Source organism: Meriones unguiculatus, chromosome 6 (assembly GCF_030254825.1).
Source record: "Meriones unguiculatus strain TT.TT164.6M chromosome 6, Bangor_MerUng_6.1, whole genome shotgun sequence".
NCBI classification, from domain to species: domain Eukaryota; kingdom Metazoa; phylum Chordata; class Mammalia; order Rodentia; family Muridae; genus Meriones; species Meriones unguiculatus.
The window spans coordinates 113,441,683-113,581,262 of record NC_083354.1 but is presented as its reverse complement, the minus strand read 5'-3'; the positions used below and the strand labels follow the sequence as shown (position 1 = coordinate 113,581,262).

The following is a 139,580-nucleotide window of genomic DNA, read 5'->3' as shown; positions in this document are numbered from 1 at the left end:
GTCGGTAGTTGTATTTCTAACTGGATCTCTTTTGTAGTTTGCCCCCCCTTACATGGCCCAGGCGAAAGAGTCAGAGAAACCATATGTCCTAGCTTGGTTTGCGTGGTGTCCCGCCTCACTTTGCCTTTGGGCAGAAAGGAGTGTGCTTGATGAAAACAAGAATGAAAGGGAATGGTGGGGTAGAGGGTCTGAAGTCCACGACAGCTGCAAAGGTTGGGGAGTGGAAAGGCTATGAAAGACAAGAAAAGGGAAAAAAAAAAAAAATCCCAGGGATATGTCGGGGCTAGGAAGTGGAATCAAAAGATTTAGTCCAGGTTAGAGGTTCTAAGAAAATGGGAGAGGGAGTTTTCAGTGGAGCTACTAATTTTTTAGTGTACCAAATTTTCAAATACTCTTCACAAAATCACTAGTATAAGTCTTAACTCCTAAAGGTTAACATTATCATCTTTTTTTTTTTATTACCACCTAGCTAGCAAGTGCCATAACTGAGCTTCACCTTATTTGTAGGTAAGCATGTACTAACTGCTTAACTCTCTACTCTACTGCTCTAATTTAAGAGAAAATTAACAAGAAGTGAGCATCAGGAATGGCTTCTGTTTTGGAGAAGAAGAAACTGAGCAACTGAGGAAGCTGAGTACTTTACTCAGTGTCTGACTGCTCATTAGTAGCATAATTAGGGTGAAAAGCAAAACTATCTTTAAAGGAGCCTGGGTCTCATACACATTTAATATAGGAATAGATCTGAGCTGTAGAGATTGTGCTGTGGGGAAAGGCACTCACTGACAAGGTTGAGTTTGATCCCTGAGATCTACATGGTGGCCAGTGGGAGAGTCCCACCATGACTTAATTTTCTGAGCTCTTCATGTATGCTGCACACATGAATGCTTAAATAAACATAATAGAAGGTGTTCCAAAGCTGTCTTTTTTAAATTTGTAATGCTGAAAATTGAACCCAGGGGCCTCGTGGATGCTAGAAATGAACTGTACAGCTGGGTTGTGACCCCAGCCTTCTTTTTACTTTTTGTTTTGAGACAAGGTTCAAGTTGCATAGGCTGGTCCGGAATCAGTGGATAGCCCAGATAGACCCTTGAGTTTTCCATCCTCCTGTCTCTGCCTCTTCACTAGCTTCAATTATCGGCCTGAGTCACAAGAACAGAGCAGTTTTTTTGTTTTGCTTTATTTTGATTTTATTTGGTTTGTTTTGTTTTGTTTTGCCAGACAGGGTCTCACTATGTAGCACAAGCTGTCATTCTTAACCCTCTAGCCCAAGCTGGCCTCAAACTCAGTCTTTCTACCACCAGCGGCGGCCATCAAAGGCATGTGCCAGTTTCTCTCTTTACTTTACATATATATGTATTTATATCATTTTAGTCAAAGCAAGGTATTCATAAGTGACATTGTTGCAAAAATCGGTTGTTTTTGCATTAACAGATTTTATCCACAAAGGTATGGAGATCGCGCAAACATCCTAGCTGTTTGTTTTTAAGATATAATTCTTTTGTACTAATTTCAGTAGTTTGATACTGAAATTTTAAAACCGTCATGCAACGAGCAGCAATAACAGCAACCAAGAAATAAATAAATAAATGAAAATTACCTTCCTTGGCAGTAACTTCCCCGACAGGAAGCTACCTTTACAAATGTGTTCTTTACAGCTGGGATACAAGGTAAATAAACTGTAATTAATATAAAAAATAATAAAGACAAAAAAATGTGTTCTTGGTTTGGGAGACACCCCAGAAGAAGGTAGAGAACAAGTGTGGACAGCTGGCACTACAGCAGGGCTGCTGCCACATGTGGTGATTACAAATGCCGGGCTCTCTAGAATGAGTCCTGGCTCTGTCATTTAGTGCCTCACTGAACTTGGGCAAGCTTGTTGGTCCTGCCTGTGTCTCATTATCTTCCTTTACAAAATGAAGGTGCTCATTGTGAGGACCACAGTGAGGATTAAATTAGCGAATTCCCGCATAGTGCTTAGAACATGCTCTGAGCTTCAATCATCCTACGGTCATTGTCACTATTAGATATGTGTGCAGAGAAGAGAGATCACTTGAGAGTACTCGCTGTGTATCACTGTGTATGGTTTTCCCATTGATCGTTGTGAGCTAGGGTCTTTGTTTATTTGTTTGCTGTTTGTATTTGTGTGTGCTGCTGTTTGAACTGGTTTAATTTAAGGTGTCTGGTGTTTGGTTTGATGTGGTTTGGGGTCTTTTGAGACAGGGTTTCTCTGTGTAGCCCTGGATGGTCTTGAACTCATTCTGTAGACCTCGAACTCAGAGACCTGGCTGCCTCTGCCTTCTGAGTGCTGGGATAAAAAACATATACCTTTTTTGATGTTTTGAGACAAGGTTTCATGTAGCCCAGGCTGGCCTTGAACTCATTATGTAGCTGGGGGCTGGCCTTACTTCTGATTTTCCTGCCTCTACCTCCTAAGTGCTGGGATGATGGGCTTTTATTTCATCTTTATACAGACAGGAAACTACAACCAGAGAGTTTACATGTTGAAGAGTAGAGCAACTCATTAGATCAGTTTTTAGGTCTCATGTCAAATTCTAAAAGTTTCCTGAGCAGGAGATAGCAAAGTACTAGTCAGATAGGAAACAGCTGGGCACGGTAGAACATGGCGATAATTCTGGCACCTAAGAGGCTGAGGCCAGAGGATAGTTAAGTTTAAGGCCAAACTAGACTACGTAGCAGGGCCCTGTGCCAAAAATTTAAAAAATAAAATAAAAAAGGGCGGGGCAGAGGTGCTTGGGTGCAGGCCTGTAAAGCCACATGCTCTCTAGAACCATCTCATAGTGTTTAGGAGATAGAAAAATGTATGCCAGATCAGTAAAACCAACTGTTTTAAATGCTGGTTTGGGTCTTTGCGGATGTTTCTGTCTTCTTTTGTATACATTGAAATTATTACTGAACTATCAATTTGTCTCATTTGGGTTGGGGAGCACAAAACTGGCTATTTGGCTCTTTAGCCATCTTCTGCTGGAAGATCTAGGGAGAGAGAATGTGTCTGGAAAGACCAGGTATGGTGGCCTTGTAATCCCAGAATCCCATGAGTAACTAATGGAGGAGACCTTCCCCTAGGGGATTTTGAAATTTCCGCTCTACCCCTGTGAGGTTCTGAGATTTTCCTGGAGGGTAGCTTTTCACTGAGTCATCTATCCAGCATGACTCACCACAAGGTCATCAAGTCTGTGGAACTCTGCCGTGTTTGTCATGGGTGACATAAAATACAGTGTTGTGGAGGAGGTTTGCAGTCAGACTGAGAGGGCGAACTTTGGCCTTATCAGTCCCTGGTTGTGCAATGTGGAACAGTTGACTTCTTTTAGGTTTCTACTTTGGGTTCCTCTACCCTAACAAAACTGGATAAATAAAACCTTTCCAGAAATGAAAGTGAAATGAGGCAGCAAAAGAGAAAGTGGGCATCATGCCACCAGCAAACTCATTGCAGGCCCTTTTCCTTGTTGGGTTGTGGATTTAGGCTAAGTACTCACTGTGTCTTTATTTTGATTGTTTTTTTTTTTTATTCAGCGTGTGTGTGTGTGTGTGTGTGTACATATGTGTGTGTATATACACTTTAAAGAGCTGGTTCTCTCTTGCCATCACAGGTTCTGGAAGTCAGGCTCAGGCCGGTTGGGGCAAGTGTCTTTACATGCTGAGTCACCTCAAAGGCCCCTTTTATTTGTTTTGATAACCTTTCTAGATTAGTGCAGTGTCTTGCTTATGGTGAGGTGTGGAAGTGTTGGCTGCATTGGCGCACAAGGACAGGAACTGAACGATCAGTAAACAAGGTTTGGAAGGTTTGTTTTTTAAGTGTTTATTATCTCTATACCCTGTAATCTAAAGAGAAAAAACAAAGCCCCTGCTGTTTACTGATAAGACGTCAGGCCAGAGCTGCTGAGCTGGACAGGCCACTCCAGTGTCTACATCCTGTGTGCTTAAAGCCTTCTGGAGGAATGCAGACCCGAGGGCGCTTTGCCCTAGCTACAGGTGACCTTCTGTGGGGGGAATAACAGCTCAGCTCTCCTGACCCAGGGGAGTCCCTATCGAGAACTATTGGCTAGGTGTAAATTTTCCTTTTAAATTATGAAATATTTAAAACATAAAGGGGATAATGAAACACCTATTTGTCCAAAATTGAGATCTTGAATACATTAACTTTTTTGTTAAACTTAATTTCAAACTTGTAGAAAAATTGAACGAGAGGCCAGAGGAGTGTTTTGGTGAGTATAGGTTCTTTCTGTGCAAGCCCGATGGCTTGGTTCAGTCCCCAGAATCTCTGTAGAGAGAGGCGGCATGGTGCACACCTGTAACCCTGGCCCTCCTGAGGGCAGAGGGAGGGAGAGACCAAAGGAAGCTCCTGGGCCAGCTAGCCTGGATACCAAGTGAGTCACAGCAGCCACAAGATAGACTCCACCCGGGAAACAAGGTAAAGGAGATAGAGGCTCCAGAGAGCTGTTCTCTGACCTTCACAGGCGTGCTGTGGCAGATACCTGCCTGCCTGCACATGTGTGCATTCACACACACACACACACACACACACACACACACACTTTAAATCTTTTAGGAGAAATTGGAAGACTGAGATGAAGAACCTTCTGGGCCTATCGCGGTTTCCCTGGAGTAAGTGTTCGTGTTCATCTTGCCTCTGTCTGTACCACACATACAGAGCTTTTCTGACCTACCTTATTTACAGGCTTGATGGACTCTCACCCCCTAGTACCACGGTCCCTATTTCCTAAAACAAGGGCATTCTCTCCATAACCACAGGCCAATTTTTCAAATCCAGGAAACCAACATTTACAAAAGACTAATCTACCAACTTCAGAATTCACCGATTGTCCTAAGGAGGCTTTTCACGGCTGCAGAAACTCCTGGGTCGTGCATCACTTCCTGTTCTGTGTCTTCAGATTTTGTTCTGAACAGTCAGCACTCTGTCTTTATCTCCTCTGACCGTTGACCTTGTGCTGCCGCTGGCATTTCTTCTGAGACAAGTTTCACTGTGTAGCTCGGGTTGGCCTTGAACTGGCAATCCTCTTGTCTTGATCTCCAAGTACCTAGGTTATATATGTTGGTGTGCCACAATGCACAGCACAATGTTGACATTCTTGTAATACCGGACAGTTACTTTTGTAAAAATTCCCTCAATTCTGATTTCTTTCTCTTCCTCTCTTCCCCTCCCCCTTCCCTCCCTCCATCTCTCTCCTCCTCACTCGTCTCTCTCAACTTCTTTTTCTTTGTCAAGAAACCTTCTCTCTTGTGTGCTTTCATCCTTTCCCCTCCCTGTCATTAGATTTGTCAGCACTGAATTCAACAATGCTCCGTGAGTATGTTGTGCTTTTCCAAATGTTCCATAGAATTCTGGGAGTGGATGTGCATTCTTTAATTCTTTAAGTGAACTCTAGTGCCCTCTGCATAAATGCTATGTGGTTTTGAGTTTTGAAAATAAATATGATTGTACAATTCTACATAAGTTTATAGTTAGGCTCCAAATTGTTAACTGTCTCACTAGGATTTTGTATGTTTGCCTGTTCTGTTTCTAGAACACGGTGCTCGGCTCTCCCTGTGTTGTACATTTTCGCATGCCTCCCTCACCTCTGGCTGCCTAGCTGCAAGTGAGAACCTTAGGCCCTGCATCTGCCTCCTGTCCCCTGACAGCCCATTAGTGTGTGTGGGGGGGTGCTTCCTCCCCTGCGCTTTGAAGAAGTAAGCTGCAGGTCAGGCACTGACTGAGCAGATGGGGCCTCCAAGATCTAGAAAGGAATGAATTCAGGCACACAGAGAACCACCGTGTCACCTGTCCATGTTAGGCTCCCATGTCACTTGGGAGCCTAATTACCACTTCCTGCCCTCTGAGCTTCTTTCCTCAGCCCTGTTCCTTCTAAAGTTTGAGCCAACCTTTTGGATAGCACTCACCAAGTTCCCTCTTCCTAACACTTTTAAGCTACACGTCAAACGCAGGATTGAAGCTTAGAAAAACATGTCTCTTAGTGAGTCGATAAAATAGAGTGCTGTTGGCTGTACTGTAATAAGTAGAATACACAGGGAGATCTCAGAAGTGGAAAAAAGAGGCATGAAACAAAAGAACAAGTTGTAAAACTTGCCAGTGAAAGGAGCTCATTTATAGAAGGGAGAAAACAATGAGTAGAGGACAGTGTCCCAAGTGTTCCACGAGAACACCCTGAGCAGCTCAGGAAGGTCATGATTCTAAGCAGTACCTTGGCCCCTGAAGATCTGAAAGAGGCCAGCAAGGCTAGGCTGAGGGAGGGACATAGCAGAGGCATCCTGTCCCCACAGAAACTTCTGGTTACATTTCAGAAACTCGACTCCTTTGAAGGATTTTAAACAGAGACTAAGACAAAAAGTTGTTTTGTTTTGTTTTTCAACATAATATTTTTATTGATTATTTTGGAATTTCACATCATAATCCCTATCACACTCATTCCCAGTCCTTCCAGATATGCCCCTTAAAGAAAACTGAATCCGGGGGCTGGAGAGGTGGCTCAGCTGTTAAGAGCACTGAGTGCTCTTCCAGAGGACTTGGGTTCAATTCCCAGCACCCACATGGCAGCTCACGACTGGCTGTAACTCCAGTTCCAGGGGCTCCAACATCCTCACACAGAAATACGTACAGTCAAAACATCAATGCACATAAAATAAAAATAAGAGAGAGAACTGAGTCTTTCTTCTCCTGTACCCCCAGCAGAAGCCTCAGTTGCAGAGAGCCACTCTTCAGCCTCCCTATCAATTCTTCGGAGTTCTCTTTAATGGTTTCCTGTCTAGGCTGTTGCAGGGTGGGCAGGGGCTGTCACAGACGCCTTCTACGTCCCTCTTTCTCAACTGTGCGTCTGCACTCATCGATACCACCGCAGAAGTAGCTTCCTTTCCCCTTTCCCATCAGTGGGAGCACAGATCATGGACATCCACGCCGTCTCCAGCTTTGGCGTGTGCCCTGGACCTCTGCACGGTCTCTAGCAGCAGCACAGGTCAAGGACATCAACGTGGCCTCAGGCAGCAGCGCAGACCACAGACATCCACATGACCTTGGGTGCCAGGGGTCTAACCAGAGCTAGTCAATGGAGAATGACTTCCTCTGGGTAGAAACAGACACGCCATTCGGGGCAAATTTAGGAAATGAAGAATTTGGGCAGCTTGAGGCTGTGTTTCCTGATCATCAGAAAAATTTTTAAAGTCACAAATAGCAAGCGACAACCTTTGCAAGACAGGTGCAGCGAGGGACACATGAGTTATTCTAGGAAATTTCTTAACCTTTTTATTTTGAAAAATTGAAATATGCAAGAACTCCTGTTACTTTCATTCTTATTATTCGGTGTGCTGAGGTTCTTATCTGCCTGCCTTCATCTTTTTCCTGTGCTGAAATACATCAAAACATCATTCTTTGATGTATTAACCATTCATCTCTAAAATATGAACATTTTCTGGGGCTTTAGAAACAGCTCAGTGGTGAAGGGCGCTTACTGCTCTTCCGGAGGACCCGAGTTTCGTTTCCAGCACTCACATTTCACAGTTCAGAACCACCTTTAATTCCAGCTCCAGGGGACCCAGGGCTCTCTTCTGCTCCCTGGGGCACCTGCCATTTTCATGCACATACCCACAAACAGATGCACACATACAATTTTTTTAAACTTTCATAAAATATGAGCATTTTCTTATATAACACAGTAACATCATAAAACTAACAACAATTAGTGAGATCTAATAACAGTTTCATTAACAAATACTCGTTTAAAACTTAAGATTTATTCTATTTGTGTGTAGTATATATAGTCCACAGAAGTCAGAAGAAGGTGTTGGACCCCCTGGAATTATAGTTGCAGATGACTGTGAGCACCCTGTGGGTACTGGTAATTGAACCCAGTGTTCTAATTTCAAGGGCTTCAGGCCATGGAAATTTTGAGAGAAAAAAGTGATGTAAGTCACAACATAAATTAAGAATTTAGGGCAAGTAAGTATCATCTTAAGAAAATCTGGGGAGGAATACTCAGTGCTCTTGACCATTGAGCTATCTCTCCAACTCCATTCATAACCAAATATTCTTGATTTTCTAAAAATAAAAAAAAAACCCAAAAAACATTATTTTATACTTGTTCAGTCAGGATTAAAAAAAAATGAGATCACAGAGCCAGGCATGGTGGTGCCAGCACTCAGGGAGGCAGAGGCAGGAAGATCTCTGTGAATTCAAGGCCAGCCTGGTCCACCAAGTCCAGGACAGCCAAGGCTACACAAAGAAACCCTGTCTCAGGAAAAAGAAAGAAAGAAAGAGAAAGAGAAAGAGAGAGAGAGAGAGAAGACAGAAATGAAAAGAAAGAAAGAATGAGGTCATAGATCTTTTAATTCTCTTTAATCCAATCCCCTCTCCCCATCAATCTCTCAATCTCAAGATTTATGTCATTGACTTATAGAAACTAATGTGTCCAGTAAAATGCCTCAACACTTCATAATAAAAGCTCTTAATTTAATGAACTATAGAAAGCTGAGCCAGGTGCAGTGGCACAAGCCTGTAATCCCAGCACTCTGGGAGGCAGAGGCAGGTGAATCTCTGTGAGTTTGAGGTCAGCCTGGTCTACAAAGCAAGTCCAGGACAGCCAAGGTTGCACAGAGAAACCCTGTCTCAAAAAAACAAAAACAACAACAAAGGAAAAAAACTATAGAAATGGTTCCTGTAAGTGTTGTCTTAAAATCTCTTAATTGAGAGAAAGAGAGAGAGAGAACAAAATGTAGAGTTTGAGGCCTAGCTTGAAATTTCCAGTGAGTCAGACCCTCTCTGGAATGTTCTTTGAAGTTTCTGGAATACAAGACAGCCAGCGCAATGAAGCATAAAGCTCACCACACTTGCCACCGATAACCGAGTTGTTTAATAAGAATGTGCCTAGTGTTTTTAAAGGTGTGCTTGTTTTGGAGACCGGTTCTTATGTAACCTAGGTGGGCCTCAACACCCAAGGACGATCTTTATCTTCTGATCCTTCCGCTTCTAGCTCCCGAATTCCAGGATGATGGATGCTCACCACCACACACCGTTCCCACGGTACCTGAGAGCAACCCCAGAGTTGTGTGCATGCCAGGCAAGCATACTGCCCATGAGGCTGTACCCACACACCCTAATGTTTTCATGTTGTGGTCCACTCTTGGGTTCCTGACCTGTTTCCTCACCGTGATCTGCCAACTGTTATTAAATTACCAGAATCTGAAAATAGCACACAGCCTCACAAGCATTTTATAAAACAATTAAGATGATACTTCTTAACCTCTGAAATTAAAAAAGTAAAAATAGTTGAACTGGAGGTATCATCACTATAAACCAAGTTATTTTCAAAGTAAATAACCTGTGATTAATATTAAAAATAAAAATTAATTAAAAAAAGAATGTACGCGTGGAACGGGAGAGATGGCTCAGTGGTTGAGACCACCGTCTGCTCTTCCAGAGGTCCTGAGTTCAATTCCTGGCAACCACATGGTGACTCACAGCCAGCTAGACTGGAATCTGATGCCCTTTTATAGCATGCAGGTGTACATGCAGATAGAGCACTCATACATAAAATAAATAAATCTTTAAAAAAAAATGTACATACAAGAAGAAACCAGCCAAGCGATGTGTGTGTTTTTCACCTCGATCGATGTCCTCCTTAAAAAATGAGATTGCTTTGCTGTGCTAGCCTCTGTAATTGATGGTACAAGTTCTTCATGGCTGCAGTAACGGGAATCAGAGCACTAGGGTTGGGCTCTGTGGCTTCAACACGCTGTCGTATGATGAACACTGCTACAAAATTAAAGTGAATGAATTTCAAAACAGCTATTTAATGTCAATCATTTCATGTACTGATGTGATGACTCAAAGCAAGCACTGCATTTACAGAGAACTGGTTATTTGCCTTCCGTTCTTTGGTGCTCAAAATATTCTGGGGTTTGTCTGGTCTCTGCCACTCCCTATCTGTATGGCACAAGAGAAATCATTCAAATGCTACAAGTATATGGATTTTCATATAAAATGAACATAACCTATTTACATATAGGGCTCCAGAATAATAAATGAACAATGGGTTTATAGTATGGCTTGGGTAATGTCTGCTAGATCAAACCCTAAACCTGGAGATATTTGATATTTGGAGGTAAGACAGGGTTTGCAAGCCAGGTCCCTTGAATCCTCCACTGGTCTGGTACTATTCCCTCAGATCTCCCTGCTGAGCCCCTGTAAAATGTCAGGGTGAATTTGGTAATCACTGTATGACCTTCCCTTAGCCACACTGAGCGTCACTCCTACTGTCTGAGCTCTTCGGAGTTACCATACCCTGCTTTGTATTACACCTATTTGTGTACAAATATATACGTCCTACTAAACTCTTTTTAAGCATTTATTTGTGCACATTTACTTACGAATGTATGTGGAGATCAAAGGGGTACCTGTAAGCATCAGTTCTCTCCTCCCATCGTGTGGGACCCAGGGGTCAAACTCAGGTCGTTAGGTGCCTGTTTGCTCACTCCGGCTGTGATAAAACATTGACCACACAGCAGCTTATGGAAGAAAAGCTTATTTGTCTCCCATAGGCCAGGTCATAGTCCACTGACATTCCAAAGCAGGAACTCAAGCAAGGGTTATACCCTGGGGACAAACTGAAGCAAAGGTCAAGGAGCAGCTCTGCTTACTGGCTTGCTTCTCATTGCTTGCCCAGCCTGCTTTCTTATATGGCACAGGACCCCCTGCCTGGGAGTGGCGCTGCCTGCCCACGTCAAGCTAAGCCCTCACCCATCACTTTACTAATCATGAGAACGCTCTCTTAGCCTGTCTACAGGTCAGTTTGATGGCAGAAGGCATTTTCTCGTTTGAGCTTTCCTCTTCCCAGATGATCGTGCCTGTGCAAAGTTGACGTAAAAACTAGCCAGGCCATTAGGCTTGCTAGATGCCACCTTTACTTGCCAGACACAGTGTTCTCTTGAGAGCAGAGGTCACATCTTATTTATTTAATTTCTTGGGCTTAGATCAGAGCTTTCTAATACAGTAAGAAATTGATAAGTGCTTATTTAATTATGTTGGCTAATGTCTCTTCATCCTACAATCGCCGTGGAATATGGGCCTAGGCTGAATGCTTAGCCATCTGCTCACCGACCATTCATTGTATGTCAGATACTATTCATGATGCAAACATGGCAAGACATTGTCTCTGCCCTCACGAAATTTGTGGTAATTGCTGTATTTAACTCAAAAATCACCTTCGAGAATAGAAAGAGTATGTAAGGATTTGGAGATTGCAGGGAGTGTCCTGAGGAAGGACAAATACTATGATCCCTTGACATCAACCGTGTTAGGAGCTAGTCTAGTTGTTCTGCTTCTGCGTGTAATTATGTCCCTTTTCACAGACAAGGACATAAAAACATGAAAAGATTAAGCAATTAGCCCAAAATCACAATGGCTAGTAAATAAAATAGAATTGGTCTCTTATCTCTAACTAAATACTATTCAATTCTGGATCACCAATGAAGATTTTGAGCAAATGTTAGAAAACATGTCCGACAAATTCTGAGAATGCCAGTGGCATGACTGCATAACTCCTAAGCTGTAGAAAGGGGGTTAAACAAGACTGGGCAGAGCTGTAGAGATGGGTCAGTGGTTAGGAGCACTGCTTACCTCCAGAAGACTGGGTTTTAGTTCCCAGTACCCATATTGGGAAGTTTATAACCACCTGTAACTCCAGCTCCAGGGGATCTGATGCCCTCTCTGACCTCTGAGGGCACCTGCACTCACATACCATCCCCCCCTCCAATTTAAGAAAATCTGTTTGTCTGTTTGTTTGTTTTAATGGGGACTGGCTATAACTCAGTGGTAGAGCGCTTACCTAGCACAGGTGAGACCTTGGTTTCAATCCCCACCCTGAAAACCGTCAAACAAACAAACAAAAAAAGATTCAGACTTGGGTGGTGCTGACACACGCCTTTAATCCCAACACTTACAAGGCAGAGGCTGAGACAGGCAGATACATGTAAATTTGAGGCCAGCCTGATCTAAAAAGTGAGTTCCAGGACAGTCAGGACTATTAAACAGAGATACCCTGTCTTGAAAACCAAACAAATAAATAAATAAATACTGAAAAAAAAAAAAAAAAAAGGGTGTGTGTGTGCTGGAGAGATGGTCAGAGGTTAAGACTACTGGTTGCCCTTCCAAAGGTCAAGTGTTCAATTCCCAGCAACCACACAGTAGCTCACAACCATCTATAATGAGATCTGGTGCTCTCTTCTGGCCTGCAGGCAGAATACTGTATAAATAATAAGTAAATAAATCTAAAAAAATAAATAAAAAATGTTTCAAAAGTTTTTGGGGAGACTTTCTGATTTCTGTACTCTGTTACAAGCCATTCCAGAATAAAATGCTGACCTGATCAAGTCTAAAATCCCCAAATCTTTCTTTCTGGTGCCTGTGGTTTTCCTTCTTGCCAGTAGTATTACACAATATAACGCTAATGGTTATAAGTATAACTCTAAATGTTTCTAACATTTTACCCCAAATGTTGCAGTCAAAAGTAACGTCCAAATAAATGACAGACAAGGGACAGATGTATGTGTGGGTGTGTACATGTAAGCACTTTATGTCATTCCTTAGCAAGGCTATCTACGATAAGCATGGATCATCAGGCTCAACATTCTTATGTGAGTTCCAGGAAGAACTTGTGTAACCTCAAGTGCCTGTCAACTAAGCTGTCACCCCGGCCCCACTATTTTTTGAGTGCCATGTTTGTTTGTTTGGTTTGGTTTCTCTGTGTAGCCCTGGCCGTTTGGAACTTGCTTTGTAGACCAGGCTGGTCTCAAATTCACAGAGATGTGCCAACCTTTGCCTCCCCAGGTGCTGGGATTATAGGCGTGTGCCACAGCACCCTGCTCGAGTACCGAGTTTCAATCCACTTTGGATTTATTTTCCTTCTCAGTTTCGTGTATGGAGTGTGTACAGGTGCCTGAGAAGGGCAGCAGCATTGGGTTGATCCACCACCAGATTCCGGTTCTGAGAACTGAACTTGGGTCAAGAGCAGTTAAGAGCACCTGCAAGAGCAGCAGGGTGCTCTTAACTGCTGAGTCGTCTCTCCAGGCCCCTTCATTACTCTTTTAAAGTATGATAAAGTTCATAACACACAACTTATTGGCTTAACTCCGGAATTTGTTTTATAGACTTATTTTTATCTGCATGACTGTTGCCCACATGCATCTATGAGCACCAGGTGTATGCCTGGTATCTGTAGAGGTCAGGAGAGAGTAGTTACAGATGGCTGTGAGCTACCATGTAACACTGGGAATTGAACCTGGGTTTTCTGCAAGAGCAACCAGTACTCTCAACCACTGAGCCACCTCTCCAGCCATGGCTTAACTTTTGTTTTCGAGACAGGGTTTCTCTGTGTAGCCCTGGCTGTAGCCCTGGACTTACTTTGTAGACCAGGCTGGCCTCAAACTCACAGAGATCCACCTGCCTCTGCCTCCTGCGTGCTGGAATCACAGGCGTGTGCCACCACCCGCTTGGCTTAAGCCTTTTTAAGTGTAGAGTTTAGTAGTAAGTACACCCCCAATTTCAGAAAATGTTTCTGCTCACTAAACTAAAATGTTGTAACTACTGAACAACAATCCGTTCTCCCTCTCTTCCCCCCTCTCTCCCAGCCGGCTGTAACCACAGCTCTACTTTCTGTGACTATGACTTTAGCTACTCTAGGATCACATATGAATGGACACTGTGATTTGGCACAGTGACTAAATGCAACATGGTACTCTAGACTGGATCACAGAAGAAAAGAACAGTGGAAAGAGTGGTGAAATCTGAATTCCATCTGTGCTTTGGGCAATAGTGCTGTGCCAGCATTAATTTCTTTGTTTTATATACCGTGATTACAGAAATTGGGTATAAAAAGGGCCTAACAGTTAACACTGTCGACTTAACAGAACCTAGAATAGTTGTTCTCAACTGATGCCTCACTGCCCACTTTGGGGGAGGGGTTCACATATCAGTATGATTCATGAGAGTAGCAAAAATGACAGTCATGAAGCACCGACAAAATGACTTTATGGTTGGGGCCACCACAACTGGAGGAACTGTATGAAAGGTCGCAGCGTTAGGAAGGCTGCGACCCGCTGCTCCAGAGTCAGGCCGGAGACAAGCCACTGCGCATGCCCATGAAGGACCGTCTAGCCTCTGGGCTTGCCTGGAAGGCCGTGTGTAGAAAAGGTGAGCTACAGCGGTTAGACCTGTCCTGAAGGCGGGCTGCACTATTCCGCAGGTTAGGTCCTGGACAAAGCATACAGGAGAAAGCCTGCTGAGCAACAGCCCTCGTCATTTTCTGTTTTCTGTGGCCAGATGACTTGTGCTGCCAGGACTATACCCTAGACTGTGACAGGAGACGCCTTTTCTCCCTCGGGTTGATTTTGTCACGGTATCGTGTCACAGAAACAAGAAAAGGAACCAGTATGAAGGGCCTGTGGAAACTACTATCCTGGCAGCTCTTCTCTAGAGATAAAACTAAGCCACAGGCCAGATGAGGGTTCATCCAGTAAAGGTTCTTGCCTCCAAGTCTGATGACCTGAGTTCTGTTTTTGGAACCCGTATAGTAGGAGAGACTGTGTGTGTTCTGAACTTCGCTTGTGTTCTGTGGTGCGTGCATACACGGGGGCGTGCGCGCGGGCACACACACAATGTAAAGACAAGTTTTAAAAACTATCTGAAAGGGTTTTTCCTGTGTTGGGTATCAAACCCAGGGCCTTAGCCATATGAGGCAAGTGCTCTGCCACTGAGCTACACCCTCAGTTTTAAAGGAAAAATGATTTTATAAATTATTTCTTTCTAATTTGTTTTGCTTTTTGAGACAAGGTTTCTCTGTGTAGCTTTGGCTACAAACTCACTTTGTAGATCCGCCTGCCTCTGCCTCCCTGAGTGCTGGGATTAAAGGTGTGTGCCACCACACCTGGCTTCTTTTAAAAATAAATAAATAAATAAATAAATTTCTTTTTCTTGGTGATTATCTAAAGGGATTTATGCTACCATTTCCCAAATAGCTTTTCATGCCCTTATTTTAGGATTGTCCTCAAAAGTTTCAGATTGTAGTGTCAGAACTGAAGAAATCTGAGAAATGATTGAAATCCAATTCCAATCATTTCAGGGTTCTACCATGCGCTGTGATTTTTTTTTTCACTCCATTTCAAGTGATTATTATTTGAGTCATGCTCCAAATGTCTCCTTCATCAAGACGTGTATTTTATCTACATTTATATCTGGCCTCATTTGGGGAATATTTCTGTACTTTAGATTTCAGATAATGGAATTACTAGCCTGGTGTGGAGGACCACACGCCCAGAACTGGAGGATTGCTGCAAGTTCAAGTCCAGCCTGGCCTGCAGAGTGGGCTCCAGGCCAGCCCCGGGGATGCCGCGTGAGAACCTGTCAAAAATAAAAAATAAACTAAGTAGGCAAAAAAAAATTTTGTTTAATACTGATTTAATTCAGCCTGACATCCACAAAAGATGTATGATTCCATAAATAGCTGATGGGTACACACTAACGGGATGCAGTTTATCCTGTTCACTTTTGCCGAGCTGGTTGGCAAACCAAAGCGAAGTGAAAGAGAGTGGCCTACCCCAGAAGGAAAGAATTTTACCGTGGACACAGTTTAGAGTTGCTGGAAAAAATGCAACTTATTGCCCGCCCTTTCCACTTCCGGCCACTCTCCGTGCCCGGGTCACGCTGGTACACCGCTGACGGCGGGTGGAAGAAGCTGGCGTCCTCAGTCTGGTCAGCACTGATGCGGAACACAGGCTTGTTTCCGCACTGACCGTTTGTATTCTTGTTGAATCGCCGTGGTGGCTTGAATGAGAACGGCCGCCGAGGCTCACGCGTTTAAACGTTGGATTCCCACACGGCGGACCCTCTAGGAAGGATTAGGAGGTGTGGCTTCGCTGGAGGAGGTGTGTCCCTGGGGGCTTTGAGGTTTCAAAAGCTCAGGCCAGGCCGAGTCTCCATCTCTCTCTGCCTGCCGCCTGCAGATCAGTCAGCTTTCTGCTCCAGTGCCGTTCCTGCCTGCCTGCTACTTTGATCCTCACCGTGATGGTCGTGGACTTGCCCTCTAAAACTGTAAGCCAACCCCTAATTAAATGCTTTTTTTTAAAAAAAAAAACTATTTTTATTTATTTATTTGTTTTCGGTAACTGCCTTGGTCATGGTGTCTCTTGAACGGTAACCAAGACAATTGCCTCTGCCCTACCTCCTCCCATCTTTCCCCCTTCCCTCCCCTGTTATATTCTCGTTTTTTTTTTTAAGAAATTCTTTATATATTATAAAAAATAATCTTTTGTTACATACAGTTGCAGATACTCTTTTTGTAAGTCATTGTTCTGTTTGAGACAGGGTGACCCATGCTGGCTTTGTGGTTGCCGTGTAGCCAAGGATGGCCTTGAATTCTAATATTGCTGCTTCTGCCTTTCCAAGTCTGGTGAGCACAGGCATGTGTCGCCACCACACATGACTCGTTTTGAAAACCGATATTATTTAAGATTTATTTTTATTTTGTGTGTGTGTGCGCGCTTGTGTGCCTGTACCAGAAGAGAGTATGGGAGCCCCTGGAGGTTTGGTTGTCAGAGCCTTGTGCCCACAAGGGCTCTGGGAAATAACTTCAGTCCCCTGGAAGGGCAAGTACTTCCACCCACTGACCTCTCCAGCCCCATTTTGGCGTTTTGAGGCGTAGTTTTGTTATGTAGCTTTGACTGGCCTAGAAATCCATAGTCTAAACTGTCAGCATGCCCCTGCCTCTGCCTCCAAGCACAGAGATCAAAGGTGCGTACCAGCTCACCCAGCCGCTCTTTGTATTTCACTGTGTTGTTTTACTGTATGGAAACCGTACTGCTCTTGAGGGAAGGGTATGAATGAATCTTTACTCCATTTTAATTAATTTTAAAACTAAAAATCCTAATACTGGTGACCTATGTATCAAGTGTGAAATCCTGTTTTCTTCCCTGGGCACGAAGTGATTGCCAGGATCAGGGTAAAGCAGAGAAAAGTCTGCGGGACTCTCCCTCCTCTTCCTCTTCAAGTCCTATTTCTCACATGTTGTCATGGCTGAACACAGTCAACCTCTGGGAATCCTAGGGGGAAAGAAAATAGATAAGGCAGGGCAGGTTTGAGCACAAGGTGTTACATCTCTGTGTCAGTCTATCATGTTCTCCACAGCTCTTTGTCAGGCTCAGTATTTTCCTACCCAAAGCTCATGAAAAATGTTTGTTTCTGTATAATTTATAATTGTGTGATTTTTTTTCCCTTTCCGTGTTACAGGAGACCATTAGATCTTTAAAACACTAGTAGTTTAAAGACAGCCTGTGATCTCTGAGAAGTTTAACTTCCTCTAATTTGAAAGGCCTCTTTGAAAATGTGTCAAGTCAGGTGTGGTAGCACACACCTGTGGCTCCAGCACTCAGGGAGGCAGAGGCAGGTGGAGCTCTGAGTTCAAGGCCTACAGATCAAGTCCAGGACAGCTACACAGAGAAACTCTGTCTCCTAAAAAACAAACAAAAATGTAAGAGATCTTTTATGTGCACCACATCTTGGGATATTAGATTCTGCCCCATTTCCTACTTTTTAGTGTCTCATAGGCCAAGCCCATTTCATAATGAGTTTTTTTTTTAAATAACAGACTTCATTCACATTATTTTTCTTGTATTAAAAAAAAAAATCCTTGATACATAGGCTGTGAAATATGGTCATAGCTAGAGCCTGAGTCCTCTGAACAGAGACTCTGGTGTGGGTCTTCACAAGATGATCAGTGAATTCCTGATAAGGAGACTTGGTGAACACAGTCTATCTTTTTCCAGAGGTCGGGGGTCAGTTAGCTGTATGGAGATGGCATCACAGGTGGCCTTGGCAAGGTTGCCCAGGGTGGCAGTGCAGCCCCTGGCTGATGTGTAGCAGTCATCAATACCGGCCATCATCGGTAGCTTCTTGGGCACAGGGGCAGAGACGATGCCAGTGCCTCTGGGGGTAGGGATAAGATGCTCCAAAACAGAGCCACAGCGGCCTGTCACTTTGCATGGCACAGTGTGGGGCTTGCCAATCTTATTCCCCCAGTAGCCTCTCCTCACAGGAACAATAGAAAGCTTGGCCTAGATGATGGCTTCTCGGATGGCAGTGGCCACCTCCTTGGAGCACTTAACACCAAGACCGATGTGACCACTGTAGCCCCCAATAGTAACAAAAGCCTTAAACGAGGAGGAGGTCTTTTTTTTTTTTTTTTTTAATACATTTTTTGAAACAGGGTTTCTCTGTATATCCTTGGCTATCCTGGAGCTCACTCTGTAGACCAAGCTGCCCTGGAACTCACAGAGATCCACCTGCCTCTGCGCCCCAAGCACAGGGACCACAGGTGTGCGACACCACCACCCAGCTCATAACTAATTTCTTAATTGTTGTTTTAAGACAGGCTTTCACTGTGCAGCCCTGGCTAGCCTGAACTCAGAGACCCACCCCTGCCTGCCTCCAAGTGCCTCGATTAAAGTCGTGGGCCACTATGCTCACTTCTCAAGTTATTTTTTTTAACAACTTCATTGACTTTCCAAACTGCTACCCTCCAGAAAAACTTAAAAAAAAAAAATCAGCCTTTTGTTCTTTAGTTGTTTTGTTCCTGTTTACTTCCTGAGCACTGGGTTTAAAGCCGTATGCCACCATGCCCAGCCTAGTAAGTAACTCCTTAAATGGGTTTTTGAGTATTTCTTTTATTAAATTAAAAAGAAGTTTAAATCCACTTATTTTGTGTGGGTGGTGTGGCACCAGTGTGCTGTGGGAAGCGGGTGGAAGTCAGACTGCTTGCACAGTCAGTGAGCACTACCCTCCCACCGCAGAGTCTGCGAACTGAACTCGGATCATCGTGCTTGGAAGCAAGTGCCCATACCCAGGCCTCTCTCAAGGCCAGCCTTGGATACAGTGAGACGACCCTGGCTCAAAAAAAAAAAACAAAAACCTGAAACCCAAAACAAAACACTCCTGCTCCTATCCTAATGAGAGTCAAGCTGTCACCTCAACTGAGATTCTCAGGGGGCTTTTCCTGATTGCTGACTCATGTGGGAGGCTCCAGGCCACCGCTCAAATAAACCTTTTCCTCCCCAAGTTGTTTTTGTCCGTGGTGTTTACCACAGCAGTAGAAATGTAACAAAGACGTCCTCACCACCAATAAACAAACAGTCACAACAGAGAATTCTTTCTGAAGAAAGGAAGAACGTTTCTTTTTAGAGATTTCATTGCCCCCATATCTTCACAAATGTTTTTTTGGGTTTTCTTGTAACTAAGTCTTCCCTTTCTCAGTTTCTTCCAATTTATATCTGCAGTAACGTTTCATCTGAAATACTATTACCAGCCTGTGTAATAGTTCATTAAGTGTGTGTGTTTACATAGCATGCCCCTTTGTCTTTAATGGGGTAGTTGTTATAGTGATAGAAAATCTACATAGCAGCTCTAAAATACCAAGCTTGTCAAATGCTGAGGACACTGTGTACATAATCTCATTTAGTTCCCTCTTACATTCCAACCAGATAGCCCAACATACTGGTACACATCTATAATTTCAGCATTCAAGAAGTTGAGGCAGGACTGATGATTCAACCAAGGACCATAAACAGAGAGGACCTAGACCTCCTGCTCAGATGTATCCCATAGGCAGCTCAGCCTCCATGTGGGCTTCCTAGTAAGGGGAAACAGGGGCTGTCTCTGACATGAACTGTTGCTAGCTCAGAGAAACCTTGTATGGAAAAAAAAAGCTTCTATCCATATTGATTTATTTTATTTTTATTGAGACATGATATTTGTACTTTTTGTACTTAATGTATGAAGTGCATTATGGTAATTTAGTACACATACAGTAGATAATAATTAAATCAAAGTAATAAGTATTCCTAAATCTTCAGTCACTACATGTCAGTTTATTGATGGCTTTAAGATAAAAATGTTCTTTTTAAATGTTTTACCAAATATTTATTTATTTATCTTTGATGAAGTACGTTGTTTATATCTTGTGAGACTTCCATACACAAGCCCTGTGTTTACAACAGTCCCTGGAACTCTTCTATTCGGCACCTGCTACAGGGCGTTGGCACTGTGGCCTCCAGGGGGCACTCTTTCCCTTTTAATAGCGTGGCTCGAGCGTTCAGATTCCTGGTGTATCTAGGAAACCAGAAAAACTGTTTCCAGACTTCACTAAGTGCTTCAGATAAGTAGATGGCTAACGAGTATGGAGTAGATCACTGAGCCGGATAATTTGTCTTGATGAGTGCAGTGTAGGGATTTGACGCTGAAAAACAATCCTTCTCTACCTTGCTTCCCACTACACACACAGAAGTGTGCCTCCTCCCCATTTTTAAACCCAGCATACTGTCCTCAACCAAGTCAGTTTTTCACTCATTCACTCACTCACTCATTCACTCACTCCAAGGTCGGTAAGGCTAGTTTCACCCAGAGTGTCCACAACCCTAGGTTCCGTTTCACCATCAGCCTCCCTCTTAGGCTGTGGTCCCTTCTCTGAAGAAGACTGCTATAGTCCGATCTACAAAGGCTGTGTTGGAATCTTGGTGGAATCTGAGAGAGAGAGAGAGAGAGAGAGAGAGAGAGAAAGAAAGAGAGAGAGAGAGAGAGAGAGCGCCTCCTGCATAAAAACAGCACACTTCTCGAAGGTGAGGTGACAGCTTCCTCTAGGACAAAGAACAGACTAGCCTCACGGCTTCCCCCCTTGCTGCAGAAGCACTGTGTTCCTCGGGCCTGCTAACCCCGTGCTTCTGTTTCATGTTGTCTCTCCCCTGAGGAGAGTCCTGGGGCAACGGGAACAGACGGTTGCCAGCACACCAGTGTTCATGTTTTGCTGTGAAGAATAAAATTCCCTTTCTGACCCAGACATCTCCCATTGAAATTAAAGGAAAGGAAACCCTCTGGCATTGCTGCTTTCAGAATTTCACTTGATTTGAAATTTTGTTAATTTTGGAGGTCACATAACTGAGCAGTACGTTTAGCCTCCCACCAAGTCCACAATGCCTTTGATGACTTTTGTTCTGATAACAGTGGCCTTGATTACTTCTCAGGGACTAGAAAGCTGTTTTTGTTATTGAAAACAAAAAACAAACTTATTTGGGCTTGCCCAAGTATCTGGTACTCGCCATCTGACATCAGGAAGCCACTAACTGCACCCCTGAATCACGCCGGCACCACCATTTTCTGAACAGGAGTACCCTGAGGAGCCAGGAAGCTTGCTAGTAGATCCACAGACCACTCACTACTTCTCTGCCAATGTGCACGTGCCAAGCCTTCGCCGTCATTCCTTCACTCATAAGCAGCCACGGCCCTATCCTCAAGGACTTGGGTCTGCCCCTCCATGCCCAGCTGATCTGAGAATAAACTTTCTTTCTCACCAAAGCTCATTGTCTCAAGGACTGGCACACCCTGTGGTCCGTTTTGCCGACAGTGCCTTCTGCTGTCATCCATGAAATGGCAACACGCTACATTGTGGGTTTGTAAATAGGATAAAATCAAACGGCACACCGGATTCTTGGATCCAGCACAATGACCTTACTGTATGAGACCAACACGTACACAAGAGATCCACATACACATTCGTTCCATCTAAGGAACTTTACACGCCAGTTACATTTCTTAGAGCTTGTGGGATAGATCTATTTAGTCGTGAGATGGAAACTTCTAAGATTCCCATTTTACGGATGGGATGAAGAGGCACACTGATGTTGCATTTGCTAGTATACTGGCTTGCCCAGGTCACTCAGTTCATATGTGCCAGAGCCCTGTTATACGAAGAAAACAAATACCAACAAACTTTGGCCCGCTGTCTCATGCTGTGTGAGTAGTTGGGGAGGAGGAAAATGGATGTGAGTGATGATGATGAAGTAGAGTGTTAATTCTCAAAACACTTGTTGAGATGATGCGTTTCAACCTCTAATTCCTAATGTCATAATGAGAGTTTTATCTCACTGTTCTTTTCTTCCTTCCCATCTCCTCTTCTTTCCCCTCTCCTTCCCCCCCCCCCCATTCTCTGTGACAATGTCTGCCTTACTGTCCGTTCCAGGTCAGCCTTGCGTTCTCTATCATCCTGCCTGAGTCTCCATTGGTGGGTTTCTAGGTGTGTGCCACCAAACCTAGCATTCCCTATGCTTATATGTGTGTGCACATGGAGGTCAGAGGTCGATTTCTAGTGTCTTCCTCAAGCACCATCTCCTTTATGTGTGTGTGAGTGAGATAGAGACAGAGTTATCAGGGTCTCTCACTGTCTGGAACTTGCCAGCTATGCTGGCTGGCTAGAGAGCTCCAGAGATCTGCTTGTCTGCACAGAGCTGGGATTACAGGCTTTTGTTTCTGTCATTCTGTTCCCTCGTCCCATGATTCAAACAGCCCCCACCACGTGCTGCCACTGCTGTGAATGGAACTGCTGCACGGGATTTCTTTGGCCTGGGGGTCTGGATCTTTGAGCCATAGACAGACTTTTCTCCTTGCTTCTGTTGAGTTTTCCAGTCACAGTGACACAACAGTAAACCGCTAACCTCACTTTATTCATAATTGCAGAAAGCATGGCGACCACACAGTGGCGTAGAGTGGGCAAATGGGTAAAAAATTGGTGTGTCCATATAATGGAACATTTTTTTCAGCACCAAAAACAAATGAATACGTAAGCCATAGAAGATTGTGGGGAAGGGGGAGGCTATCTGTTACCAAGGGAAAGTAGCTGAAAATGCCACGTGCTACATGGATCCAATTGCATGATACTTGGATCTCCAGAGACACTCAAAAGAGTTGGGGCTAGGCAGAGGGAAGGATAAGCAGGTACGGCATACAAGATTTTTAGGGAAGTACAACTATTTTGCACAATGCTATCATGGTGGGCACGTGATGTTATACATGTGACCAAAGCCACAGACTTGACGGCATCAAGAGTGATAGTGATGTCAAATGCAGGATTCAGGTTCATCAGCTGTAAACACATGCCCGTGATGATGTAGAGATTGATACTGGGGGAGGGGGTGCCTCTGGTGTGGGGGCTAAGTGTGTATGGAAATGAATGTTCTTTGCCTTCTTCGGTCTTGCTGTGAGAGAGATAGAAAGTGTGCTTTCACAGGCCTTAAAACTGCAGCGTAATTTAAACATCAGCGGTGTGTGTTGAGCTTTCGCTGGTCCCACTCTGTGTGTTAGCTCTCAGCCTGGATCCCCGCTGTGCTGCGCTGTGGACGTGTCACGTCGCCCACTTGGCCTCTGTTACTTTGCTCCATTGTTCTTTCTTGAAAGTCTGCAGGCCAGTTTTCATTTTTCTGTTGTGCTGGGCTTCAAAACTAGGCTTTCCACCCCTTAGGTGAATGATCTACCACTGAGCCAAATCCCCAGCCTTCCTTCCATCTTGGTTTCTGTCCATCTTTGTGCCTTTTTCAAATCTTCATCAGGGATACGGCAGTTTTGCTGGAGAAAGATCACCGTGGTAAAGACGATGCCTCCCATTCAATTTGAGGCACCCACACACTCTTATTCATCTTCTTCTAGATAATTCTGTGCTTCTCAAGCCAGAGCTTTCTCCCTCACATATCTGCAAGTGTTTCCTTTGCTCACTTTTTTCCTCTTAACAGTGTTCTGTTTGCATATGTGCCTGCATGCCAGAAGAGGGCACCAGATATCATCATAGATGGTTATGAGCTGACGTGTGATTGCTGGGAACTGAACTCAGGACCTTTGGCAGAGCAGACAGTGCTCTTAACCTCTAAGCCATTTTTCCAGCCCCCCACCCCTTTTTTTTAGTATGGTCTCTTTATGTAGCCCAAACTGGCCTTGAACTTGAAACTTTCTTGCCTTGGCTTCCCAAGTGCCGGGAAAACAGGCATATGCCACTTCATTCAGCCTCAAACCTGTATAAACTTTATCTGTAGTTGCCCTTTTTTGTATTGCATCAATTTGAATGTTTCGAATTTTTATGTCTTTTCTTCCTAAATGAGGCCTCAAGTTCAATCCATAACATGCTGAGAAGGAAAGACAATTTTGGTCCACTTTTTTTTTTTTTAATTCTTTAGTAGACTACAAACTATTTTCTGGATTAGTGCTAATTCCTATGTTCTATGGTAATGACCTCAAATAGGCAAGCTAGCTTTGTTTGGCCCAAAAGTGTTCTAAGTAAAATATGGATTTTTTTTTATCATTTTGAAATGGTTGCATAACAATAAATATTTTTTCTTTAATTGGAAAATTAATAAGCATGGTGCCGTGGTTAATTTTGATTGACAGCTTGACTGGAACTGGAACCTAGAAGGTACAGTCTGAGCATGTCTTTGAACGCTTTTAGAGAGGTTTCACTGGATACACCATTGGATAGACTCCTGAGCTGACCCGAAAGGGAAACGGGAGAAAGCAGTTGAGGACCAGTATTCCTCTCTCTCTGCTTCATGACTGACACAGTGAGATTAGCTGCTCCATGCTCCCACTGCCAAAGCGAGGCCTGGCCTTGCCACCTCGCCCTATCATGACGTACTCTCAAATTAGGAGCCCCAAATGAACTCTCCCTTTTTTAATTAAAAAAAAATTATTGCATTTATCTGTTTACACTTATTTATTTTCTCTCTGTATGTGTTGGGATAAGGGCATATGCATTCTCTTGTCACAGTGTGTGTGTGTGTGTGTGTGTGTGTGTGTGTGTGTAAGGCAAAGGGCAACTTTCTGGAGTCAGTTCTTTCCGCCATGTAAGTCCTAGGTATTGAATGTAGTTCATCAGGTCAAATTTGATGGCAAGAGCTTTTACTCACTGAACCATCTCACCCGCTCATCCTTCCTTTCTTAAATTGCTTTTGCCCAGCATTCTGTCCGGTATTATATAGCAACAAGAAAAGTAACTAATACCACGGCAACACTGTGTCTGTGGACTTTCATAGCAATAATTAGCTGCTAGCTTTTGCTAGCTGTTCCCTTTAGAGAAGGTGAGACCATTTGTTTTTCTGTAACCCCCTTCCCCAAACAACTACCATTCATTGAGACTAATTGTCTAGTTGCTGTTAACCATCTCCTCACCAACCCCATCTCCTGACACTAGACCTCTGTAGTGCAGTCCAGGTGTTTTAATCATTTAAATTTAAGATCGTTTAAAAGGTTCTACATCTCTGAGCATCTTGGAAGGCTCTGGGTGCTCTCATCCCAGAGCCTCAGATGGAGTGGATGACGTCACTGACCTGCACAAGGCTCCTTTACCTCTTTGATCTCTTTATCTCTGAAAGGAGGATAATGGTGGGGTAGTTATGAGGATTAAAGGATATTAATGAACGTGGCTGAGGGGAGGCATGAAGCACTAAGAGAGAGAGTGACAAATTCCTTTGATAAACCCTGTGACCTCAGGGAAAAGGCAGGGTCACTCCTGTTAGGCTTTGGTATTGTCAGCTCATAATGCATTTGTGTGGTGCTCTCAGGTGTCTGGATACTTGTGCGAAAAAGATATGATAATAGATATCATGTGAGTAAATTTTCTAGTGATTAGGTCCCACCAGTGAGAAGCTATCATGGGTTAAACTGTTAGGTAAACCAATAGCCTTCTCCTGCTTGGGTGATAATCTTATGCTATGGTAAGCCATATTCTTACAATAAGATTTATTAAAAAATATATATGGTGAATTGATATGGCTTCTGCTCTGGAAATAATGTTTAAAGACAATTTTTTAGTGCTGGAGAGATGGCTCGGTTGGTAACGAGCAACAGCACGGTGACCTGAATCCAAACTCTCTGCATACACGTTAAAAAGCCAGGCACGGAGGACAGCACCTATGGTCCCAGGAAGGCCAGAAATCAATATGGAAATCAATTGGAAATCAATATGACATTTCCTCAGAAAACTCATAATCTATTTATCTCCAGCCTAACTAACTGATTGGCTCTAAGTTATCTCAAAAAGAAGGTGGAGAGAGGAGGGCATGTGACATCAATTTCTGGACTCCGTAGGCATTGCACTGGCATGAACACACACAGACACACACACACACACACACACACACACACACACACCTTCTATTTGTCGTTGTTCTCTGCTTCAGCCCCGTGGGTCCTAGGTAATCAAACTCAGCTCCTCGGGCTTGCGGCAAGTGCATTTCCTGGGCCATCTCCTTGTCCTACAATGGCTACATGTTGAAGTCTCGTACCTCTCGGAGTTTCACAATTTTTGGTTCACATTAAAGTATTTGATGCAGCTTGGATTTGTGTCTGTGTGTGTGTCTGTGTGTGTGTGCGCGTGTGCGCGTGTGGGTGCAGGGTGAGCGATATAAACCTAATCTCATTCATCTTCGTGCGGGAATCCCGTTCTTCTAGCACTGTGTTTTATCCTTTAAGGTTTATATTTTTACATCTTTACATCTTTGTTGAAAATTAGGTGTCCACGGCTGTGTGGTGCATTTCCCGGGCCCTCTACTCCATTTCGCTAGTCTACAGATCTGCTCTCGTGCCATGCTCCTCTAGTTACTGTGGCTCCACAATATGATTTAAAATCTCATCTTGTGGTTCTTTAAGCACGGCTCTTTCTGGTAAGAATTGCCTTAGCTACTCAGAGCCCGTTGGGCTTCCGTGTGAATTTGATGATTGTTTTTCTGGAGTTGGTTGGAAGTTTGATGGAGATTGACTTGAAGCAGTAGCTTGTTCTCAGTAACGTAACCATTTTCACAAAACTAGTTCTGCCGAGCCATGCGCACGGGAAGTCTTTTCAGCTTCTAGTGTCTTCTTCACTTTCTTCTTTTCAGTCTCTTAAAGGTTTTGGTTATAGAGATCCTTTCCCCTGCCCCTGAGTTTTATTCCTTTTTTTTTTTTTTTAAGCTATCATGAGTGAGACTCCCCAACCTCCAATTTCTTTCTTGCTTAGCCAATTAATTGTTAGTACATAGAAAAGCTACTCATGTGCTTGCTTTGGCAGCACACAGACTAAAAAGTTGGAACAATACAGAGATTAGCATGGATCCTGCTCAAGAATGCAGCAAAAATTCAGGAAGTGTTCCATATTTTGTTTTTCATGTTTTGTTTTTTGAGGGGTTCTTGTTTGTTTCTTTGTTTGACTTTTGGTTTTGTTGTTGTTGTTGGTTTGTTTGTTTGAGACAGGGTTTCTCTGTGTAGACTTGGCTGTCCTGGACTTGCTTTGTAGACCAGACTGGCCTCAAACTCAGAGTACTCTTCCCTGAATGCTGGGATTACAGGCATGCCCCCGGCTTTTTTTTTTTTTTTTTTTTTTTTTTTTGCCAGTAACCTGTAAATGGCAGACTGGCTTGTTTTTTCTTTTTTCTTTTCTTTTCTTTCTTTTTTTTTTTTTTTTGATACAGTGTTTCACTGTGCAGCCTCTGGCTGTCCTGAAACTCAATGGCCTTGAAGTCAGAGTTTCGACTGCCTCCTCTATCTCCTGAGTGCTGATATTAAAGGTGTGTACCACCATCGCCTGGCTATCCAAATGAAAGAAAAACAGAGAGAGAGAAAGAAAGAGAGAGGGAGGGAGGGAAGGAAGAAAGAAAGAAGACGAAGGGAAGGAAGGAATATAGAAAGCTACTGACTATGTTGTTGTTGTTGTTTTTTCTTTTTTTGAGACAGGGTTTCTCTGTATAGTCTTGGTTGTCCTGGAACTCACTATGTAGACCAAGTTTGCCTCAAACTCATAGAGATCAGGATGCCTTTGCCTCCCAAGTGCTGGTATTAAAGGCACATGCCACCACAGCCCCGCTAGTTGCTGACTTTTTAAAACTAATTTTTTTACATTTTATTTACCTTTACTTTATGTGCACTGCTGTTTTGTTTGCATGTATGTCAATGTGAGAGTGTCAGATCTTGGTGTTACAGACAATTGTGAACCGCCATGTGGGTGCTGGGATTTGAACCCAGGTCCCTAGAAAGAGCACTGAGTGCCCTTAACGCTGAGCCATCTCTCCAGCCCCAGCTATTGACTTTTGTATGTTGCTTTTTTCCTTCCTTTGCAGCACTGGGGCATCAAATACTGGGTCTCACGAGTCCTAGGCAGTAACATCTTTTTTTCTTTTTTTTTTTTTTTCTGATCCTTTTGTTCCCTTTCCTACTTTTTAGGGTCCTTGCAGCCATTGGATCCACCTTCTTATTGACAGCTGGCAGACAACCTTAATTTCAAATGCAATGTCAGGTCTTTGCCGTCTGACTTACGGATCCTTGGGAACAGTGGCTAGAAGGCAGACAGCACGAGTCATCAGTCAACCTTAATGTGCACTCTATATGTGTTATTCAGATTAGATAGTTTAAATTTTTTAACATGTATGTGTTTGTCTCACTTAATCCTCAAATAACCCTGTGAAGTAAAAGCTACTTTTACTCTAAGGAATGAGGCATCCTGGTCTACAGAACGAATCTAGGATGCCAAGGCTACACAGTGCAACCCTGTCTCAAAAAGAAAGAGAAAAAGTGAGAAAGAGAGAGAGAGAGAGAGAGAGAGAGAAAGAAAGAAAGAAAAAAAGAAAGAAAGAAAGAAAGAAATGTCTGGAGCCAGGGCTCGTAAGTGAGATTCAGTGAGATTTAACCCCAGCGCTGTGTCCTCAGTCACTGGACTATCTTAAAAATTGGTTCAAACTGTGCTTTCTCCTTTCTTTTCTAACAAACGAGCAATATAATCAAAACGAGCATTTCGTGGGAGAGACAGAGCAAGAAGCACCAGTTAAAATTCAAACAAACAGCACCCAGAGCAACATGGTGGCCACCACGCGCAGCTTGAGTCACCATGCGCTATCGGTAGCTCGTTTTTACTTCTCACTCTAAAGTTTCTGAACTCTTAGTCACTGCTTGATCTTAAGAAGATAAACTGGCCAGGCATGGTGGTACATGCCTGTAAATCCCTGCACACGGTGGAGGCTGAAACAAGAGGCTCCTTAATGCTAGGCTAGTCTAATTACACAGAGAGAGCCTGTTTCGAAAATAAATAAATAACACTGGTGTAAATCCCTTCTAAAGCTGAGAGGTTTGGCTTTCCTTATTTGCAGTCTAAAAGTAAACAAAACCGCAGGAAGTTATGTGGTCAGTCTTTTGCCTTAAATACCCCAAACCTCCACTTTTCATGGCTATTTAGGGAGAAGCAGAGGATTCTCTGTTATGTACACAGGCCAGAGTTCAGTCTCAGCCTGGGCCCTGTGAGGAGACCAAGGATTCTGCTTCAGGCATTTGCAGAATGTTCTTTTCATAGTCTTAGGGAATTTGCACTCTTGTCCACTTTTTATTTATTTATTTATTTATTTATTTATTATTTTGCGGATGACTGATTTTCAATGCAAATAAGTAGAAATAAAACGTAATTTGCTGCTGGGCAGTGGTGGCACATGCTTTTAATCCCAGCACTCAGAAGAGGAGGCAAGAAGATCTCTATGATTTCGAGGCCAGATTGGTCTACAGAGTGAGTTTCAGGACAGCCAGGGCTACACAGAGAAAAACTCTCTCAAAAACAAACAAAACAAAACAAACAAACAAACAAAAACATAAATTTCTCTGTCAGGGACTGACATGACAAGTGAGGAGACAAAATGTGAAAGAGATTTCAACCACCAAAGAAAATGCTATAAAAACTCCAAATAGTATAATACCAAGCTTGAAGGGACAGCAGGCAGTGGAATTAATACAGTAGTTAGAAATGCAAGGTACACTCATCAATAGAAACAGCCCTCATGCCGGGCAGGAAAACTTAAGGTGCTTTCCTCAGTTTTTCAATTATTTCAAGTTCCGTCAAGGACATGAAATCCCCTTGAGACTTAGAGCTGTAGCTCCGACACAGGGCACAAAGCTCTGGGTTCAATCCACAGCACACAAGGAAAGGAAAGAAAATAATTTCCTTGATCATACAGTACATTTCTGTACCTCTCTAACACAGTGCTTAGCAAAGGAAATGTTTGTCTGATCAGTAATGCTTCCATTCAGATGATTGTCATAAACCACTTCGTGGAGATCCAGAAAAAGTCACAATGCTTCCTTCATTCCGACTACATGAAACTAGGTACTAGTTCAAACGAGATCAGTTCCAAATTCAAATCCTTGAATTTAAATAGCAACCCCTGGGTTGTTTAAAGACCTCTGAGTAGGTCCAGAGGGAGGAGCAGAGAAGCACATGAGTCTGTGGAATTTGTTTGTGGCTGCAGTTCCTTATCGTATGTCCCGTACGCGAGGGTGAGTGCGCTTTAAAGATTATCATCATATTTTTTGTTTTCCTTCTCTGAGCCTAGACAACCTGGCCTACATCATCTCAGCAACTACTGAGGGCAGGGAGAGAACAAAGGACATTGCATCCTCAGATGACAGGAAGTTAAAGGGACAGGGATTCTGGAGTTAACTAATACCGCGTGTTTACTCATGTGCATGGGAGTTTGGCCAGCCTGGTACCAGTGCAGGCCAGAAGAGGGGTTAGATCACCTGAAACTAGAGATACACGTGGCTGTGAGCCGCTGCGTAGATGCTGGGAATCCATGGCTGGTATTGTGAAAGAGCAACCAGTGTTAACAGCTGAACTATCTCATCAGCCGCCCCCCGCCCCCACCCAGTTGACGCTATAAAAGCTGTTGAACTACTACAACACAAAACTTGTACACACTGTTTCCTTTCTGGGTGTTTATTATTGTTTGGAGCGTTGGTTTCAGTATCTGTGAATGTAGTGACTTGAAGATCAGGGTCCAGGTTTCCTTACTGTAATGCTTTGCTCTATAGCTCTTTGATATCTCGAAGAGATATTTTGATTTAAGTGGAGGAAATGCCTTGCTATTGGCCGGATCGGCCAGTTAACTCATTTTTGTTTTCAGTTCTATCACCCAACTCTGCGAAGGCCTTGGTTGAAGTTCCACTAGTAATTCTCACCAACAAAAGACCCTGGGGATGATCTTTTCCACAGATATGGTTGAGACTCACTGAAGTTCATTATTTGGAAAAAGAAAAATTAAATAAGTGGAAAACTGTATCTTCAAAATTTCAATGTATATAGAGTTTTTAATATGCCTCTTTTTCTCTCTCACACATTGAATTATTTTTTTCAAAGAAAATACACACTGAGCTGGGCATGGTGGCCCCACACCTATGATCCCAAAACTCCAGAAGTAGAGCCAGGAAGGCTAGGGGGTTTGAGGCCAAACTAGGCTACCTAGCAAAACCAAAGACTGAGGATGTAGTTTAGTGACAGCCTTGCACATGGATAGGCTCTGGGTTTGACTTACAGCACTGTTAATGTAAGTTTTACAATGACACATCATTGATAATTTTTCTAAACCTTTTTGAAATGCTCTCCTCAAAGTACTTCCTTCAGAATATACACTTAAAAGTGAGTGGCAGAAGGGAATTCCTCCAGAGCTCACTGCTAAAATTTTACCTTAATAGAGAAAGTGTGTGTGTGTGTGTGTGCCTATTTGCTGTGCACATTTATTTATTTGTTGTGTAGCACACTGCCAGTAGGCAGTATCACAGAAAAGGTAAAGAAATCTGGGTTACTTGGATTCTTTTTGGTCAGAGGAAAAAAACTGCATAATTCATCTTGAAAGCCAAATACTCTTTTTAGTAATAACAGCTAGGGCTTATGTAACACTTATTATACAGAGATTTTCATATACTGCTGTCTCTCTGTATCCATGGGAGATTGGCTCCGGGACCCCCGTGGATACCAAGATCTGCAGACGCTTAACTAACTCCTTTATAGAAAACGGCATTTAAAATAGCATTGCAGTGGCAGAGAGGTTCAGTCCTGTAACTCCAGCACTCAGGAGGCTGGAGCAAAAGGATCCTGAGTTCCAGGTCACACCAGGTTACATAGGGAGACACTGTCTCAAATAAACACAAGGACTGGATCTGACGCTCAGCCTCAGCCGTCTTGGCTAACAGCAGGCCCTGGGTCCATTCCAGCTTCACGGCTTGTTTTAAAGGGGTAACATTTGGGCATATCCTAAATGTAAGTTACCGTATACTTTAAATCATCTCCAGACTACTTGTAATATTTAAAACAACACAGATAGTTGTTCTCTCTAGGTAACAATGACAAGAAAAATATCTTCATATTTGGTACAGAAACAATTTTTTTCTCAAATATTTTCAACAGAGGGGTGGAGCCTGTGGACATGGAAGATCTACTGCCTATATTAACTCCATCTTCAGAACAACCCAGGTCACCCTGCACCATCATTATATCTTCACTTGACAGATGATGGTCTGAATATGACCTTGATAACTTTTTTAGGAATTCATGGCCGGTGACGGCAAAAATACAGTCGAACCCCCACAGCGTATATATGTTTCTTTTGCTGTTTGCTTGGCTTTTATTTTATTTATTTTTTAAATTATTTTTTTATTCTTCTCTTATACAATACATCCTAACCACAGTTTTCCCTCCCTCTATTTCCCCCAGTTCTCCCCTCTCCCCATCCCTCTCTTCTTCCCCAGATCCACTCCTCCTCCATTTGCCTTCAGAAAATAGTAGGCCTTCCAGGAATATGAATCAAATGCAGCATAATAAGATACAATAAGACAAGATGGCAACCCAGCAGAAGGAAAAAGGTCTCAAGAGCAGACTAAAGAGTCAGAGACACCACAACTCCCACTCTTAGGGGTCCCATAAAAACATCAAGCTACACAATCATAATGTCTATGCTTATTTTGTTTTATGACAGCGTCTTGCTATGTATCCCAGGCTAGCTGCAATTCTCCTGCCTCAGCTTCTCAAGTGGTTGCTGGGAGTACCAGAGCCAGGTAGCAGCTGAGCACCCTGAGTATTTTGCTGGACATATAGTTTTCATGATTATTTTCAGTCTCACCATGCATGCATTGACCTTTTCAAAGGACTCACTTTTATAAAATTAAGCATATTGATGCACTCCTATACTACATGAAACTTCTATGTACTGATCATGAATGAAGGAGCCTGTGATGGTTAATCTCTAGGCCAACTTGATTGGATTAAAATATATCTGGGGCATTAATGAGGCACACATATGGATCTGTCTGTGAAGGAGTCTCCAGGGAAATTTTCTTACTGAAGGAAAGCTCACAAAACTGCCTTATAGTGGGAGGGAGTTCTATACTTAAAAAAAGGAGAAAGCCAGTTGCTGAGACACTGCCATTCCTTTCTCTCTCCCTAGTCTTCCCCACTGACCAAACTACTACCTCTGCCATGCCTTCCTCGACTTGGTGGACTGTATTACTTTGAACTGTGAGCCCAGATAAGATCATCCCTCTACTAAACTGCATCTTGTCATGAGCCTAGTGTCTAAAAAGTAACTACTACAGTACCCGTTAAACCCTTCAAGTTCTGGAAGGCCCACCCCTCTAGTTGCCGATATGTGCCCGACAAAGGCCTGTGGAAGATGAACATGCTACTGTCAGCACATGTGTTTAAATAATGAGGTACCATTTCATGTCTATTTTTAGATAAAAAATACATATAGCCAAATGTCCTTCCTGAGCTGCAGTAGATTGTCTTGTGAACCTTCTGCTTTCTATGCTTGAAGAAATTCGCTTAAATTCTTTAGTAGACATGAATGTGGAGTAAATTCAGGAAAAACATGATGTTAGGAAAATAGGTGCAGAGGAATCAATGGGTTAATCGAAACAACTCTTTAAATATAATCTGAGAAATGAGGAGAGTTCATAGGTATTAAAATCTGACAATGATGAAAGGATTGCAAATGTAGTGACACTGGACTAGGTTGCATTGGCAGTATGAACTGAGCTCTGCTTCACTAGAAGCATACGGAACTATCCCGTTACTTACAGAGTTCCACATCCATAGTGGACGCTCCATTGACAACGTCTGTGAAAATGTGGAGAGTGGGGGAAGCTATCTGAGAGTCAGAAAACATAAACTGTGAGAAATGTCAAAAGAACCAGTGTTTTGCTCTATCTTGAAAAGCCTAGAGATTCTGAGAGTCTTCCGATGTAAGTTTTACTTAAGTCCGGATACATCTGGTTGAGACAGACAAGCCATTCAGAGAATCAGCTGAGGAAGCAACAACAGGGCCTGTCTTCAAGCTAGACACTTGGTAAACCCTCGGTTTTGAAATGGGTTCAATCATTAATTAGACACAATTCAACATAAATAACTGAGTCACTAAATGAACAGTGTTTAAGAAAAGCTATTATTTCCCACAGATAAGCAACTTAAATAATAGTTATTTTCAAAGTCCACCAGGCAGGTTGGAGCTCAGAGGACTAATAATTTTTTGAACACAAAAATGCTGACAGGGCTTATGTAAATAAGTTACTGCCATCTATCAACAGACACAAATTTTGTACATAATAGCATAGTTAAATGAAACAAAGAATAAAGGGGAAAGGGACCACCTTTTTTCTTGATACTCAGAGCAGGGTAGAAGAAGCAGGGTAGTTTCCCTAGTAGGAAACTATAATAGTTTTAATTTAGATAATTGTTAGCATAATTTAAAGTAACGTCTTGCTTCTGTTTATTAAAAACTTTGTGTGAACAGTTTAAGGGCTCTGAACTATTACCATTTCCCCTTTTTAGTTGTTGTTGGGTTTTTGTTTGTTTGTTTTTGTTTTTTCATCTCTAGACAGGGTCTTGTGAACTGAGATGCTTTAAATACAGTTTTCCCTTAATTCAACTTCAGGCACTTCACATCAGATTTTGAGCTTAAAGCTGGTTAATTTGTCCAAGGAATGAGGATGAGCTATGGGACCTCTCATCAGCATCCTTCAACTCCAAATTAGCATTCAAGGAGCCCATTTTCCAGATGGAAGAAACAAGTTAACTTTGCTCTGTGCCAAGGAAGCATTCCTAGGTCTCAGTCTCCTTTCCCGTGGGTCTGCGGGTTTTCTGGCTATATCTTGGGTTGCTTTATGTTTTAGTAAAACAGTTTTTGTTCAGAAAGCTAATGAAGTGCTCATTTGTCCTTTTCAATGTTTACTCCATTTTACGTCATGCTTTTGTTCTGTCTGTATTCATGAGCGGTTGGTGGTTAAGATCATGTCTTTAACTCTCTTCCCCACAAAATGGTTTTCTTTTATCTGCGGCTGTGGGGTGCTGTAATCAGTGCATCAGTGAATACACTGGGACACTACAAAAACTCATGATGACTGACCTACCTAAGCAGATGAGTCTGTAACAGAAGTAGAGAAAGAGGACTCTACAAGCAGCCTAGGCAGTAGCATCCCAAACCATCATTGCTCTTGTAACTGTTGCTTATGGTCATCTCCTGATTGGATTCATGTCTATAGAACTAGGGCAGGCCCTGATTGCCTTAACAGTTAACTCATGAAAAGAAGTCATTCAGGTCCTGTAAGTCATTTAATCAATCGTCCTCCATAAAAGAAGTTATTCTTCTTCTGTTGGAAGCCCTTAACCTATTCTAAGGCTACAACAAAAGAACTACAAATAATACAGGGCTTTATTGTGTGATATAGGATTATTAATGCCTTCAGATTAGGCATCATTTTAGAGAAAAGGTTTTCTACTTTGAGTAGCAATGATGAAAAACCAACTGATCATTTAAATGAAATATATTATTTATGCATTATCTATGTAAGTAGTTAGGGTTTTAAAAACACATAGGGCAATTAATTCATATTATTGTAAGTTTAATTTTTTAAAATTCTGAATGTATCTTATTCTTTCTTTTTCTGCCAGTATAAAGGAATACCACGCTGGGCAGTGGTGGCACAGGCCTTTAATGCCAGCACTCTGGAAGCAGAGGCAGGTGAATCTTTGAGTTGGAGGCTACCCTTGTCTATGCGGTGATTACATACTGAGAGCTTGTTCTAAACAAAACAAAAGACTCCAAAACCAGAGTGGGTGTTCGTATTGAACAGACATCTACCAGGCTCACGGTTCTGGAGCTGGCACCCCTAAAAGTTTGGTGTCGGCACGTGGTGAAGGCCTTTATGCTGTTTCATCTCATTGAAGAGAGTGGGAGGGAAGAAAAGGTACGAGTAAGAAGAGGCTCACCCGTTCACAGCCAATCCATTCTCTAAGTATCTCACCCTCAATAATGACACTGTTCACACATCCGGGCTCATCCCTTATGACCCGTCAGGCCAACTGAACTCTGTGAAACCGCAGCGCTCAATAGTAGGTTCTAGATGTTTGATTAAGTTCATCCTGTCTCTATAGCAGTGTCATGATGCACTATCATATCTGTTTTGAGGATGAGAAAGCCCTATCTCTCTCCTCTTCCCAATGAAACCAAAGGTGAGACGATTTGCCCAAAGTCCAAAGTGGAAAAGATAGGCATTAAACCCAGGTCTGATTTCCAAAGTTTCTGTTTATAATCTCTACAGATAGAACAGATAGGCAAAATATTTGCCTTGTGTACATGAACAGAACCATACTTCCAAAGAAAATATTAACATCTACAGTGCGACACACACACATTTTAAATTTTTATTTTTAAAAATAGGCAAAATTTTATTTTACATAAATGAAAGAACTATCATGTAGATATTTAACAAAATGTTCAATAACTTTTAAAGTTTAAACTTAAACATAGCACACGATGGGAATGAGACCCACATCACCATAAGAGAAGATGATTAATTAAAGTACTCGAGTCACACCCTGGAGATGCCTCTCAGTGGTGTAGCATTTGTCTAGGAGAGCTACCCCGTCCTAATTGTGATTCCCTCCCCAGCGAAAACGTCCATTTTAAGAGCAGGGAAGATGGCTCTGTCAGTACAGAGCTTGCTGAGTTTGTGGCATCTAACCTGAGTTTAGATGCCACATACAAAGAACGCCAGCTGTGATGACAAACGCCTATGCTGCGGAGGTAGAGACAGGAGGATCCCTGGAGCTCACAGGGTAGCCAGCCAGTGCTGCCAAGGGTGAGCTCCAGGGACAGGAAGAGACGCCTCAGAAAATAAAATGGAGAATAACTGGGGAAGAAAACTGCTTCGGAGCTCCAGCCTGAACAGGCGCATGCACACCCACACCAGACACAGGAAAAAAAAATCTTAATAAGTTTGTGAATGTACTAATTTATGTCTCCAAGTTTTTTGAGCCCATACCTAACTTCCTTTCAATCAATTAAATGTAGTTCATTCTTTTTCTTGTCTTAAAATGTTGGGGCTTTCTCTTTCTCGTGTGTGTGTGTGTGTGTGTGTGTGTGTGTGTGTGTATGTGTATGTGTGTATGTACAAGTTCTTTATAGCAGGAAGACAAATTAATCCTGGAAATACTATAATGGTTTCCATGTGTTTCTTTTTTTTTTTCTAATGTCAGAATGTGGTGATAGTTAGGTATTATCTTTTAATTGAGAATGATGTCATTCCCCTTGGTGTTTATTGACACAAAACTTCCTTTTGTCCAAGAAACTTTTTCAGTATTATGAATATGGCTTTAATTAGCAGATGCACTGGTCACTTGTTGGTTTGGTCACAGGGAAGGTCCGTGCTTTATTGTGTGGGTGGGCTGCTTTGTGAGCGGGCCATAGTAGAACATACAAATGAGCACTGGCAATGTGTTCTATGTACTGTATTTTCTTGTCCATTTCCAATTGCCACTGAGAATCGCTGTTTGGAAAGTTCTGTGAGAATAGTATGTTTCAATAGCGTGAAAGAATCTGGTTTCACCCAATCCATTTTAAGAAAGGCCACATCACAGTAATTTTTCTTACCTTCACTCATGAGGCTAAATCTTTGACTATCATTTTGAAATACAAGGAATTGCTCTTTGAATTTACGGAAGTCACCCAAGAATTCAGTTCCTCTAATTATTTGCTCATAGATTCGTGGCAAATTTTCTGAAATCACAGATTCATAGTATAGACTAGTGCTGCAAAAATGTGAAGCACGCCACGCAGACGAAAATCTTTAAACAGTTGCTCGGGTCCACTTTGGCACGGTATCAGACAAAACCTAAATTACAGGGATGGTGTGGGCTCTATGATTCAAAACCTTAACTCCACTGCACAGCACTGAATCGTGTAATTCGTAGCTCCCCATTCATAGAATAGGCTTAAAAAACAAAAACAAAACAAACAAACAAACAAAAAAAAAACAACAAAGCAGCTTCTGGAGTTACAAAGGTAATCATTAGCAGTGGAGTCCGTTGGACAGTTTAAAAATAAATCCATAGGTCTAAAACGATGCAGAGAAAGGCAAAGTTCCCTCGTACACAGGATCTGCCGATTTGTGACACTGGTCCAAAGTCTGCCGACATGGGGAAGGTGTAGAAAACGGCCCGAACAACAACGCTAGGCGGAAACACGGGGGCTCCCCAGGTGGCTCGGACGCTCCCCTGGCTCCTGCAGCCTCCAGCTTGCAGCACGCCTGCACCCCCCGCCCCAGCCATCCTCGCCCCCCCCCCGCCCCGGGCTCCGCAGTAGGCCAAGGTCAACCCCGCCGCGGCCCTCGAGCATCCCGTCAGCTGAGCGCGGGGGCCGGGCGTCTCCTCCTGAACTTTGCCCCCCGCGTGACGAGCACGGGCCGCCGAGCGGCTCCGCCACCCGCGCGGGTCCCCGGGGCCGAGCCCGCCCGCCTCGCGCCCCCGCGGGAGGAGCCGCCGTGACGCGCCAGGGAGGAAACACCGGCGCCCCGGCCGCGCCGCCGGGAAAGGAGGAACCGCCAGCGCGCTGGGCTCCGCGCCCGGCCGCCGGGACGCCGCGCAGCCCGGTAGGTGCGGGGCGGGGGGCTTGGCGGGGTTCCGGTCGGGCTCGCCCCGGCGCGGGCCGGGCGCACGCGCGGTCTTTGTGTCCCGTCCCCCTCGTCCCCCCGCGGCGTGCGGCCCCGGCGCGCGGGTTCCCCCCACACCCTCCCACCTCGGGCCGGGCGGCGGGCGGGGAGGAGTGGGGAGCCCACCTGAAGTGGGGTGTGGGTGACCTGCGCGGCCCCGCGTGGGCGGCGGCGGCCGGGGAGCCGGCGGTACCAGAACGCGTCGCCCCCTCTTCTTGGAAGTTCTCGGGATTCGAACCCTTTTCTCTGTTCTTCCCGTCCGTTCTCACGGTTTAAGCCACCGACGTGTGGCACCTAAAAGAAAGCGCTCTGTGGTTTGCGGTGCTCGTCCTTCTTAGCGATGGAAAAGAGGAGAGAACCGGCCCTCGAAACAAAAGTCTCTGACTTAATTTTGCACAGAATGCCGAACAGCTGGCTGAACTGCGGTTCTGCAGGCAGAGACTACGCGGGGTGCGCTTGAGAGGCAGGACCTTTTGTCAGGGTGAAACAAAACCAAACAACACCCCCAGACCGCCTGTTAGGTGTTTGGATTCTTTCCCTCCTCTCTAGACTGAGTGTTTGCCCAACAGGCCCGGAAAGTGCCTGCTTTATTTACAAAACACAGCTCTTACTATGAACTGGGCTGTTTCCTAAGTGCTTCATAAATAGTACCTCAAACTCTTAACTCAAAATATTAAATCTTAGCGGTTGCCATCTTAAATATTAAAATATTAAATCTTAATATAATCAAAATATTAAATCTTAGCGGAGGGGCCAGGCATGCCCGAGTTCCCCGAATGTCAAAGGAAGAACTGGAAAGATTAGAGGAAGTTTCAGACATATTTTAGGAATGGGTGTGCCTTCTGCTCCCCTAGGCTACCACTCCCTTAAGACAAGTTATTGCCCTTCATTCCCTGTGGGATGCGGGCTTGGAGAAATGGGACCTGTTGCTAGCAGATCCCAGGCATAGCTTTAGAAGGATGGTTGCTCTCACTCACAGTCCTCCGGCCAAGCCTGACAACTCAGACATGAGAAGTTCCCCTTCTGAACTGCCACCGGGCTGAGCTTAGTTTTGTTTCTAAAAGGAGCTTTGTTTCAGATCTGTTTTACAACTCATATGACGTGGCTTAGATGGGAGCATCAGATTAAACTTGAACTGTGAAACAGAGCGTTTTTGTTTGTACACGTTAACACCAGCGGTGTTGGTAGTTTCCTGCGGCTCGTTGTTGGTAAAGCTGAGTTGGTGAAGGTGCCCCGTAAAGGATCCATTTTGTAAGTTGCAGCTTATGTAAAGTGTATTTTTTCCTCCAAATAAAGTGATCTTTTCAAATGAGTTTTGGGCCTGGTGCCTAGACGGTGAGGACCTAGAATGGAAAATAAGTAATATCGACACGATTTTTGTCACTGTGGGTGATTATACATGTAATATCAAAACAATTTTTTTAATCACACACCGTGTCTCCTCTAATGTAACTTCTGGTAGGCACCACAGATGTTGGTGGCTTAAATTGAGCCAAATACCTAACAATTGCATTTGTCTTCCTAGAGAGAGGTGGGAGGTGAGTCGAGGTGAGAGGTCAGTAGCCATCTTAAAAACCTCCCTTTTGTATGAAAGACCAAAGCAGAAAGTTGTTGGTTGGCCTAAGCTCTGTTTGCAAAGCTAATGGGAGGCGAGCACAAACAGAGTAGGTGTAGGAAGGGACAGAGCCTGGCACGTGCAGGCCTGTAATGAGTATTTGTGGAATGAGTGACTTCAGATAGCTTGCTCTTTCAAAACACGCCTCCCGGAATGCCATTGTAATTGATTTGTGCTGAAGAGAGGCCTAATCCAATGGCTCTCATATTTCAAACAGTATCCAATACAGTGTCTTACCAATAAAAAGGACAAAGATACCCTCTGGACTCAGGATTTGTCATCTCTAGTTTTTGGAGAAGAGGTTAGCTTAGCGGTTGCTTTCCTTCCTTCTTTCTCCTTCTCGTTTGAGGTTTAGGTCATACAAATGGTTTTAGTGCTTGTGCTGATAGCTCTCTTAATCTGTCTCTAAGCCCCTTGGATTCATGAAGGAGTTCAAGTACAACCAAAGGTATTTCTCGTTTTCCTGTTAAAAGGTCTGACAGGCTGATGTGTATTTTTTTGGAGCTAACTGTTTGAGAGTTTAAAGTGTCTTCTAAAAAAGCAAATCTTTTTTTTTTTGTATTCTAAAAACAAAAAATTCTAAAATAATCTAAAATAGAAATTAAAAAAAAATGTTCATTTATTTTTATCCTATGAGCATGGCCCTTTGCGGCCTATAAAGTATGCCTTCCCCAGATGGATTACCTTCCGTTACAGAGGAAAGTATGGCCCTTGGTAGATGACTTGAGAGGGGCCATTGGCCTTTCCCACTGGGGACATTAGGTAGAAAGAAAATCTTAATGAAGCCTATCTGAGTCAGTTGCCTGTCAGCCCTCTGTGTGGGGGTGGAATAAAACGCTTTTCAAACCTGCCTTGTAAAAAACCACCATTACCCTTTTCAATCTTCTGTGTTCTCTCTTTTAAAACTTCATGTAAATTACGGTCTAAACTGCTGATTCATGAAAGTCAAATTATGTAACGTGTTATTCCCGACAGAGACCCGCTCCCCCACTCTTTTAAGTGAAGGAGTTTCTCTACTCTTCTTTACCTGCTCCGTTCCTGTTAAGGGAGGCTTTGATCTTGAGTCACCCTCCCCCAGCCTTCTGGAGAAGAGTGATGAACCTCAGAGGTGCTGAGATTCCCCAGCTGTAGTTGACCTCAGCATACTTTTAACTTAACACCAGCTTTGAGTTAATTGCCGTTGCCAAGAAGATGTGCAGTCATTATGTTGAGGGTCTACCCAGAGTGTCAGGCTGTGTGAGGCCAAGGCTAAGGGCTTTGGAGAGAATTAGGGCAGTGTGCAGCAGGCCTTGCCTTCCTGCCGTCCCTCACATTTATCCCTGTGTCCCAAGGTTCTTGTAAATGTGCCCAAGTTTATCTCTGTGTACCCACAATTCTATTTAAAATCAAACTGTATATAGCTCAGTTAGTAGAGTGTTGCCTGGCATCCTGGAAATGGAGTATGAGCTCCATTGCCATCAGTCAAACAAAGAACAGTAATAAAAGCCAGGCACGGTGTCCCACCCCTGTAAAAACCAGCACCTAGGAGACCGAGGCATCTGAATGCCCAGTTTTGAAGGCATCCTGGAGCACGTAGCTAGGCCCTGTCCCAAAACCAAACAAAATAAGCTCAGCGCTGGTTCCCTTGAGTGAGATTATGAGGGGGGTTAAGAGGCCATCGTATGAACGCAGTCATCACAGGCCGAGGGACTCGTCTTCTGTAAGGTAGGCCATGTATGGGTGAAAGAAGCGATGTCAGTCAAACTTCGTGGGAGGTCCCTGTGTAGTTGAGCCTGATTTCCACCATGGGGACAAACACAGGGAAGACCCGAAGGAGACTGACACCTGGGCTGGACCTACCCGCCAGCGTGGTTCACCAGCATGCTAAAACTACCCACCAGCATGTCAAGTCCCCACAGAAGAGGCCCTGTAAGCTCCCTGCCGACGGGTCCGTACAGGCAGTTCGTTCTTTGGGCCAGGAAGTGACGGCTTCGCAGTGATTTTCAAAGTAGAGAACTGATTTAGTGTCTTGACACATAGGGGGATCCTGGGTTGAGCACTGGCTTGGATTTTGTTCCTTTTGAAGGTTCGCTTTTTGGGAATGCCTGTCATACTGAGTTGTCATTCTTTGCACGGTGGGTTTGCTCTGTGACTTGCTAGTGTAATTTTAAGGAAATAACACCGCCTACGTAGCATGTAGTAATAAGCATGATTCAGGTTAACTGCTTCATATGTACCTATGCATTGTGCATATGTTCGTGTGTGTGAGTACATGTCTGTACAGGTGTGTGTACATGTGCACGAGGCTAGATGTCGGTCTCAGGCATTATTCCTCAGGAGATGTCCACCTTGTTTTCGAGACAGGGTCTGTCACTGTGAACTTGCTGGTTAGGCTGGGTCAGCCAGCCAGTGAACCTCGTGGAATCCACCTGTCCCTAGGGCTGAAATTACAGATGCATGCTGCCATTCTGTGCTTTTTATGTGGATTGCTATCAAACTCAGGTTCTTTTGCTAGCAAGTCCTCCCAACGGACTCTCTCCACGATCCCCCACCCCCAACCTTCCAGTTTTCTGGTACATTCGCCAAGCAAGCTGATAGCAAGCATTCTGCCCTCCAAGTAAAATGTATTTCATAATACTCATCTATAAAAAAAATGGGGCTGGTGGTGCAGACCTTTAATCCAAGCACTAAGAGATCTCCGCGAGTTCGAGGCCAGCCTGGTATACATAGTCCAGGGCAGCCAAGGCTACACAGAGAAACTCCCATCTTGAAAAACAAACAAAACAGAACAAAATAAAATGGGGTTCTGGGGATAGAAAGAAAGATTGGTTTGAGACTCCCCTTTGGGATTGGGTTAGCCAGTCTCTGGGTTGTCCTCCTCCAGTTCAGTGTAATGTCATCAATGGAGTAGTTTGCTTGTTTGAGTTGAAAAGGAAAAGGAAGCGTATTGCAGCCATTATTTGCTTTTTTATTTTTTAATCGTTTTTGAGATGGAAGGTGTTACTATGTTGCCTAATGGGACCTCTGTTGTTGGTATTAATATTTACTATTGATATATCTTTTAGTTAAGCAGCGGTTAGTCCTAAACCAGCTGTCTACCCAATCACCCACCACACAGAGACTGGGATTTATTGAATTAACCTAGAGAACAATGCTGGGCAGTAGTTACTCCATCCTAAACCTCCAAGCCCACATAGTTTCAGATTTTACCCATTATACTTGCTTTTAGTCATATCTTAGGTCCGGCCCATGTCTCCACGTGGTTCCAAGACCTCAAGATACAAGTACCACTGCTGCACCACTCGGGGTGTCTTGCTGGGTAGGTCATTGTCATAGTTTGCATTCTTCACAGCTGGGTAGGATTGCTTTTTCTCTGTCACCAGCTTGCATAGCACCACCTAATTCTGTAGAGCCTTCTCAGGGAAAAGGCTTCCGAGTCCATTCCGGCATGCTTCCTCCAACTCCTGTGCCTAAGATTGTCGTGTCTTCAGCAGCTGATACTTACCTTTCAGTTCTGTGAAGCAACCAGTGATAATGGCAACAGCCTGCTTTGTTTTAGGGGATCTCTTGGACCCTATGACCACCAGTTTGAGGGTAGGTTTCCTTTGCCTGCACTGGAGTTGGGTTTTTTGTTTATTTGTTTGTTTGTTTGTTTTTTAATTATGTATGTGTGTATGTGGTGTGTGCACATGAGTCCTGGTGCCTTTGGAGGCTGGAAACATCAGATTTCCCTGGCGCTGGAGTTACAAACAGTTGTGAGCCTTCCATCTAGTGTGAGTGTTGCAACTGAAGTCAGGTCCTTTGCAAGAGCAGTACACGTGGTCTCAGGCACTAAGCCATGTCTCCAGTGTTGACACTAGAGTTTTTGTTAGATAGTATATAGCTTTTGCGGGAAGGGAAATTGTCACCTGGTGTTGTGTCCCTCCATTTAAACTGTGTGTGTATACTTTAATAAACACATATAGGCATTTTAAAGTAAGCTTATAAAATAATATCTTTCCGTGTGGCTTTTCAAATATCCTTAGTGTTATTTATGTCTCCCTCAGTATTTCCCTTCTTCCCCCATCCCCAGCTAGGTCTTTTCCCCTTTCAGAGCACCTGTGTCCTACTAACCAGAGTTGCTTCGCTATGGCTATGTATAATATTCCTTCCTTCCTTCCCCTCCCTCCCTTTCTCCCTCCCTTCCTTCCTTCTGTAGCTGAATAGAATTCCATTCTGCAAATGTACTACATTTTCAACTATCCTCTCATTGGTGAAGGACATCTAAGCTGCTTCCATTTTCTAGCTGTTGTGAATAGAACAGAAATGAACATGGCTGAGCAAGTATCTCTGTAGTAGGATATAAAGTCCCTTAAAAATTATTTTAGGCTTCTATTTTTATGGGCATGTACATACACATATATATCTATATCTATCTATCTATCTATCTATCTATCTATCTATCTATCTATCTATCTATCTATCTATATATTATGAGCTGGTTTTGTTTTGTTTGAGAGTCTAACTTTGCAGCCCAGGCTGTTCTGAAAACCACTATAAAAAAATAAGACTAGGCTTGAACTCAGGCTAATCTTCCATCTCAACCTCTCAAGTGCTGAGATTATAGGTATGAGCCACCATTCCAGGCGCTCAGTGCCATTTGAGAAACATTTAAACAGGCTTGCCTTACTGGATAGAGAGTCATACTTATGCAGCCAATGAATGTCAGAGATTCCATGTGCCTTTGAATCAGTTATTTGCTTGTGTTTCCTGGCCAGCTGCCATGCCCCAAACCTCGCTGACATTTTTGGAAATGTTAATAAAATACTGCTAATAAAAAGAAAATGAGTGAGAGTGTGTAGACGGATTGACAAATCCACCCAAAGCAACATAAAACACGTGTCCTCTTATGGGTCATGGGTGTGTGCTGTCAGCGCATCTAAAACTCAGGGTAATTAAGAGAAGCAATGATGAGCCAGCTTAGTGGTGCATGCCTGTGATCCCAGCATTCAGGGAGGCAGAGGCTGGCACATCTTTGTAAGTTCAAGACCAGCCTGGTTTACAGAGAAACACCTTGAAAACAAACAAAAAACCAACCAACCAAACAAACAAAAAAAGAGTTATTTAGGAGAGGCAGAAATGGTGGATCTGAACCAAAGAAAAACTGGCTGCTCTGAAGTTGTTAGAAGGAAAGGGGTTGGACTTGAAATGTTCTCCTAAACATAAGCACATTATTGGAGGAGATTGGTCTCACAGCATTGCCATCCATGGTGGAAATATGTTGCCCTGGCATTCTTATCCTATTTTAATGTCTGCTGCCTTGGGGGTGGCTACACCTAGCACCTAGGAAAAGTTCATGCACACATTCTTCCTCTTTGCATATGACACCCCCAGCCTTTCCAGACAGCATCTGTGTTGAAGTCTCTTCACTTCCTCTTCTCTTCACCAGTTTGTGCACAGAAGTGATCCTCACCTACCCCCTCCAGCTCCATGTGTCTTCCTCCTTGCCGAGCTGTCTCTCTGCCTTTCTGTTTCTCTCTTTCTCATTCCCTTCTCTTCTTTCCAGCTTTTGCATCAATTTCCCCATTCTTTTCTCCATTGGGTCTTCACTTTGATCTTGAGCAAAAAAAGAGACTGATTACAGTGGTACATTTAAGAGGAGGCCTTTAATAACAAGAAGGAGAGCTTTTGGTTTGTAAGGAAAGGTAGCTATTATGAAGAATGACTGGTTTCGACCCCCGAAGCCATATGGAATACCCAGTAATTCCTTAAAATATCCACAGAAGTTTTCACCAACCTTTCCATCACCAAATAATGCTGTTTTCCTGTAAGCATTGATATGAACTAAAAAAATTTAAGCTATTTGTAATGTTTTCATTTACATTATTGCAACAACATTGGTTTGCTAGGGTTTTTTTTTTTTTTCCCTATAAAAGATGTCAAGCATATAAAGGGGTCAAGTAGAGTGTTTGGTCTGGAAAGATAACCCACAATATGACACAGTTCCCTTTAAACAATACATCCAAAGTTCAAGTATTATCTGGCTTAAAAACAACTTTTTGGTGGTGGTGGTTTTCAAGTAAGTTGAAGATTAAGGCTGTCCCAGACCAAAGGTTACAGAGCTCTGAGAAGTGGTGTGTCCAGTTTCTTCAGATTTCCACACCTGTGCAGGTAGGGACGAGACCGTCTCCAGGTTGCCTGGAAAGGTGCTTGCACCAGAAGTCTGAGGTACTTCTTCTCAAGGTGAACTTACTTAAACTGCGCAAGAGCAAAGCATCAGTAAATTTTAAAATGTTTTTAATCAGCCTCTCAACAACTAAAATTGAAACATGAACTACTGTTATATTTATTTGGACTGTGACATTGTTAGAAAACATTCAGAAGTAAGATTAATTTTTTACTGTTTTCTTAAGACAGGGTTTCTCTGTGTAGCCTTGGCTTTCGTAGACCAGGCTGGCCTTGAACTCACAGTGGAGCCTCTGCCTCCTGAGTGCTGGGATTAAAGGCGTGGGCCACCACACCCGCCTGTGGGTAGGTTTTTAAATAAATATACTAGTCTTAATTATGTTCAAAGGTATGTAAGGTGTGTCTGTATTCATGTGACTTACAAAGGGAAGAAGAGGGTGTTAGATCTCCTGGAACTGAAATAACAGGTGGTTGTGACCCACATGACCTCAGCAGTGGGAACCAAACTCCAGTCCTCTGCATGAATAAAATGCTCTTAACCACTGAGCCATCTCATCAGTTTTTTGGGGGTGGTTTTTGGAGTCAGAATCTTACTATGTCTGTCTGTCTATCTGTCTGTCCATCCTTTCATCTTATTTCATATGGATCTTAATGAAGTCACTATTGGTTTTTTGTTGTTGTTGTTGTTTGCTTGTTTGCTTGTTTGCTTGCTTTCTTCCAAGACAGGGTTTCTCTGTGTCGCCTCGGCTGTCTTGGACTCAAACACATGCGTAATCTTGTTTCAAAAGACTAGTAGTATTTTGCCAGAACCTTGCCATGTGTTACTAGTTCCTTCAGGTTTGCTGTGACCCATATAATGCACAGACACTGTCAAAGAGGAAACATTTGTGTGGTTCCTGGTGTCAGAGATTCCGGACCGTCCTAGCAGAGGATGTGTGCTAGGAGCGTGGGTTAGACTGCCGTAGATGCCGGCAGGCAGGCCAGACAGCAGAGAGGGCAGCTGCAGCCGGAGGAGGCTATAACCTCCAAAGGCGCACCCCTTGTGAGCTATTTCATCAGCCAGGCCCCACATCCCACAGGCCCCACAGACTTGAGACTAGTCCCGCAAGCTGGCGACACTTCACCATGGCCTCCGTCCCCTTTCATGCTGTCACGTGCTCTAGCTACAGGTCGCTGTGAAGCCTTCCCTTGTCATACTGCAAATCAGGCCAAATGCTGAGTCACCGTTAGAGCATTAAGAGAAGCATTTGATTGGAATCTACATTATTCTGCTGACTGTGTACTTACTTGTTTCCTGATATGGCCATTGAATACACCAGCATAATTAAGTGAAAAAAACACCTTACCTTTCCCCATGATATCTGATGTTATCGTTGTGTATACAGTTTTTTCCTACTTAAAATTATGTAAGTTTGCTGTAAATTTGGAGAATGAAGTTGTTTATTGTTTACATAATTGTTCTTCCTTTTTGAATGGTATACTCAAGGCCAACTATTTCCTATCCTGAGGATCTTTGCAATTTTATTACTTATGGTCTCTGTATTTCACCTTTCAGAAAGTAAAGAGAAGGGAATTAGTGCTTGCCGGGGCCAGAGCAAGATGATTTTATTTAAAAGCCTTATGAGAGCTGGACTGATGGCTCATTGCTCAGAGCACTGGCTGATCTCTTCAGAGGACTTGGCTCTGACTCTCATCCCCTACATGGCAGCTCACAACTGCCTGTAACTACAGTTCCAGGGACTCCCAACACCTTCCTTTCACCTCTACTGGGCACCAGGCATGCAAATGCTGCACAGACATACATTCAGGCACCACACCCATACAGGTTTTTAAAAGACACATTTAAAAAATGTAAAGTTGCCGTAACTATGGGTTATTGGATGGGTTGGCTACTTTCATTAATAAATGGTGTGACACAGTGAGCACAGAAAGGCCTCAGAGGTGCTGCTATCACCGTGGGGTCAGAGCCCATCCCTGCGGATCTCTCCAGCTTTATTCCTTAGTTCCCTTGTGTCTGTTGACCAGGGGGTAGAAACTGACTCTCTCAGCAGGCACAGGCAGAATCAACCTACAGATAGCCCAGATAACCATCTGCTGATGAGGCAGTTGAGTGGGTGTGAAAATGGGCTCTGCATTTTCACTTCATTATTCTGAAATAGTTTTAATGTTTTAGTTTAGAAACTGGTGCCAGGTTTAAGGAACCTCTGACTGAAGATGCATTAGCTATATTATAATTTCTGGCTAATAGAAAAGGACTCAGAATTCAGTGTTTAAAAGCTCTTTGTTTGAAACCTTGAACCAACCTGGTTTGAATGTTATTTGCCAACCTTTCAGACTCCACTAATAACCAGTGCTCATTAAACTTGAAAACAACAATGAACACAGTTGTATTATGAAACTGCTCAGGTACCTGCATCACTTATATTAATCTTCACTTTGTCTTCTTTGGTTAGGGAGGCCATTAGTTTGGCAGATACTGAGACTCTAAGAAAAAAAAAAAGGTAAACATTTTAGGTTGAAAGTCTCTTGTACATTGATCTATATTCTAATAAGATTGCATTTCTGGGCAAAGAGGGTGCTGTGGTCTAACTGTCTCCCAAAGTTGTGTATAGAAAAGTCAGTCCTTAAGGCAATGGTGTTGGAAAGTGGGATCTTTTAAAGAGCTTGGATTGACCCTGTCCGTCCAGATTTGCTCTTTTAAAATGGTTTATGGGAGTAGATTGGTGCTCTTCTGCCCTGTGTGGATAAGGGTTGGACCCTTCTCATCCTGTCACTCTCTGCTGTATGGTAGCACAGCAAGAAGGCCCTTACCACACCAGAAACCGGCACCTTGATCGTGGACTCTAGCCTCCAGAGTGTGTTCAATTTCTGTTCTTTAAAATAGGCTCGATTTCAGATATTCTGTTATGACGGCACACATCAACTGGGAGAGATGAGGGGAAAGACGTGGAGAAAATGCTAATACTCGCAAAAGCTTGAAAAGATGTTACACTAAGTGGAAAGGATGGTTGTACTCTACCCTCGCTGTGAAAATGGTTTCGTTTAGATAACGTTCACAAGCCATTAAGTTTTATTCTCTCAAGCCACAATTCGGAGAGCCAAGTGTGCTGGTGCCTGTCTGTAATCACAACACCTGGGGAGCTGAGGCAGGAGAATCAGTTGTTCACATAGCAAGTTAGACCTTGTGCCACCTGAGACCTCTTCTCAAACAACCAAAAACAAAACAGCAAAAAAAGCCCACAGCCAGTGTCTTATTCACCAAGCTTGGTAGTCACCACCTCTACCTGGTTCTCACATTCATTGCTCTTAACCCCCTCTCCACAGCCACAGATTCGACTGTTCTGGGCATTTCACAAAAAGTTAAATCATACAATTTGCAGTGTTCTGTTACTGGCTTTCTTCACTTAGCACAGTGTGTTCAAGGTTCATCCATGTTGAAGCATGTGGTACTTAATTTTTATTGCTAAAAAATATTCTGTTGTGTAGGTACACTCACCATGTTTGGCTTATTCTGTCATCTGCTAAGGAACATTTGGGTGGCTGCCATTTTTTGACTCTCAGGAATAATGTTGCTGTGAATATTTATGAATAAATCCTGTGTGACCATATGTTTTCACTTTCCACAGACATATACCTAAGAGCAGAATTGCTGGACCATATGTAATTCTTGTTTAACTTTTTTGAAGAATTAACAAACTGTTTTCTAGAGTATCTGCTTGGCCTTATAGTTTTCTTGTTAGTGCATAATGTCTCAGAATTCTTTTTTTTTTATTTCACTTGTTATCATTGTGTGTATGTGTGCGCATGGCATGCCTGTGTGTGTGTGTGTGTGTGTGTGTGTGTGTGGTGTGTGTCACAGGATGCACAGTGTGCATGTGAAGGTTGGAGGACAACTTTGTGTTGTCATTTCTCTCTCCCTTTTATGAGCATTCCAGGGATGGAACTCAGGATGGCAGGCTTGTATGGCAAACAGTTTTCCCGCTGAGCTATCTTGCAGGCCACTTCTTTTGGAGTTCGTCACATATACTCAAACACTTGTTACACAACCTCCTGTTTTATTGGGTGTGAAGTGGCATTATGTTTTGTTTTGTTTTGTTTTGTTTTGTTTTTTAATTTTCAGGGCCCTAATAACTCAACGCTGTAATATCAAATTCTCATGTTCTGGTTCAGCCAGATACAAGTTTTTTGTTTGTTTGTTTGTTTTTTGGTGAAAGAAAGATTCTTATCCAGATTTGGGTCTCACCTAATTGTTCATCCTTAAAAAACACGGGTGACTTTATCCCTGGACTTCTGTGTACACTTTTCTGATTCCCACTTCAGTCTCTCTCCTTGCTCTGTCTTTTCTGTTTCTTCCTGGGTTAGTTTTGCTCGTTTGTTCTGTTGGCTTACGCATTTCTTCTGAGTTGCCTCCCTAGTTGGTATGCAGTTGCTTGTGGAGTCCTTTTAAAGCTGCAGTTACTTCTGTGAGCCTGGTAGTAAGGTCCCCTTTTCCAAGCCTGGTTTCAGTGACGACTCTTCTTTCTGCTCAGTGTAGGGCACCGATGACCCCCCCAGGACCAACTCTTTACTTCATTGTTTGTGATGTTTTTACCTTTCTTTCACTGATTTATGTTCTTTTTTTTTGTATTCTTCTATTTTTTAAAATTCTTTATTAATTACACTTTATTCACTTTGTATCCCCCCTGTGGTTCCCTCTGATTTATGTTCTTATATCTCCTTCCTTCCTTCCTTCCTTCCTTCCTTCCTTCCTTCCTTCCTTCCATTTATTTACTTTTGGTTTAATTTACTCTTGCATCTTCAGTTCCTTTCTCTTTTTCGTGAGATGGAGGTCTCAGACTAGTCTTGAACTCCTGAGCTCAAATGATCCTCTAGCCTTAGTCTCCTGAGTACCTGGGACTGCAGATGACTGATACTACTGGCTCTTTTCTAGTTTCTTCTTTTACTATTTTTTTTTTTTATTCTGTGTGTTTGAGTGTTTGCCTTCATGCGTCTATGCATATCAGGAGTGAGCCTGGCACACGGAGAGGTCAAAGAGGACATCAGGTTCCCCTGGAACTGGAGGTACAGATGAGCCGCCCTAGGAACTGAACCCAGGGAGGCCACAAATGCAGGAAGTGTCCTCAACTGCTGAGCCAGTCTCCATCGCCCTCCTGAAGGTGGGAGGTTGGGCTACTGATTCAAAATCTCTTTTTTAATATGGAATTTATGGCTACATATTTTACCCTGAATATGATATTAACTCATCACTGGGATTTGTTGCATGGTGATTTAAAATATTTTCCAGTTGTCTTTATGATTTCTTCTATAAATCATTGGTTGTGTGTCTTGTAAATGTACCTTTTTCCCCTTTTGGTATTACTTTCTGATTTAATAACACTGCTTTCTGAGAGCACACCTTGTATGGATTCTGGATTTTTAATTTTAGAAACCTTCTTATGTCCTAACATCTGGACTGCTCTGGAGAATGTCTGTGTGCTTGGATTCTGCTGCTGACAGGTGGATGTTTACAGTGTCTCCTCTGTCTAGTTGGATAAGGATGTCATTCAAGTCTTTCCTTGTTGATCCTCTGCCAGTTGCTCCCCTTCCTACTTGTAAGGTACTATTTTAATAGTTCATATTGATCTGACCATGAAAATTCATTATGAAGTTAAAAGGCTCAAATGCAAACTTAGCAATGCTTCAGTGAGATACTTTTTAAAATGTTACTTTTAGCCAGACAGTGGCACAGCCTTTAGTCCAAGCACTTAGAGGCAGAGGCGGATCTCTGAGTTCAAGGCCAGCCTGGTCTACAAAGCCAGTTCCAGGATAGCCAGGGTACACAGCGAAACTCTGTTTTGAAACAACAAATAAACAAATAAATTTTACTTTTAAATATTATAATTTGACTCTAAGTTCAGTTTGGTGCTGTTCATCAAGTCTGTGGTTATTTTATGTCTATACCGTGAGATTTGCTAGTAAAATACACTGGAAATGTTTTCAAACCCTGTTGATACCCACCTCAAATAAATTAACATTCTCATTTTGATCAACTTAACAATGTGAAGTATTGAAAAACACATTTGCTAATTTTTAGTTGAGATGACATTTTCAAAAAATAGGATCTTCATCCTAATCAACATTAGTTAATTGTTAAAATTTTCGTATTTGTGTTTCATTGTGACCTAGTTTGATTTGCATCTATGAGAATCCTCTGAAATGGATATTTTTGACTCTTTAATGGTAGAAAAGCTGTGTAAGATATGGCTGTTAGCAGCGACACAACTAATCAACATTGAGTATAGTAAATTCCTTTTCTTGGCCAAAACTGCCTGGACATTTCAAAGTTATGGATAATGTACTTGTAAAAATATATTTTTTTGCCAGGTGGTGGTGGCACACGCCTTTAGTTCCAGCACTTGGGAGGCAGAGGCAGGTGGATCTCTGTGAGTTTGAGGCCATCCTGGACTACAGAGTGAGTTCCAAGACGACCAAGGCTACACAGAAAGACTGTCTTGAAAAAAAAAATTTTAAAAAGGAAAAGAAAAACAATTTAATTAAATATTATATATATATATATAATTTGACTTTTCCTTGTATGACACAGTGTGTTCTTTATTTAAAATAGTGTTTTGACATTATAAAAATATTCACATTTTGATGTTATTTTTTAAAGCTGTACATGTGTGTCACATGATCTTTCAGCTACTACATTTTATCATATAAGTGATCATTTCAAAGGTCATTTGGCCCGTTGAAGGATGTGGAATCGCAAAATAGAGAAGAAATTCTATAGCTGGAAACATACAGTTACAATGAATGAGACAATAATTTAGGAGAAAGTATAGGTAACAAACAGCATCTATATAAGAGATTGCAATTGTGAGAAAATGTAGAGAAGATGAAGGAGGAGGTGGCTGTAGACATCTTTATGGGTCTTGGCAAAGAGGCTGTTACTCAAAAATGCATTCCCAAGCAATCTAAATCTGTTTCCATCTCTGGAAGGCAATGTCTGAGGGAGAAGCTGGTTGTTGACACATCCTCTTCCGTGGCGTGGTTACTACAGTAACTGAATTACATCGTTCCACTTAGATCATGTGCAGTACACTTGGCAGCGCTGAATGTCTAAAAGGAGCGAATATGATTATAACTCATCCTGACCTGTGAAAGAAGTGATGCTGTGAAAATGCTTGGCACGCTGAGGAAGAACTTGATGGTTCCTAAATGGTGCTGGACACAAACCTGCCTACCGTTGCATACTTTGTAACAGCCTCACCTAGATGATTTAGACAGCCTGCCTCATAGCAAGTGAGAATTTATTTTCTTTGGCTGTAAATAACCTAGTTTTTCCACCCCTCAAATTCTATGGTTATATTTAATTCATATAAAAAACTTGAAAGATTATTCTTTCAATAAAGATGGAAGTTTCTGTTGTTGTTTTCAGCATTCGCAGTTCCAACTAGTTCCAGCTACATGAATAAGATTCTTGATAGCATTATCTAAAGCCAAGCTCTGGTTTATTTGAAAACAAAGGGTTTCTTTGCAGTGTCATTTAGTTTGGCATGGCCATGAATCCAAGAATTATTCTACACGAACCAGAGAACAGTAATGTAGTTGTACTTAAATCCAGAGTTCCACGCAGCCATTCACCAGAAATGAATTGAGGGCAGCAGTTACTTCTAAATTTGCAAAAGCTCTAAAATGTACTGGTGGATCTGGTTGCAGAAATCAGAGTCAGTGGGAGTTTAAAAGTGTGGTTCAGATCATCCAAAGCTGACAGAAACTGCTGCTTTGGTTGTATTTGTTTGGGGTAAGGTGGTCGGCCAGTGATGACATACATTTTAGAATGTTTACCATTTTGAAAGATGCATTATGACAGAATTGATCACCATGTCTGATGGTCTTTACTTTTCAATGGATGTCTTCAAATAACAGTAGATGGAATCGTACATAGGTAGTATGTCTCATTTAAAAATTGTTGACGTCGTTAGAACCTTTTTATTTTTCTATGGAAAGAAACGGGTGTGGTAGCACATGCATGTAATCCTAGCCCTTGGGAGGCTGAGGCAGGAGAATTGCCAGCTTGGAGGGCACACTGAGCTTGGTGAGTGTAAGCTGCAAGGAAAGATCTTGTCTGAAAGAAAGAACAAGAATGCACTTAGCACATCAGAGATTTTCTGGGCACACCAGAAGGCAAGCCATCCAAGTTCTATGTGTGCTGTTTAAGCAGCTCAGGCTTTTTGAATTTTCTAGTTGTTTCTGCAGTTGTCATGCAATTGCATGTAGAGTCTTATTCAGGTTAGTCCAGTGCTCTACTGCTGCACTCTCATCCTAGCCCCTCTACTTGCTCTCTCACTCGCTCTTTCTCTCTCTCATTTTGAAGCAGGATGGCATGTAGCACAGGCTGACCTCAAACACAGTATGTAGCTGAATATGACTTTGAACTCCTGATTCTCCTGCCTATGCTTGGGAAGTACTGGGATTGTGGAGTTGAGATTATACAGATCACATGTAGTCTTAAAAGGATGGGGAAAATGGAAAACAAGTTGCAAAACATGAAGTAAGGAGTGGTGGCTGAGTCATTAGCACTTATTTCACAAGCGTGCGCAGGCGAAGAAGAACCTACCAGCCTGCAGCTCTCTTAAAAGGCCAGCTTTCCAAATCTCAATGAAAAGATGGCATATACTGTTGTTCAAGGAGATTGGTTCCAAGGCTTGTTTTATTGTTTTTATGATTTATTATTTTTTGTTTTATGTGTATGTGTGTCTGCATGTGAAGAGAGTTTTGGATCTTGGTAGCTGGAGTGACTGGTGGTGACTGGTCCAGTCCCGGTCTCAAGATTTCTTATGGCTACAAAAAGTGAAGAACTCAAGTCTTAGACATAAACTGGCATGGTATGTACATATATCCTTCTATGTGCTTTATTTACTTACGTATTACTGACCAGGTCTCAAGCGTTGCAGACTAGCCTAAACTCCCTGTCTTGTCAAGAATCACCTTCAGTTTCTGGTTATCTTATCTTTACCTTCCAAGTGCTTGGATTACACGCATGTACTACCACACACACCTCGCTTTATGAAGTGCCAGGGTTTGAACCAAGGGCCTTGTGTATGCTAGACAAGTGCTCCACAAACTGAGGTCTGTCCACAGCCCCTCGCACATACTTTAAATCATCTCTAGACTGTTTATAATATTTAATGCATTCACATGTGAAATAGTTATTTGACATTACATTATTTAGGGATTAATGGCAAGTATGTAAAGTCAGTAAATGTTTAATACAACCATTGATTCAACCATGATAGGTTGGACTACAGTCTGCAAATGAGATATTTATATATCTACATATGTTATATATCTATATATTATATATAACATATCTATATATTATATATAACATATATTATATAACATACATATCTACATATTATATATAACATATATATTATATATAACATAGAGATATATAACATAAAGATATTGATGTAGAAGACATTAATCAGAGGCTGCATCAGGACATGTCTATGTAGCACTTCGTTTGAAGGGACTCAGCATTGTGTTTGGAAGTACAGGAAATTCAGAGTGCAGTTTTAGAACTTCCTCAGGTGTTGTGCAAGAGGGGGTTTACGGGTTGGGGAGGAGGGATTGTGCACATGTGTGCTGGAGCGAAGCCTCAGCTCATGAGATAAACGTGTGCTCTTCCTCCGAGCTACTTCTCAGCCCTCTGGTTTCAACTTTGATGCTTCTCTGCATAATCAAAGAACAAGTCTCCTGGCGGCTCGCAATGGTTCGGTGAGTGAAGACACTTGCCACCAAGCTTGACAGCCTGAGTTTGATCCCTAGAACCTACATTGTGGAAGGAAAGACCCAACTCTTGAAAGCTGTCCTCAGATTCTCACATTTGCTAGGTTCTTATGAGTGGACACACACACACAAATAACTGCAATGTATTACATTTTTTAAAAGGAATGACTCTTTGGAATATGACACTTTAAAAGAAGCTTTATGTAGACATTGTTGTCATTATATGTAAACCCAAACTGTATTCTCTTTAATAGTCTATGCTGGAAGACACAAGTAGAGAGAATGTCATTGCAGGAGCTGCTAAGTATAACCACGGCGGGATGGCTCGTGACTCACACCCTATTTTTAGCACCTCTGAGAGGTTACCTTTAGCAGTCATTAAGAATGGAGGTATACGTTTGCCAAGGCTCTAGTTAAGTGATGGCCCACCCATGCCTGGGTAAGTTTATCCACCTGTATAACAGGCACAGCAGTGTGACACGCCGCACGGGGGTTGCCGTGTTTATGCTCAGCAACACTGGGAAAATGATGCTGTGACATGGCCAGTGGTCAGTAGGTTTCGATGTTCTCGATCTTCTGAGTGGTTCTTTGTGTGGATGTGGTTCTGCATGTAATGTGGGTGCCATTTCACATGCACATGAAAGCAAGAGGGCCCCTTGGGTGTTGTTTCTCAGGAACCGTCTGCCTTTGTGTGGAGGTGTGGGAGAGGTCTCTTCAGGCGTGGTTGTATGTATGGATGCATATGTGTGTGCAGGTACATGTAGGAGTCAGAGATCCACCTTGGACACTATTCCACAGGGGAGATCCACTTTTTAAAAACTTCTTTTGAGGTGAGGTCTCTCAGTAGGTCTTGATTAGGTGAGGCTGTGTGTCCAGCCAGCCCCAGAGACCCTGCCTGTCCACTCCCAATGCTGGAATTACAAGCATGTGTTAACCGAGACCAGATATGAGTAAATATGTAGCTGTCACCTTTTTATTATTTATTTTATTTTATTTATTTAGGAAGTATCTTGGAACTCAGCAAGTAGGCCAAGCTAGGCTTCCTCCTCAGTGCTGGGGCTGCAAGTGTGTACCACAATCCTAGGCTTTTAATTTTTGGTTTTTAAATAGGTTCTGGAAATTAAACTCAGGACCTCATGTTTTCTAGGTAAACAACCTACTGAAAGTTATCTTCCCAGCCTTGTCAGTGTGTGTGTGTGTGTGCGCGTTTGTGTGCGCATGCGTGCGTGGGCGCCTTTTGGGTATACAAGTTTGTACAAATGTATGGGAGCACACCTGTGTGGGAAGGCCCTGTTGACGCCGGGTGTCTTCCCTGGTCAGGCTCCACCTAATATATTTACACAGGGTCTCTTGCTGGGAACCCAGAGCTCACTGTCTGACCTAGCAGGCAGTACGAGTGCCCTACCCACTGAGCCATTTCCCTAGCCATTTCATCTAAATTTGAGGGCAGAAAAACTGTTAGACTTCAGGATTAAAGGTGCTGGTAAGTGCCCAAGGAGCCCACAGTAAGCACCCCTACCCTGAACTGTGGGACCAGGGCACCTTCTCAAGTTGTTGATTTTTGGGTTTTGTTTTTGTTTTTTCAAGACAGGGTTTCTCTGTGTAGCCTTGGCTACACTGAGTATCCTAGACTTGCTTTGTAGACCAGGCTGGCCTGGGACTCACATACCTCCACCTGTCTCTGCCACCTGAGTGCTGGGATTACAGGTGTGGGCTGCCATGCCTGGCTTCAAGGTTGTTTTGTTTTGTTTTGTTGTTTTGACGTTTAGTTTGCCACCCGTTGTCAGGAAGCACAATACAGGTTGAAGGATCAGCATGTGCAGAAGCCTGGGCCCCTCAAGAAGGTGAAAGGACGGTCCCTCCCCCTCTCTCTTATTTTTTTAAAGTATGTTTTCAGTTATAAGCATGTGCTGGTGGAGTCCAGAGGTGTTGGGTCCTCTGGAACTGGCCGTTGTGAGCTGTGCCATGTGGGTGTTGGGGACCAGACTCTGGTCCTCTTCAAGAACACCACCAGCTCCCTGCTGTTGAAACATCTGCCCTGGCTGGGTGCCAGGCACAAGGAAGTGCTCAGGGTATTTCTCCTGTGAGGGACACTTGTTTCTACCTCGCCCAAATCAACTCAGCCTTTACTTTTAGATGACAGAAATTCAAAAGAAGAACACGAACTCCAGTTGGTTTACCAATCCTTCAGCCTTATTTCTAGCGATGTGATATGTTTTACATTCAAAATGTAAATTTATGCAATTTTCATGCACATAAAATTCACAACTAAGTAAGTGATCATGGGATGACTGCTGAAGCTTGCTGGCAGCCTCCACCTTACACAACCTGGGCCTCACTGCTGATAAGGCAGGCTCCTCCATCTCCTTCCCTGCTGACATCTCTAGCCCTTACTGCAGCTTGAGCTTGGCCCTCGGTGCTCTGCCTTTAGCACCTTTCTGCTTTTGAGCCTATATGCATCTCCCCTTCGCCTGCACTGTCCATTTTCCCATTCACTGCCTCTCAAACATGATTGTATTTTGAAAGCTCTGTTCAGATACTTTCTATGATGTCTATAGTTTTCTTCCCATACATTTTACTCCTCCAGTTTTCTACCCTAGGTGTTTTTGGTTGTTTTTATAAATTTGTGACAGTCTTTTGCAGTGTTTTCCAAAATGCTGATCACAGTCCATTGGTAAGTCATGAAATCAATTTAGGAGTCCTGGCTCGTATTACAAAGCCCTGAATTAAATAGGCCCAGGTAGAAAAATGTCAAAATTTTCTGCATAAACAAAGGTGTAATCTCATTTCACGGTAGTTTCATCATGGGTCTCGGTCAAAACAGTTAAGAAACACTTGTAGCCTAGTGTGGACCAGCCCTTCAGATTACTGTGTCGGGACAGAGACTCATCCCTGTCCCTGTCTACTTCATATCTAGGGAGCTGCTTCATTCATTCCAAGGGCTCATTTTCTTTGAACTTGTATCTAAGTCCTTCTAAACACTGTTCTTGGTGGAGCTCTGTGAGTTCAAGCCCAGCCTGGGCTACAAAGCTAGTCCAGGACAACTAGGGCTACACAAAGAAACCTTGTCTCAGGAAGCCAAAAAAAAAAAAAAAAAAAAGGAGGGGTCTAAAAACGGTTCTAGGAGTGTCACACCATCCCCTGTATGGTCAAGTCTAGCCTCTTGAAGTCTTTCAGTTCTATTTCCCCCTGGGAAAGCTTCCCCCGGAATATCTATCTTCCAGGTCCTGGGTCCTATATGGGGCTCTGTCCTCATTTTGTCTGGAAACCCTCAGCTTCTGAACTCTGCTCCTTTGGTTCATTTAGTTATTCCGGGTCAGGTACATCATCTAATAGAAAGTATGCATGGGAAGTGAATTTTTTAAAAAAAGATTTATTCATTCGTTTGTTTATTCAATCATTTGTTCATTCATTATGTATACAGGGCACCAGATCTCATTATAGATGGTTGTGAGCCACCATGTGGTTGCTGGGAACCGAACTCCAGGACCTTTGGAAGAGCAGCTAGTGCTCTTAACCTCTGAGCCATCTCTCAGGCCCTAGGAAGTTTAATTTTTGTATGTTCACACTGGCAATAAAGTCCAGGTTTCATTCATGTTAGGCGAATACTCTGCTGCTGAGGTCTGCCCCTGGCTTCTTAGCTGTAGGTCACCTGAAAATGCTTATCTCCTGTCTTCACATTGAGTGGTAAGTCTGTCCGCTTACAGAACTCTAGTTGAAAATTCTTTCCCTCAGACTTTTAAAACCATTGCTCCATTGTTTGCTAGTTCCCACTGTTGCTATTAAGAGATCATACCATTTTTATTTCAACTTTTGCATGTGACTGGCTTCTTCCTCTGTGGAAACTTTTAAGCTCCCTTTGTACTTTTTATTCTGAACTTTTACACTGAATTTTTTTCTTATCTTTTGATGAAGAACATTTTTTTGCCATTATGCTAGAATTCATATTGTTCTTTTCATGAAAAAAATTTTGACAATTTTATACTTACTGTTCAATTACTTTAATAGATAGATAGCTTTCTTTCCATTGTTCATGTTGGAAATCTTGATTAGTCCTGTAATTTTTCTTTACTGTGTTTTTCCTCCTGTTCTCAATCTCTTAGATTGTTTGTTTGTTTTGTTTTTTGTTGTCTCTAAGAGTTGCTATTCTCTGTACTTCTTTATTATTTCATTTGTAAGTCTGTTGTTCCTGACTGTATCTTTTCTTTCTATTAAGTCCTTTTTTCTTAATGTGGAATATTTCATGAGTTTGTATGTCACCCTTGTGCAGGATCATGCTAGTCCGCTCTGTATGATTTCAAGTTTGGTATAGAAGCAAGGCCAGCTTTCTTGATTTTTTTAAAGGATTTATTTATTATTCATACAGTATTTTGCCTGCATGTGTGCCTGTACACCATAAGAGGGCACCAGATTTCATTATAGATGCTTGTGAGCCACCATGTGGTTGCTGGGAATTGCACTCAGGACCTTTGCAAGAACAGCAGGTGCTCTTAACCTCTGAGCCATCTCTGCAGCCCGCTTTTTTGATTTTTAAATAAAAAAATTGGGGGAACTAGAAACTCAATAGTAAAGTGCTCAGTTTAGATCCCTAGCTCCCAGGGAAAAAGTGGGGCCATGGTGCTGTATGTGCTATATGTGGTGTGTCTCCTGAGACACACCACCAGAGATACACACGCACACACACACAGGCACACACACACTGTACTTGCACACACAAAACAACTTTTTGTCTGTCTTCTAGCATTGTTTCCTATTTATATATTTATTTATTATTTATTTTTTGTTTTGGGGTTGTTTTGTTTTGTTTTCCCAAGACAGGGTTCCTCTGTGTAATAGCCCTGACTGTCCTGGACTTGCTTTGTACACTAGGCAGGCCTCCAACTCACACCGATGCGCCTGCCTCCCAAGTACTAGGATTAAAGATGTGTGCCACCGTGCCTGGCTTGTTTTTATTTATGTTTTAGGCTCCTGGTCATCAGGGGCCAGCAGGATTGGCAGAGCCTGAGCCAGCCGGGGACGGGTTGGGACTGCCTGTGTGTACGGGAGATAAACGGGAACTGTAGTTGTTTGAGTCAGCAAAATGGAGAGGCCGTAACTGGAAGTTGATTCACTGTGAAGGCATGCTGGAGTGAAACGTGCCACGGTAGTTCTGTGGTAGGAGAGGAATGACACACATCATTTGGGAACTGATTAGAGAAAAAAACTCATTTTTTTCCTTGTGTGGAACCGGATCTGCACAGATGAATGGATTGCTCTTCCTTGTAGCTAGTAAACTCAGAAACACAATCAAAGTTATTTCAAGGTTTACCCTACCCCTTTTTTTTTCCACATAGATATAACTGTGTTTTGTGAATAAAGCTTTTAAGATTAAAAAAATAGATTTATTGATTTTATTTTCTGTGTACTGAGAACCTCCTGCCTCTGCCACTTGAGAGCTGAGATTAAAGGCGTGCGTCATCATGCCCAGCCTTTGTGTCCATCTTCCAGGATCCAGGAGAGGCCTCTCTCACGTCCTCTTTGTTGTCCCTGAGAATGTTACAGCACTCAGTATCAAGCGTGTGCTCACAGCTGCTCTGATCCTGGAGGGTAGGGCCACACGGCATGTGTTTTCCCTGTCTGAGGAGACATTCTGAAAGGAGGAATGAGCTCAGCCATCCTTGTAGTGACATTTCAAAGAAGTCTCTCCATGAACTTTCAGCGGACAAATTTCTACACAGAGGACTCAAAAAAAAAAAAAAGCAAACTAATAATAGTAATGGAGAGAAGGTGGGAATTCTGAGATTAATTAGCCAGCATTGATGTGTTTATGAAGGTGAAGTCTGTGGGATAGTCATCTGCCACAGGGCATAGAAAGAATCGCATGTAGATTTAAGTTCCAGGACAGCAAAGTTTGCTTTTGTTCCTGTAATCTTAGATTTTGGTGGGTCAGTGTTTGTTGGTCTCCCATGGCTAATTCAAACACTGAGGGCTGTGAGATCAGAGGAGGCCTCCATTCGGGACATGCTGGATGTGGTGTTCTGTATATTTTGAGTTCTCATATTAAGGTGTGATGCCTGTTTTAAAAATAGGCTGTTTTCCTAACCCCATTTAATTTTTTTTTTCTTTTTGAGAATGTGACCATGGTTTTCCATCACAGTAATTTCTATAAAACTTCATACAGAGGAATTACTTAGAAATAAAAGACAATCTTTGTGTAAACAGCTCTTTTTTTTTTTTTTTTTTTTCTTTTTAGTGCAGATCTGGTTTCTGTTTTGGAAAGCCCAGGGCTAGACTTGGGAGAAACAAGAGCTGATATGACAACGTGTTATAGAAGAATGGTGTCCTGTGTGACTGTGTTCACATGTTCTTTCTTGTGTCTGTTTGGATATAAAGCTGAAACATCCCTACATGTTTTAAACCTTCAGCCATTTAGAAAGTTCTTTTTAATCTGTTTAGAATCTTTATTAGAAGTGAACACAAGACAGGCATTGTGACATAGACCTGTAATCTCAATGTTGGAAGACTGAGGCAGGATGGGAAGCTCTAGGCCAGACTGGGCTGTGCAGTGAGACCCTCTCTCAACAAAGCAAGCCAGCAGTGTACTTTATAGCTCAGCACACAGCATGCCGACAACACAGCTGTGTGCTTCACACAGACGGGACACAAGCCTTGTTGCTGGTCAGGTCTGGACTCAGTTCCTGGACTGGGATAGGCTTGCTAACAACACGAGTTTGAACCAATTGTGTGGTGTTTCTCTGTCAGAGTGCATGTAGCTTTCCCCAGAGAACTCAAGGAATGTATGACCTCTACAGTCCTCAGCACCTGTATTGGCTCATCCCAGAACCTGGGAGACTAAAGCAGGAGGATTGCTGTGACTTGAAAGGCAGCGAGAGCTAAGTGGTGGGACTTTGTCTCAAAGAACAATTTTTGTTTGTTTGTTTTTTGAGAAAATTTCTCCGTGTAGCCTTGGCTGTCCTCGAACTCTCAGAGATCCTCCTGCCTCTGCTTCCCCGAGAGCTGGGACTACATGCATGTGCCACTGCACCCAGCTCAAAGAACAATTTTTTTTTTTAAAAAACCAACCAAACAAAAAAAACTACCATAAAAAAGTCCCATGATCTTACGAGCCTTAGCAAATTTAATTTGGAAATAGTTTTGGTAAATTTGGAAGATACTGCCACTGAACTAATGTTTGTGTCTGCCAAGGGATTTCTGAAGAATCGATCCTTGTCTGTTCTGAATTAGCAACCTATAAAAAAAAACCCTTGCATCCTGGAAGGAAATTCTGAAATAATTTGTTTGCTAAGCTGCCGGGGCTTCGGGTGTCACCGAGGGGAACTTATGAACACGCCGTGGTTCGATGGAGTCTTCCTGCTATGGTAATGTGCCGTCAATACGCCTGCTCATACCGAGCAGCGCGTGTCCCCTGCGTGTCCCCTGCCGTTGCTGCAGCGCCACTTCAGGGTCCAGGGACTTGTCTCCTGCTCACTCTCGGGCCGGAGAGGGACCCGTAGGATCAGCCCAGCCATACTCTCACTTGCATTGACTTCTGTCAGCACTGATACGGAGATCAATAAACTCTGACATGCAGAAGGAACATGCTCATCAATTTTAATTTTGAAAATTGCCTATGGACTATTGTCATCAATTTGTCTGGATTGTCTTTACAAAGACAGTAGACTCATCGATTTGAAACATGTCATGTCAGTGTTGGCCATCAGGGACTTCTGATTCTCCATTAAATTATTTCTTGAGAAACTCACTAGACATTCTAATTTTCTCTACAGAAGAAGAGTGTGGGTTCATTTCCTATTATTCAGAAAGTAATTCTCTTGTATGCCTTTACATAACACTACCTTTGGTCACCATAGGGCAAAGTAGACAAATATTTGTTTCATTATAGAAGAATTATTATGATTTTCTTGCATTTGGAACGATGTTATTCTAAACTGTAGTAGTAAATGTTATGTAATTCTGTTGCTACATGGCTCTTTTTTACTCTTTAAAATTGTGTGTGTGTGTGTGTGTGTGTGTGTGTATGTAAGTAAGTGTGTGCACCATGAGTGTGGGCGCCCAAGAAGGCAGAAAAGGGTGTAGGATCCTTGGAGTCAGAATTACCGGCTATCACCAAGCAACCTGACTTGGTTGCTGGGAACCTAACTCCTGTCTTCTGGAGAAGGAGTAAGTGCTCTTAAGCCGGAGGCCATCACTCCGGCTTCTTCTGTTGATGCATGTTTTCTTCAACTACAAATGCCCGCTTATGCTTTTTAAGGGGAAAGGTGTAATGTATAGCAGATTTGGATTTGTGTTGTTTAAAGGGGTCTCTGGTTTTGGTTTTGTTTTAGACAGGGCTAACCCTGAACTCACAGTCACCTGCCTCTGCCCGAGTGCTGTGGTTAAAGGGGTGCATCACCACACTCAGTTGTTTAAAAATGCCTTCAAGTTCACTTTTTAATAAAACTCGTAAACAAAACACAGAGAACATTTCCAGCAAGTGTGTACAGTACAAAGGATAATTAATTGAATTAATCATCCACCCACAGTTAGAGATACAGAATATGAGCAGTGTGTTAGAATCCCTGTGTATCTGTGACTGGTTTGAGCAACTGGCCTAGCAGTTTCACTATTACGTTTACCAAGGGATAAATATCAGAAGTCAGTAGATTTTATTCATCGAAAACCAGCAACAATGCAACTGAACAACAACAGAAATACAGCTGGCACGGTGGCACACGCCTGCGATCCCAGCACTCTGGGAGGCAGAGGCTGGCACATCTCTGTGAGTTCAAGGCCAGCCTGGTCTGTAAAGTAAGTCCAGGACAGCCAAGGCTACACAGAGAAACCCTGCCTCAAAAAAACAAACAAACAAGGGGTGAGGGGAGGTTGGGGATCTTCCACGGAAGGGGAAATGGAGTCATGCTATGGAAGAGACAAAGGGGAAATAAGAATGGGAGGATTAAATAGGGAGGGGATACACCCCTTTAACCACAGCACTCTCGAAGGGGCAGGTGACTCTCTGTGAGTTCAAGGCCAGCCTGGCCTACAGACTAAAGGACAAAAAATGAGGAGCGATAACTCACACTAAAGGCCTTTTGAAAAGCTTCATTTATCCATTTATTCATTTATTTATTTTTGAGGAAGGACTTCTCTGCGTACCCCTGGCTGTGTGAAGACCACACTGGCCTAGACCTCAGAGCACCTGCCTCTCGCCACCGCCTGGCTGATGACATTGTTTTTAAATAGCTGAATAACACTCTATTGTGTAAATGTAACTGAATGTGTTTATTTTCACATGTGCGTACAAGTGTGTAAGGATGCATACACATGTAGAGGCCAGACATTGATGTTAGATGTCTTCTTTTATGGTTCCCCATTTCATTTATTGTCTGTTTGTCATCTATTTGAGGCAGGGTCTCATTATACAGCCCTGGCTGTCCTGGAACTCAATATGTTGACCAGGCTGGCCTCAGACTTACAGAGACTGACCTGCCTCTGTCCCTGAGAGCTGGTCCCCTACCGTGCGGGGTCCCACCTTATTCATCCAGCTATTTATTTGGTTTTTGAGACAGGGTTTCTCTGTGTCCACTTTTTCATGTCTTATCGATCTTTTGTTTCTTTACTTTGATTCTGTTTTTGTGGCCTTGTGTGTGTGTATGTTTCGTTTGTTCCTGTCGCTATACATTTTTTCATTTTAAAGAGAGAGAATAAAAGAAGATAAAATTGGGCAGATAGAAAAGATCTGGGAGGAACTGAGGGAGGGAAAAACATGGTCAAATATATTGTCTGATTTATTTTTTTCATTAAGAAAAGTTGAGAGATAAGAAATTTTTACAAAAAGGAAAAATGTCTCCTTGTTAATATAAACTACATTTTGTGGAAAAAAAACTGTTTCAAAACTAAAATAATTTAGTGGCTAGGATTAAAATTTACAAATCCCTTTAATATCTGTTTTTTAGTTACTACTGAGATCTTCGTGCTTTTGTATTTACAGTACTACACTATGTGTTTTGGCTACAGGGTATAAAAATGATCACTCCTCAAAAACTGTTGAATTGGCAAAGCAGGAATATTTTAAAGTCCCTAATAAAATTGTAGATATTTTCCCAAGGTTTGGTAAGTGGTAGGGTTTTTTTTTCAAATTTAGTGTTTGTTGTTTTTTTTTTTTTCCTAAAGATTTATTTTATGTATGAGTGCTCTGTCTGCACGTAGTCCTGCATGCCAGAAGAGGGCATCAGATCACATTATAGATGGTTGTAAGCCACCATGTGGTTGCTGGGAATTGAACTCAGGACCTTTGGAAAAGTATACAGTACTCTTAACCACTGAACTATCTTTCAGCTGAGCCAGCCCTTAATTTAGTTTTTTTAAAGATTTATTTTTATCTTTATTTATGTGTAAGTGTGGGTGCTGGAGGGGGCCAGAATTGGAAATTAGAGCCCCTGGACACACTTTACAGCTGGGAACCAAACTTAGATCCTTTAGAAGAGCAGCAAGTGCCCTTAGCCACTGAGCCATCTTGTCAGCCCTATTATTTGATTTGTTTTCGTTTTTTCAAGACAGGGTTTCTCTGTGTAACAACCCTGGCTGTCCTGGAACTCTCTTTGCAGACCAGGCTGGCCTCACACTCACAGAGATCTGACTGCCTCTGCCTCCTGAGTGCTGGATTAAAGGTCTGGGCCACCGTGCCCTGTTCATTATTTTATTTTTTCAGACAGAGCTTTTCTTTGTGAGTCAACCCTTCTATGTAGCTGAGCTAATTTTGAATTCCCTGCTTCTGTCCCCAGATGCTAGGATTACAGTTATATACTAACGTACTAACTAATAAGTGGTATTTTCTTAATTTAGAAGCAACATAAATTATTAATCTATATAAATACTGTCGTACTCAGACACTAAAATCACTGGCTATTGTGTTATTTTTGTGGTAGAGCCATTAACAAATCAAACCAAACTGGGTAAAGTAAAACAATTGATGTTTTTTTTCTCTCACATAGACTTTATTATGTTTTATCTTAGTTCCTGTTCTATTACTGTGAAAAACAAACAAATAAAACACCATGGCCAAGGCAGCTTATAAAAGAAAGCATTCATTGGGAGCCTGCAGTTTCAGAGTGTTAGTCTATGAATATCCTGTAGGAAGTAGGATGGCAGGCAGGCATGCTGTTGGAGCAGTAACTGAGAGTTTACATCTTGATGCACAGGGAGGGGGTAGAAAGAGAGCATGACAGGACCTGACCTGGGCTTCTGAAACCTCAAAGCCCACCCCCAGTGACACACCTCCTCCAACAATGCCACACTTCCTAATTCTTCCCAAACAGTTCCACCAACTGGGAACCAAATATCCAAGCATGAGACCAGGAGGCCATTCTTTTTCTTTTTTCTTTCTTTCTTATTTTTTTAAAATTTTATATTAGTTTATTTACTTTACATCCCGAGGGTGGCCCTTCTTCCCTTCCTCCCAATCTCCCCCCCCCACTTCTCCTCCTTCTCCCTTACCCTCTCCCATTCCTCCAAGAATAGGGAACCCCCCCCCCCATTAACCTTCCCTAGCATATCTTTTCAAACCACCAACATGTGTGCACAGATCTTCTCAATCATGCGGTCATTTGTAGAATTCAGAGGTTGACATTGAGATACCTTTTCTTCAGTGGCTCCCTCTCTCTCCTCCTCCCCCCTTTGAGCTCACTGTTAAAGCCTGGTTGCCAGACAGCAAGCTCCTGGGATCTTCCTGTGTCTTCCTCAGCTGGGGTGTTAAGAGGTGCCATGTGGCCATTTATGTGTATTCTGAGGGTATGGACTCATATCCTCACAGTCTCATAGCACGAACTTCACACCCAGATCCATCTCCTCGGTCCTGAAGGCTGAGGAAGTCTGAACTCAGGTACCAGCTAGCTGAATTCTCTCCAATAACTAGGGATGATACATGTCACTTTTTCTAGTGTCTGGTATTCATCTGCCTCTGTCTTCATAGGCCTCTTCCTCTGTGTTTCTCTGTCTTCTCCTTCTCTGTCCCTTGTCACTAGACTCAGAGCTCACTTAGGTAACCTGGGACAGTCTCGTGTGTAGATCCTTTGGAAGGCCACCATCCAACCTATTAAGTCACTTGTATTTTGAGTGGCTTTTGATGTCTGTGTAGTCTTACAATTTCATGTATTAGCCATTTGGACAGTATTAGTTCATTGATCGTTGCAGATCTTTTTAATGTTGATACATTCTGTTGAAAAATATTTTAGAAACGACTGAGTTAATATCACTGAGTGTATCAATAAACTTCTCTTGGTGGGGTGTGAGGAACAGATAGGCTCATGGTCACAGAAAAAGATTTTCTTGAGTTTTGCTTGAAAGCTTGAGTATTATCTGTCACAACAAACACATAGTGACAGCCACCATTTGTGCATTTTCAAGAAAGTACTCGAGTTGGCAAATACTCAAGTTGGCAAATGGTGTCATCTGTCAGTCATCCTTTCAAATAAATATGGTGTTGTACACTAGAGCACTTTGTTCAGCTTGCCCACAACCCCATGAGGGCTTTTCCTGCACTCATGAGACTTTAGTATTTAGCAGAAGTAGTTTATGTATATGCCCTGTTTTGTCAAATGGAAAATTGAGATCAAGGTTAAAAATTAATAGCACTGCTCTATCAGCAACTGTTTTTCTTTTACTTTTCTTAAGATAGTGCTGCTAAGAATTGAAATCCTATACATCAGGCAGGTGCTCAATTGTGAGCCTAAAGCTCACAATCTACCTTTAAGAAAAGATTTAGCCGGATGTGATGGTGTGCGCTGTAATCCCAGCACTCAGGAGGCAGAGGCAGGCGGATCTCTGTGAGTTCGAGGACAGCCTGGTTTACAGAGTGAGTTCCAGGATAGCCAAGAGAAACCTTGTCTCGAAAAACCAAAAGAAAAAAGGAAGAAAAGATTATTTAAACTCTTATGGTGTGTGTGTGTGTGTGGGTGTGTGTGTGAGAGTGTTTGCTTGTATGTGCACATGAGTCCAGGTATCCCAGGAGGTTACAAGATGGTGCCGGATCCCCTAGAGTTGCAGGTGAAGTTCGTGGCAAGCGAGCTGATCCAAGTGCTGGGAACCGAACTTGGAGAGTCCTCCACAAGAACAACGTGTGCTGCGAACAGCTGAGCCCTCTCTCGGGCCCGAGTATCCTCCCCTTTGACCTCAAGCATGAGGCCCGGAGGAGTGCAATGACTGCTAACACAGTGTCCTGCGGCCTGACTCTGGCCAGTGAGCCAGTAGTTCTCATTGCTTTACTATCAGTGCAAATGTGACACATTGAAAAAAGGCAAATAACGTCAGAATCACTGAAAAATAGTTTGACTTTACAGATTCCCTGAAGAGGTCTTAGGGCCTTCCAGAATTATGTGACTATATTTTGAACACTGCTAGTATTATACTGTCTAGTTTAGAACTAAATCATATGTTTATATTTGTTTTTGAGACAGGGTTTCTCTGTGTAGCCCTGGCTGTCCTGGACTCGCTTTGTAGAGCAGGCTGGCCTCAAACTCACAGAGATCCTTTTGCCTCTGCCTCCCAAGTGCAGGATCAAACATGTGCCCCCATGGTCGGCCAGTTATGTGTATTTTTATGTCACTAATAGGGCTGCTTTCTTAGAAATAAAGTACGTGACTCAGATCTGGTGGCTAATGAATGCAGTTCTAGTGCATGGGACACTGAGGCCAGAGGATTGCTGAGAGTAAGACCCTGAGTATTGTTTTGTTTTAAGGAAAAATAAGTAATATATATGCATATTTCTAAATCTTAAGGAAAAAATTGATACAGGTTGACTTAAAAATAAAAAGCAATAGTTCCCTGTCTCACCGTTCCTCTGAGCGCATGGTTTTAGTAAAACATACTTTTCATAGTAGAAAATCTCAAACATACAGAAGGTAGCCTGAAGTATGCAGTTAACCTCCGTAAACTTATTGCAGTTTTAACATGATCTAAATATACTTGCTTCTCATTTCAGCTAATGAAATGTCCCTACTCCCTGTTCCTTATACTCGTCGCTTTGAAACTAATCCAGACATCAGTTATTTTTCACCCATATTTATGCTTCATTTTTTTTTTATATCCTAGACTCTTAAAGAAATAGTGTCACGTTTAGGAAAATATTTATTTTATTTTTATGTCACCAGATAGATACTGTTCAAATTTCTCCAGCTGCCTAATATTTTTTCAGTTTCTTTTAGTTTGATATCCAAATAAAGCCAGGCAGTACAAAGCAATAGTTCTTTTAATTTATTTACTTTTATTTCATGTGCCTTGGTGTTTTTCCTGCATGTATATCTGTGTGAGTGTATCAGATCTTGGAGCTACAGATAGTTGTGAGTTGCCATGTGGGTGCTAGGAATTGAACCCAGGTCCTCTGGAAGAGCAGTTGGTGCTACGTAACAGTTCAGCCCTCTCTCCAGCAGCAGCTCTTTTTAAGTCTTTTACTAAATTCACTGCCTTTCTTTTCTCCTTACAATTTGCATAATGAGGACATGAGGTCACTTGACCCAGAGAATTTTCCACAGACTGTTTCTACTCATATCCCCATGTCATTTACCTTTTGCTTGTGGCCATGTTTCCTATAAAATGGATGATAAATCTAGAGATGTAATGAGATTTTGATTCAAATGTTTTTGGAAGAGTTCTTATAACTGATGTTTTATCCAATTAGGAAGCAAAGATGTTCAGTCAGCTGCCCTTTTATGATGTAAGTAGCCTTCGGTGATCATACACAATAGTACATAAATTAATTTATTAGAAAAGGTGTTTGTTTGTTTGTTTGTTGTCCTGTGCCTGTGAGTGGGCCCAGGGCCTCACATTTGCTCAGCTTTGCCACTGAAGTCTCCCCAGTCTGCCTCTCTTTTCTTTATTCATTACCTGCAGTTCTTTTATGAAGACAGACTTCCTCACGTTGACTCGTTCTTCCTGTGGCTTCTGTGGGGTGCACCTTCTTACTAGGAAGGCAGAATGGAAGCTTGAGTCCACTCTTTGTTTTCAGAACAACTTTAGTTCCTCAGTGCCATCCAAAGTGAATTTCTTACTTCCTCTATAAATTTCTTAGCATCTTTATAAACTTCTGCATTTACTCATTTGCTTATCAGAGGCAGGGTCTTCCATAACCTTGGGGCTGTCCTGAAGTGCTAACCTCCCCGCTTCCGCCTTCCCAAGTGCTAAGACTGCACACTGGCTGCAGACGCCCCGCATAGAGGTCTGGTTGTAAGATATCAAGGTAGTTAGGGATTTTCTTATCCTGTAGGACAAACAGTTCTTGGTATGATAACAGTTCTTGGTATGACCACTAATGTGATCACTTAAATATAATTTAATAAAACAAAATAAGAGTCTCAGGTTCTTCCAAAACACAGAATTGTTCTTGGAATGTGCACTCGTGCCCCTCCCAGGTGTAACTGATAGGAGTTTACTTCAGATTATTCATTACAACTGAATATAGCAGCGGTTCTCAATCCTAGTGCTGCAACCCTTTAACACAGCGCTTCATGTTGGGTTGACCCCCAGTCATAAAGATGTTTTCATTGCTCCTTTTAACTGTAATTTTTGTACTGTCATGAACTGTAGTGTAAATGTCTGTGTTATCCAGTGGTTTTTAGGAACCCCTGTGAAAGGGTCATTCGACCCCTGAAGGGGCCACAACCCATAGGTTGAGAACGGCTGGGCTATGGTTGCTTGTTTATATGCTTTTATGGAGAAGCATGCTTTTTTGTTTGTTTGTTTGTTTGTTTTGCCATGTGCTACTTGTCTGTCATACTCGACTTGTCCTGCAGATTTGCTCATGTGACTCCTCTTAACCATAAATTGTCTGATGCTCTGAATACAGTTGGCTATTGCATGAGACTTTATTCTTTCTCACTTATCACTTCCATGCTCCCAGGTCGCACTGCCTCTGGCGAGGTAAAATGTATCTTTAAGATTTTTTTTAATAGAGTCATTCTTAACCCTTTCTTCTTTTAGTTCCCAATAGATTTTCCTTATATCGAACTAGTGAATTTATACGTTTATTTTAGTTTTGTTCCTATCTTTATTTTGTTTTATTTTTTTAAGATTCATATTTTTGTCTTGCCTAAAAGAGGTGCAGGGATCAAGAGGGAGCAGAAAGTAAGGGACTGGCCAGCCAGTGCTGGCCCAACTTTATTCTCATGCCATGAGAGAGCCCATCCTAGGCACTATTAATATTCCACTATACTTGCAGACAGGAGCGTAGCATAACTGTCATCAGAGTGGCTTCACCCAGCAACTGATGAAAACAGATGCAGACACCCACGGCCAAAGCTAGGTGGAGCTCGGGAAATCTTGTGGAAGCCGGGGAGGAAGGACTGAAAGAGCCAGTGAGGTCAAGGACACCGCAAGAAAACCTACAGAATCAACTTACCTGAGTCCATAGAGGCTCAGAGACTGAACCACCAAGCAGAGAGCATGCATAGGACGGACCTAGGCCCCCTACACACATATAGTAGATGTGCAGCTTAATCCTCACGTGGGACCTCTAACAGCAGGAGCAGGGGCTATCTTTGGCCTTGTTACCTGCCTTGGGATCCTTTTCTCCTAACTAGAGGGCCTTGTCTAGCCTAAGTAGCCTACTCCAACTTGATATGCCAAGGCCAGTTGATATCCATGGGAGGTCGCCTCTTCTCTGAGGAAAAAGGGAGGGGGTACAGAAGAAGGGGAAGGGAGAAGAAGGGGCTGGGAGGAGAAGAGGAAAAGAAAGCTCCAATCAAATTGATTGATTGATTGATGAACTAATTAATTAAATGTTGCTTTTATTTATATCTGTGTATGTCATGTGTGTGCAGGTGCCTTCAGGAGACAGAAGGGGGCATCAGATCTGCTAGAACTGCAGCTCCAGGTGGTTGTGAGCCTGAGACTTGGGTGCTGAGACTGAACTCAGATCCTTTGGAAGAGCTGCAAGTGCTCTTAACCACTGAGGCATTCCCCCAGCACCTGTAAAATCTTTAAGCATAAAATTATAGGCTGGTAAAATGGCTTAGGTTACGACACTTGCTGCCAAGCCGAACACATGATGGAAGGAGAGAACTCCATAAAGTTCTTTGATGGCCACATGTGTGCCGGGCCACTCTTGGGCCCACATACATACATATATATACACACACACACACACACACACACACAATATATATATATATATATATGTATGTATATATATATATATGTATATATATATATAAAACATAAAGTTAAAATAAGTGCAGCTTTAGCCTCATTTGAGTGTACCCTTCTCCCTTAATGTAGAAAGGCCAACGTTTAAGTAACACTATTTGTCACTTTATGATTTCTTGATTTAATAACCTTTCTTTCTTGTTCTAGGCGTGACAGAGGATAGGCCTGAAAGGTTGTATTTTTTTAATTTCATATGCCTGTTGTGCCATGCGTTATGCATAATAATCAGTACTTGCTTAGTTAAATTGAAATTTCATTATATTGTTAGCTAAACAAAATGTTAGTTTGCAGTAAGTGGCAGCATTTGCTAAATCAATTAGAAATGTATTACTAATAATTAATATTGGGAGGCTGGAGAGATGGCTTAGTGGACTAGGGCACAGGCGGCTCTTGCAGAGGACCTGGGTTCAGTTCCCGGCACCCACATGGCAGCTCACAATCATCCCTAACCTCAGTTCCAGGGAATCCGACACCCTCTTCTGGCCTCCAGTGGCACCAGGCATCCACATGGTTCACATACATGCAAGCAAAACACTATACATATAAAATAAAATAATTACTATCCAGCCAAGAATTGAGAATCAGGAAGCATGTATGGTGATGCATGCCTGTAATCCCAGCACTTGGGAGGCTGAAGTAAGAGTATCAGGAGTTCAAGACCAAGATAATAAGGTACCCACTACCTACTGGGCTAGATAGTGAGACCCTGTCTCAAAAAAAAATATTGCAAAGAAGAAATTACAGTCAGGAATAGTTCATTCCTTTTTGTTTGTTTGTTTTTTGTTTTTCAAGATAGGGTTTTCTCTGTGTAGCCTTGGCTGTCTTGGATTCATTTTGTAGACCAGGCTGGCCTCAAACTCACAGAGATCCACCTGTCTCTGCCTCCCTGAGCTGTGATTAAAGGGGTATACCACCACCATCCAGCCATTTTAGACAACTTTAAACCCAAGGGTCTAACTTAAATTCTAGTGCCGTCTAAAATTACTCAGGACATCACGAATAAGCAGATTTCTGCATATAAAATTAACAGAAAAGAGCTGAATTCTGAGAGTTAGGGGACAGATTCAGCTGGATGTCAAATCTGAAGATTTATGTTTCCTCCTAAGAGGAATATCTAATTGTTTATCAAATTTTTATTTCCTCTGGACCACTGCTACATGGAGCTAGAATTTAATTATAGCATCTCAGTAATTCTATTTCTAGAATTCAGTCTCTTCACTGTAACAGTAAAATTTATGTAAATCAGCATACATTTAAGCAAAGCAGTGTCCATGCATCGTTTTATGGAGAAATTGTACAGGAAGTCACATCAAGAGAATTACATTTGAGAACTCTTTCTTTAGGAAACTTTCTGGATCTTTTTCTTGAGCTGCTATTACAACCAGCTGGTTTTGGAGCCCCGCCACACTTGATGACCTCTGGGCAAGTTACTTGATTTTCTGGAGGTTGTTTGCCTGTAGAATGGAACTAGTCATTGAACTTGGCTCATGGGTTATTGTGAGAATCCAATGAAAAGTGCTTGGAGGGCCTGCACATAGGCACCGTGTGACTATTTGCCACTGTTCTTATGACAGCTATAGAGAAGGCTACCAGCAGTTACCACTAAGAATACAAACAATTACATTGTTGTTTAAAAATATTATCTGTTTCATTAGGAAATTATGATGTGTCTTAAACAGACAGGAGTCCTAGGAAATCACATTCAGGTGAATGCTAAGATTTATATGGAGAAGTCACTTTATATTAATATTACTTTATCTAACAAATACCTCGTTGCGTGCTGTTTGTAAAAGAGCATGCTAAGGACTGTGGAAATGATAGAATGAATCGCATGTGGTTGTTGATGACTGTAGTGGGACTTTCAGACCCACCAGCAGTAACACAGAGGCTTTTTAACTTTTTTTTAGGGGCGGGGAGTATCGAAGCAGATGCTGAGACTCATAGCCAAACTTTGGGCAGAATGCAAGAAATCTTATGAAAGAAGGGGGAGATAGAAAGACCTGGAGGGGACAGGAGCTCCACAAGGAGAGCAGCAGAACCAAAAAATCTGGGCAAAAGGATCTTTTCTGAAACTGATACTCTGTCCAAGGACCATAACCTAGAACTCCTGCACAGATGTAGGCCATGGCAGCTCAGTGTCCAAGTGGGTTTCCTAGTAAGGGGAACAGGGGCTATCTCTGACATGAACTCAGTGGCTGACTCTTTGATATCCTCCCCCTGAGGTGGGGGGGGCAGTCTTGCCAGGCCACAGAGGAAGACAATGCAGCCAGTCCTGATGAGACCTGATTGGACAGAGTCAGATGGAAGGGAAGGAGGACCTCCCCTATCAGTGGACTTGGGGAGGGACATGAGAGGAGAAGAGGGTGGGAGGGTGAGATTGGGAGGGGACGAGGGAGGGGAATACAGCTGGGATTCAGTGAATAAACTGTAATAAAAAATTTTTTTAAAAGCTAAGTTTTAGCTAGGGTTGACTCCTAGCCAGCTAGCTAGGTTAATCTGACTCATCCTGGCCACATGGCCACCCATCATCTCCATGTCTGCTGGCGAATCTCCTGCCTTTGCTTTCTTCTGGGGTCTCATTCTCTTGTTCTTTCTCTCTTCCCCCCTTCCTCTCTCTGTCTCTCTTAAGCAAGGTAAAATTCATATAACATAAAAGTAACCATTCTAATATAATTCAGTGACATTTAGCATGTTATAGGTTTATTTGCCAGCTCTTTTCCTAGCCCCTGCCAATTGGAAACCTATGTTCTCTGTCCAAGAAATTACCATATATATCTGTGAAATCATACAGTTGTAATCTCGTGTCTGCTTATTTTTACTTGCTATAAGGTCTTCAAGATTCGTTCATAATATAGGGCATATTTCGGTATTTCATTTTTAATGTCTGCATAATATTCCTTTGAATACATATACCACTGTTTATCCGTTCAGTCTGTGGATGGAAATTTTGGTTTTCCACATGTTGGTGTTCTGTGCATAGTGTCACTGTGAGCATGTGTGGGTAGGTGTTTGAGCACTGTGCATGTTCTCTCTCCCCGGGGTGTATGTCTAGGAGGGGATTGCTGAGTTACGTGGTGCTTGTATGGGAACTTGCTGAGAAACCTACAAACTCTTTCCAGCTTCATCCCTTTACACTCCCATTCACAGTGTACAGACGCACATCGGCACTTCCTCCCTCGTTTTTCGATTATTGCCATCTTTTAAAATTAGTCAGGTATCTGTGTGTGTGTGTGTGTGTGTGTGTGTGTGTGTGTGTGTGGTGTTTGCACATCAGTGCTAGCGCCTCTGGAGTCCATAGGTGTAGATGCTCTAGAGCTGGGGTTACTGGTAGTTGTGAGCCACCACTGGGCCCTCCGGAAACGCAGCATCCCACAGGAACATCCAGTGAAAAACGTGATTTAAAAATTCAGGACTCAGTAAGGTATCAGCCTCTCCCGGGGCCAAATGTGGACCCTGCCCACTTAAAGACTTACTGTACACTGAAAATGTGTTAGACCTTGGCAGTGCGTTCAAAGGACTCACACAAAGAATACTATGTGAACTCATTACTGGGAATTTTGCTTTTTTTTTTTTTAAATTACCTTTTCTTGTTCTCATTTCTAAATGTTATACTGTATCCACACATACATTTGTTCACTTACATACATGATAGAAATTGCATGATAGAAATTGCATATGTAGCTTTTTTTCTTTCAGAGATTAGATGACCTAACTTAACATCCCTGCAGATTTTGTGATTTCGGTTTTCTTTAGAGCTGAGTAATATTCTAGTTTATATATGCACCAAATTTTCATTTCTCTTCATCTGTTGGTGGATAAGTAGGTGGATTCCATTTCTTGCTACAGTAAATAGAGAAGCAATAAGCATAGGAGTGCCGATATCTCTGTTCAGGAGTGTGGAATTCTCTGGGCATATGCCATTGATGAGAGAGATGGGTGATATGGTAGTTCTGTTTTTAATTTTTGAACATCCTTCAAACCTATCTCCACAGTGGGTGTATAATTTTGAATTCCCACCAGTATTCCTCCGCTAAATCCCTCAGAGTCCCTCTTCTGTATTCATGTACTAAATCTAAATTCCACATATAAGAGAAAACATGAATTTTCTACCACCATTATCCTTGCTTGTTCTTCCCCACCCCTCTCATCTCCCCAGCCCTCCTCTACTTTTATGTCATAGATATACACACATATATAGATGTGTGTGTGTGTGTGTGTGTGTGTGTGTATCATAAGCCAGGCATAGTGCTGCACGCCTTTGATCCTGGGACTATGGCAGGCAGAGGCAGGTGGATCTCTGTGAGTTCAGGCCAGCCTGGTCCACAAAGTGAGTCCAGGAGAGACAAGGCTACACAGAGCCTTGAAAAACCAAAAATACAAATAAACAAATAGCCTATACTTATATTCATTATTACTGTTTCTAGTGATTTTTCATTCCTATGTAGATATGTATTTCCAAAAGTTTGGGTTCATTTTCTTTATAGCTGAAGTTTCTTGAAGTTTCTCTGTATGAGTCTTCTGGCTATGAATTTTTTCAGCTTTCATGTATCTGTGGTCATTGAACTTGTGAGATTTGAGTTCAGCTTTCATCAAATCTGGGGAAATGTCAGCCACCACTGCTGCAAACGCCATCTCTGATCCCCTTGCTTATTTAATCATCTTTTGTAGGGGATCTAGTTATAGGTATCCAGGCTGCTTAGTAATATCACCCACATTCTTTTATTTGTTTTTGAGACAGGGTTTCTCTATGTAGCCCTGGCTGTCCTGGAACTCATGCTGTAGACCAGGCTGGCCTCGAATTCTGCCTGCCTCTGCCTCCCTAGTGCTGGGGTTAAAGGAATGCACCACCACCTCTCATAGTTACCCACACTCTTTAATTCTTTTTTTTTTCTTGAATTTTAACTCCTTTTTCTCCAAGTATTTCATTTTAGGGAGTGTCTCCTGTCTAAGTACCTGTTAATCCAAGTAACTGCTATTTTGTAGTGTTTTAGTTCTAAAAGTTAGATTCAGAAACTTTTTTCTTCCTTATTTCTACCAAAAATGTTATCTCTGTCACCTTTATAAATTGGTTTAGAATTGTATTCTGTTAATTCTAACATTTGTGCCAGGGCGGCTCAGCTTCAGGGGTTTGGTTTTTCTCTTCACCATGGGTTAGACTTTGTTTCTTTGCATGTCTTATAACACTGAATGCCAGATGAATGTTGGATGACAGATACTGTAAATTTGTTTTATTGGGTGCTGCCTATTTTTAGTTTCATGTAATTCTGCTTGAATTTTAATGGGATATGGAGTTAAACAATGGAAAGCACCTTGTTTTTTCGTTTGTTTTTTTCAAGAAGGGTTCTCTGTGTAACCCTGGCTGTCCTGGACTCCCTTTGTTGTAGATCAGGCTGGCCTGGAACTCACAGTGAGCCTCAGCCTCTGCCTCCAGAGTGCTGGGATTAAAGGCTTCAACCCTCCCCTCCCCCCAGCTCTATATATTTCTCTCTCTCTCTCTCTCTCTCTCTCTCTCTCTCTCTCTCTCTCTCTCTTAACAAAAATCAAACAGTTTAGGGCTAATTCCACCCTAGAACTAAGGCAAGATTGCTGTGAGGACCCTGCCCCACTGAACTGGGAAGTTTCAGGTTGGCTCTGTGTGAGTGACCCATATAATATCCATAATGCTTTCTTTCAGTTGCTGGTGTTCATTCTGGCCCTCACAGTCCCCTCACAAACTTGTATCATCAGGGCTGTGACGTTCTCCAGGGGTTCTGGTGCTCATCCTTTGTCATGGAACTCAATCACATTCTCCACAATTTATGCTTTCATTTCCTCAATGCAAGGAGTGTGCTTGAACTTCCCTTCATTTCCCTTCATTGTGCTGTGGCCTGTGAGGTCTCAGTGCACAGTACCTTGGAATAAACTCTGCTTATTTTTCTTCTCTGAAGGATTGTGTACCTTCATTGCCTGATAATAATATCCTGGAAACTATTACTGTATACATATATTATCTGTTTTTTTTCCTGTTGGGTCATGTGGGAGGGGCAATCTGGTCCCTGTCAGGACAAAGAGACAGTGGTAGAACTATTAGCTACAGCATCTATTTGCTGTAGGTATTGTAAAGGAGCGAGTTTGTCAGTTTTGCTGATGTATATACAAAGAGAAGCTGGGGATTTACCAGAAAATAGATTAGGGTCAGGGTGTAGATCTTGAGTTCTTTGAATTTGTGCTTTCTACAAAGATGGCAGTGGAAATGAGGAAGAGTTACTAAAGACACTTTGAAAAGGGGAAAGTTGAGGATCTAGGGACACGGGGATTTTGGGAAAGAGCCTCAAAGGAGTGAGGACATGCCATAGATCCCAGAAGCTGTTTGGTTTCCTTAGTTTTGTTCTGTTTTTGACACCGATGGGCCATTCCTTCTACTCCTTCTTTATTGGGCGGAACAGAAGAAACTCTGGAAGGACATTTAGAGATTATGAGGCTACCCCCATTTGAGTAATATGCAAACTGAGGGCTTCATTTTATTTTGTTACTTCCCTGTGGCTGGCCTCTAGACATTCATTTCTGAAGTTCTTTCAGGAGAGGGTATTGTGTGTCAGTATCTACTTTTTAGTAAGTGAGCCCTGTGTTTTCCTGCTTTTATTCAGTTGCTGTTGGTCTCAGATGAGTTGATTCATGTCCTCAAATTTAGATGCTCCCATAGTTGAAAATAATTCAAGTACCCTTGCTTTCTTTTATCCATATATGTCATCACAAACCATGAAGTAATACATTATGGGCATTCATGCTGCCAGAAAAAGAAAAAAAAATGGATTTAGTTCAGTGTGGTTCAATGACAGGATTGCTGTCTTGCTTGTATGAAGCCCTTGGTCCAGTCCCCAGTACTGAAAAATAAATGCAATTTACAGATCGTAATTGGCCTTTACTCTGCTGTTCTAGAATTGGGCCACTCGTGCCATAAAAGAAAAGGGGTGCTCGTTCCAGTGAGCCCAGCAGAAGAGTCTGGTTTTATAGGCAGCAGGGTCGAAGAAAGGGCGTCACAGAAAAGGGGGTTAGTTATTTGTGAAGCTGCTTTCCTAATATGGTGGGAACAGGGAAACCAGACAATAAAACAGCTAACTCTTGGTTACCAACAGATTAAGATTACTAAAGGTTGTTTTTTTATAACAAAGAAAAGTTTAAATGATAGAAGAATTCTTGGCCTATTCAGGACATTTCTGTATTTTTTTCCCTGCTGTCTGAAAAGGTGAGATAATTTTAGTCCCATGGGACTCCAGTGAGTGCAGTTTGATTTTTGGTCCCGACTGCTGGTGCCTGGTATAGGACCTTAGTCCAAGAAAGGTCTCCGACAGGTTTTATTTAACTCTGCCAAACTTGGCCTGGGTGTGACAGGTATGCCCTCTTAAAATGTGCCTGAGAGAGGGGGAATGGTTATAATTTAAACTGGAGGTGGTAATTCGTACTGGTGGTCAGTAGCCATAATTCATTCCTTCCTTCCCGCTGTCCTCACCCCAGCCTTTCCTTTCCTTAGCCCCTTTGGTCTCCGGGCTCTTAAGTAGTAGTGACCTTGAACTGGTTGTGTATGTCAGGATGGGCTTGAATCTGATCCATTTGCCTCCACCTCCCTGTCTATTCATCCATCTACCCACCAGCATCTATCCATCTGTCTGTCTGTGTATCGGCAGGGTCCCATGTAGTCCAGTTTGGCCTCGAACTCACGGTGTAGCCAAGGCTGCCTCTCAAGGGCTGATTGCAGACTTGAGTGCTACACCATGCCCGTCTTATAAATTTTAAAAGGAAGCAGGAGGGCCTGAGACGGAGGCCAATAGCGGGATTGTTTCTTTGCCCCTCTGAATAGCATTCCCAGGGACTCTCCGCGCGTGGAACACCGAATTCACGTGCAAGCCCTACCCTGTTGGGGCAGCGGAGTGACCTTGTAGTCGAAGAGCTCACTTCAGCGGGACTCGGGGAGAGTGCTTGTCTTTGCCACCCCAAGCCTCCTCCTTCACTTTCTTCTCTTCCCTCTTCCCGTGTCCCTCCCTTCCTTACCCACTGCCCCGCGTCTCCGGGTTCAACCCCCACTCCGGGGGAGGGCAGGGAGTGTCCGGCCTTATTTACTCAGGACCTCTCGGGGTTGCGGTCTGCCGGGACCTTTGTCGGGCGCTAGGTGACCGGCGGGGACGGGGCGGGCGGGGCGCCCTAGGGGCAGGTGGGAAGGGCGGCCGGGCGGGGCGGCCCCGTGCAGCGGGGTGGCGCCTGCAGCTCGCCACGCGCCCCGGGCTGCGTTCCTGGGGTGAGCGCGCAGGCCGCGGAGCGCAGTGCGGGCGGGCCGGGCGACCGCAGGTGTACCGGGGCTGCCTAGCGGGACCTGCGCGCGCGAGCGGGGCGGGGCGTGGGCGGGGCGTCGCCGGGCTGCCGGCTGACCGCTCGCGGGTCCCGCAGGAGCCGCGGCGCTGGCCACCGCACTTGCTGCGGAGGGAGGACTCCGGAGCGGTCCCGCACACCCACCCTTCACAAAGCCCCCAGGAGCCTCAGGTAGTGTGTTTTCCGTAATGTCCACGGGTTCTGGACGTTGGCTTCGGGTTGCCTGCCGGAACCGGGAGGCGCGACAGTAAAGGACTGTTAGAGGACCTCGGGGTTGCAGGACGGAGCAGCGGGGCTCGGGGATTAGGGCGCAGGCTTCTGAGTTGGAATACCTGACCTCTGGTGGACTTGAGCAGTTTGCACAGCTTCTGTGCGCCACGGGTTTTCACGAATGTAAAATGATGGTGCTGGAACTTGCAGTCTTACGGGATTGTTGTAAAGATTGGGTTAAATACCGAGTGCCTGGCAACGAGTGTTGGATATTTTCGCTCTGCATTCTGATGAGCATGAATCTCTAAGGTTGTCATTTTTGGGAATCGGGTCTCTCCTCAGAGCTGTTGTCGGAGATGCTTGGGAGAGTCCTTTGAGGCGGTTCCTGACCTGTGTCCAAAAGGTTCTTGTCTCTAGTACTAAGGAGTACTCTAGTCTCATCATCACGTTGTTCCAAATCAGTCCCTCCCCAAACGTTGCAAACACCAAGATCTTTTCTTGGTGCTTGGGATGGAAACACCCACCCACCACCAGCACATGCTCTGCCCATGAACTAAACTACTCTCCCGAACTCAGAAACCCTAAGTTTTTGAGAACTATTCTAAAGGACGATAAAAGGAGATGCTTTTTGGGATGAGTGTAACCTCATTTCGAGAGTCGGATAGATGCAAAGGCTGTGCTGTTCGGGATGAGTGCTTGCTTTGTTGTGTACTATTGCAGAAATGCATAAAGCACAGCACCCAAAGTAGAGAGACCTTCTGAACAACAGCTTGCCACATAGAAACAGCAGTGAAGAAACTGGAGGCTGCTTGAAAGCTCTGCACTCAGGAGCAGAGACAGGAAGATTGCTGAAAGTTCAAGGCCAGTCTGAGCTTCACAGTGACTTCAAGGATAGACCTTGTCTCAGAAAATGGCAAAAGGGGAAAAAATCTGAACCAATAAACGGCAGAGCTTTGAACTCAGCTCCGCTGATCAACACATTTTCAAACCAAAAGAAGATGGGACTTACTGTTCTTATTTTTGACAGTTTTATGGTGCTGTGAGTTTCTTTGCTCAGCAACATCCTGCTTGGTAGTTTAATTGCATGATTCATAATCATTCTTCAGCACCTTTGATTTAAATCACAAGTCTGGGAGCTGCTGCATCAATTATTGCTTTGAGAACAAGATGATTGTCTGAAGCTTTGTGCGAACACGTTCTGGCAGTGTTTTGTTTTTGTTTTTCAAAATGCAGCTCCCTTCTCTGTGTACAGATGTAAATAAATTGCCCCCATTGACAGTTATTCACCGTGCTGCTTGCTGTTGGTGACGCTTTCTTGATTGGGTAGGATATGGTCAGGAATGCTAACCCTGAAATGTGATGTGGCAAGGTAGCTGGTAACTTCAAAAGCCTTCCAGAGTAAAATTATTTTGAGATAGTGATGTGTGAATTGCTGACTTACCAGCTCTGTGCATTGCCCACTCCCTCCCCTCTGGATGTTTGTTCAGATGTTTCCTTCTTATTTAAAATTGCATGCAGCCCCACACTTCCTATAATGTATACTTACCTGTTTGTGTAATTACTCATCTGCTGTCTGCCACTAGAGGGTAAGTTCCATGTGGCTAAGGGTGCTTCCGCTCATGTTCCCTGCTGAATCCCCAGTGCCTGGAAAACAGCACTTGGCACAAAAAGCTAGTGGATATATGGCTTTGAACAGATATTTCCAGCACAATTAATAGTTACTTAGGCTAATGCAGCAACACTTTGCCTTGCCTTGTTGCCCAGGAATAAAACCTCCAGACAAGGTTTAATTCCCTCATACTCCACAGGCAGATAGCTAAGTTTTTCTACCATTTTTTCCAAACAAGCCACTCTAATTGTTGTCAGGCGGTCTTCGTTCCATCTAATTATACCTATAGACCTGCGGTTGCCTTTTTGAAGTCTTTCACTTCTGCAGAGGGGGACCCAGAGTGAGAAGCCAAGGCATTTATCTTCCTCCTACACACTTTTCCAGCCTGTATCTCCCACAGATGAAAACAGCGATCCTAACCTAGGCTTTTAAACATGAAGTAAGGTTTCAGTGGCAGCGCTTTGTAAAGCCCCAACGTGAGAGTATCGATTGCTTTGTGATAGTTTTGTTTTTACTAGTGACTTGGCTGCTCTCCTCAGGTGAGCTGGCATTCAGACAGATAGACAGATAGCTGTACCGTTTGTGCTGAGACCCCTGCTGCCCTTTCAGTTTAGTGTTTAGCCTGCACCCCACCCCCACCCTGCCCCTTCCATGCCACCTCGCCCAGATGCTGGGTGAGTCCGGTTGGCTTGCTCTTTTCTCAGAGTTCTGGTGCTAGCTTCCTCAGAAAGTGACCACAGTCTTCCTTGACTTGGGATTCTCTGAGTGGCCTTCTCTTCACCTGTCGCTGCATCTAGACGGACACGAAGGATCGCATGCAGAATCTCCATGTTTTACTTCCTCAGAGTTTTCCAGTTACTTTGAAAGGACACAGGCCCACGTATCTGCTTCATAAGTAAATACGTACTCAAGTTCTAATAGACCTTCCAATCCTTAGAGATGACACTTCACAGCTTGTTTTGAGAGTGCGGGCTTAGAGAGATGGCAGGGAAATTGAGTAGGAAGCAGAAAGACTTGAATATATAAGACAGACTGCACAGAGCAACAGCTGCAGCTTTGGGTTTTCTTGTGGCGTGTTATTCCTAAGCCGTGTCTTGTTTTTATATCTCCAGGCACACATAGTGCTGTTTCTCTTTGTTTTCTGAGCTGGATAGGACTGAACATTCCCTTCTTCTGTTTGGCTCTGAGTCCACACAATGTAATTTCTCTCTGTGTCTGTCTCCTCCCCACTCTCAGATATGGTCTCTGTGTAGTCTAGGCTGGCCTTGAAGTTGCAGCCCTCCCTCCGGCTTCAGCCTCTTGAGTGCTGAGATAACAGGTACATGTTCATACCTCTTCTTAGTTTGTCTTCTTGCATGTGTGGGGAAGATACATCCCAGAGTTTTTATTTCATTGGCGCAGTGTGACATACTTGAGTTTATTGGTAAAGCTTATGTTTTTTGTTTGATATCAGCATTTGGTTTAACCAAGTTTTTTTTTAACTGTACGTTAAAAATGTCTGTGTGCATATTCCAATTAAGTCATTGTTTTTATTTCATTTGTGACATTTTCAGATATAAACTTGATTCAAGAGTTTATTCAAGAAGCTGAGATAGGAATATCTGGAGTTTAGGATGAGTCTGAGTAAGACCCTGTCTTTTTTTCTTTTTAAAGAACTTCAGACATTTCTGCCATTCAGTTTTGATCTGTTTTTCTGTTGCATACCAAATTGAGCTGGTTTTTTTTCCCCCTGTATTGGAGAACACATTAGCTTAACTTTGTTCTTGAGTAGGCAGACATAGATCTGAATTTCTTTAACCATTCCTAGAATGAAGCTTGCAGTTACTAATGAAAAAAAAAAAATTACTGAGGAAAGCTATATATAAAGGTCTTAAACTTGGACATTTTAAAACTTTAAATTAAAATTTTATAGCTTTTGCTAGTGGTGTAGTTAGGTCAGGACTTGAATCATGTACTGTAATTTCATTAAGTATTATAATTTAAGTATGTAATTGGTTATATATAATTAGTGTGCTTTGGAGAATGTCTTCAAATGTGATAACAATAAAGCTTACTTTTAGGAAAAAAATTTGAAAGCAAATACCCAGATCCTCCTTGTTTTTGAGATGCCTTTGTTTAGAATGTTGAGGCGCAGACCTGCGAGACATCCCCACCCCGCAGGAAGTGCCGTGCAAGGAAATCTGTGTTTCCAGGGAGGGTGTATTAAGATATCACAGCCTAGTGGTGTGTGTAATGAAGGGAACGACGGAGTAAGGAGGGAAACGGTAATGATTCGGAAGACTGAGCAAGCAATGAGGAGGCTCTGGTTACGGGATCATACCAGCCCGCCTTAGCATAGCTCAGATTTACCCACTAGCTATTGTGGCAGAAGCGGGGTAGAGACAGGATCAGAATGGAAGTCTATCCACTGGTAATGGTTGAGTTTGTGCGCTTTGTGTAGGAGAGAGAGACAGAAACTCCTGTCTGAACTCCTCCAGTGTACACAGTCTCAGCCCAGCTCCACTTTCTGCCTCCCTCCCACTCTGCTTATGCTCACTGACCTTAAGGGGTGTCCTTGAAGTTCTCTGTGTGAGTATGTGAATGGAAAGGCTTGGAAGAACAGTGCAGCCCCATTGTGACTGGGACCCCAAGACACAATGACCTTGGGAGGTGAGAGGGACAGGGCCCAGCCTTGCCACCCTGTGTGTTCTGAATCAAGTCTGCGGAGAACTTTAGAGCCTTCCTCTGTAGCTGGCAGTTCTGATTCTAGAAAGGAATACAAAAGGCCCTCAGTGGCCACTGTGCCTCCTCACTCATTTCCCCTCCCTACCTGTCCTTAGTAGTTTCAGGGAGCAGGGCTCACATGGCTTCCCCTGAGGCTGGCTCTTGGACCCTTCTCAAATTGATAGATGCATACTTTTCATTGTGTTGGTTCCAACTGTATCACTTTTCACTATCAAAAATCAGGAGGAATAAAGGTGCCTCTAAGAGAGTATAGCTTAGGGAATATTAGGACAGCTCTGTGATTACAGAACAGGGAAAAATCAAAAAGGGGGTGGGAGCAGGCCTTGGAGGAAGGATGTGCTAGCAAGGAAAACAGGAAAGGTTGTAACTGATTCATGCTGTGAGCTCCAGGAAGGGGAGAAGGTTACTATGTATCTTTCATCAGGATCCTGTTAGGTTTTAAAATCTCTTCTGGGGGAACCTAATTTACAGATGGGACAAAGACTTGCTTTGTTTCTGTGGAAGCATTTCAGCTATGGTTGGAGCTAGCATCCTCAGAGGCGGAAGTAAATAAGTAGAGATTTATATACTGCAGTAAACTTTAATAAAATAACCAGTTGGTTCGGGGTTAGAATTTCCTGGGAGGGGCCTTTAAGGTAATTTTAAAAGCCACTCATCTTGTTTCCTACTTAGAAATGATCCCCTCCCCTGTCCCTAGTTTTCTAGGTAAATTAGGATATGCTTGTAGTTTTTAAGTCTTGCATTTTCCCTGTGTCAAATTAAGAGGTAGGTACAGAGACCTCCCATTTGTCTCTAACCCTTCCATGTACCCCACCTCCATTATCACCAACCCCGAGCATATTGGTTCATTCACCAGCTGATGAGCCTATCATAATCACCGGAAGTAATTAGTTTACGTTGAGGTTTCTCTGTTGGTGTACATTGTGTGAGTATGGACAAGTCAGAATGCTATACTCCCATGTTTAGTATCAGATTATACTTTGAAAATCCTGTACTCCACATCTTTCTCTTCCCACCCTGCTGCCCTTGGCGGCCACTGGTCTTTTTATTATCCTGTGGCTCTGCCTTGATTCTAATTTCAGTTAGGTGAGAGCTCACAGAGTGGAGCCTTCTCAGACCTGTATCTCTTAGTGATGTGTATTTTAAGATCACCCCCTCATGTCTCTCTCTGGCCTAAGAGCTTGCTTCTTTGTAGCATTAAAGAATATCCCATCGTCTGTGTATGACAGTTTATTAATCCGCTCACCCACCAAAGGATATCTTGATTGCCTCTATGTTTAGGCAGTTACAAACAAAGCTATTCTGACATACATTTACAGCGTTTGTGTGTGTATGGATATAAAACTTTAACTCTTGGGTTTTTTCTTTTTAATAAAGCAGTTAATTAATCTAGCATCCTTTGTTCCCATCTTCTTGTTGCCTGGTGATTCTGCCCGGATCCCTGTCTCCTTGGTGTTAGCTTGTGGCCTCCATTTTGGTTCGTTTCTGTCTTGGGTTCTGGATGGGCCACACTGGAGCCTCCCGTGGTGTCCTTTGTCGGTCATGGAGCCAACTCTAGCTTGCCCTGAATGCACAGGTGCTGTGCTGTGAAAGCAACACACACGTAGAACCGTGTTCATCACAGAGAGAACACGCTTTATGCTGGGCCGGCTTGACTGTGCCACCCGTTTGGGGATTTTCAGCTTCCTGGACTTTTTGAGACAGGCTGCCAGTCCTGTCAGTGCCTGGTGGGTGGGTTATGTCTTTTACAGTGATTCCAGGCATGGTGTGGCCTCCATGCTGCCAGCTAGGGAAAAGGGTTAGGCTTTTGTTGTGCTATTGTTAAAGATTTATTTGCATGGCAGTATCTGTGCACATGAGTGTTCAGCAGCCATGGAGGCCAGGAGAGAATTTCAGATCTCCTAGAACTTAAGTTACAGGCAGATGAGTGGCCCAGCAGCGATGCTAGGAACCGAGTTCATGTCCTCAGCTAGAACGGCAGGCGCTCTAAATCATTGTGCTTTAGTTTTCGTAAGACTCCATTAGTGTCTTCCAAAGTGAATGGGAGTTTCCTTTGGCTCCTTCCTCAGAGCATTTGGTGGTCTAAGTTTTCTGGATATAGTCCATTCTAAAAGACGTGTATCTCCAAAGAAATTGCTTCCTCTCCATTCTTTTCTCTCTCCTTTTTCTTCCTCTTTCCCCTGGTGAGGATTGAATACGGGGCCTTGAATGAATAGGTAAGTATCTTATCCCAGCTATAGCCCTAGAATCTCGTTTTAATTTGCATGTCTGTGATGATACGTTACGAAGAATCTTATCTTATTAAGGTGTGCTTATTTGCCACCTGTATATATGTTGTTTTTTTTTCTTTAAATTATTTTTATCTGCCTCTGTGTTTGGTTGGGAAAGCAGTTGTATGCCACATTGTATACATGTGGAGGTCAGAGTACAGGTTGTATGAGTTCCACCATGTCAGGCCCAGAAATGGAACTCGAGTCCTGCAGTCAGGAGGCTTGGTGGCAAGTCATGTTGGCCGATGTGAATCTTACTTGATGAAATTGTATGGAAGAGTCTTTGGCCCATTTTTAAATTGTGTTTTTCTTTTTTAAAATTCTTTTAGACACCCCTCAAATGTATTAGGTGACATTCCTTTACTGAATAACTTTTGCAGATATTTTCTTCCAGTCATGGCTTACCTTCTCAGTGTCTTCATACTCATTGGCTGCTGCCTGTGGGGTCGCGTCTACAGTCTTCGCCATATCAGGCCATTCAGGTTTCCAGGTTATATTCTGGGGCTTTTCTATATGCATGGGTTTTCTTTCGTATCCTCTTATTGAGTCTTTTAGCCCTTTTGTTTGGGTATCATTGTTCTCAGTTACCAGTTTCCAGTTCTGTCCTGCTGCAGACATTCATAGAGTTTCCAGCCTTAATCCCGTGCCTTACTGCAACTCCTTGTCTCTCTTTGCTTTATTTTTTAAGAATGGATACAATTCATGATGGTGTCTACCTTCAAATAGAGTGTGGTTTGCTAGGCAGCGTTGAACCACTTTAAAATCCCTGAAGAAATAGGCTTTAAAAGGTGTGGGGGGGGGGTAGGTGGGACATGAGGCTAAGGGAGTATGGGTTTTATATAGCCCACACTAGGCTCAATGAATGTTCATATATTTAAGCAGTACTTAGATGAAAAAAAATTAACATAGAGTTTGAACATTTTTCACAGTAGAGTTTAACCCATATGTATGTAATCTAAGATTAAATCCTTAAAATAAGTAAAAGTAAAAAAGATAATCTCCTTTACTGAAAATATCTTGTTGATTTACACTTATTTGTTCTGTTTTGTTTTTTGAGACAGGGTTCTCTGTGTAGCCTTGGCTGTCCTGGACTAACTTTGTAGACCAGGCTGGCCTTGGACTCATAGCAATCTACCTGTCTCTGCCTCCCTGAGTGCTGAGATTAAATGTCTGAGCCACCACCACCCCCGTTAACAATTATTTTTTAACTTTAATGATTTTGTTGAGAATTTTTTACATACATACATACAATGTATTTTTCTCATACCCATAGCCTTTCCCCTTCCTCCAGCTTTCCACAGACTTTTCCAAACATATCCTCCTCCTAACTTCATGGGCTTGTTTTGTTTTTAATAATGCACTGAGTACAATTAGTGCTACTTAATGTCCACTTGAATGTGCCGCTTTCTCCTGGAATGTGGACAGCCTATCAGGGCCATACCACCAAAGAAAAATGATCGTCTCCCAGCAGCCATCCGCTGCCAATGGCTCCTCAGCTAAAGGTGTGGGGCCTTATGTCTCCATGCTGAAATGTTCACTGACTTGGCCTTGTTCGGGTCTTAACACACAGAACTAGGGCTACTGTGAGTTCATGAGTGCCACAGCCATGTCTTGTCCAGAAGGTGTCATTTCATAGCACTCTTCCCCATCCTCCAGTTGCTACATTCTTTTACTCTTCTGCTCCCTCTTTTATGATGTTCCTTTTTGAGCCTTCAGGTAGGGCTTGCTCTGGATGTCCTGTGTAGGGCCGATCATCCAGCAGTCAGTTATCAGTCTTCACTCGTTTGTTTATTGAGGCAAGCTCTCTCACTTGAACTGGAGCTCATTGAATCTGCTTATCCAACTAGCCTGCTTGCACTGGGATTGGATCCAGGATTGGATCTGTCTCTGAAGCATGGAGATTTCGGTCAGATCACTGCTCCCTCCTTCATTTGAACAGTGCTGGGCACCCACACTCGGCTCCTCACAGGGAAGCGCATCACGCACAGGTGGTTTCCTCAGCACTGACATTGCAGGGGTAGTCCTGTGCCTCATTCCCGACCTCTCCAAGGGTAGGCCACTGAAAATGCCTTCAGCTGTTGCTGAATTGCTCCCAGGTGAGAGCTGTTATGTAATCCTTCCTGGCTGTTGTGCTGCCCTCCTGAGTTAGCTGTGCCTCTTCAGACCTGGCTGGTCTCTTGGCAGTTCTTCTTCCATCTTGGCGGCCATGCCCGTATTGAAGACGAGTGTACAGTAAGCTCAGTTTCCCTGCTGTGAATTGACATCTGATGACTTCGTCTGAGTGGAACCATGTCTCAAAAACAGCTGTAGAGACCGTCTGCAACCCTGCTACTGTTTTTGTTCTTGTCATTATCTGAAAAGCTAATATCGTTTGAACTTCTCCAAAATTTCCCATTTTTATTTCACAGGGCCAGAATGGCTTTTCCTGTTCTTTTTCCCAGTTGCGTTTGTTTGCTTTAAGAAAAAAAAATTTTTTTTTGGTCAGTCTTCTTTTCATTCTAGTCTGTTTAGAGTGTGATCAGAGGATGCTTCTTCAGAATTTTAATTGCTTGGCTTTTATGGAATAAATCAGAATTAAATTCATAGTAAAATTAACGTTACTTTTTCCTAATTCTGCTTTGACTACTTAAAGGTAAGTTCATGAAAGACAGGCGTGGGGGCATGCTTCTGTGGGCCTAGCTACTTCGGAGAATGAGGTAGGTGAAATCACTTGAGCTCAGGAGTTCAAGGCAGCACAGCAAAGTCTTGTCTCAAATAAACACTTCACAAGTCTTCTCCTTTGGTTCCTGTAGGACTCTGTAGGGTGTGTGTACGTATTGTGGAGAGTGTATGGTAGATGGATAAAAAAACAAAACAAAAACCAGCATCAGAGCATCTTGGTTTAAATCCTAACTGTCCATTGCCAGTGGAATCTACCACTTTTCCCAAACACAAACTTGGGCAATCTGGACCTGCCCAGAATCAGTTTTGCCTTTACTATTCCAAGTGGAATGCTGCCGTACATGCATAGTGGTTTGATTTGGTGACTCAGATAGTGCCCTGTTCATTTCCTGTTCCTGTTAGCAGTGTCTTGGCTGTCCACAGAGATCTCTTCTCAGGCCAATTACCAAGGGAACCAAATGGACAGTAGCTGTTGGCAAATACTAAGGGTCAGTAGCTTTCACTCTCCTCTTGATGCTTGTCTGAGACCCCGCAAACCATCCTCACCTCCTGCGTCATTCCTAGCTCTGTTGAGTGTGACAAGACAGGCTCGGGGTAGGGCACCTTTCATCCTTACAGTGCCGCCTTATAGAGTAGATGTCAGGAAAAGCTGGCAGCCTCTCTGGGTTTCTCAGTAAGTGGATCCGCACATCTAGACATGAAGTCTAGGTTGTTTTGCTCATGTCTCAGTGGAAGCAGTGTCGTCCCTCATGTGAGACAGGACATCCTGTCTCAAAGCAGCGAAGCCCTAGGGAATCTGTGGTATAGTAGATCCTGAGTTTCTGTGGCACTTTCCTCCCGTCCTCTGTTTCTGGGGCTTGCTGTTTGCTGTTTCTGGTTTACTGGAGCCAGTTAAGCTAATGTCATCAGTGTGGTGGCCTGTGATTCAGCATGATCTCAGGCTTCTGGAGCAGAGATTCTCAACCTTCCCAATGCTGCGACCCTTTTATAGGCTCCTCGTGTTGTGGTGACCCCCAACTGTAAAGTTACTTTCATTGCTGCTTCATAACTAATTTTGCTGTTGTAAGGAATCTGATAGGCAGGGTATCCATGGCCCCTGTGAAAGGCTTGTTCAACCCCCAAAGGATTGAGACTCACAGGTTCGGAACTGCTGCTCTAGAGTCGGGACCATATTCTGGAAACGTTGCAAATGTAGCTCTGCGGTATGACAGTGGTGGTGGGTACTGCTGTTTCTGTCACGTGAGAGCAGGCTGAATCTCGCCTCCACTGATACTGTCAGAAAAGACACCATTTCCCAGCTCCTGAGCTGTATACTATCAGGGATTATCGTAACAGTCACCATCCCAGCATTTGGGTTGTCTTGCATCTGGAATTACACCACCTGGTTAGATTTTGGCAATCGTAGTCATGTCGCAAAGTTTTTTTGAGCTCTGGAATAGACAGTTTAAGTGGAGGTATGATAGGATTCAAAACTCCTGATTCATCAGCTTTTTGGTTTGGTTTTGGTTTTTCGAGACAGGGTTTCTCTGTGTCTTGACTGTCCTGGACTTGATGGTAGACCAGGCTGGCCTTGAACTCACAGAGATCTGTCTGCCTCCCTGAGTGCACCACCGCCCCTGGCTCTTATCAGCTTTTTGATAATGATACTGATTTCTGAACAGGCTTCTAAGCGATAACGACCAAACATAACAAAATAAAACAAAAACCATCACATCGGAGTTGGACAAGGCAAATCAACAGAAGGAAAAGAGCCCAAGAGAAATCACAAGAATCAGAGACTTACTCGTTCATATACTCAGGAGTCCCATAAAAATGTTAAACTGAGAGCTATGTATAATATATACGCAGAGGACCTGGTGCAGACCTGTGGGCCCTGTGCTTGCTCCTTCCGTCTCTCGGCTCATAGGAGCTTTGCTCAGTGACTTAGAGGACCTTGTTCTCTTGGTGTCCTCTATCCCTTCTGGTTCCCTTCCGCCTTCTGCCTTCTCTTCTGTGGGGACCCCTGAGCTCTGAGAGGAGGGATTTGATGGAGATACTCCATTTAGAGCTGTGTGTCCCAAGGTCTCTCTTTCTAACTGTGTATCTGGCTGTGGGTCTCTGTGTTCCTATCTACTGCAGGAGGAAGCCTCCTTGATGATGGCTGAACAAGGCACTGATCTGTTAATGTAGCCGAATATCATTAGGAGTCATTTTATCACCACCTCTTTGTCCTTTTGTCTGTCTGTCTGTCTGTCTCTCTCTCTCTCTCTCTCTTTCTCTCTCTCTCTCTCTCTGTGTGTGTGTGTGTCTAGTATTTGGTTTTACCCTAAGTCTCTGGGTTATCTAGTAACTGGGTCTTGGTTAACCAAGCCACATTGGCTATGGGTTCTGTCTCATGGAGTAAGCCTTAAGTCAGAGCAGACATTGGTTGGTTACTTACACACACAAACTTTGTGCCACCATTGCCCTAGCATATTTTGCCAGCAGGACAGTTTGCAGATCAAAGGCTTTGTGGCTGAATTGGTGTTTGCATTTCTGTTTTGGTAGCCTACAGAGTGCTTTTCCATAGCAAAGACACTAGAACATGGGTTTGGTTCTATGTAAAAAGCAGCTCACTCTCTCTGTGTTCGGTGAGTTGTGTGAGTGTTGTCTTCAGCAGTGGGGCCTTGCTCTCCGCAGTTTGAGGAGAGCAACCAGTTGTCTTGGCAAGAGCCTGGGTTGTTTGGGGATTTTCATGGGACCTACTGTCCAACAATTCAACTGGATGTAACCCAGAACTGGTTCTGGAAACTCTGTTTGGTAACAAGAGATGCCCAGGACTCCATTTTCCTCTTTATTTGGGTACTTTACTAGGATCTCCTTCATATATTTTAGGAAGTTTCCACTGCACTAAGCTTTTATTTGAGCCCTCAAATGCTCCTCAATAGTAGCTGTCTCTCCCGGTATTCCCTCCCTCAGTACCATCTCCGCTCCACCACCGCAACCTGATCCTCCTGTTCCCATCCGCCCCATTCCCACCCCAGCCCACCCATAAAATTAATTTAATTTTCCCCAGTCCCTTCTTCTGACCTCTCTGGCTCTACTATATTGTGACTTGGTTATCATTTATTTAATGGCTAACATCCACATATAAGCGAGTACGTGCCATGTTTTTTTATTAGGTCTGGGTTACTTCACTCAGGGTGTTTTTGTTCCATTCATCTGCCTGAAAATTTCATGTTGTCTTTTTTTTTTTTTGTAGCATCTGAGTAACACTGTTGTGTAAATGTGTACCATATCTTCTTCATAACCATTCTTCAGTTGGGATACATCTAGGCTGTTTCCATTTCATTCCATTTGGAGTCAAAGTTTTTTAAATCTGTTTCATTCTTCTACCTCCAGTTTGAACAGCACCCTTTGATAAAGATGCTGCCTACCTTCCAATATATTTCTACCTTTTTTATCAAGATCAGGTGTCTAGATTTATGTCTGGCTCTTCACTTCGATTCTGTTGACCAACACGTCTGTTTTCATGCTGTATTTATTACTGTAGCTCTGCAGTACAGCTTGAAATCTGGAATGCTCAGACCTCCAGCAGTTCGCTCACTGTTCAGGATTGTTTCAGTTATCCCAGTTTTGTTTTCTTTTTTTTTCCTGTGTGTTCCTAGTGGAAGTTTTAAGGTCACCTAGGTATACTATTAGAGCAAAGAAATACTTTGCTTTCTTTCTTAACAATTTGTATCCCCTTGGTTTCCTTCAGTTGTTCTATTGCTTTATCTAAGACTTCAGTTAAGGTCCTAAAAAGGTATAGTGTAAACAGTCTTGCCTTGTTCCTGATTTTAGTGAAATTGCTTTGTGTTTCTCACCTTTTAATTTGGTGTTGGCTATAGGCTTGCTGTACATTGCCTTTATTATGTTTAGGTATGCCTCTTTTATCCCTAATCTCCAGGAGGGGAAGGATTGGATTTTGTCAAAGGCCTTTTCTGCATCCAATGAGATGATCATGTGTTGTTGTTTTTCCTTTCGGCTTGTTTATGTGTAGATTACATCTACCCTTTTTCATACGTTGAACCAACTCTACACATTCTGGGATGAGGAAGTGTGTGTGTGTGAGAGAGAGAGAGAGAGAGAGAGAGAGAGAGAGAGAGAAAGAGAGACAGACCTGATATTGGTTCTAGGAATTCTGATCTTCTGTAAGAACAGCCAGCTCTCTTGACTGCTGAGCTATTTCTGCAGCTTCATAATGCCTTTTTATTTTTTGCTTTTTAAAATTGGTGTTTTTTTTTTCCTGTTGTTTAAGGTTCCATGATGGAGTTTGAACTTTACGTCAAGAGGTTTCATATTTTGGGTTAGCTCTGCTGAGAACTTTGAAACTTCAGGCTCAGTTTCTGTGTCCTCCAAGACGTTAAATGCAGAGAGATTGTACCATGGACTACAAGGAGAGCTGCCCAAGCGTAAGCATCCCCAGCTCTGATGAGCACAGAGAGAAGAAGAAGAGGTTCACGGTAAGTGTGTAGCAGGAAGCTCCCGAGAGTAAGGACATTGACTGTCTTTACTCGTGTTCTTTCCTAACCAGGAAGGAGTCTGCTCCTCTCCTCCCTACCTGTCCAGATTTTACCAAATGGGATGAGCTATCCTCACAAAACTTTAGACCAGGCAGTGTGGCACATACCACTAATCCTAGCACTCTGGAGGCTGAGGAAGGTGGATCTCTGAGTTCAAGGCCAGCCTTGTCTATAGTGAGTTTCAACACATCCAGGGCTATGCAGAGAAGCCCTCTCTCAAAAAAACTACAAAAAAGAAGGAGAAACTCAAAAGCCCTATATGTTTGTGTATAGACATTGTGTCTTTGCACTGTTAGCTGTCAGGTGGTGTAGACTCTTGAAGTCCCTGAGCCCATGTTAAGAACTACCGTCCTGAAATTGCTATAATGCCTTAGGGCATTTATTTCTTTCCACTTCATTTTTAAAATGTTGCTCTCTTTTATGTCTTTTCACCTGAAAGGATCCATTTACTTGGATGTGTAAATTGCATGCTTGTGGCCCCACAAAGGACAAAGGAGTCAGGTGTCCACGGGTGTCCTTTGTCCGTGCCCATTCTTTTTTTTTTTTTAATGATTTTGTTTTATGCACCAATGCTCTGTCTGCATGTACACCCGCATGCCGGAAAAGCCCAGTAGAGGGCATAGATGGTTGTGAGCCACCATGTGGTTTCTGAGATGGAACTCGGGACCTCTGGGAGAGCAGACAATGCTCTTAACTGCTGAGCCATCTCTCCAGCTTCCCCCCACACACACACCGTGCCCATTCTTTTGAGGCAGGGTCTCTCTTTGAGTCTGAGGCTCATGTTTTCTTTGTTACTAAAAGCCCAAAACTCAAAAGCAAACCCCTATCTCTGCCTTCCCTCAGAGCTTGGATTACAGATGTGTGCTGAACACACAGCCTCTTCCAGAGCTCTAGGATCCAAACTCTGTCTTCACGATTGCACAACCAGTCTTTTGAAAATTCGTGTGCATATTGATGTTTTGCATCCATGTGTGTCTGTGTACAAACTCTGTTAAGTGCCCTCAGAAACCAGAAAAGGATACCCTGGAACTGGAGTTACATATGGTTAATAAGCTGTCGTGTGGGTGCTAGGACCCACATCTGGGTCCTCTAGAAGATTCTCCAGTGCTGAGCCATCTCTCCAGCCCTACAAGAGGTCATCGTAACTCTGAGCTGTCCCTCCAGCTGAGAACAGGCATGTCCCTATTAGAAGAGTGAAACCAACCATTATGTTCAGTTTCAATACTCGAGTCAGTGTATGTGGAGATTTCCTGCCCTTCTCCCGAAGATGTTCTCGGGTCTGTTCTTGCTTGTCCCTGACTACTGTGTAGTGTGAAGAAATTTGTTTGACTTTAGCTCTGTTTATCACTTAATTTCATCCAGGTAAAAAATGCCCCACTCCATCATCTTACTTGAACACACAATCTTACCAGGGTTGACATTTTGGTTTATGGGAAGAAGGATGTCCACTTCTGAAGAACGTGTGTCATCCCTGTGTCTGTACATCTGTCATGTTCCAGATGGTGACTGTCCATTCTAGCCTGTCTATGGCTTAAATGCCACAGCCTGGACTTCTCTCTCTCTCTCTCTCTCTCTCTCTCTCTCTCTCTCTCGGCTTTTCAAGACGGGTTTTTCTGCGTAGCCTTGGCTGTCCTGGACTTGCTCTGTAGACCAGGCTGTCCTCAAACTTAGAGTGATCTGCCTGCCTCTGCCTCCCTGAGTGCTGGGATTAAAGGTGTACGCCATCTCATCCAGCTTCAGCCTGAGCTTGGCATGCTTTTGCAGGCTGGGCTGACTTGAGAACACCTTCTGCTGGTGTGACTGGGTCTCATAGGGCACACTGCTGACACGGTGCCTTTGTTCTCAGTATTGCTTACCAGCCCCCTTTTGGACCACCACTGATCAGCAGTGCAGGTCACTGGACCCTTACCAGCTGAACCCTGTGACAAGTGACTTTCAGCCAAAATCATGTTCACACGGGAGTTAAGAAGAGCTGAAGTGTTACACCAACAACTATATTCTTCTCTATCAATTTGTAGAGGTGACCCCAAATGGTAGCGCTCTCTCAGGGTTCAAATGTAGAACCACGAAACAGTTCACTGGCTCTGTTTTCCCTTCCTTTCACCTCCCACCAAGTTTACACACACACACACACACACACACTCACACACACACACCTCCCTACATTTATACAAGTAGAGAGGTTGGAGTGTGTATCTCTCCCTACCCTCTATGTTGCAGAAGTGTGTATATCTGTCACATGTGTGCTTGCCAATACACATGCATAAGCGTTTTTTTAAGCAGTTTCACCTTGAAGGCTAGCAAAGGGCTGTTGTAGCTAGGGTAAAACACTGGAGTGTGCGTAGCTCTTCTTTCCTTTACTCCTGGTTCTTACCTTTGGGCCCTTCTGCCCTTCAGGGACTTCAGGTTCCTCCCACCAAGTTTGGCAGCGTGGACAGGATTAACCTAAGTGTCCTTTGCTCTTTTCAAGGCGAGATTCTTTGATACATTCTGTGAAAGAGTCAGGGAGGCCTTTACCAGGACCCTGGCCCTGATAACTCTCCTGCTATGCCCTGCATGTTCAGAGCCTCTGGGCAAGTCGTCTTGTTCATATACTTCCTTCAGATGCCCGAATGGTTTCTGAGTTGAAGCTGTGTGTGTGTGTTTGTACTTAAAAAACAAAACAGCACATTTGCACCCCACCCTACCACTTTCACTCTCTGTCCCTCTTACCTTACTTAATTTTTAAAAAGCCATTTTCACTACCTAGTCTATTTTGTCTTTTTATGTGGACCTTGCCTACCAAAATGTAAGGTCCTTTGAGGAAGGCCTAACCTAACACCTAAGGGTATTGTTTCAGCAGACCCTTAAGTAGACCTTAAGTAGTGTAGGCCTAATGAGAATTATCTGGCTGGAGAGATGGCTCGGAGGTTACGAGCACTGGCTGCTTCTCCATGGGACCTGGTTTCAGTTCCTAGCACCAACGTGGTACCTCACAGCCATCTTCCACTCCAGTCCCTGAAGATCTAGTGGCCCGAGGGCACTGCACATGGTGCGCAGATAGACATGGCTGGCATTCTTAGATGTAAAAACTTTAAGAACCTTAGAAAAATATTTTTTTAATTTGAAAGGTTTGCAGTTTTTGCCTGTTTGTGATTTGTTGTTGTTAGTGTTGGAGCTTATTTGAGTCTGTGTATGTGTATGTCTCTGTGTGTCTGTGTGTGTCTGTTTGCTCCAGAGACTCTCTGTCCTGGAACCTAGGCTATGATCTTGGCTGTAGCTGGGTGGCCAGGGGAGCCCATCTCCCTCTTCGGCATACTCACCGGGAAACGGGTACAGGGTTTTAAGACGCCCACGGTCACAGACCTAGTTTTGTCCTTTGTGCCTCTGCTGCTTCCGTCTCCCGATAGGGAGACCCCACAGTCTAGTCTTAGTCACTTGGCTGATCTGTGAGTCTCCTCATTTCTGACATGCAGTGAATAAAGGGGTGTTCATGGTTATTCTCCAAAAGTACAAGTTCCATGACATCCCAAGTGTATTTCACAGCATGGACTAACAGTTGGCATAGAGCAGCTCCTCGGACTCTTCAGTGCCTACAGCTCAAGGTGCCTAAGCTGACCCAGCGCTTTGCCTGCTGCCTGGTACCAGCGGCTTTGCCTTGCCTTCAGTGAGCTTTCATCACTCCTCTCATAGAAGGCTGGAGCTTTATACAGCTTTATATCCCAGGGCCCTGCCAGCGTGACCGTTCATACGGCGTGCATCACGAAGTATTAGAGCCTTGCCTTCCTCACAGCGTCATTTTATATGAACTTTAAATGTGAACTACCCACCTTTTGGAGGAAAGGATCATTTGTACACATTTGTGTGGCTGTCTGAGATGAACCTAGTTTTTCTGACACTAGGAGAATGTGGACACGCATTTACTGGATAAACTCATAACCAGTTACCACTATAAAAATTGGATTTATAACCCAAGCCCTTCATCAGTCACCTGTGTTTATAGTCTACACTTACTGTTATATCCTTGCTAGAAACGATAGCATGTTTGGGTTCCTCAAACTCTTTTTTTTTTTTTTTCTCATAGTTCATTACAATATGTGGAGTTGTTTTCTGAGGCTATCTTTGGGCTGGATTATGAAAGTTAATTCTGTACCTGCGGATGATTTAATGCCAGTTCTCATATGTGTGTTGGGGGAGGAGTGATACATAGAGGTTTTTAGTTGAAGTTTTATATCTTTTTTGATTGAGTAAATCAACTTTTTGACTGGCATTTTCTCACATCTAGTAGGGGATATAATTCTGTTTGCTTCTTAAGATTGATGGTTATAATCCAGTGAGGATGTCTATGAAGATATTAGACACATTTGTAATATAGCATTAGAAAAATGTAAGGATGCAATTATTATTTGAAAACTACTGCATGAAAGCTGATCTGGGAATAAGAGAAGGAGTAGATGAGTTCACTGTGGGCCAAGCAGCACTTTTGAAAATACTCTATAATTTGTACTCTATAAGGCCGTAGGTAGCTGATACATATGAAAATGTCATCCGTTCTGTAATTTTTCATTCTTGGAGGAAAACGTGGCCAGGATGGTAAAGCGTTAGAATTCGGTAGCTCTGATTGTGAGCACGTGTTTACATGGTTTTTCTCTGAAAACAAAATTTCAAGTTTAGTGTTGTGTTTTCCTGGCACTGCAAAGTCAAATACTCTCTTGAGTTACTTGTGATGATCTAATCGGGATTTAAAAAAAAAAAAACTATCAGCTTATAGTTCACACTAATGTGTGTATGTGTGTGTTTAAAGCTTGTTACAAAGAAGTTGTGTATATAAAATTTTAAATGCAGATGTTAAATTACCCAAAAGTAAAGAATAGTTAACATTGCTAGACAAAAAAGGCTTTAGAAGATGAAATACTGTGCTTTATTTGATACGAGTTTTCTTATAGTGGAGAGTTATATGAACAGTTATCAGTTTTGTGAACGTTAAGACAGTTTTTATGTATGGTATCTTTGCAGTCCACGTTTGTTAAACTATATCTTTTTTTGTTTCTACAGGTTTATAAAGTTCTGGTCTCTGTGGGCAGAAGTGAGTGGTTTGTCTTCAGGAGATATGCAGAATTCGACAAACTTTACAATTCTGTAAGAGACTACATCATTCCTGTCTAAAGCAAAACACTAAATCCATGAGCTGAGAGAGGTGTATTTAAATGAGTAAATAAACACGTTACCAAGCAAAAGAGGGAAAAGGGATTCTTCATAGGCATCTTAACTTACAATCTTTATGTGAAATGTGGAAAGAAAGACAATTCCTTACGGACATCGAGGGTGAGAAAAGAGATAAAGAACTCAAGGACAGTTTAGTGTCCGATGACATTAGGCACAAGTCCTTTATGCTAAGTAATAATGGTATTCCTCAAGGCAGTTCTGGTTAAAATCTTTAGCTCTATGCCATAGATCTGAAAGCATCAGCTGTACACTCCTTTTCTGTGACATTATTTTTTTCCATTAATTAATTTATTCACTTTACATCCTGACCACAGCCCACTTTCCTCTTCTCCTCCCAGACTCCCCCTCATACCTTCCTCCTCCCATTTTTCCCTCCACTTCTCCTCAGAGAAGTGGAAATCCCCCTCCCCAAAGATACCAACCTGCCCTGGCACATCAAGTCACAGCAGAGCTAGACACAGCCTCTCTCACTGACACAGCTAGGGGGAGGGATCCAGTGGTGGGCAATAAAGTCAGAGACAGCCCCTGTTCCAGTTGTTAGGGCACCCATGTGAAAAACAAGCTGCACATCTGCTACATATGTGCAGGGGACTAGGTCCAGCCCATGTGTGCTCTTTGGTTGGTGGTTCAGTCTCTATGAGCCACCATGGGCCCAGGTTAGTTGACTTCGTAGGTCTTCTTGTAGAGTCCTTGACCCTTCCAGCTCCCTTAATCTTCCCCCGACCCCCAACCCCTGCCTCTTTCACAAGACTCCCTAAGCTCTGCCTAATGTTTGGCTGTGGGTTTCTGCATCTGTTTCCATCAGCTGCTGGGTGGAGCCTCTCAGAGGACAGCCAGTCCTAGTCTCCTGTCTGCAATCAAAGCAGAATATTATTAATAATGTCAAGGGTTGGCTCTCTCCTATAGGATGGGTGTCAAGTGGGGCCAGTCATTGATTGGCCATTCCTCGATCTCTGCTCCATCTTTATCCCTGCATATCTGGAGGCTGGACACATTTTGGGTGGAAGGCTTTGTGGGTGGGTTGGTGTTCCCATCACTTCACTGGAAGTTCTGTCTGGCTATGAGGTGGCCATGTCAGGCTAAATGTCTCCTGTTGGAGTGTCAGCTGGGGTCACCACCATAGTCTCCCTCATAGTCTCCCATCCCAGGTCTCCGGCTTGTCCCAGAGATGCCCCTCCAACCAATTTTTGTTTTCTTTCCCAGGCCTCAGCCATTTTCCTCACACCTGATCCTCCCTTCCCATTTCCCTCCCCATCCCCTCCCACCCAGTTTTCTCTATTCATCTACCTCCAGGGTCTATTTCCTCTTCGGAGTGAAATTCAAACATCTTCCTTTGGGTCCTCCTTGTTTCTTAGTTTCTTTGGGTCTGTGGATTGTAGCATGGTTATCCTGTACTTAAAAGTGAGTACATATCATATGTGTCTTTCTGGATCTGTGTTGCCTCACTCAAGATGATTTTTTTTCCTAGTTCCATCCATATACCTGCAAATTTTATGATGTCCTTGGTTTTTTTGTTACTGGTTTTTGTTTGGTTTGGTTTGGTTTCTTGAGACAGGGTTATTCTGTGTATCCCTGGCTGTCCTGGAACTTACTCTGTAGACCAGGCTGGCCTTGAACTCAGAGATCCGCCTTCCTTTGCCTTTCAGTGCTAGGCCTGTGTTCTTGTTTTAATAGTTGAACAATATACCATTGTGTAAATGTACCACATTTTCTTTAGCCATTCTTTAGTTGAGGGACATCTAATCTAGGTTGTTTCCAGTGTCTGTCTGCTGTGATCATAATTGAGCAAGTGTCCTTGTGGTGTGGTGGAACAACAATTAATAAATAGACCTCATAAAACTGAAAAGATTCTGTAAAGCAAAGGACACCATCAATAGGACAAAATGGCAGCCTACAGAATGGGAAAAGATCTTTACCAGCCCTACATCCGACTAATATCCAAAATATATAAAGAACACAAGAAATTAGATACCAATAAATCAAATAGCCCAATTAAAAAATAGGGAACAGAGAGCTAGAATTCTCAACAGAAAAATATTGAATGTCTGAGAAACACTTAAAGAAATGTTCAGTGTTCTTAGGCATCAGGGAAATGCAAATCAGAATGACTCTTGAGATTCCATCTTACACCCGTGGTGCATTTAATGAGTAGATCACTAGGCATCTCTAGAAAAATTTTCTTTATACTTAGAAAGGTAATTCTTCATTTCTTAACTTTGTCTCCTGATTTTAAAATAACGTAAATGTTGGGGCTGGGAAGGTAGCCCTTGCTGTTCTTACAAAAGGGTCCTCACGGGTGGCTCGCAACCACCTCGAACTCCTTTTGAGGACTTTCAGTATCTTCTCTGTCCTCTGGGGCTCCTGTTCCCACAGTGCACATACAAAGTTGCATACACATCACATTAATAAAGTTTGAAAAATAGGTAAATCTATATGTAGGCTGTCATTTTTAAGATTTTTCAAAAAATGTATTAAGGAAGTTAGGGTTATCTCAGCTAAGAGACAAACTGTTTCCCAAGTGGATTGGAATGATTACAGTAGATTAAATTTAAGCCATTGCCTTAAATATTACCACTCAGGGACAGTGCTTACTGTTCTCTGCTCTTGATGTTTCATTAAAGCTTATGTAATTGGCTTTCCCATTCATTGTTTTACATACTGCTTAACAAAGGATTTCAAGGTAGTGACTGTAAGTGAAATTACAGTTTTAGAGATAAATAGCAGCCAGTAACAGCGGTGCTAGCCTTTGTGATGTTTTTAGGAGTTTTTAAAAATTACTTACTTTAGATCTGTGTGAGCACTGACCTGTTGCCTCTTCTTACATCCCTGGGTGCCTATCTCTCCATATTTCTCCCATTTTTTTAAGTTTTCATCTTTTTATTTGATAATTTTGTCTTTCTTACAGCTGTTTCAAATTCTGCCTCTTGTCACCACAAAAAAACAGTATCAACCGTATTATTTAAAACTACAGAAATCAGGCTGAACATGACCTGGTTTTTTTTCTGTGTTGAGAGTATTGAAAGCAAACATAATTCACTTTCTCTGAAAATTGTTATTTATCTGTTGCTATAGATCTTAAAGAGGACATTTCTTGAGGTAAAGGTTGGGTAGTACCTGCAAAACCCAGATATATTCTTTATCTAAATGCTTACTGAATGGAGAACTGCACAACAAAATCTGAAAGGTGCTCATTTTACAGACACAAAGAACATCCCCTCATTCTCCCCACCCCCAGGCCCAGAAATGTTAAATAACTATCCAAGGCCACAAAGACACTAAATAATTTCCTGGGATAAAATAAGATGGTTACTCAGCCTGTGGCCTTTTATTCATAGGTATTAGTATTGTATATTGTATCATCATACTATGAATAATTTTCCTTAAGATGATATTGTGTTATGCAGACACAAATAACTTAAGAAATTAACTCACGAAATGTTTTTTAAAATTCAGTTGAAGAAACAGTTCCCTGCTATGGCTCTGAAGATTCCTGCCAAGAGAATATTTGGTGATAATTTTGATCCAGGTAAGCGAAAGCTTCGCAGTCTTAAGTCTGAGTTCCGGTTGAAGTAAGAAGTAGGTTGTGTGTTCACTGAAGAATATAGTCATTTAGAACCTTGCTGGGTAGCTTGGGCTGGCCTTGAACACGTGATCCTCCTGTCTCAGCCTCAGGCATGCACTGCTGCTACACCTGTTTATCCATGGGGTCTGTGATACAGGATCTGCTTCACTGCTGAGAAGATACATAAGCAATGTGCTAAGGATAGATAGCAAATGGTTCTTCAGTAAGAGGCAACTTTCAGCGTCATGATACTTAAGAACATAAATGCTCTGAAATTAGCTCTTTCTTGCCTCTAACAGGAAAGCTGTAGTTTTCTTCTGAAGCCAGCTCCTCAGCCATAGCTTACTGCCTTGTGCTTGTGTCTTCTCCCATCAGTGTTCCGTGAGAGTTCTGTAGGCTGACAGAAATGACTGCTGCTGTACCTCTCTCTTTCAGACTTTATTAAACAAAGAAGAGCAGGACTGAATGAGTTCATCCAGAACTTAGTCAGATACCCAGAGCTTTATAATCAGTAAGTACTTTCTTTTTGCTCCCAAGAGACAAGTGAAGCCAAACCCATGAGTGTTGACTATGCCTTCTGAGTTTTGTGAAATGTGATTGTGAAATCTGCATAGAACATGTTCCAATGTTCTCTGTCCACTTAACTTTTCCTTCCTTTCATCCTTGTATAATATCTTAGAGATGTTTCTGCTGTTGTGAAAAGCCACTTGGAGAGGAAAGGGTTTATTTCATCCTACAGCTCTCGGGTCTCACTCCTCACTGAGGGAAGTCAGGGCAGGAACTGAAACAAGCCATGGTGGAATGCTGCTTCCCGGCTTGCTCCTCATGGCTTCCACAACCTGCTTTCTTGTATGGCAGCAGCACCTGCCTGGCACCACCCAGTGAGCTGGGCCCACACACACTCAGCATTAATCAAGAGATACACTGCAGACTTGCCTACAGGCAGACACTATGGAGGTCCTTTGTTAATTGAGAATTCCTCTTCACAGAACTCTGGGTTTTTTCGGGTTGACAATAATACCAAGCAAGGCATAGAAGGTTTATGGATTGCTGCTTAAATAAATTTGTATTACACAGTTAAAATATCTTGCTGGTTGTTAGATATTTTATTTATCCATCACCTGGAAAAGTACCTCAGTATCTATCACGTCCATTAGGATTAAGTCATGTGAGTGTTACCTGTGTGTTCCAGAAGTGTAGACAGGTTCACTCGGAACCACCCCAACCTCAGGCTGTTGCCCTTTCTGCTCCCTCTTCTGAGATGCTCTCCAAGCCATTGGTAGTTGAGCACTCCCTGGCACCTACTGTCTGCAGTTCGATCACTTGTGACAACAGGTTTTGGTTGTGTGTGTGTGTGTGTGTATGTGTGTGTGTGTGTGTATGTGTGTGTTTGTATACACATACTTTATAAGTGAGTGTTATCAGAAGACATTTCCAGAACACGATGAACAAATAACCAAGATTATAAGCTTCATTCTTAGCTGACATTTTCTTTCTTAATAAAAATGAGGCACTTGGTATTTTATATAGATCTCATTTTTTGTTAAGGGAACTTAGTTTTCATTTTAATATCAAATCATCTTAAAATGCTGCATGTAAGAGAGGGAGAAGCCAAATAGCAAGTGTAACACGGGCACTTCCTGTGTGCTTATTACTGCTGTCAGGGAGACAGACACACTTTGAAGTGGCTTCATTAACCTTGGTGGAGCATATGTACAATCCCATACCTGGGAGGCAGAGGCAGGAGGATAAGAAGGTCAAGGCCAGCTTGGGCTGTATTAGACCCTTTCACAACTTCCCCTTGACCCCAGATAGATTCATTTTGACGGGAAAAAGTATTTTTTAAAATAACTTAATGGAAATGTGATTTTAAAATTATGTGTGTTAACTGGAATAGTCTTTTTTTTTCTCTCTGACCTTTGCATGAAAAGGGGGGGAGGCGGAGTTGAACATATTGCCAGTAAACGATGGATCCCAAAACAAAACAGTTGTATGTTTGACTAAAACCCTAAACTATTAAGTAAAACAAAAAACCAAAAATACACAGAATTCTGCCATGATAAAGGATGATAGATAAATATACTTGACTGAAAGAAGGCCAGTGCAAGCGATACACACTGAAACAAAAAACGTGGGGCTGGAGACATGGCTCAGTGCTTTGGAGGACTGGCTGTCCTTCAGAGGATCTGGGTTTGACTCCTAGCATGACGTGTAAGTCAACCATCTGTCACTCCAGTTCCAGGGATCTGACACCTTCTGGCCTCCACATACGGTACACATACAGTGCACAGACTACAGGCAAAACACTCCTACATATACAATAGAAACAAATTTAAAAAGAAAATGTGAAAATGCTGATTGTCACTAGCAATGAACCTTTCCTTACGTGTTTAAGAAGTGGAAAAGGAACTTGAAGCTGGACATGGTGGTACACGCCTGTAATCCCCACACTTAGAAAGTGGAGGCAGGGCACTGGAGATAGTTCTGTAGTTAAAAGTAGTAGCTGCTCTTGCAGAGGACCCGTGTTTACTTCATTGCCTACATGGTGGCTCACAACCACCTGTAACTCCAGTCTTAGGTGATCTAACGTTCTCTTCTGGCCTCCGCAGGCACTGCCTGCAAGTCTTGGTGCATAGAGGTGCACGCACACAAAACATCTATACACATAAAAATAAGTGAAGGTGGGAAGGTCAGCAGTTCAAAACCAGCCTAGGACTGCATGAAACCTTACAAAAGAAACAAGAACAGCAAGACAAAAACAGGAGATGAAAATGGAAGTGAGAATACTTCCCTTTAACTTTAATACAAATAAAGTGCCTGGACTGTTTTGCACAAGCTAGTCACGAGACCATTCCCAGCACTTCTGAAGCCGCTCACACACCTCATCTCGACCCATTCCTCCTCTCTTTCTCAAGGTAACCACAATTCTGATTTTAAAAACACAGACTAGTATGGCCTGGCTTAAACCTCGTCTAGATAAAGTTACACCGTGTGTGTTCTCCATCTGGCTTGGTAATGTCCGTTGCTGTGAAATATTCCACAACACATCCAGTGTCACTGATAAGCAAACTTCACGCTTTTCATGTGAACCTCAAACTGTTGCTGTGCCTCGGGGAGCCACATATATAGACTGCGCACAAAACTCCTTGTTCTTAACAGCTTTGACATACATGCACCTGTCAAGGCTGCTTTCCGGAGACTCAGCCTGTACCAGTGTGTCCTTCGCCGGCAGGATGAACACAGTCCTGAAGACACCTCACTGTGTGTAGAGCAATACTGGAACTATATGTAGGCGTTCCCAGAGTCATGACTTTTTTCTGGCTGTTACAAGTATCCCTGGCCTTACCCTGGGCAAGTTACGGTGCACGTGTGCAGGCATTCTTGAAGAAGCTGGCCGTGGGGTGTTTACTTGACCCCAGGGCATAGTGCCCTGTGGCTTTCCAAGGTGGTTGTGGCAGTTTGCGCCCTGTCTTGAGTACATGAACCAACATTGCTGAATTTCTTCCTACTAGTCTCAGTTATAGCCATTCCGGTGAGCAAGCACTGATATGCTGTGTGACCTTAATTGCTGTTAAGGTTGGTCAACTTACCCCGTGGTAAGAATGAAATCATGTCACTTGTTAGCTTTTAACACTGACCACAGCTAGGAGACTCTTCAGATGTTCATAAAAACCAGGAGAATAAAAATTGGTATAACCTTTCTGGAAATAGTTGTGAGGCCGTAGCCAGAGTGTTAACATGGTTAACAGTTCAGGCTGAATAGTTCTTGTTCTGTTTTGTTGTTTTGGGGGGCAGGGTTTTTCTGTGTAGGCCTGGTTGTCCTGGGACTCACTCTGGAGACAAGACTGGCCTCTAGCTCATACATCCTGTCTGCTTCTGCTTCCTGAGTGTTGGGATTAAAGGCGGCGTGCACCATAATGCCCAGCCCCAAACTCTAAATGATTTTGATTTTAAAATTTTGGGACTGGTTAGATGGCTGTGTAGGTGAAAGCACTTGTGATACAAGCCAGGCCTCCTGAGTTCCCTCTTTAGGACCCACATAAAGGTAGAAGGCCCCTGACGTCCTCACGTGCACCACAGCACATACTGCCTTCGCCTCCATACGCACAAATAATTAAGTTTTTTAAAAAAGTTAAATCTGTCTTGCAAGTCGTAATGCAGCCGTAGTGCCAAGTGCAAGGCCTGCCTTGGGGATGCTGTCTGCTGTGTGTGAAGGCTGTGAGAAGCCGGAAGCCGTTGGGCGACTGTGGGCACATCTGTGTGACCAGGCGCATAGTCTGTCAGATCTGATGGGGAAAGCCTTTATCAGCACAGGGAAAGGCTCACGAAGTTTGAAGTAGGCACCATAAGAAAAAAATGTAAATATGGCATAACCAAAATTGTGCAGAGAATAAGGCCAACATAAAAGGCCGAAAGATTGAAGATTCTTTTTCTCACATGTACATTTTTTTCCCTTAGATGCTCAGAAGTGTTCATTTTGGTGTTTTTCAGTACATTCATAGAGCTGAGCCATCATTCCTGTCTGCTTCTGTCACTTCAGAGTCTAATCTGACATTTCCATGTCTCAACAAGGAAAATGCTTGATAACCATTGCTCTGTCTAAAAACCTGTCTGTCCTAGGCATTTCTTTAGTGAAGTCATACAATATGTGTCACATTTTTCTTCCTTCCTTCAGTGTAATGTTTTAGGTTCATCCCTGTTGTAACAGGTATAGATACTTCATTTCTTCCTGTTGCTGAATTCTGTTCAGAAACATGGTTTACCACATTGCATTTATTCATTTATTGGCTGGTGAACATTTGTAGCATCTCTCCTTTTGTGCTGTTACAAATAATGCAGTTATGAATATTCATGTGTGAAATTTGGGGAGAATGCATATTTTTATGTTTTGTTTATGTAAATCTAAGAGTAGATCATTAAGTGATGGTGTTTAACATCTGTAAATTGCCTCATTTTTAAAAGTACTTTTCTATTTTTCTAGTTGTTAACAAGTATTATTTTTACTGAGTTGTTAAGACCATCCATGGACTACTAAAAATCCTGATAAACATATGTGAGCATCAGGATAGCAATCTGGCCATTTGTTGGCATTTTCGTTAACCTGTGAATGGTCTGCTTTTGTTTTGGTCCGCCCACCCCAGTCAGCTTGTGTCTTTGTACCCATTTCATCTTAAATGTGGAGTTCTACTCTAATGTATGTCCCGTTTCTTTGGAGAGCCTTACCTTGCATCTGTGGGTATTTAGTGACTACAGAGAGGAGAGGCCCAGCTATCTATGTTCACCATAGAGCACCAGAGACAATGTCCAACGCTAAAATGTTCTGGTGCTATAGGCTTCTGACATCGCTGCCTGCCAACTGGTGTTCTCTATAGGCAATTTACCATAGCTGGCTTTGCTCCTCCTGGTGGCAGATGGCCCTCCACCTCCAATTTATCATGAGAGAGAGCTTTTAAATGAACCTGTTCATAGGGCATCTTGTTCCCCACCCCAACCCATGGCTTACATTTAGAGTGGGAGTGTCTGAATCTAGGAAAACTGCATTCACAGTTTCTCTGAGTATTGCCAGACTCTTTCCAAAAAAAGTTGCCTCATTCTCCATTCTCACCAGCAGCACGAGTGTGGCCCATCCTAGTTTGGGTATCATTCTGTCATGCTGACTTTTGCTAATTAATGGATGTGAAATACATCTGAGTATCAGTTTCCGCTTGGATTTCCTCTTCTGTGAACCGTCTGTTTCTCCTCTGCTGGGTTCCCTCTTCTTAAAAGCAGAACTTATTTATTCCTGGTATAATGAGTAATACAGTTTGTATTTTTCTTGCTACAAATGCTAATGTGGTGGTGTCTGTTTCCATTCTCCTTTAAAAGAAAGACGAGCTGTGTACATGCTGACGGAGTAATGAATCTGTGTTTGTTCGCAGCCCAGATGTCAGAACATTCCTTCAAATGGACAGCCCCAGACATCAGTCAGATCCATCTGAAGATGAGGACGAAAGAAATACTCCGAAGGTAGCAGGAGGCACTGTGCTTACCAGAGTAGCATCCTCACAGATGCAGTCTTCCGTTAGAGCAGACTGACTGAGAACCAAGTCATCTTGTCTGTCTAGGCTTTCTGCACTGTGGAACACCTAAACCAGTAAACCATTTACTGACTGTTCCCCAACCCCTTCTTTCTTTTCATGTATATGTGTGTGCTCTTACATAGTTCATGTGTGTGGAGGCCCAAGGTTGATACTGGGGATCTTCTAAAGTGCACTTATATTTTACTCAGAGAAGCAGGGTGTTAGAGTCAGACCTATACGTCACTAGCATGGCTCGTCTTGCCAGGCAGCTTGCTCTGGGGATTCCTGTCTCCACCTTTGAGGCCGGAGTTACAGACGAGCCACCACGCCCACCTGGCACTTCTGTGGCTTCTGTGGATCCAAACTCCGGTCCTCTGGCTTTCATGACAAGTGCTTTTACCCACTGAGCCATCTCCCCAGCCCTGAGCATTGTCTCCTAGAAAATAGGTAGACATTGCCTTTTACAGTAAGGGGCATAATCCAGGTTATTCTTAATATTGAAACTAAGTAGAATAAGCGTATTTTTGGAAGTGATTTTTAGTATTCACCTTTGGGTGCTGTGAGGAAAACATGAAAATGTAAATCAGGGTATCATATAATAAAATTAAAAGTACAAGTAAATATATCATCTTGGCAAGCAGTTGATCAGTGCATGTCAGATATAAAAATTCCTCACTTAGGAATTTATACATGATAATCTTTCGCCGTGAAAAATCAGTGTTTTATTTCAGCATGGCCATGCTTGTCCTAATATATATCCTTTAAGTACTGACATACTAGTATGTGAAATCAGTATATACATTTTAAGCATATTCACATTGAAATATAGTTTCTTTAAAAGATATACAAAGGTGAAATGAAATGTAACTACTGGCATAATATAGTGACAAGGACATGGATATTTAAAAATCACCTGCCTCCTTCTACTTTGGCTTCAAAGTATGGGCTTATACTCTTCATAGAAGACAAGCCATTCAAATAGTACCTTTAGGGAGTAAAATCCATGTAAATATGACTTCTATTCTTGGGCTGCTAACTTGCTACTTCCGTAAACATTTGTTGGTTTAGGTTATTGAAAGAGTGTATTTGTCAAGAACTTTTTAATTACATTTATTTACTTGTGTGTGTGCACGCACATGAACACACATGCATGCCCACATGTGGACATGGGAGTGGAGGTCAGAGGACAACTGTGGGAGTTGGTTCTCTCCTTCCACCAAGTGGGTCCCATGGGAGTCGGCCTCAGCTCAGCAGGCTTGGCTACCCGCGGTGCCTCACCAGCTCAGTTACTAAGAACTTCTTAAGAAGCAGAGTACCAGACAAGTTCTTGTACGGTATCTGGAACTAAACCCTCTTGTTTGTAGGAACGGTGGCTTTAAGAAGATTTGGGGTGGGGTGCATGCCATGGCAGGTACGACTTGAGGGAGTAGATTCTGTCCTCCTCCACGAGGGTCCGAGAGATCAAACGCAGGTTTCAGGCTTGGAATGAAGCATCTTAACCCACCAAGACATTCCGCCAGCCCCAAAACCCTTTATTTTATTTACTCATTTTTTAAAGACATTTCATTCTGTTGTTCACACATACGGTGTGTTGCCTATAACTGTGGTGATCCCCATGCGTGCAGTGCCTGCAGAGTCCAAAAGAGGGTGTCAGATTCCCTGGAACTGCGGTTGTGAGCCACCCTGTCAGTGCTGGAAAACAAACCCGGGTCCTCTTGCAGAGCGGCCGGTGTTCCTAACCATGGAGCCACGTCTTCGGTGCCTCCTATCCCCCGTACCACAGCCATGGTAACCGGTTTTTGAATGTAAAAATGATTGCTCATATTAAAGTGTTTCAGCACTTAACCTCTCCTAAGCAGCTTTGCCTGTTAACTTTGACAGTTTAACTCTGAGTGTCCGTTCTGCCTCATCTTTCTCCTTGCAACTGCTCTTCAAAGTTCCCATAACACAAGGGACTGCTTATATTGGTTATATTTTAAGAATTAGGGCTTGAGGCTTCTTTGATGCATATTGTTGTCTGTGGTACACTTGTGTATTTTTATATCAAAGCATCCGTTGATTGACAGTCTTCTAACACTAAGGAGAATACTATTTTCCCTCACTAAACAGCCACATACTACCTCACAGAACATCAACCTGGGACCGACTGGAAATCCTCAGTAAGTTTAATTTACTTCAACTTTGTGTTTGAGAATGTGCATTTATGTGAAGTTACACCATTTTAACTGGAAGCCTGTGAAGTATGTCAGTGGTTACAGTGAATATAATGCTGACACACGCTTTGTTGCTCTAGCAGAGCACAACTAAAACGCTAGACTCTTTTGTTTTAAAACTGTTTACTTTGTTACGTGTGTGTGTGTCAGTCCGGTCACCACTGGTCAGCAGTTATGTGGGGCCTCATCCTGTTTGCTCCTGGAAGAGATTTGCCTGTATTTCCACGGTCACATTTGCTTCCCTCTGTTTAAAACAGTATTTCATTAAAGAACAAAGTAGCCCAAAGAACAGGTTCTTGTAGAAGAAATACACCTATATTTAGTTAGGTTTTTTACTGTGTCCTGCTTATTTTATTTTTAATTATTTAAGTAGCCCAAAGAACAGGTTCTTGTAGAAGAAATACACCTATATTTAGTTAGGTATTTTACTGTGTCCTGCTTATTTTATTTTTAATTTTTAGTTAACTTACTAAAAATGGCCTCTTTTTTTTAATGGCTTCTTATGACATTTTCATATATGTATTATTGTTTCGTTTATACCTGTCCACTCCCCCAACATACACCCCTTAGCTCCTCAGTCTCATTGGTCCTCTCCCTCTCTGCCAAATACTCTGGTTTCCTATTATTTGTATGTCTGTATGTACATATTGTTAAGCCTTGACTCAGCATAAGGAAGAAAATGTGTTTTGTCATTTCCTCTCTTGTTTTTATTCACCTTTCCCCTACTTCCAGATCCCTGCTTCCCCCTTCATAGTCTCGCTGCTTTTGCATGCTCTGTGTGTGATAGAGGATGTATGTATTTACGTCTAGATTGTGACAGAAGATTCGAGCTGTTTGCCCTCCTGAGTCTGGCTTATTTGCTTACTGCTTCCGTGTTAATCTTTACCTATTTTGATACTTAACCTAGACCTGGTGCTGGTTAAATGTGTGTTAACAGACTCCAAACCTTTTTATATTTATTTACTGATTGTACCGTGGTATGTGTATGGAGGCCAAAGGACAGCTTGTAGGAGTCAGTTCTTGTAAGTCATCAGGCTTGGTGGCAAGCACCTTCACCTGCCAGTTAATCAAATCAGTCTGTTGTTTTGTGTGGTTTTGTTAGATACCTAAATACCATGATCCCTCCAGTATGACTTAGGATTCAGGCTCTCTGGGAGAAAACACTTCTAGATGCTTAAGTTCAACACTCTACCTGTTACCGTCCTACACACAGCCAGTGCTGTTTTTATCTGCTAGGCTAACGTAAATAAAAGGCAATGTTGTCGGGCTCTGGTGTTTTGTTCCTGGCTTTCCTTCATTGCCATCCCCGAGAACAGCCCAGAGAACTTTCATTCCAATGTGCTGTAGGGACTTCTCTCCACCCGAAAACTTTCTTGGCATCTTTGTTGGGTGCTGGCGCCTAGTACCTTGTTTTTCAGAACTACTCAGTACCAAACACTGCTTGAACTTACGTAAAGTTTCTTCACCAATAGCAGTGCTTAGGTTTGTGATGAATAAAACTGGCTCAGAAAGAAACTACTCTGCGAGATATATCTGTATCTACATATTATTATGCATATAAAGGCTTGTTTCCTCTTAGAATATTACTGAGGTGTCTCTTAAAGAGGGCTTAACTAGGGCTTATATAATTTTAATTGGGAGGAGATCCTAGCTCTTAACAAAGGTGATGTACTAATGTTTAAACGTTCATATCTTAATTTCTAGAAGACTCATTTTTTTTTCCATTGTTAATTTCTTTCAGTGCTAAACCAACTGACTTTGATTTCTTAAAAGTTATTGGAAAGGGCAGCTTTGGCAAGGTAAGAGTTTTTAATGTTCCCTTCCATGAATAATCACTTAAGGAGTGTCTGCTTTACACGTGTGAGTCATTACATGTGTGAAGACCTTGCTTAATCTAAGAGCATCAGAGCCATCCTAGAACTTGACAGTGGCCATCCATGCCGAGAATGTCAGGGTTTCGAGGAAGTATCATAAGAGAATGTTGATTGATTAAATAAAACAGAATGAGCTAGCGGAGGGCAGGGTCCCTTCAGCCAGTAGGGACTTTAACATCCCAGACTTTTATTGATAATAAATGGATATTGGGCATCTTTTCTGGCTACTAATGGCCGACATCAGAGCCGTTGGGTTTTTTTTTGGGGGGGGGGGTGGAGCTGGAATGTTGGCCAAGTCCCAAGAGCAGGCTATTCTGTTTGCTGTTCAGGGTCAGTGGCCTTGAAACTGCAGGTTTAGCTGATGCGGTCTATGAGGTTTAGGCCAGAGCACCCGAGTTCTGGATGCGGCTCTTGAGGATGCGGGAACGTATGTATGTTCGAACAGAAGATAAAGTTAAGAAGTTTAACTTTGAGGCCCATGGTCTTGGTATAGTTGGGGGAGGCGAGTCCCCAAACCAGGGGAGGAATCCCACCCTCAGGAACTGGTAGGCTGGCAAACAGGCTGCTAATTGGCAGAACTTACCTGGAGTATGACCCGTGGATTCCAGTGGATCTCCTGAAGCTTACAAGAATCTTTTTAAGTTAACAAAAAGAGACAAATTGGCTTAGGAGACAATTTTTAATGTTAAAGCTCTGAACAGTCTTAAAACAACAGTAGCATATTTGGGAGAAGAGTTTTTATATACCTGAAATTACTTTCTTATTACCAACCTTAAAATACCTTCTTAGACCCTCAAACATTAGCAGAATCTCAGACCTTACATAAACTACATTTTTGAGAGGTGAAGCCTTGGTTTCTGCTGTTAAACTGATCTTCAAACCCATCAGAGACCTGAGAAGGATAAATTACCACGGGAAACATAATCCAAGCAGCCTTCCCATTAGGCTCCTGTGGTGGCTCTTGTGGGCACAAGTCCTAGGGCAGCATCGCAGCCTCAGTCTTCCGGGCTTCGGGTACTGGGCCCATAAAAGGGCTTTCCATGGAAGAGGAACTTGGGAGAATGATCAGCCTTATTTTGTTCAGGCAAAACGTGGTAGTCAGCTCTCCGGGTGTCTTATTTGTCCACAGTTCAGGCAAGGCCAGTGGGCCAGTTGGGGCAGTTCTGCCCAGTCTCACAGTATCCAGGTGGAGTCATCGTCACTTGCCCAGATCTTCCTAGAGGCCTCCGTGTCAGTCAGCATTTCAAGTGTGGCTCTGGTTCTGGTTCCGTTTGCTGATTTTCTTCTTAATTTTTATCTGTTGTCCAAATTTGCCTGTTACTAAAGAAAGAACTACACTGTGGGGGAGATCGGAGCTCTCAATGCCATGTCCTCGCATGCACCTTATGTTAGTATTGTCCGTCTGTCACAGCAAACCAGTGTTGACGCCCATATTAATGTACACGCGTCATTTACTCTGATTTTGTAGCTTTTGCCTTTTTCTAACCTACTGCCACTTTGCACATAGGTTTCTTGTCTGCTTAGTTCATCTTGGCTGTCAGTTCCTCAAACGTCTTTTGTTTTTTATGACCTTGACAGTGTTGAAGTTTCCCTGTAGGAAGCCCCTGTGTTGGGCTGCTCTGGTGTTTATGTCATGTTTAGACTTAGTTTGTGTGTTTGGACCAAACAGACAGTGGAGGTTTCAGAAGTAAGCACACACATGTCAAGAGTTGCTATGTGAGGTTTTCTCAGTGTCCTGGAACATGGTTAGTAATTACACAGCCTCGCTTGTGCTAGCCTCAGGTACTTACAGTTGTAGTCATGTATCGCACGGAGATGTCACTTTGGGGACATCACAGAGTGTACTCACGCAAGCTTAGATATTACAGCCTACTACGTGTCAATGCCGCTGTATGCATGTCAGTCATGGATCCAGTCATTGTTGTTATATGTAGTATGGCCTTGAAAATGTTTTTCTCGTCTGGTACAACATCCTCTGTTTTCTAGTATTACAGACAAGGCAAACCATTATAAAAGTACAGTGGACTGTGGTTGCCTCTTCCTCGGAACTCTTGTGAATTCAGACCCTGTAAGAGAAGCTTGTGTGGTTCAAGGCTGGTATATGCAAAAAGTCCTTGTATGGTGTTTATTTTGATGACTAATTTAGTAAAAATGTCATTCCCAATACATTAAGTAACAAATAAGTAATCTCAAATGATCAGTGCCATTTTCGTTTTATTAAAATACTTCAGAGAAAATCAGATTACACAAGTAAATTCAGTAATGTTCAGTACTCAAAACAAAATACAGGTCCCTTGTGGATTTGCTTTTTAGAAACTCTTGCAGTCTTAAAAATTTTAAAATTGCAAACTTTCTAATCATTTGCAAATCTTTCTAACAGGTTCTTCTTGCAAAACGAAAACTGGATGGAAAATTTTATGCTGTCAAAGTGTTACAGAAAAAAATAGTTCTCAACAGAAAGGAGGTAAAATAAAATAGCTCTTGTTTCTCCTGACCCTATTTTCTTTGTTAGCAGTTGTTTTCTGGTATATTATACAAATTGATATTTTGCATTTTTTTTTCCAGCAAAAACATATTATGGCTGAACGCAATGTGCTCTTGAAAAATGTGAAACATCCATTTTTGGTTGGATTGCACTATTCTTTCCAAACAACTGAGAAGCTTTATTTTGTTCTGGATTTTGTTAATGGAGGGGAGGTGAGTTTTATAATTAGCTGTCTAACACAGACGGTGGGTAGAAAAAAAAAGGTAACCTGAAATCCAAAAGGTTCTTATGCAAGCCTTGAGCTGATAGTGCCTTACCAACAGCTGTTTGCAGAGTGAAAGCAGTGTTCAGCAGACCACACACCCTGCAGGACATACAGGAGTGCGAAGCATCATGTGTGGTTTTGCCAGTGCCCCTCCCCGTAGTGAAGCCAGAGCAGGAGAGCTTCATGTTGTATCCTCTCCCTGATGGTGCATTCTGTATCTCAGCATGTTAAAGATTCTGATGAGATCTGTCTTGGAGAAAGGATTTTTTAAAAGAAAAGGACCGTTTTAATCACACAGTCCCCGCTTTTGTTTGTGCCAGTTAACCATGGTCCCCAAAACGCTTAAGCAGAGACTGTTGACACCCTTTCTGGAAATTTCTGCTGTTATTTATGTTAACCGACACAGTGAGAGTATGTGTAAAATACCACTTCCACGCCCGGGGCTCTGTCTCCTTGAGCAATATTCAGTGTCACAACAGCCACGTTCTGTAAGACAGAAACACAGGCACAGAAGACATTCAGCGGGTGGAGTCATGCAGTTAGACCACCAGAGTGAGCTCAGGCAGCCTGATGGCAGGTTTCAGGCAGTTAGCCATCCCATTCTTCTGCTTTCCAGCCCCCCACTGTTCTGATTTGTTTGACCTTTGATCCACAAGTGTCTCTAAAGTTGATTTAACTGGTAAGTTTAATAACACATTTACAAAGCGCTCATCTGTCCCTCCATCTCAGCAAAGAGGGAAGAATCAATGTTACTGTTCTTCAGTTAACTATAGAATAAAGGTGACCAAAAAAAAAAAAAAAGAGAACAAAGCTGGGCCTAGTGACTCATACCTTTACTCCCAGCACTCAGGAGGCAGAGGCAGGAGTATCTCTGAGTTTGAGGCCAGCCTGGGTCCTGAATGAGTTCCAAGAAACCCTATTTGGGGGGAAAAAAACAGGAGGGTTGGGGAGGAGAGACAGAGGGAGATAGCATAAATGTAAAACAAGTAGCCAGCAATAAGGACGTTTACATAGAAAGACTGTCAGGGCTCTTGTGTTCCACTTCGGAATCGAAGGCAGACATCTCAGTCACAAGCCTCTCGCCCACTTCCCCTGTTTGAAATGTTCATGGGAGATGTCTGAGTGGATGGGGCCCTGCAAGTTGCCTTTTCTGTGGTTTCTTCATAGTGTTTTAGGACAGCGGTTGTTGAGACCGACCGGCAAAAGTGGAGAGAGTCAGGCTCCTCATCTACACGATGAGCTCTGCGGGGGTAATTGGTTGGGGACGAAGCACTGTAGAATGTGCTGGTGGATGTAGGGGGAGTTAAATGTGGCTGCCTGTAGGTAGACTGGATGGAAAGAAAGACCAGGAAGAAGGTTAGAGGCGGAGTGTGGGTTCATCCTGTGCTCTGCTGATGTTAGCCGTTTTCTTTCAGGTGCGTTCTCTTGTTTTTACTGTTGTTTATTTTCTTCCTGACAGCCATACTTCACACTTCAACATGGGACATGAAGTTTTTGTATACTACTTAATCTCTTCGTTAGCGCCCAGTGGAGTTTCTACAAAAAATAAGTTAAGGGATGCTGGACATTGGCTTCTAAGCCAGCTTCCTCATCAGTTTCCTACATTTAACGCTGTTGGGGAGATTATTAGATAACACAAGTGTATAAAGACCTCAGCGTGGCTTTTGACTTATACAGAATTTTTTACTTATACAGATTTTTCCTGGTCTTTTCTGAAGTCTGGAATGGTGTGGATGCTGTCCCCCTGAGAACTGAGCAGCGCACGTGGGAGATGAGAGAAGTTAGTGAGGGCAGCAAAGGCGCATGATTGAAGGCAGGAGTGGAACAGTAGCTAGATAAGAGATAGATACACGGTTGAAGGAGAGATATGGATGGTACAGTCCTGCATTCTTGTGAACTTTCATCCTCTGTTCAGAAACAGTATTCTTGTCTAATGCCATGTGTGACTGGTACTAAGTAGCCTTTCTCTCAATTTTGCAGTTATTTTTTCACTTACAAAGAGAGCGGTCTTTTCCTGAACACAGAGCGAGGTTCTATGCTGCTGAAATTGCCAGTGCCTTGGGTTACCTGCACTCCATCAAAATAGTCTACAGGTGAATCGTTTGTTTAAATTACATGGAAAGTACCTCTTAACATATTTCACGTCAGATAATACTCAGATTTTTTTTTTCTTTTATAGAGACCTGAAACCAGAAAATATTCTTTTGGATTCAATGGTAAGCGTGTTTAAAAATCTTTTTAAGAAATTGTTTTTTAAAATTTTACAGTTTTCATTTTGTTGTTGTTATGCGTCGTAGGAAACCATCTGAAGGGTTCCATACTATATATATATGGTTGCATTTCTGTTATATCTTGAAGTAACATTTTGTGTTAAGGAATCCTTTTAGTGTTGATGAGGGGACAAGGCTGAGAAAAGAGATACCACAAAAAACACAGGACTAGCATGGACGGCCCCTTTGTGAGGAAGTAGCTCTCTGTTTTGACTGTGGGGAGAGCCGCAGCAATACAGATACCACATAGAGCTACACACCTACACATGGGGTTATACGCACCCCAAAGAGTGACACCAAACAAGGTCAGCATTGTAATGGGCAGCTTTGCACAATGTCAGCTTCTTGTTTGACATTTGAGCAAAGTTTCACCCTCGGGGTGACCTGGGTGAGGTTATAGTCTCTACTGTTTTTGCTGTTTCATTTGTTTTTATAGTTATCTCTAAATAAAAAGGGTTTCAGAATTGGCAGTTCAGGTGCAGGGATATAACGTGGCGGGTAAAGTCATCGCCTAGCAGGCAGGAAGCCCTGGCTTCACCTTACTTTAAAAAAAGAAAAAAAAAAAAAGCATGGCCTCAGGTGCACATACGTGTAATTAAGCTTAAAGCCAGCCTGGGCTATATGAGACTCTGCCTCAAAGAAACAAGAAAGAATGGCCGACAATATTACACAATGGGTTAAGGACACTACGGCACAAGTCCAGCAGAATTCAGTCTCCAGGACCAATGGTGGAAGGAGAGAGCCACCTCTTGAAAGTTGTCTGACCTGCACATAAGCACTTCTGTCTTCCTCTCCCCTCCCCCTCCCTCTCCTTTTCACACAGGGATACTCAGACCCCACAGAAAGACCCATACACACAATAAACAAACAAATACATGTAAAACACTTTAAGGGGCTTGAGGGATTGATCAGTGGTTAAGAGCATTTGCTAGTCTACGGCAGACCCAGCATTTTTATCAGGTGGCTCACAACCACCCGAATCTCTAGTTACAGAGGGTCTGATGCCTCTGGTATTCTCTGGCACCTGCCTTCATGTGGTATAGACAGATTCACAGAAGCGCAGGTGCCTACACACAAAATAAAGAGTTGTTACAGTTAAAGCTTGTTAATTCATATCTGTACGTTGCTTTATCTTCCTGCCTTGTGTTTGTCAGGGACATGTTGTCTTAACAGATTTTGGGCTTTGCAAAGAAGGAATTGCTATTTCTGATACCACTACGACCTTTTGTGGGACACCAGAGGTAAGAAATATATCTGGCTGTCGATATAAATACAAATATAAATACAGGTCACATACTGCATATACAAAAGATGGGAAATAAAACTTGTTGAAGCTCCCAGCTTTCTGGAGATTGAGAGTGTACAGAGGGTATAGATTTAGAGTGCATTTTCCCCTGTGTCTGTTAAGTACAAGACCCTTTTTGAATGTTCTAACAGATAACATGCTTATATGTTTATGGTATGAAAAGTAAAAATTTCCTAAAGTTCATTGTGGGGGTAGTTGCCCCATACTATAAATATGCTTACAGCGTTGAGTTGTAGACTTGAAAGAGTATTGGACAGTGTATAAATACCTTATTAAAGCTGTGCTTTCAAATGAGCTATATCTATATACTCACGCATATAGTCCTATAAGATATGATTAACATAATGAAACCTATACACCTAAAGAAGATAAACAAGAAAGAGGACCTGGGTTAAGATGATCAGTCTTCACTTAGAAAGACAAATGGGGTGGACATTGGATATAGGAGAAAACAAGTAACAGGACAGGAGCCTACCGCAGAGGGCCTCTGAAAGACTCTACCTAGCAGTGTATCAAAGCAGATACTAAGACTCATAACCAAACCTTCGGCAGAGTGCAGGGAATTATATGAGAGAAGGGGGAGTTAGTATGACATGGAAAGGATGGGAGCTCCACAGGACCAAATATATGTGGGCACAGGGGTCTTTCTGAGACTGATACTCTACCAAGGACCATGTATGGATATAACCTAGAACCTCTGCTCTGATGAAGCCCATGGTAGCTCAGTACCCAATTGGTTTCCCATAGCAAGGGGAACAGGGACTATTTCTGACATGAACTCTTTGACTTCCCCACCCCCCAAGGAAGGAGCAGTCCTGCTAGGCCACAGAGGAGGACTTTGCAGCCAGTCCTGAAAATACCTGTTAAAACAGGGTCAGATGAAAGGGGAGGAGGTCCTCCCCAATCAGTGGACTTGGAAAGGGGCAGGGAGGAGATGAGGGAGGGAGGGAGGGTTTGAGAGGGAATGAGGGAGCGGGATACAGCTGGAATACAGAATTAATAAATTGTAACTAATTATAAAAAATTATAAAAATAAATGAGCTGTATGGATAGATGGTGATGTCATGTGCCTTTAATCTCAGCATTTGGGAGGCAGAGGCAGGCGAACAGCCAAATTTCAGGCCAGCCTGGCCTACAGAGTTAGTTCCTGGACAGCCATGACTACACAAAGAAACCCTGTCTCCAAAACTCCCACCCCACAAGAAAAGCTGTTTTAGGGCTGGAGATGCAGCTCAGCAATTACGAGCACTTGCTGCTCTTGCACAAACCAAGATACTTCCAGGACATCAAACAGCATCTTTTGTCCTGTTAGGGCTCTGCATGCATGTGTGGTGCACATACATGTCTGCATGCAAAATACACACATAAAATTCAGTCTAAACTAACTGTTGTTTGTTTGTCTAGCCTACTAAACTTACTGTATTCTAGTCTTTTTTTTTTCTTCCTAATCTTTTTTTATGTTTTTTTTTTCCAGACGGGTTTTCTCTGTATAGCCTCGGCTGTCCTGGAACTCATTTTGTAGATCAGGGTTTTCTTGAACTCACAGTGATCCAGCTGCCCTGCCTCCCGAGTGCTGGGATTAAAGTAGTATGCCACCACCTCCTGGCAGCTACTGTAATTCTTAATAATAATTCTCACTACAAAGGAAGAAATGGGTAATTGATAGATTTAGAATTATTTTTTAACTTGAGCATGGTGGCAGGAAGCTTTCCTTAGCTCAAGAATTTAAGGCCAGCCTTAAATGTAGTGAGTCTGTAAAAACGAGGGAGCACATGAAGTCTTTGTTCAAGTGGAAACATTTTAAATGAATTTTTTTTTTTTTTTGAGACAGAGTCTTACTTAGCCCAGGCTGATCTCCAAGTCCCAGTTCTCCTAACGTCTTCCCAAGTTCTAGAATAAAGGCATGTACTGCTGCTTCTGGCTACATTCTAAAGTAATAAGTCTGCTGGCAGTCTTTCTCCCAAAACATAGTCAGCATGATGAGTCCTATGCTTCCTGCTCTTTTCTGCATGGCTTTCATCTCTGGACAAATTGCTGTGTGCTTATATTTTCACGTGTTCAGTTGATATTACCAAAAACAAAAACATAACAAAACATTGTGACAGAAAGAATGTACAACTCACTGACAATCCAAATAGGCCTTTAGTATGAGTAATAGCACCTGAAGTTTGTTCACTTTATCAATTGCTAGGTTCTGTCCTTTGCTCCGTGAGTTGCTGTAATGCTCTCATTTTTTTTTTTTTTTTTCTTTTCTGTAGTACCTTGCACCTGAAGTGATCAGAAAGCAGCCCTATGACAACACTGTGGACTGGTGGTGCCTGGGTGCTGTTCTGTATGAAATGCTGTATGGGCTGGTATGTGTCTCTATTCTTCATTATTCCACTGCACCATTGATAACATAATAATCCATAATCTTAAAGATGCTATGTAGTACCAATAAAGCAGGACTGGCCTTGTTAAATGACTCCAAAACCATGTTCGGAATGTGTACATAAAGAAAAAATGTTATTTTTAAACACCAGTATACTATTTCTGTATTACTTGAGTCATTTTCCTTCTGGAAGTTTTAGAAACCTAGTCATAACATTGAACTTAGATATTTTCTTGCATTTTGTTTATACCAGATATCACCTGCCTAATTTTTAAAAAGATGGAAATAAAGAGTTTTCAATTATTAACATATTACTCTTATGTTTTAAAAGATAATGCCTTTGGGAGTTTGCCTTTCATTCCATTTTTATAGGATCGAATTAATGCCTACATTTCCAGGTTTTATACCACTAGATATCACCTATACCACCCATTTACCTTCTCTGAAAATATCTTGGCTCTTTTCCCCTGTTGGGGGGATAAAAAATAAAAAGAAGGAAATGATGTTTGCTGTGCAGTTGAATTCCACAGTTTTCAGTAAGCATGCCTATGACCAGCCAGAGCTGTTGGTCAAAACCAAGTTTTATTATTACACTGAGATACCATTCCAACTCAGTGCAACCTACTTAGGCTTTTTAGTTTACATATCTTTGTAAGAGTGTATTTGTTTTTCTTTTATGTGGGGTGTGCACGCATGTACCAATTTTGCTAAATTGGCAAGTTAGCAAGCCCTAAGTAGCCTTGTGTTTCTGCACCCCACACTGTGGTTTCAGGGGTGCCTGGCATTTTACGTGGGTACTGAAGACCTGAGCTCAGGTCCTGGCTTACACAGCAAGTACTTTAGTAACTGAGCCATCTCCTCAGCACTTAAATTTTGCTTTTCCTTGCCCCATTTAAAATATTTGGAATTGCTTTGTAGATAGTCTCTGTGACCGACCTACAAAAACTGTGGAGCTCAGTGAAGTTAGGCCTATTTTAGATTCCAAAGAATGATAGACAGCACGCTCCTTCCCTCAGTGGTGGTGTGTTAAAAGCTACTTTTTAAGTCATGCTAGTGACAGTGGGTGTCAGATAGCCACTTAATACCTTAACTTTATTTAGTCATTGACTGTCAGAATTGATATTTCAGAATCCTTTGTATTTCTTTGAAGGACTTTGGAAGTATAAAATAAGATATTTTAAAAGGTAAAATTTTTTTTTCTCTCTTATGAGAAGGAACAAAAAACTGACAGGGCTATTAAACTCCCTAAACTTTAAATATTATTTTTATTCCAAAACTTTTAGCTAGATAATTAGCTATAATGCATTCTCCTACAACTGAACCATCACATGTACTTAGGAAGAAACACTTATCTTCAGGTCTCTACTTTTTTGATGACTTTATTCTCAAGTCTTAAATCATTTGATATTTCATCTGTCTGGAATGCCTATTACCAGTGATTCTCTCATTATACCTATGTGTGTTAGTCACTGTTCTCTGACTGAAGAGATACCACGACCAAGGTAACTCCTATAAAAGAGCATTTAGTTGTGGTCTTGTTGGCAGTTTCAGAGGCGTAGTCCATTACCATCGTGGTGAAGAAGATGGCACTGAAACAATAGCTGAGAGCTATATCCTGATCCACGGGCCAAGGGACAGAAGGAGACCTGGCATGGGCTTCTGAAACCTGAAAGTCCACCCCTAGTGACACACTTCCTCCAATAAGGCCACACCTCTTAGTCCTCCTAATCCTTTCAAATAGTGCCACTGCTTGATGACTAAGCATTCAAATATGAGCCTTTGGGGACAATTCTTATTCAAACCACCACCCTGTGATTTGGCCAATCATTGTTTTTCTAAAACATACAATTACAAGTGTGTGATTAAAAAAGCAGTCTACAGAGAGCTACTAAAAAAACAAGCAAACAGATCCTACTTTCCCCAGTGAACATGTGTTAATCTCAATAGTGCATTAGGCTTTAGGAGCTCTTTGCCACAAGTACTGACGTCTGCATTCCCCAAGAGGGCCATGAGTTTCTGCAGTTCTCATACCCAGCTGCTCTCTGAAGACCAAAGCCAAGTCCAGCATCTTTTCTTTTTGAACACAGTGTTTCACTGTGTGGGTCCTAGCTGGCCTGGAATTCACTGTATAGACCATGCTGGGACCGAGATCCATCTGCCTCTACCTTCTGAGTGCTGGGATTAGAGGTGTGGGCCACCTCACTCGGCACTCCAACCTTTTTTTATCCATCTTCACGTAATTCACTAACCTCTGTTGTTTTGCTTTGCTTTTATTTTCCCAGCCTCCTTTTTACTGCCGCGATGTTGCTGAAATGTATGATAATATTCTTCACAAGCCCCTAAACTTGAGACCAGGAGTGAGCCTCACAGCCTGGTCCATTCTGGAAGAACTCCTAGAAAAAAACAGGCAAAATCGACTTGGTGCCAAAGAAGACTTTGTAAGTAAATTTCTGAATACTGACTGTTGCATTTTATTTTTCTTATTTTTGTTTGTGAGCCTAGCCTTTTTAATAGCTGAGCCATCTGACCAGCCCATTTTTTTTTTCTCAATGCTCTCTCTTGTTTGAATTTTGAGTCACAGTCTGAGCCACTCTTAAACTTCCAGGGAACTGAACCCTGGACTCTCAGATTCAGGCTCAGGAGACTTATCAATGGAGGTATCCAAGGCTCCTCTGAGTACCTATTTTTAAACTTACTTAAAATCTGGAGGTAAATCTTTATTTGATTTGGTATTGAGATTACAGAATTAGGCTGGGGACATTCTGGCTCCAGTTTCCGATAGTATTCATGTAATGTAATTAGTTCTGTTTTCATTAGATCTTAATAACGGTGTTTTCGGCTTTTATACCCTGCTACTTCTCGCTGGTGTTTATTTGTGACAATTCCTTCTTACCCCTGTTCTTTTTTTTTTATTTTTTGAGTTTATTTAATTTCATTTTATATGCATTGGTGTAAGGGTGTCATCTCCTGCAACTGGAGTTAAAGACAGTTGTGAGCTGCTATGTGGGAACTGAACCCCAGGCATCTGGAAGAGCAGCCAGTGCTCTCAACTGCTGAGCCATTTCTAGTCCCCCCTCCCTTCTTTCTATGAAGTGTCATATAATAAGTTTTTTGACTACTATCAGTTTTTGTCTGTTTAATTTTTTTTTAGAAGAAAGTTTTACTATGTAGTTCAAAATCTAAAGTTCCTGCCTCAGCCTACAGAATGCTAGAATTAGAAATGTGTGCCATACCTAGAAATTAAAATTTTTTAAATATTTTGTTGTCAATGTTGTTTTTTTTTTTATTTTGAGATGAAGTCAGTGATGTGCAGGCTGACCTCAGACTGGCTACAATCCTCCTGCCTCTGCCTCCCAGTGCTGGGAGTGCACGTATGTAAGCCCTGCTCTCCAGGTCCTGGAAATCTGAGCTTGGGCCCTCGTGCTTGTCTGCCAGATACTCTATCAGTTCAGCTAATTTTTGGGAATATAAATTGCTATATCCCGTGTGTCTGCTTCTGATCAGGAGTTAAACATTAAGTTTAACCCTTGTATTCTTCAGTTCTCTCTCACAGCCAGGTTAGCTTCCAGGCCTTTACTGGAACTCACAAACTCTTGTACTTGCCCCAGTGTATTTCTGGGTCCTCCTCTTTACTCTGCTGTGTAAACTGTTAAAGCTCTTATTCAGCACATGAGGTGTGCAGAGGCTGTGGTAGTCCTCAGATCCTCTTCTTGGTGCAGTGACTCTAGTTGCTTTTATGTCTCATATTGTGCATTCGTGGCTTCAGTCCAGAACCCGCTTTCAATCTCTTCAGGCTGACATAGTGACTGCTTTCTTCATACTGCCACCTGGGTTCCTCGAGTACCTTGGTCAAAGCATGTGCTAACTTGAAACCCTGCCTTGGGAGATGGCTCAGTCGATAAATGGTTGCTGAGCAGGCGTGAGGACCAACATTCAGAAAGTGTGCTTGTGGAAGGATATTACTTACATGGAAGTGTCTGGTTCTCAGTGCCTGTCTTTCCAGGGCTTGTGTCCAGGAGTGACATAAATACCTCATTAAAAAAACTTGAGTGGCAAAATTGAAGTAGTTAAACCTGGTAACATTCTTTGATGAGTGCTTAATCATTTGTCATCACTATTTTTTTTTTTAATATTCTAGCTTGAAATCCAGAATCATCCTTTTTTTGAGTCACTCAGCTGGACTGACCTTGTACAAAAAAAGATCCCACCACCATTTAACCCTAATGTGGTAAGTATGTATTTTTTGTAAAATACATACAAAGCTGAAACGAAGTTCACTATGATTTTGGAAACGGCTCCCCAAAGCCGGCCTGAATGAAAGGGAGTCAACACCTAAGCATTGTGCAGTTGTCACCTAGAGGTGCCGAGCTCAGTGCTGGAGGGCTTGGCCTACCTTTCCCACACAGCAAGAAAGGAAAACAAAAACTTCAGGGTGACCACTAAGACCACAGTTAGATTAAGTATCATCCTGCATGGTAATTATGAATGCTTCTTTGCAGAGATCAAATGGATGATCTTAATAGATGGAAGCTAAGGTAGCCATTATCATTTCTCTATATACTAAACCAACATCCAAGAGAAACTAATGTTTTCCCAGGGCCAAATAAGTGTGTGTGTGCGTGCGTGCGTGCGTGCGTGCGTGCGTGCGTGCGTGCGTGCGTGTGTGTGTGTGTGCGCGCGCGCGCGTGCGCGTGTGTGTGTGTGTGTGTGTGTGTGTGTGTGTGTGTGTGTGTGTTTAGACCAGACTGTGAGGTATCCTCCAGTCTTGCCCGCCTTAGGTTTTGATGCAGGACCTCTCACTGCACCTGAGTTAGTCATTTCAGCTAGGCTGGCTTGCCAGGGTGCTGCAGGGATCCAGCTCTTTCTGCCTGTCTGGAGCTGGGAGTGCGGGTGTGTAAGCCCTGCACAGACGCATGATACGGGTCCTGGAAATCTGAGCTCTGGCCCTCGTGCTTGTTTGCCAAATGCCTTTATCAGTTCAGCTAAATCTTTGAATGGGAATATAAATTGCCATGTCCTTCGAAGAAAATAATAAAAGTGTTGTTAAAATATTCACATTAGGGGCTGGAGAGATGACTCAGCCATAAAGAGCACTAGCTTCTCTTTCACAGGACCCAGGTTCAAATCCCAGTGCCCACATGGCATTTCACAACAGTCTTTAATTCCAGTTCCAGGGGATCTGACACTCACACAGACATGGGTGGAGGCAGAATGTACAACAGTGTACGTTCCTCTGAAGGCCAGAGAAACCTTGATGTCATTCCTCAGGCATTATTCATTTTATTGTTTTGTTTTGTTTTATGCTTTGAGGCAGAGACTCTCACTGGCCTGAAACTAGGCTGGCTGACCAGTGAGCTCGGGATATGACTGTCTGTACCTACATACTGCTGGGATGATATACAGGTGTTCCCAGGCCAGTGTTTCTGTTGTTGTAGTTTTTTAATTAATTAAATTATTAATTAATTTAGTTTTTTGAAACAGTTTTTCTCTGTGTAGCCTTGGTTGTCCTAAACTTGCTTTGTAGACCAGGCTGGCCTTGAACCCACAGAAATCCACCTGCCTCTGCCTCCCAAGTGCTGGGAGACCAGCATTTTCAAACCTGAACTCTTTAACGTTCCCTCAGGCCTGTGCGGCTGAGAATGCTCCCACCAAGTGCTTCATGACCATGTCTGTAGCGCAGAGAGCCACCTTTCATGGCTTTACTTAAAACAGCCTCACTTCATGAGAAAGCTTTACCCATCCAAACTTGAGAAACTAAACTGGCAGGCTCAGAGTAAAATACTATCCTGGAGACCTCCCTAAACCTTGTTTCTGCACATCAGGATGATGATGATGTATAGAGAGAAAGGTGGAGCGGTGTGTGTATGAATGTATGTATATATGCATGAATGCAGCTCTGCCATGCTGGCCTTCCTTATCCTTACCGTCACTACTCTCCCTACTCAACAGTGAAGAATTGTAACCTGTTAGACCAGACATCTCAGCATAATAATAAAAGTGGGTGGGGGAGCAGAATGATAAGGTAGGGGAGATCTAAACCTTCCAGGGAAAATATGCAAAGTCATAAAGACATCTTAATGCGCTAAGTTCATTTAAGAAAAGCTAACTGACCAACTAAGCTAATGAAAGAAAAGCTAATTAATAAACTAAGTTAATGAAAGAAGAACAGCTAAGGTAAGTGATTCTGTGCTTTCAATGTTTCAGGCCGGACCAGATGATATCAGAAACTTTGACACAGTCTTCACCGAAGAAACGGTCCCCTATTCTGTGTGTGTGTCCTCCGACTATTCTATAGTGAATGCCAGTGTTCTGGAAGCAGATGATGCATTTGTTGGTTTTTCTTACGCCCCTCCTTCAGAAGACTTATTTTTGTGAACAGTTTGACGTTCAGAACCGTCGGGTAAACTCAGGCCTGCGGAAGAGACAGAAACACCTCTTTGTGTGAATATATTCAACTCTGTATAACAGTGCCTCATTTTACATGTAATGTTGAAAACTATGAAATACGTATTTTCTGCTGTATGCAAGAAATAGGGCATTTCAAAGAGCTGTTTTGAACTGAAATTTGTATTCTTGTTTATTAAGCTTATTTTTAAACAAAAATTTAAAGGTATTATTCTTAGCACTAACCTATTTTTAAAGATAACTTTTTCTATTGACTGTTTTTTTCCTGCTGAGTTTACACTAACACAATCCAAGATAGACTGTTTGAATAGTCTGTTACAGTTAAGATGTATTAATATCTTTATAATTCTATGACTTTGTCATAGCAGAACTATGCAAATGGTACGTGACGGTTTATGATGAAACCCTATCTTCCCATGAAAAGTCACTCTTTGAAAATTTGCTTCTTGGTAGTAAATGCAAAAGCAGGTTAAACGCACTGGCGGGAGCGGACATTAATAGCTGCTCACAGTCAGCCCCTGTAAGAAAAGGCAAAAAGGTTTTTGCTTTTGAAATACTCAGTTCCCATACATGCATCATTTTTCCTTTAGAGGAAAAGAAAATATTTAATGGCTAGAAATTTTTAAATTCCCACGGAACTGAGAAGTAATAAAATGCTACCAGATAATTTTTAGGTGGTGCCAAAAATAAATGTCTGTTATATATGTATATTACAAATGTTTTCTATTTATGTTCCTTTTAACCCTTGGAGGTTTAGTATACCACTGAGTAAGTCTAAACCTCAATGTCAGGTTTTGCAAATAGCTATTTCAAAACTGCCTTTCTGATTGATCATGTTTTCACAATGACAGGGAAAAAAAGCTTTCTATAATGTTCATCTAGTTGTGAATTAAATAAAAGAGCAAATCTGGGTCAGTGTAGATGTATGTCACTGTAACAGAAGGTAACAGTAATTTAGCAGATACACACTCAGTGTTACTCATCTGGTAGTGCCGGGGATCCGACGTGTAGAAGGCCTCATGAAGGCGAGTGAGAGTGTTCTCCGTCTCTGAAGTACACACCTGCCTCTTGGTATCTTTATGTATCTTACAAATCAGAAGACCGACTGTAAACTCACATGCCGACTAATGTCTGCATTCATAATGGTAAAGGATGTTAGGCACAGAGACACTCTTTAAAAAGTGTGCTTACGCTGGACAGTGGTGGCGCACGATTTTATTCCCAGCACTCGGGAAGCAGAGACAGTGGATCTGTGAGTTCGAGACCAGCCTGGACTACAGAGTTCCAGGATAGCCAAGGATATGCAGAGAAACCCTGTCTGGAAAAAACAGAATAAGGCCGGGGCAGGGGGTGCCACATAACTTGGGGTTCCAGTTCCTGGAGGGCAGTTTCTCAGCTCCTCTAAGGAATGGCATCATGAGCTTAGCTGCTCCAGAAACAAACTTCATCTGCATGTGTTATCTTGACGGAGAAATCAGAAATATTTCTCGTCAATACCTTGCAGCTTAAATTCGGTCAGCGGAGTGGGGATGGGTGGTGCTTTGGTGGGACAGGCAGTATTTTATGTGCGGTACACTGGACCTTCCTTACAGGTGAGATGCGCTGTCTTCGCTGTACATAGTTTGGTTTGGGGCACCTCTGTAAGGACGACTTTAATAACAGTTTCTTGTTGATTATAAATCTAGACACATTGTACATGTATGATTTTTACTCAGATACCCCTAATTAAATTGCCAAAAATCAAAGTGCAATATTGTATTTTTAAGAACAAATTGTAGGTTTTTGATGTTTCTTGGATCACAAGAAATACAGATCTATGTAATATAATAAAATTAGCAAAAAATTAATTATCAATATCTAATTCCTGCTACCTGAAATTAAAAGCAGTCATGGTTATAGTAATTATCAAGTGAGTTATTTTTGTGTGAGAAATAGTCAAAATATTTGGATAGAATAAATTACTGGGTTATATTGATATGTGTAGATCAGGGAACAAAATTATTTTTCTAATCTCCACATTCATCTTTTCTCCCATGCTGTAAGTCTTATTAAATACATGCTTTTTGGAGAATCAGACTGTCTCATGCTAACTACCAAAATAATCTCAAAGGGCCAAATGAAGACTAGTTAACAGGAAGTCAGCTCCTGGCCTGTTCGCTTCATTTTTAGAGATATGTCTCAGTGTAGCAAGCTGGCCCCAAACTCGGGATCCTCTGAGCCTCCTCAACCTAGGATTGCAGCTTGTTAGTTTCAGCTTGATGAAGTAGATGTTTTTAGCCGTTGGGCTGTAAAGGTAATTTTTACTTAACGGTTTTGTAGAAACATTCTCCTCGGGGCAGGAAAGGTTCCTTGTTCGGCCTCCTTTTCATAGTTGGGGGTCCCACGCTGCAGGAGTCGGGTGAGGAGGCAGAGGCTTTTAGTTTCCTGGGGGCCAGTCTCTCTTAGGTTCCCACAGTCCCTCCTCCAGTGTTCTGACGGGGCCTTAGGGTGCACACATGAGTTTTGTAGGAACACAAGCATTGAGAGCACAGTAATAACCTGAGTCGAGTTTTTTATGGTTTGAGTACCTTGAAATTAATGTCATGTTTGTATATAAAAGAAGCTGTTGGGCAAAAGGAGTAGCAGCTCCCAGAATATAAGAATATTGGGACAGCAGCTAAAGAGATGGATTCAAATAAGAATACCTGCTCTTCTTGCTGAGGACCTGGGTTCGGATCCTGGTACCCACCTGGTGACACACTGTAGCCTGTAGCTCCAGTTCTAGGGACTCCCAGGCAAGCATATGGTGCATATAAGTACATACATGCAGACATACACATACAAAATAAAAATCCTTGTATTTTATAAACATACCTGGGTTCTTTGCCACATTTATACTTATTTAAACTAATAAAAATTGTTCACAACCTCACTAGCAGAATTCTGGTTGGACATTGATCTCAGTTATGTCACATTTTTACCATCAAGGCAAATTGTGTAACTGTTGATTTGCAATCTTTTAAATACATCCCTTTAGTGGGTGAGCATACACCCATACATACACTTTTCAAGGGGGGCGAGATAGATGGCTCAGCAGGTAAGGACAGCTGCCACTCGAGTTCAGGTTCTGAGATCCACGTAGCAGGAGAGACCCAACATCCATAAGTTGTCCTGACTACTGTGCACCCCTCCCACACACGTGTAATTCTGCGCACTCCTCCCACACACAATTTGAAATCATTTTTCAATTCTTACATGTTCACTTCTGCACAAGTAAATGAACCGAGAAAGGAAAAAGTGCTGCGTTGTCCTCAAATACAGCTTTTTAAATTTTTAACTAAAGTTGCGACAGTGGAGAATAACAGATTAATAGTACACAAAAAGCTTTTCTGCAACAGTGCAATGATCAAAGAATCTTTAAAGAGTAGCTAATTTGTACGTGTTTCGCTACAATGCAGTGTAAGGCAGTAAATTGGGGAGTATCACACTTTACCCCTGTTTATCCCCTTGATCTGTTCTATTGCTGAGCCTTTCCACGCATTTTTATTTGAACTACTATATGGTTTTCTGTTTGTTTGTCTTGAGACAGGGTTTCTCTGTGTAGCCTCAGCTGTCCTGGAACTCACTCTGTAGACCAGGCTGGCTTTGAACTCAGAGATCCTCCTGCCTGTGCCTCCTGAGTGCTGGGATCAAAGGTATGTACCACACTGTCTGGCACTACTATGTGTTTTATCGCTAGCATTTCAGATAAGTTTCTCTTCGTTCAATTCCTTTCTCATAGTATCCATCGCCTTCCTGATTTCACTCAGATACCTATGTCTTTGAACATAATTATGGTTGTATTTTGAGTTCTCTGGGATTTCATCCAATTCAGCCTCACTAGATGCCACACGACTACTCGTGTGTCTGTGTGAGCCTAAGTGAGTGTATGTCCACCACATATGTGTAGTAGCCTGCAGAAGTCATCACATCCCCTGGAGCTAGAGTTCTAGGTGGTTGTGACCCGTCATATGGCCACTACAGAGCAACCCTGAGCTATCTGCAGGACCAGCAAGCACTCTTAACTGCCGAGCCATCTCTCCAGCGCCCAGGTTGAGTATGTTCGATGATCAGGTAGGAATGAAATACAGTAGAATCAGGGCTGGAAAGATGGCTTAGTACTGGCTGTTTTCCAGAGGACCTGGGTTCAATTCCCAGCACCCACATGGAAGCTCACAATTGTCTGTAACCCCAGTTCCAGGAGATATGACACCCTCACACATACAGGAAGAACACCAATATACATAAAAATAAATCGTTTTTTAAATAACTGTGGTAGAGTTGAGTGCAGAAAATAATTCCTGGGCTTGAGAGATGGCTCAAAGGTTAAGAGCACTGACTGTTCTTCCAAAGGTCCTGAGTTCAATTCCCAGCAACCACATGTTGGCTCATAACCATCAATACTGAGATCTGGTGCCCTCTTCTGGCCTGCAGGTGTACATGCAGGCAGAACACTATAAATATTTAATAACTTTTTTAAAAATGCAAGATAATGTAAAAATATTATTTGCCCTTTTTTACTGTGTTGCCATTCATAATGATGATGTAAAAGTAGCGGTGATAAAAGCCCTGCGACATTAATGCTAACCAGCATCAATATACCATAGCTGTCGTGACTTAATTGCTTTGCTTTTCACTTACATTTGAAGAAAAGAAAAACTGTCCCCTAAATTTGGAGTCAGTGTGTCAGAAGAGGTGTCTGTGTTGTCATGTTCACTGCAGCACTGTTCACCACCACGTTAGCAAAACAACCTGAGAGTCAACACAAACATACAAAGAAAACGTGCTGGCATGTGTGACATGAATTGATGGGACATAACGCTACATAGAGATTCCCTCCTAATTGGAACCTTTTCCAGGTAGGAAAGAGGTCTAAGTTTTTAGTGTTCTTGTTGTTTGGTAAAGCTTTTATTGAACTTTAATTCTCACACTGTACAACTCGTCCATTTAAAAATGCACTATTAGCCAGATATTGTGAAAGGTACCTATAAGTCTCAGACTTGGAAGCTGAGACAAAACTGTGAGTTCAAGGCTTGCCTATGCTACAAACTGAGTTTGGAGCCTGGACTACAAAGAAACCCTGTCTCATTATTGAAGCTGGGTAGTGGTGGCACACACCTTTTTTTTTTTATTATTATTAATTTTATTTTTTTTTTATCAGTTACATTTTATTAACTCTGTATCCCAGCCGTGTCCCGATCCCTCATTCCCTCCCAGTCCCTCCCTCCCTCCCTCCCTCATCTCCACCATGCCCCTTTCCAAGTCCACTGATGGGGGGGGACCTCCTCCCCATTCATCTGATCCTGTTTTATCAGGTATCTTCAGGACTGGCTGCAAAGCCCTCCTCTGTGGCCTAACAGGACTGCTCCTCCCTTCGGGGGTGGGGAGACCAAAGAGCCAGTCATTGAGTTCCTGTTAGAAATAGTCCCTGTTCCCCTCACTTTGGGAAACCAATTGGTTACTGAGCTACCACAGGCTACATCTGAGTGGAGGTTCTAGGTTATATCCATACATGGTCCTTGGTTGAATGTCAGTCTCAGAAAAGACCCTGTGCCCAGATATATTTGGTCCTTGTGGAGCTCCTATCCTTTCCCCATCAGACTAACTCCCCTTCTTTCTTATGATTCCCTGTACTCTGCCAAAGGTTTGGTCATGAGTCTTTGCTTTGAAAACACTGCTAGTTAGAGTCTTTCAGATGCGCTCAGTAGACTCCTGTCATACGTTCAATGCACATCCCATCTGTCTTTCTAAATGAGGATTGATCATCTTACCCCATGTCCGCTCAATTGATTATCTTTTTTAGGTGTATAGATTTCATTATGTTTATCATATCTTATAGGTCTATATAAGTGAGTATATCCCATGTTTGTCTTTCTCCTTCTGGGATATTTCACTCAGAATGATCTTTTCTAGATCCCACCATTTGCCTGCAAATTTCATGATTTCCTCCTTTTTGATTGCTGAGTAGTATTCCATTGTATAAAAATACCACAATTTCTGTACCCATTCCACCATTGATGGACATCTGGGTTGTTTCCAGGTTCTGGCTATTACAAATAGAGCTGCTATAAACATGGTTGAGCAAGTGTCCTTTTTGTGTACTTGAACAAACTTTGGGTATATACCTAGCAGTGGTATAGCTGGGTCTGGAGGAAGCACTATTCCTATTTGTCTTAGAAAGCGCCAGATAGCTTTCCAGAGTGGTTGTACCAGTTTACATTCCCACCAGCAGTGGAGCAGGGTTCCCCTTTCTCCACAACCTCTCCAGCATGTGTTATCGCTTGAGTTTTTCATCTTGGCCATTCTGATGGGTGTAAGGTGATATCTCAGGGTCGTTTTGATTTGCATTTCCCTGATGGCTAATGAGGATGAGCATTTCTTTAAGTGTTTTTCTGCCATTCGATATTCCTCTGTCGAGAATTCTCTGTTTAGCTCTGTTCCCCATTTTTTAATTGGATTACTTGGATTGCTGCTTTTCAGCTTCTTTAGTTCTTTGTATATACTGGATATTAGTCCTCTGTCAGATAAAGGGTTAGTGAAGATTCTTTCCCAATCTGTAGGCAGTCGTTTTGTTTTGATGACGGTATCCTTTGCTTTACAGAAACTTTTCAGTTTCATGAGGTCCCATTTATTGATTGTTGCTCTTAGAGCCTGTGCTGTTGGTGTTCTGTTCAGGAAGTTGTCTCCTGTGCCAATGAGTTCTAGGCTGTTGCCCACTTTTTTTTCCAATTGATTTAGGGTATCTGGTTTTATGTTGAGGTCCTTGATCCACTTTGACTTTAGTTTTGTGCAGGGTGATAAATATGGATCTATTTTCATTTTTCTGCATGTAGACATCCAGTTGGTCCAGCACCATTTGTTGAAGATGCTGTCTTTTTTCCATTGAATGGAATTGGCTTCTTTGTCGAATATCGAGTATTCATAGGTGTGTGGATTTATTTCTGGGTCTTCTATGCGGTTCCATTGATCCTCCTTTCTGTTTCTATGCCAGTACCATGCAGTTTTTATTACTGTTGCCCTGTAGTACAGCTTGAGATCAGGAATGGAGATACCTCCAGATGATCTGTTGTTGTACAGGATCGTTTTGGAGATTCTGGGTTTTTTGTTTCTCCATATGAAGCTGAGAATCTTTTTTTCAAGGTCTGTAAAGAATTGAGTTGGTATTTTGATGGGAATTGCATTGAATCTGTAGATTGCTTTTGGCAGTATGGCCATTTTCACAATGTTAATCCTACCAATCCATGAGCACGGGAGATCTTTCCATCTTCTGATATCTTCTTCAATTTCTTTCTTCAGAGACTTGAAGTTTTTCTCAAACAGGTCTTTCACTTGCTTGGTTAGGGTCACACCAAGGTACTTTATGTTATTAGTGGCTATGGCACAGACCTTTAATCCCAGCATTCGGGAGGCAGAGGCAGGAAGATCTCTGAGAGTTTGGGGCCCGCCTGGTCTACAGAGTGAGTCCAGAACAGCCAAAGCTATATAGAGAAACCCTGTCTCAAAAACAAAACAAAACAAACAAAAAAGAACTTTGTTCAACACCATTACCTTACAAACAGCCCAAAGGGTTTGGGGGGGGCTAGTTCAATGTTAATACCAAGAACAGAAACAACAGCGTGCTATCCACTTAATGGAATATTACAAAGGAAGACAATTCTAACATTCTAAAGCGTGCAGGAGCCTGAAAGACATTTTATGAAGTGGAATAAGAGGTATAAGACAGTAAATGCTGTGCGATTCCATTTGTGAGTTCTGCAGTAGCTAATTTGAAGAAGACAGAATGGTTATTGCCAGGAACTTGGGAAATCACTAAATGGCTCAAGAGTTTGGGAAGATGAAAAAAAGTAGTGAAAACATATAGTTTCACGACAGTGTGAAAGTAATGCCATTCAACTTCCACTCAAGAATGGCTAACATGGTACATTTTATTAGGTGCATTTTACCACAACTTTAGGGGAGAAAAATTCCCTACCCCACTATCAGTCACCTTCCACTTCCTTACTAAGCCCCAGTTAACTGCAAATTCATGTTCATGATTGTCTATCCTGGGTATTTCGTTAATAATTGGCATTTCATACAGCATGTTACTTTTGCGTCTTTCATCTTGCACAGTGCAGAAAGCCATCCATAGTGTACTAGCCCTTAATTCTCTTTTTAATTCAAGGAATAAATCGTGTCGCCTTGCGTTGCTATGCCACAGCTGTCTGATGCTGCTTGGGAGCGAAGGCGTTCACTTCGCAGCAGTTATGAGTGATAGTGTATGAGCTGCCATTTGCGAGCTTTTCTGTGGACGCACGTTTTCAAGTGTCTTGGAAGTAGCCCTTTGAGAGGCCGCCGCAATGTTTCCCAAAATTCCGACAATGCCGTTTCGCATCCCCATCGACAGGATTTGATTTTTCTTTCTTTTTTTCCACACGGATATTGTCTTGGACTCGACAGCAACGAAAGCAAAGGTAGCCTTGCGGAGAGCACACTGCCCTCAGGAGGCGCAGGGGGGACTGGTTGCCCTGGTGACGGGCGGAAGGGCGGAGGTCCCGGCAGACCCCGCGCGCCCGACGGTTGGAGAGGGCGCGTGCGCGCGAGCCCCTCCGCGGCACCTCGCGCGGGTCCGGACGCGCAGGTGGGTCTTGTTCCGGAGCGGCCGGAGTGGCGGGCTCCGGGGGCCTGGGGTCCCCCAAAGGGCTGCTGCGGGGCCCGCGAGCCGGGCGGGTTCGCGCGCGCGGCTGAGTGCTGAGCTGTCTGAGCCTTGGTCTCCGCATCGCCTCACGGTTCCCTCAAGCGCTGACACGGGGTCCCTTCGCCTCTTCTGCGCCGTTTCTCCTCATCGTCCCCCGCTGGCAGTGTGTGTGAGTGTGTGCCCGGGCCACCAGCACCCTGCCCGAGCCCAGCTCTAACCTCCGTGTGCCCAGCCTCCTGGATGTCTGCAACCACCACCTACCCTCAACTGCTTTGTTTTGTTCTGTGTCGTCCAGGTTGGCCACGAAGCCCAAAATGAGCGTCTTTAAAATTCTAGAATTTATCTCCTCCATTCCATTTTGTTTCGAATACCCTGGACTGGTTTGTCCATCTATCAGAAATACAACACTAGTTGAAAACTGATAATTGGCTGTTCACTGTCTCAAAGCATTCTCCACACAGGTAACAGGACGGGGCTAATTTCCAAAATTACAATAAATATATAACAATAAATAAAACAGACATAATTCTATTTTCAAAAACTTCTCTTTCCAATTATCTTGCACTCGGTCTGGCCTTACTCAACCATCTCACTCCATGTCCTCCAACTTCAGAAACCTGTTTTTTTTGTTTGTTTGTTTGTTTTGTTTTGAGACACAGCTTCTCTGTGTAGCCCCCGTGGTCCTAGAATTCAATCTGTAGGCCAGGCTAGCTTCGAACTCAGGGATCCATCTGCCTCTGCTTCCTGAGTGCTGGGATAAGGGCGTACATGAGCGCACCCGGCAATAAACCTAATATTCTTACGATGTCAACCAACAAAATAACTGAATTTTATCCCTATGTGATAGCAAAAGGGATAGGCCTACCCACTTAACTTTTCTGTGGAAAGTGTCCTGAACTTCAGGTACTGAGTGGGTGAATTCAGTGTTGTATGACTCATAACGAGGGTGTTAGCTGCTTTGGAAAATTTTCCCCGTTATAGAAATACCTACTAGAAACCAACTTTATTTAGTCATTTTTTTTATAAAGAATTTATTTCGATGGTGCTGGGATCGAGCCCAGCCTTGTGAATGCTGGGCAAATGTGCCAGGACAGCATTATTGTACCGAGGGTCACAGACAAGTAAACTCACTTTATCCCTTTGAAGTAGAATGCGGTAGTTTCCTTGTTACC

The 139,580-nt window shown here is 42.7% G+C and overlaps 1 protein-coding gene, 1 long non-coding RNA gene and 2 other non-coding genes across 8 annotated transcripts; 2 read left to right on the top strand and 2 right to left on the bottom strand.

Moving 5' to 3' along the window:
- Positions 1–26,908: 26,908 nt before the first annotated feature.
- LOC132655057 (U6 spliceosomal RNA) lies at positions 26,909–27,014 on the top strand. The gene has a single exon (XR_009592638.1). It is a non-coding gene; the product is annotated as a U6 spliceosomal RNA (small nuclear RNA).
- An 11,392-nt stretch (positions 27,015–38,406) lies between these two features.
- On the top strand, positions 38,407–131,615 carry Sgk3 (serum/glucocorticoid regulated kinase family member 3). 5 transcript variants are annotated; one of them, XM_060385892.1, is made up of 18 exons: positions 38,407–38,584; positions 95,434–95,638; positions 100,733–100,816; positions 104,357–104,429; positions 104,901–104,976; positions 110,384–110,471; positions 112,634–112,683; positions 114,479–114,536; positions 116,992–117,075; positions 117,177–117,308; positions 119,342–119,454; positions 119,541–119,577; positions 120,786–120,872; positions 123,196–123,291; positions 125,591–125,746; positions 127,447–127,536; positions 127,808–127,843; positions 129,513–129,650. In XM_060385892.1, the coding sequence occupies exons 2-17, from the start codon at positions 95,543–95,545 to the stop codon at positions 127,820–127,822; spliced, it is 1,335 nt and encodes a 444-aa protein (XP_060241875.1). In that variant the 5' UTR covers positions 38,407–38,584; positions 95,434–95,542; the 3' UTR covers positions 127,823–127,843; positions 129,513–129,650. The 5 variants fall into 5 exon arrangements, with proteins under 5 accessions (XP_060241875.1, XP_060241874.1, XP_021500108.1 ...); XM_021644433.2 differs by lacking the exon at positions 127,808–127,843 and having other exon boundaries at positions 38,411–38,584; positions 129,513–131,615; XM_060385889.1 differs by lacking the exons at positions 38,407–38,584; positions 127,808–127,843 and adding an exon at positions 81,732–81,872 and having other exon boundaries at positions 129,513–131,615.
- Positions 60,409–60,510, bottom strand: LOC132654923 (U6 spliceosomal RNA). Its single transcript, XR_009592525.1, has one exon. It is a non-coding gene; the product is annotated as a U6 spliceosomal RNA (small nuclear RNA).
- LOC132654754 (uncharacterized) lies at positions 116,809–125,671 on the bottom strand. The gene is made up of 2 exons (XR_009592469.1): positions 125,558–125,671; positions 116,809–117,847 (listed from the first exon to the last, which is right to left on the bottom strand). It is a non-coding gene; the product is annotated as an uncharacterized LOC132654754 (long non-coding RNA).
- Positions 131,616–139,580: the final 7,965 nt, after the last annotated feature.

What these genes read in the sequence shown, in the direction of transcription:
- Sgk3 (XM_021644433.2), top strand. Translation starts at nt 95,543, where the DNA reads ATGCAGAGAGATTGTACCATGGACTACAAGGAGAGCTGCCCAAGCGTA. An exon ending in ATTTTGTTAATGGAGGGGAG is followed by an intron (nt 117,309 to 119,341) that starts GTGAGTTTTATA and finishes TCAATTTTGCAG; the next exon opens with TTATTTTTTCACTTACAAAG. An exon ending in CACCATTTAACCCTAATGTG is followed by an intron (nt 127,537 to 129,512) that starts GTAAGTATGTAT and finishes TCAATGTTTCAG; the next exon opens with GCCGGACCAGATGATATCAG.